We start from the raw sequence: 143,710 nt of genomic DNA on the forward strand, positions 1-143,710 counted from the left end.
TCCAAAAGGATATTTAGATATCTGAAGATCAATTGTTCGGAATATTCAATTATCCTGTCCTCCTTTGGGAAGGACTTGGGAGCCATCTGTATTCTAACCCAGGATTCCAGGATATAATGTTTCTTCTAATTATTTTTAAGTTTGAGTAGACAATCAATTCTGTACACACAACACACTAAGAAGCCTGAAATAATGGGCACAGTTTAATGTTGAAATTAATCTTAAGGCAAAGTTAATCAACACGTAATCATCTTTGTGCTACAGGGTGATTAGGTATAAATGAAAGCTATTTGTGTAAATGAAAATAATCAGTATATTTTGTGCAATCAAACTAAGCACTTGCAGAGACTTCTAGGGGAGAGAAGCAATCCTGAACGTGGGTGGATAATACAATTATAGCTACCAGTGTTTCTAAATTGCTTGCGGAAGGGATTGGCCACTGAGTGCCTTAAGATGCTCACTTACAACAATGCCTAGCAGTTGTAAGTGTTCAATAAATGCTAGCTCCTTCCTTTCCCTGACCATTTCCTCTCCATCTTCACCCTTCCTCTCCCCACTGTTATTATTATTGGTGTGATTATATCTTAACCTTAAAATGGCCACAGGACCATTCCCTCAGTTCCCAGTATTTATGGTTTGGATGTCATGTATCCCCAAAATCTCCTGTGTGAGGCAATGAAATAATAAAGTTCAGAGGTGAAATGATTGGGTTATGAGAGCCTTAACCTACTCAGGGCATTAATCCCCTGAGAGGGATTAACTAGGTGGTAACTGTGGGCAGACAGGGTGTGGCTGGAGAAGGTGGATCAATGGCCCATGCTCTTGGGGGTTCTACTTTATCCATGGTGAGGGAAGTAGTCTCTCTGCTTCATTGTTGCCATGTCCTGAGCCTCTTTCCCCTACCACCCGCCCGCTCCCTGTGATGTGCTGCCTCACCTTGGGCCCAGAGCACTGCAGGCAGCCATCTATGGACTGAGACCTCCGAAATCTTGATCCCCAAATAACATTTTCTCCTCTCATTGTTCTTGTCAGGTCTTTTGGTCATGGTAGCCAAAAAACAGTAAGTAATTAGGACTTAAGGGATTAGAGACCCCTGTTCAGGTATCCGGAAAGAAGAAAAAAAATCTATTCTGGAAAATGAATTTTAGGATTGATTTGAAAGTCCTAATAACAAATAGTACTGTTATGGTTTGGATGTGAGGTGTCCCCCAAAAGCTTATATGTGAGACAATGGCAAGAAGGTTTAGAGGAGAAATGATTGGGTTATGCCTTAACCTAATCAGCAAATTAATCCCTGGTGGGATTAACTGGGTGGTAACTGGAGGCGGGTGAGCAGGGGTTGGAGGAAGTGGTTCATTGGGGGAGTGGCTATGGGGTCTAAATTTTATGTCTGGAGAGTAGAGTCTCCCCCCCTCCCCCCTCCCTCTTCCCCTCCTCTTCCCCTCCCCCCCGCCTCCCCTCCCCCTCCCCTCCCTCTCCCCCTTTTACCCCCTCTCTCTCTGCTTCCTGATCATTATGTGAGCTGCTTCCCTCCACCATACTCTTCTACCATGATTTTCAACCTCACCTTGAGCTCTGAGGAATGAAGCCAGCTGTCTATGGATTGAGATCTATGAAACCTTGAGCCCTCAAATAAACTTTTCCTCCTGTACTACTGTTCTGGTCAGATCTTTTAGTCACAGCAGTGAAAAAGCTGATTAGAACTAGAAAAGCAACAAATAAAGGACCAGAATATGGTCCCTTTTAACAACTTTGAGGTTAACAAAGTTTAAGGGAACAGAACAACGGTAGCAGGGTAACAAGGGGCTGTATGTCCCTGCCGTGCACTGATGTGCTATAGATATTTTGGCGTATCGCTGGTGCGCCCCCAGGAACCCCTTTGCCTGAGAGTTCCCCTTGCCTTGCTCTATGTACTCAAGGGGACGTTTCCCAGTACATGTCAGTGCCTGGGCCCACGAGTGGATCAGATTGGATCAGGAATGGATACTTGACTCCAGCTGGGCCAATCACATTCCTTCTCCTGGGAACCTGGGGCTGTGATTCAGGAAGAGTGAGGTCCTGTGTGTACCTAGAACTGAGAACGTTTGGACTTGAGTGTTGAATGGTTGCTATAAGGTAGAGAGAAGAAGAAAAAGGCAGTCTGCAAAGAGAAACATGAAATAGAGGTACAAGGAGAAGCAGAGATGGACATCATTGTGATCCCAGATTGAAAGATAAGAAACGACTGATTGGGTTCCTCCTGGTTTTCTAACTCCTTGCTTAAATCTTTCCTAAGACCCATATCCTCTCCCTTATCTTGAGGTCTATGAAATACTCTTATATCCATATAATTCATTTTCCCATTTTATTTAAGCTAGCTCAAATGGATTTTTGTTATTTGCAACCAAACTACCTTAACCAAAATGCAATGATAATCCGATTGCTTTCTTAATGCCTTTTACAAAACAAAAAAGGAATTTTGATGGTTTGGTTGGGAAGTAATATTGTCCAAAAGAAATTGTTTATTCCTTCTTGGAGGCTAATGCCAGGCTAACTTAACTTTCTTTAAATCACTTTTTTCCTTCCACTTCCTGATTTGGAGTAATTAGACCAGGATGGGAATGTGTGAGTAGGGTGGGGCCAGGAGACAACCCTAGGATGGACACTGTCGTCCTGTGCAATGTTATATTGTCACAATAGCATTAACTGTGTCCAAGACTTGTCATTTAAGGCTCAGTTTCCTCTCAGCTGACTCGGCTTCCTGCAGACTTTCCAAGGGCCTCAAGGAGTCTGTTGCCACAGTTCTTACTGCTGGGCACGGACAAGCTGTCCAGTGGATTTTGAGTTGGGAACAGCTCTCGGAGGGGCTTAAGTCAGTGGGCCAGTGGAAGAAGTGAACTGAGGGGAATGGAGAAATCAACTTCCAAGAAACCCCAATTGACTTCCATTTATTACAAATAGATGCAACGCATCTGAGAATAACACCAAATAGACTTAATTAAAAAAAAAAAAATAGACCTTAGTTTTTTTCTTTCTCTCCTGTGGCAGAAAAAACTCATTTTCCTAAGCTGTTCGGAGTGGTAAGAGATGCAGAATGACTAGCAAGGGGCTCCAAATGTGTTTTCTGTGTTGGAAATAATTAAAAATCCAGGAAGCATTTACATATCTAAGCTTAGTTGGCCAGTGAGGTCCCAAGTTTGAGGCAGGTCAGCGCTTCATGCACATGGTAGATGACTATCTTGGTGAACAGAGACACACACTACAGAACAAACATGGAGGGCATGTTTGTGAGTCTCATTGGGCACACAGTCTAATGGGTTTCTGAATGTGATATTTTAGGGTCACCTAGAAAATTCTATATTCAAGAAGAATGGAGATTCTAGAAGAAAATTTTATCTGATCATCTAACCAGTAAGCACTGGGTGAACATTTGCTTGGGTCAGAGTACTGTGAACTGGGAGTGGCAAAAGATACAGACATAACAAAAACACAGACCCTGGTTTGAGAATCTTAAGGTTTCCTTCAGGCAGTCAGGCAGCCTTTATGAAGCTCCTGTTATGGGTCACATTCTATTCTGGGCATTGGAATAAGCAATATAACAAAAGTCACATGAAGCCCCTCCACTCATGGGGTTTATATTTTTATTATTTTTTTGGTACCAGGGACTGAACTCAGGGGCACTTAGCCACTGAGCCACATCCCCAGCCCATTTTATTTTTTATTTTAAGACAGGTTCTCACTAAGTTGCTGAGCCTGGTGTTGAACTTGCAATCCTTCTACCTCAGCTTTCTGAGATTACAGTCGTGTGCCACCGCGGCTGGCTCATGGAGTTTAATTTCTATTGGACAGACATCCATTAAAAATTAATATATGTTTACATTTGAATCAATAGGCCATTGTCTCCTCTTTTCTCTGAAATGAACCTGGAATAGTAGGGCCCCTAGCCTGGTATAGTGGCCCATGCATGTAATCAGGCGTCGCAAGAGGATTGCAAGTTCAAGGTTCTGGCAAAGACAGTGTTTTTGTACACAAGTCTTGAGGAATGTTTGAGGACCACAGAAAGTATTGCTAATGAGTCTATAGAGACAAAGGTCGCATCAGAGTAGCCCTGTGGATCATGGAAACAGTTGCTTTTATTTGAAGTGCAATGGAAAAGCCTTTTGGAGGGTTTCAAGCAGGATAGTAATGTGATCTTATTTGATAGAGCAGTAAACATTGGTGGCTAGGACCAGGGTAGCGACCGTGAGACCTGATTAGATTTAATATCCAGTCAGAGGACTCAGGATTTGCTGGTGGTTCCTGGGGTGGGGAGTGAGAGGTAGGTAGGTGGAGAAAGTGAGGATTGTGGCTTGAGTCAATGTACGGAGCCACTGGTTATGATTAGGGAGAACAGTGAAGGAAACATTTTATTTGGGAAATTGAGGACGAGATTTGGAAGAGAAAATGAAGACTACTATTTTGGACATGTTAAATTTGACTTAATAATTTAGAGTTTGGTTGAACAAACACATCATAAATAGGCAGAACATCACAAACAGTATAGAAAGCTTGGTACCCACAGAGGCTTCAAAGAGATTAAATCCTCATCACGCTTAAGATCCTTACAACAAAGGATCCTGCGCCTTAAAGCTCCAACTCCATCAGTTACCCGGATGATTGTGGGCAAGTGCTTAACTCCCCAAAGCTTCTATACCCTGCTTGGAAAATGTGGATAAAAATACACATCGTAAGATTGTAGGTGAAAATTAGAAGATTCCGCACAGAGTGTATTTAGCTCAGCTCCCGGTCTACAGCAAGTATTCAGTAAATATTAGCTATCAGTAGCTGTGTTCATTTCCTAGGGCTGCTATAACAAAGCACCACCAACTGGGTGGTTTAAAAAAAGAAAACAGAAGGCACTGCCTCACAGTTCTGAGGCCAGAATCCTGAAGTCTAGGTCTTGCAGGGCTTTGCTTCCCTGACACCTTCTCCATTCCTTGGGTTGGACATGCATCAACCCAGTTGTCTCTGGCTGCCTTCTCTTTGTGTGTCTCTGTGTCTTCACCTGGCATTCTTTCTCTCTTCTCATAAGGAGACCAATCATTTAAGATTAAAGGCCTTCCCTATTCCAATACAACAGTAGGACCACAACCTTAACTAGCCACACCTACAAGGACCCTTTTCCCTAGGCCACAAAGCAGCTCTTAGGTACTGGGGATTGAAAACAGAGGGGTTTTTAACCACTGAGCCTCATCCCCAGTCCATTTTTGTTATAATTTTATTTATTTATTTTTTTATGTGGCACTGAAGATCGAATGTAGTGCCTCACGTGTGCCAGGCAAGCACTCCACTGCTGAGCCACAAACCAAGCCCATTCCCATTCCATTTAAAAAAATTTTTAAATTTTGAGTCAGGGTCTCATTAAGTTGTTTATGGTCTCACTAATTTGCTGAGGCTGGCCATGAACTTGGGATCCTCCTGCCTCAGACTCTCAAGTTGCTGGGATTCCAGGACTGCATCTCTACACCTGGCTCCAAGCGACGTACCTTGAATGATGAATGGGTGATTGAAGTCAGGGGAGAAATTTAAAAATTCCTAGACTCAAATGAGAATCGTGGTACAATGTACAAGAACCTCTGGGACACCATGGAGACAATTCTAAGAGGAAAGTTTATTAGCTATGAGTGACGACATCACACAATCAGAAAGATCCCAAATAGGCAACCTAATGATGCATTTCAAGGTCCTTGAAAAAGAAAAACAAACCAATTCCAAATCCAGTAAAAAGAAGGAAATAATTAAGATCAGAGCCCAAATCAATGAAATTGAGAATTAAAAACAACAAGCACAAAAAGGAACCAAGGAACCCCTTTCCCAAATAGGTACTGGAGGTTAGGGGAGAGGGACCCAAGTCAACCTGCAATGTTAGTGTTAATAATATAGTGGGGGCTGGGATTGTGGCTTAGCGGTAGAGCGCTGGCCTAGCAGGCGCAGGGCCCTGGGTTGGATCCTCAGCACCACATAAAAATAAATGAATGGAATAAAGGTATTGTGTCCAACGACAACTAAAAATAAATAAATATTTAAAAAATAATATAATGGATAATATGCACTTCAATATCTTAGTAGAACAACCTGTTCTTTTTACAACCTGTTCTTCCCATTCACAGAACAGTCTGTGTCTCTGTTAATGAACTTGATCCTATACGGCTGACATTTTAGAACAAAGAGGGTTGAGATGATCTGTTTATATTTAGAACTGTGAAATTTTTAGTAGGGTTGAAGTGACCAGAAATAATTTAGTTCAATTCCCTCATTTGATGGTTGAGAAAACTGAAACCAGCAGTGTAATGTGATTTGGCAGAGGGCACGTTTCTGGACAGCAGTGAAGCTGAGTCTAGAAGCTTTGTCTTCTATTCTCCTATGGGTGGGAGGAGCGGGAGGAGGATTCTGGGGATTGAACCCAGGTCCTTATGCCGGCTAAGCATACGCTGTACCACTGAGCTGCACCCCAGCCATTAGAAACTTTGTCTTCTCACTTCCAAGAGAGTTTTTTCTCCATTTTAACTACTTGGTGCTATAGTCTAATAGCGACTGTACTTCATTACCTTCACCCCCTACGAATCACATCTTCCCTCCCAACCATGCCATCTACCTCAAGTCTGTGTTTTCAAGGTGAAACATCAGACACGGAGATCCAAAAGTCAGGAGCGAAAGAAGATGAGCACAGGGATACCGCCTTCCTTCCTTCCTCAGTGGTCAAGGGCACTTGACCACTGAGCCACCGCCCTAGCCCTATTTTGTACTTTATTTGGAGACAGGATCTCACTGAGTTGCTTAGTGCCTCGTTTTTGCTGAGGCTAGCTTTGAACTCATGATCCTCCTGCCTCAGCCTTCCCAGTTGCTGGGATTACAGGCGTGAGTCACTGCGCCTGGCTTGTTTTACATTTTTGTGTATCTTTCTCCTCTAACTTTATTGAGGTATAATTGATGTAAAATAAGCTACAAATATTTAAAGTATGTAGTCTGCTGAGTCTTGACAAATGTACACACCTGTGAAACTATAGCCACAGTCAAGATAATGAATGTATTACACTTCCCCCACACAACATTTCCACATGTCCATTTGTAATCTATTCTTCTCTCCTACAAATGGTATTTTTTTTTTAATTTCTTGGATGGACTTTTATTTTACTTATTTATATACAGTGCTGAGAATTGAACCCAGTGCCTCACAGACTTACCTGCTAGGCAAGTGCTCTACCACTGAGCTACAACCCCAGATCCCTCCAAGTGGTATTATTACTGACAATTATTTTAACAATGTTCCTTCATCTCAGAGAACTATGGTAGTTTGTCAAAAATGGCCCAATTGGTATATAACAGAGTTGGTGCCCAAGGTGAGGTCCTCTGGTCCTGGTATCCACGGCCTTTCCATGGCTTATCTTTCGTGGTGGGAAAGATTATTCCCTGTTTCTTCCAGTTGTGGGATTTCGAACACAACAAAACTTGTTGTACTTACCTTAGAGTAAACTGAAGGCTTAAATATGTTAGTTAACATGCTTTCATCTGCAAGTAACATAATGTAGCTCAAGTGGGAAGGGATTTGCTGTCTCGTATAATGAGAATATTAGAATCAGGTAATTCAGGGTTGTTTACCCTGATAGTTTAACAAGCAAAGGGGCCCTGGAAGGCACTTCTCAGGAATTTGGCTTTTTCCTACATCACAAGATGGCTGCAGCAGTTCCAAAGGACAGAGCATTCATCAGACCCTTCATTTTCTGTATTTCCATGCTTTGACCTCTGGTTGCCTGATGACCCTGGAGAAACTTTTTTTCTCCCAGGGCCAGTCAGTTCCTGGAGAAAGTAAATGATTTTCCCAGGAGTGCTCTGTTCCTTTACAGAGTAATCCAGAGCCAGCACCCCTAACCGCCTCTTTTATGAGGTGCTCACACTTTAGGCCACCAGCTACATGCCCTAGTTACACCAAGGTCAGGTACAAGCATAAGGGACAGTCCTTATGCTCCAGAGCCCACTGAAATTATTTAAACTAGTTAATCCTAAACCTGTTTACCTTGCCTCAAGGCTTCTGCCCCGCCCCCCTTTTCCCTTGCTCTCTCTTCTGATCTTGCAACTGCCTCCTTATTTGTTTTTGCCTCCTTCACTCTATCTGAAGGATAATAAAGCCCACATTTTAAGACAGGAACCTTCTCACATGAGGAGTCCATAAAACATAAATGGGCTGGGGGATGGGACACCTTTCCTGAGCACAGTGGGAAGTCAGGGCTAAATCTGCTTCTCATGCCACTGGACCTGAAGGGACCCTAGTGACACTGAACACAGGCACTTCTGACCAAAGCTTTAATTGGGGGATTTTACCTCAAGGAGAGGGGAGATAGTACCAAGGGAGAAAGAGATCAGGCTGCTTCTGCGATAAGGGAAGAGATGAGCCTTCTACTTGATATCTGGGGTGGGCTATGCTCCAGTTGATCACTGGTTCTGGTTTTACGAGGTGACTCTAAAGAAGCCCTTATTGCCTAAGGAGGCACTTCAATTCCCAGGAAATGGTTATCCTGTTATGGGGCAGCCTCAGTTCCTGTCATGGGGTAATTGCTTCCACTTAGTGGGTGATCTCATGGGGTGATCTGTCTTCGAGGCTCTGTTGTTCCTGAAATCCAGCAGGTTTAGGGCAATGACTGGAAACTTCTAGGTCTCACTCCAGGGGGTCTGGAATAGGACATTTTAAAAGTTGGCAGTTGAGTGTTCCTGTAAATCTTGAAAAAATAACTTGGTTACTCTTCTCTTGGTGTCCTCAGTCCTAAAGAGGGGAAGAGACAGGTTAGGTAAATTTAGGATTCATAAACCTTGTCTTACCAGTTTTTAGATTATCTTTAAGTGATTATCATGCCTAACTGCAGAGCTGAGCAGAAATCTAGTGAAAAGTTTAAGGCAAAGGTGACAGATACCAAATGAAGGCAGAGAGGCCAAGCCTTTATCCTTCTTAGCTACCCACCAGGTATGAGCAGGTCCACATGAAGTCAGTGTTTTTTAGCAAAAGTAGCTTCTCTAAGTCCTGTTATAGTTGCAGGATCAGGCTCATCCAGTTTTTGTGATACTTTTAATGGGCATGAGTTAAGGCCTCAGGAGTACGTCTCTCCTTGGTTCCTGTGATGGTCCCCATCTCACTAGAATGCTGGGAAGGCAGTCCACATTGTCATAAGTTCTAAAAGAACTCATGTAAGAGAAAAGATAAGAATTGGGTCAATCTGGGCTGGGCTTGTAGCTCAGTGGTAGAGTGCTTGCCTAGCACATGTGAGGTACTGGGTTCGATCCTCAGCACCACATAAAAATAAATAAATAAAATAAAGGTATTGTGTCCATCTACAACATATGTATATGTATATGTATATATACATATACACACACACATATAAATTGGGTCGATCTAATCAAGGAAGACTTTCTGGAATGCGTGGGCTCCCAGTTAAATCTAAGAGTCCTAGCTGTTCTTGGGGCCTGTGATATGTGAAAGCCGGAAGGCAGCAGAGGCAAAAGAGAAAAAGGAAGTGAGTGAGTTGTTACCTTGCTTAGGATGCAAACAGGTATATTTGATGAGTGGAGTGAAGCTTTAGCCAGGAAAGGTTGCTGGAAGATCCTGGTCTTTCTTGACTTTAAATCATTTGCCTTTGGAATGGAAGAAGACCGAGATCTCATCAGTTGAACCCACCCGGCTGCAAGGAGCAGTGGAATCCATCCCCAGTTGTTAGAGATTCAACAAGACGTCGGTGACAAGGAACAGTGGGTCATAAGATCTATTTCTGCCTCCTGCCTATGACTCACTGATGACTCAAGGTGAATCTCTACCCATCTCTGAGCCCGGCCCCCGTGCCTGAGAACAGGAGAGCACATCAGTACTTTCCCTGGGCAAGGTTGGCTGTCTCTGCGGGGGCTGTGCAGACCACCAGACTGCCTCCTCTGCCGCTCACTCCCTCTTCAGCCTTCCTGGATCTTTCTCCCCCTCCTACTTTCCAGCTTTATTTTCCTTTTTCTCCTTTTCTAAATAGCACTGTTCCAAAGTAACCGAGGCATGTATCCTGGGGACAGCTCTGCGGGCTACCCCTGAGCTGCAGGGAGTGGGTCAGTGATTGCTTGCTATTAGCAACTCCTCCGTTTGTAGGATAAATAATGGGAACCTGAGTGCTGGCCCCTGTGGGCTGGGGCAGATTTCCATTTTGCAGCGGTCAGCTTCCATTCCACTGGGGTTTGAATGTTAATAGGCATCTCTCTCCAGGTGCCCTTCTCAGTTCTTTACAGCACACCAGTCCTGATGGGACCTTCCATTGGAATCCTACAGAGAGACTATTACTCTTCTCATTGTTTCCCTTACAAATTAGTTTCTGGATTTAATGGCTCTGGTTACTGAGCAGATTTAGAAAATTGGGGCGGAGGGTGAGGTGGGGTGAACCAGAGAGCCCATTATGGGCGCTTGGTTATTGGATGCTTCTGGGCATATGGGGCTTGGGATTTAGGTGGAGTTAACTCTCAAGGGTTTCTTGGGGAATTGGGGAGTAGGGGTGAGCCTTCTCTTCCCTGGAAGGAATTGTATTTGTTGTTGTTGCATGTTTAAGAAATGGAGAGACATTGTAGGAGAGGAATACAATAGATAGATTACAAAGATTCTCAATGGGATGTGGGGGTGTATGGTATAGCTCAGTTGTGGAAGACTGAAGATTGAAGACTTTTTAAAAAATTAATGCCAATAAGCATAAAAGTGGAGAGAGAGAGAGAGAGAGAGAGGAGAGAGAGAGAGAGAGAGAGAGAGAGAGAGAGAGAATCCAGGGATACCCTAGTGCTAGGAGTGTGGGCTCAGGTGCACTCTGGGTGGAAGGACAGGGACGAAGGTGTGAATTGTGCCCAGTTCCAGGAGGACAGGGGTGGGATGGGGTGGACACTGGAGGGAGTCACAGGGTCTGTGAGATAACTGAGGGGAGCTGCTAACCTTAGTGATTCATCTTTGGGTTTAGGATGTGTTAGTCATCTCTGCAGTAAGCTGGGACCAAGCGGTGCCCTTCAGGCTGCAAACTGCCTCTGAGTGGGAGTTCCCATAAGGGCCTGGAGCTTCAGGCTAGGAAGATGGAAGTAGACAGGATGAGCAATAAGAAAAACAACCATTATTAAAAGAGAAACTTGGGGACCAGAGAAATTACATCAAGGAGATGGTGCCATTAGTCTCTCCATTCAGAAGGAAGCCTTTTTGGTTAACGGGGAGATGCTTTGTAATAATAAAAACAAACAAACAACCAAACAAACAAAAACAGGACAGGCAGTAAGTGGACGGGCCTTTTGGTAATAGGGCTAAGATAATTACTTCTCAAAGAGTAGGGCCAAAGCTCTGTCAACTGGAAGAATATGCACTCCTTCTAAATACTAGGCTGTGGTCTTTGGAAGAAGATTAATTGTTGCTGTAGCAAGGGGTGTTTGTTTTCAGGCCATTTAGGGAAAAGCAGACTGCAGCCTTTGCTGGGGAGAGAAACTAAAATGGAGTTCAAATACCTCTGGTCCTCATTCCCCCAACACACATGTGCAAATCTCAGCCAGCTAGCAGAGCCCCGGCAGAGGAGGACGACCCTGCCATACCTGAGAGATTAGCAGGACCAGGAAGGGGGCGGCCAAGTCTCTCTTCATCCCATGGAGGGGAAGAACAGCTCCATGGGGGAAAGGCTTCAACAGAGGACTGGGAAGTGGAAGAAGCGGGTCAAAGAGGAGAGTTACAGAATGAGGAATGTCCCACCTGGGACCTTGCTGCCCCTTAGGTACAAATAATACTAGCTATCATTTATTGGAGTTATCCTTGACTTTTCCATGACTGGTCTCATTTAACCCTCACCATAATACTGAGAATGCACTATTGCTATCCATCTCTGTCTTGCAGATGAGGAACTGAAGGACCCAAAATTTCTGGGACTTGTCCAAGGTCATGGCACTTAGTGAATGGTGACACCAGGCTCCATCTCAGGCTCTGAAACCCGGTACGTACTGCTTCAAGGAAATGGAAACTAGATAGACACAACTTTTAGTGCTCTGGCTCTTCATAGCTTTGGATGCCCCTGGTAAGAAATTGCTTCAACTGCCATCAGAGGTGTGGCCAAACAGTCTGGTGAAGACCAGCCAACCTGTGTCAACAAAGGGGAGACCACGCTCCGTGGCCATCTGACATCCTGGACCACAGTTTTGATTACCCTTGCAGAGAGGATGACCAAACAGCAGGAAATCCCCCTGCCCTTTGGAAATTTGGAGGAAGGAGGGACCTGTCACATGGATTACTGGGTTGGAGCTAACTGTGGCATTGGTCTGCCACATCACATGCCAGTTAGCAAGATGCAGCTCTGATAGTGTCTCAGGACAGCAGAAGTCACAAAAGAGCTGAAACCACCTTAGCAGCCATCTTTTGCCTAGGTCACTGCTGCTCAGCTACTGCATGTGACAGAAACACAATGGGACCAGGGCAGGCCTTCCAGAGAACAGAGCCATGGGTGCCCAGAGGAGGGTGGTGAAAGACCATCTGTTCACTCACTTGTTAATCAACAGATGTTCATTGAGCAAGAACTATGAGTCAGGTGTGGTGTCTGGGGGTAAGGACACAGGGCTGGGCATAGGCTTTCAAGGTTTTAACAGCATAAATAGACTAATAATCAAGGAACACGCAATCAAGTGTGAAAGAAGGAGCAAACCCTGTGTGCTAAGCTGGGGGGTGAAGCCTGGGAAAGCAATACCCCACCTGACACCTGAAAGCCAATAGGAACAAGGCAGGCTTTGGCATGGTTGGTGGCAGGGGAGGTGAACTTCCCTGGTGGAACAAACAGCATGGATAAAGGCCTACAGGTGAGACAACTAGGTGTACTTGGATCTTTCTGGTTGAAAGCTGTCAGGGGAGAGGAATCAAAGCAATGTCATGAATGGCCTGTGGACTTGTCTACAAGTATGGATTTTGTCCTGGGGCAATAGCAGGCATTGAAGCATCTCAAGAACTGGAGCAGTGAGCAGATATATACTTAGGGCCCTCTGGTTGAGGTTGAAGGGTAGTTTGGAGGGAGAATAATTAGGGTACTATTGAAATTCTTCAAGCAAGAAATGACAGGGCTGTGCCCCACCCTGAGCTGTGTAGGATACCCCAAAATCCAGAGGAGAAATCCGTGTGGTTTGCAGCCAGGTCTTCCTTTGCCATTGCTCAGGGATCAGGTACAATCCAGTGCCAGGGTGGGCAGCTGTAGGGTTAAAAGCAGAACAGCTCATAGCCTAAGGTGCCTATAATGAATGAGGAGAGTTGGAAGAAGGTTCTGGAAGAGCTCCCAAATTCCATCAGGTGTAGAAAGGTGTCAAATAGATATCCTTGTGCTAAAGCCTAGGAAGCTTATTGTTGCCAATCAACCAGATGGGAAGTACGCTGGGTCCCAGGATGAGAACTGATGTCCTGTGGGGCTGGCTAAAGGGGAATCTGAAAGACCCGATGGGTTCAGGGAATCCTAAGGATGGTAACCTCTTTGGTTCTTTATCAATTGTCTTATAACTTTATAATTTATGTAGATTTGTCATTTTTAAAAAAAATTTTTTTAGTTGTAGATGGACACAATACCTTTATTCTGTTTATTTCTGTTTTTTTTTTTTTTTTAAATGTGGTGCTGAGGATCGAACCCAGTGCCTCACACATGTTAGACGAGTGCTCTACCACTGAGCCACAACCACAGCTCCAAGAGTTGTCATTTTTAACCTCTCTTTTCTGTAGGGATCAGCAGTAAGATCTTTAAAATGTAAAGGGCCAAGACTTGTTCAGAGAGGGCTGATGGGGTGAAGCTGGGGAGGCTATTCTACTGGGTGGGGGGAAGTTTATGGAGGGAGGAGTCTGCCAGAAGTTGGAGAAAAAAAACCAATCCAATATATGAGCACAAAATATGTCCACAACTTCTTTGGCACTACTCTCTTCAAAAGACAAAGTCTAATTTTAATCATACAGGCCGGACGGAGTAACTCGCTTTTAATGACGAGAGTGTGGTGAAAGTGACAGGGTGTGACTTGAGGCTGGGTCGCAACCGTTACCAGTGCTGCCTCGCTCTCTCTTGGTTGGATTATTTGCTCATGTGGAAGCCATCTGTGCGTTGTGAAGAAGCCCAGGCAGCCCTGTGGAGAGACTCCATAGACAGGAACCAAACTGCCACAGCCCTGTGAGGGAGCCACCTTGGAAGCAGACACTGCCTCCTTAAACCTTCAGAGGATTTTAGGTACAGAAACAAGTCATTCCTTTTGAGTCTTAGGCACATTTAGGGCACAAAGAAATTAAGGTAATAATTGCTGTCTTAACCTGCTCAGTCATAGGGCAATTCATGACATAGTAATAGGGAGCTAATACAGGGATGGCGTTGGATCTGGGCTGGGACTAAGAGGTGACTCTAAAAGTTTAACTGAAGTGGGAGGGGGCTTCTGTTACTGCATAGTGGGGTTTCCCCCATCAAAGATTCGTTCACTTATTGACTTGCCCACTCATCCATCCACCCAACCACCCATGATCCATATTCATCTTTCTGTCCACGCAACCAACTAATCTCCATCCATCCATCCAACATGTCAAGTGTAAGCTCCATGAGAGCAAGAACTCTGTTTGCCTTATTCATTTTTATGTTCCCAATGTCTTGATGAATGACTGGCACATAGTTAGCACTCAACATGTATTTGTTAAATGAACAGGTACTTAATTGTTCCCCTCCTCAGGGAGTTCTGTGTAATGGTGCCGACAAGAATATAAATAATCAGAACTCCAAGAATGTTCTAATGGAGATGGGGAGTGGGGAGACAGAGGAAAGGCGTGTAACTCAGGTTTCCAGGGATACAGTGGAGTCAGAAAGGCCTGATGTCTGAACTGAGTTTTAAAGGGTAAACAGAGTGGCCTGGGAAGTTGAGGGAGGGTTGACATCAGAGCAGATGGCACGAATAGAGAATGACAGACTTCTGGGTGTCTGGAACCTCTGAGACACTTTATCTGAAGGGGTGTGTGATGGTCAGATGGGACAGTCATAGGGAAGCCTCTCAACTTGGCCTCAGGCACAGCAGGAACAACATCATCATGGTAGCTTTGGGTCTTCCTCTAAGGAAATTCTTTGTCTCTTTGGGAATCTCCACTCTACCTGCCACCACCTGTCTTATTTTCATCCTCACTTACCCTTCCTCATCTTGCCTTTTAATTTCTCAACATCTTAGTCTGCTCATAGTTCACCTTATTTTGTCTGTTGGCTAACACTTGGTCACCTTGGAGACAGTCCAAGATTGGCATGGTGACGCACACCTGTAATCCCAGGTACTTGGGAGGTTGAGGCAGGAGGATCCCAAGTTCAAGGCTAGCATGGGCAACTTAGTGAGACCTTGTCTTAAAAGTAAAAAGGGCTCAGGATGTAGCTCAGTGGTAGAGCACCCCAGTACTGCAAACAAAAAAACATACAAATACAGACTAAGTTAAGAATGATCTCTTTTGTGATAAATTTTCCCCTGATAAACTTGACCTATTATTATTATTTTTTTCCCCCATACTAGGGATCAAACCTGGGGGCCCTCAACCACTGAACCACATCCCCAGCCCTTTTTTTGTATTTTATTTAGAGACAGGGTCTCACTGAGTTGCTTAAGGCCTTGCTAGGTTGCTGAGGCTGGCTTTGAACTTTGGATCCTCCTTAACCATCTGAGCCACTGGGGTTACAAGTGCGTGCCACCGTGCCTGGTTCTACCTATCCTGATATATTCTTATAGTCCCATCCTAACTGTTCATCCGTCCATTTCAATATGTACTGCTGATGGACTCATTCTCTTGAATAAACCTGACTGGTTGTTCTTATCTAGTTATGAGTTACAAGTTTGGCTGTCCTTGGGATAGATACCTGTCCTTGATCCAGGCAATAGTGGCACAAGGAGGTGGGCAGGGGTATGAGGGACAAAGAGAGCCCTTGGAGCTGCCTCTTCAGCAGAGTGTGATGGCAGGGAAAACTGCCTTAGGAGGGCTTCGAGCTGGTGTGGGGGATGTCTGCTGTGCGTTGCTTTAACAGAATGCCACAGACCGGGTAGTGTATAAACAATAGAAGTTTATTTGGCTCATGATTCTGGATGCTGAAAAGTCCAAGATTAAGGGGCTGCATCTGGTGAAGGCCTCCTCTGATAATGGCATTAATCCAGAGCCTTCAGAAAAAAATCACCTCTTAAACGTCCCACTTCCTGACACTGTTGCGTAAGGGTTTAGGCTCCGGCAAAATAGACTTTGGAGAACACATTCAAACCACAGAAGAGGACACGTGTTGGGCGGAAGCAGACAGCCTTGGGTGCCCTGCATCATGTCTCTTGGCAGGGTCGCGGTGGAGGGTTCTGTGCAAGCTCAGGTTCTCGGCTCAGGACAGGTTCCGACTCAAGCACATTTTACTTTCTTCCTCTGGGCATCTCCAAGGCCACAGGAAAAACTCCACTGAGGGAGGGAAGAGTGCTTAATGTCCTCCAGGACAAGTTCACGTGTGGAGGGGCTGGGGCTGGTGGGTCAATATTCTGGCCACCTGTCAGGTAGATGGTTCTAGAAGTGACTTGTAAATGTCTCACGGAATTTATCCCCACTGCCTTTGGTAGTGGTATCCTTCTTGCTACCATGCCTGCTTTTTGGATCTCCTCGGGAACTATATGCATCTTTTTGGGTACTGGGGATTGAACCCAGGGGCGCTTAACCACTGAGCCACATCCCCAGTCCTTTTTAAATATTTTATTTAGAGACAGGTTCTCGCTGAGTGGCTTAGGGCCTCGCTAAGTTGCTGAGGCTGGCTTTGAACTCACGATCTTCCTGCCTCAGCCTCCGGAGTCACTGGGATTACAGGTGTGTGCCACTGCATCCAGTTGCATCTAAGTCTTAATCTTAGACTCTGCTGAGATTTTTTTTTTCCTGAAGCTAATAGGGAGCCCTTGAAACATTTTTTCCCCTCTCTCTGATAATAATCTTATAATGAACTCTAGGCACTTTGCAAGGCAGAGAGGACATAGTATAATGTGTTGTGGTCCCTGAACTTAAGGAGCTTGTAACCTCCTCCTCCTCCTCCTGCACACTTTTCAAAGTGTTTACTTTTCCATTATCTCACTTGGCCTTCTCGACAACCTTTCCAGGAAACCAGTGTCAACATCGTTATCCCCACCTTAGAGGAAAAAGCAGAAGGAGACATCGACAGGTCAAAATGGTTTACAAGGTCACACAGCTAGTGAGTGGCCCTTGAAGCAATTAAAATCTTCAACAGGGTATATGAATTATCTTAATTACTCTGAGAAAGTGATGTTAAAAGCAACACATTTGCAATAATTTAATTATTCGCTTGCCTTCATTATTTTTTTTCTTTGCGTTCTCTGTTTCTGCTTAACTTTCCAAATATTGTACTGGCTTTTAATCGGTGCTATATAATTTCTTCTGTGAAACTAGGTCAATGTACAACGTGTTAACACAGCTTTTCCTTTTACAGTTTAAAGAAAATTTTTAGTAACATTTAAGCTTAAAAGAAGAAGAAGAAGAAGAAAGACCCTCAAATGTCATTGTGTAATTTTAAGCAGAACGCCAGGATTGGATTTGCATCTTAAAGTGACCCGTGGAGTGGGGGGCAGTGTGGAGGTCAGGCCGGAAGGGCAGGAATCTACCTCCCCTCCTTAGGTGGCTCTATCCCTTCCCAGGGCTTTAAATAACATCTTTATCCTTGGTGACTCACGCATTTCCATCTCCAGCCCCAACTTCTCTTTGGAGCTCCAGATTGACACATTCAGCCCCTAATTGACATTCCTCCTTGCATGCCTCCCAGGCGCTCAGACTTATGTCCAGAATGAAACTCCTGATTTCCACTCTTTCCCCAGACTGTTCTTCTCTTGGTAAGTGGCATCACCCTCCCCAGCTGTTTAAGCCTGAATCCTGATAGTTGTTCTCCTTCCCTTCTCTTTAGCCCTCAATTAGCAAGTCTGGCAACTTGTACCTTTTAAATATATTTCAGACTCATGTACTTCTGGCCATCCTGGGCTACCTCCCAATTAAATCCACCATCATCTCTCATCTGGAATAGGGTTGGGTCCTGATGGATCTTTCTCTCTTTCTCTATTTCATTAGGGATTGAACCCAGGGGCACTCTGTCACTGAGTTACATCCTCAGCCCTTTATTTGGAGACAGGGTCTTGCTAAGTTGCTGAGGCTGGCCTCGAACTTATGATCCTCTTACATCAGCCTCCCAAATTGTTGTGATATAGTCATGCACCACCACTCTTGGCCCGATGGTTCTCTCTCTCTCTCTCTCTCTCTCCTCTTGCCTTCTGTTGAGGCAGAGGTAGTGGTGGAGGGGGATTTTCCTTCACTTTGTCTTCATGCTCCCACTTGGAGGCAGCGTGGTTAGGTGACCATCCCTGGTCCCTCTCAGTGATCTCATCTACTTGTCTTCTTTCATGAGGATACTGAAATGTTCTTAAAGAATAAACCACATCTTAGCAGTGTTTTAAAATCAGGAAAGTCTGTTAGCATCACCAAGGAAGAGTCCCCCCACCCCAAAATGACTGAGCTGCTCCTAGGGAAGTCCGTATTTGCAGGTTTGAATGGGGGCCTTGGAATCTATTCTTTACGAAAGCTCCTCGATTCATTTGCATTGGCGACCAATAAAAACAGTTGAACTAATAGGTTTTAGCCTTAAAGTGCTATCTGACTAGATGGATCAGATAATCAAGTAGTTAGCAGAAAGTGAGGGAGCCCACGTGGATAGTGGACAGATGACCAGGCTGAGGGCTGAGCTAGAGGCTATCCAGTTAGGTTTAAAAGTCAGAAAAAAAAAAAAAAGAATCTAGTACGAGCTTAGCAGGAGTGAGCAACCCTCTAAGAACTTAGAATTAAGGTTGCCTCAGAGAGAAACGAGATGAAGGAATAAAAACAACTTTCAATAGACGTGATTATCTCTGGGAACAAACTCAGAGACTGTCCATAATGTGAGAGTCAAGAATTTAGGAACACCCCAAACTCCACTTGAGGTTCTTAGGGAATCTCAAGAAAGTAGGACTAAAGTATGGTTATAATTTACTGATTAAGTTCTAATCATTGCATCTATTTTAGGAAAAGTCTGTGCACAATGACAAAGGTTGGTCATGCTAAACTTGAATACTGCTGGCCACTTTTGGGTGTTCTCTGCACGAAGTAGAACTTCTCAGACTTCTCTTTGTATGTTCCCACTCATTAGGGCATATGTTCCCCACCCTCTTTCCAGAGTCCCCAACCCACCTGGCTACCTTATGACTTCTTCCTGGTTCATCCCCTTTTTATTAGGTATAAAAATCACTTTCACATTTAAGGACTTGCCATTTTGAATCCACTTAAGACTCACCAATGAGTTGCTGTAGTAGGTTGGGAGTCTGGAAATATCCCATGAGCACATCTCAGAAATAACAGCTCATCTTCCTTGTATGGAAATCTCCAAATCCCAGGGCAGAGATTCCGATGGTCTCAGGCTGGGCCACGTGTCCACTCTGGACAGGTCATCCATGGGGTTGAGTGGTGGAAGGGAGAAGAGTCAGGGCTTCTTTACAGAAAGATGTTGTGTTTTGTTGGCTGGGACTGTCCTGGAAACAAAGGGACTCAATAGATGATAGTGTCCACTCAAATGACAATACATGTTATGTCAAGGTCATAACACCCACATCTTGGAAACCAGAGGGAATTGGAGTCTCTAGTTTATCTCTAGCCTTGGGAAAGCGGGGAAAAAATCTGGATTCAGTCCATTCCCAGTTAACCATGTAAGCAATACCTCCAGGAAACAGTCAGTCTTTCTGTGTCTTCCGGCTCTCCAAGCCTTCTGCCTACATTCCCCCATCCCTTCACCCCGCCTTGGAATCATGTGATGGTCTCCCAGCTTCCTGAGGTCACCAGGGCTCTATCTCCGGCCTCTAGTCCCACTCACGGCTTGCACTGCTGAAGCTGGCAGCTAGAGGGATTTGTGACCTGCTTTCTCTCAGCCCCATGGGGGCCCTGTGTTACTCCCAGGCTGACTTCAGAATTCCTGGCTGGATGGGGATCCTTCTGAGTTTCTGCTGCACCTCTGCCTGGTTCCCCTGCCCCAGGGCAGCTCCTAGGCTTCTCTTTGCTGAGACTCCAGGAAGGATCTGGAGCTGAGAGAAGCACAGGCAAGCAAATTAAACCCCCTTCTGCCCGACGGCTACTTGGCCCTCACATTTATGCTTTGCCACATGAGGTCTCTATGTCCTTGGTACTTTTCATTTTCTAGTTATTTCATAAAGACAGCGCCAATAATATGTGTGTGTTGGAGGTTTGTGGAACGTATGTGGTATGATATGTGTCATGTTTGTGGTTTATGGTGTGTATGTGTGGTATGTGTTATGTGTGACATATGGTATGTATGTATGGTGTAGCATGTACACATCTGTGGTATATAGCATAGCTGTGGTATGTGTGCTGTAGGCTCTAGGGTGCGTATGCGTGTGTGTGTGTGTGTGTGTGTGTGGTGTGGAATGTGTATGATGGGGAGAGTTTCTCTTTTCTTTCTTTTTCTCACCTCCTTTTCCCATACTCTTGGGATAGAAAGGAAAGAGTCCTCACTAGAGTCACAGCCCCCATCCACCACCAAGAAGCTTCCTGGACACCCTGGTACTCTAAAAGCTGGTTCTTGATACACTAAAGGGAAGGATCAAGGAACTTTGAAGATGACAGCTTGTACTTATTGAATATTTTGTTCTAGACACTTCCTAACTACTTCTAAGTGTTACAGCGCTTGGCGTCTAAAAAAAAAAAAACCGCAATGAACATTCCTTGAACATATGCTTTATGTGAATTAGCTTGTTAAAGTCTCATAACAATCCCCTGAGGTAGATATTCTTGTTATTCCCATTTTACAGATAAGGAGACTAAGTCATAGAGAAATTCAGTCACACTTGTCCAAGGTCATATAACTGATAAATGGCAGAACCTGGGTGAGGCCCAGATATTGTGCCTCTGAGTCTGTCCTTTCAGCCAATTGGAAATTCTATCTCTCTCAAGATAATAGCCTGGATCTAAAGATTAGTGCCTTGCTGAGAAATCTCATTTTAAATGTCAATAGCGGAATATTAACTTCTTATTTCTTTTTGTATTATTCTGTAACAATTTAATCTCTCCCCAGGCAGATGGATGCTCAGGACCAACCAAGGGAAAAGGTCGTATCCTCTGAAAGGCAAAAGAGAAAAAGCATGTTAATGGTTTCCCCAAATATTTCCCTCTTTACAATAATAACAGTAAAAACAATGATAATGACACAGAAACATAAAAATAGGAATGTGACAGGGGTGAATATGTCTGATGCCATCTATGTCCTGTTCTGGGAGAGGTGTTCTTGGTTGAGCAGACTCGCCTACCATTTCTTTGACAAGGCCATTTCTGATGCCTCCAGAGGTCCTCAAGCGACTGAGCTGAGGGGTATGTGGCAAGAAGCTGAGAATCCCCTAGAATCACTAGGGATTCTCTGCTCACTGAGGGACTTTCTGGCCAGGTGACCTCTCAAGTTTCTCACCTACAGGGAGAAGACGCCCTGGTAAGGTGTGCTCAAGGGTCTGGACTATTTGACAGTTATGTTTTCTGTGGTGACTAAACAGATGGGTGTCCTCTGGCCTGGGTAACATGAATTGCCCTTGAGAAAGTTCTGAAGGAGCTCAGTTAGTGACCCAACAAGGCCGAGAGGAACAGTGCATTAATAAACACCTTCTCAGGGGACATACCTGGGCAGCAGTCATTGCCAGGGTCAGTCTCTGTCTCCGTCTGAGCCTGGGTTCCTTGACAGAAGAGGACAAAGACTTACATGTGGAGATGATATTATTATTATTATTATTATTATTACCAGAGATTGAAGGCAGGGGTGTTTAAACACTGAGCCACATCCCCAGCCCTTTATATTTTATTTAGAGACAGGGTCTCACTGAGTTGCTTCAGGGCTCACTAGGTTGCTGAGGCTGGCCTTGAACTTGCTATTCTCCTGCCTCAGCCTCCCGGGCTGCTGGGATTACAGGTGTGTGCCACGAGGACCAGTGTGGGGATCTTACTGGAGAGTGGGAACTAGATAGGACATTTGAGAGCCAGAGGAGGGAGGCAGCATAGAGAGTGAATTTGAAGACGTGTCATCGAGTGGGCTACTTGCTGGTTGCTTGGTCATGTGTGATGGCCTGAGAAGCCATTTGACATGTGTCTCAGAACTGTACCTGGAGGAAAGAGAAAGAAAGAATTTATTTATCAGTTCCCATCCCTCTTTGTCAGAGGTTTGTCCCTCCACAAAGTAGTCAAGGCAAGCTTCCCAGAATTTCCCTGTTTCTCTGATACAGGCAGGAAGCCCTGAGTGTGAGGGAGATAGTGCTGAGGGGATGATGACCAGGTGTGCACCTGAAGGTGGCCTGGTTCAAGAAGGACCCGCTGCTGCGCAGAGGGGTAGTGTCAAGAGTGCCTGAAGGGATGGAATAGAAGGTGTGTCTTCAAACCCACTTTCTTCAAACTGCATAACAACCAGCAGTGTGAGCTGGTAACCCATTTCCACCCTCAGGACACGTTAGCACCCTCTCCCTAATGGTGAGGCCCAGGGAGTTGGGGCCCTGGCCTCTGACTTCCCTTTTGATTCTGATATTCTGTATCGAATAAAACTTCCAGGTGCTACCTGAGGAGAAAGAATGAATGAGATGCAAGACTAACAGGTGGAAGACTTGCTAGGGTAAGGTGAGACTTGGGGGTCAAGCGGAGGAGGTGAGGGGGAAGTAAAAGATGTGGGAAGGCTCTTGGGGTATGGGGACAATGACAATTCAGCTTCAGTAGAACAGGAGGTGATTTGGGTATTGAGAGGAGGTGCCAAAGAGTCAGCTGGTAGAGGTGTTTTGTTTTGTTTATATGGAACACTTCATGAATTTGCATGTCATCCTTGTGCAGGGACCATGCTAATCTTCTCCGTATTGTTCTAATTATTGCACTGCTGAAGTGAGCACTGGTGGAGGTTTTGATAATGTGTGGTGTGATGGAAACAGTGGACAAGAGAGGGGCTCTGATCCAGCTCTGCCACTGGCAAAGCTGAGTGACTTTGGACACACCAGTCAGCTCCAGGTTCCAGTTCTTCATCTGTAAAGTGAAGAATGGGTGTGCAGGGCTCTTGGAGGCTTTTGTGGGGAGTTGGACTAAATTACAGTTGGCACCAGGAAGATGCATCTGGGGTTAGCTGGGCCCAGCTATCTAGCTGGGGTCCATGGTCTGAACTGTACTCTATGGAGAGGAGGACTTATTTGCACAAGCAAGGCAGGTCTCTAGTCAGTTCTTCCAGGTGGCCATTGTGGCAGCAAAGGTAACTGACCATCAAAGATGTGCACTCTCCTTCCACAGTGAGAGGTATTGTCAGAAAGCAGTTGTTTAGTGAGACACCGAAATCCTCAAAGTTCTCTCTATCTGTGGCCAAAAGAATGGAAGTAGGAATGGTGTGTGTTGTTTCTGAGCTAACGATATTAATGATCAGTTGTTTCTTTCCTCTATAGCAATCTTATAGCAGGTTAAAGATGGTGGCATTACAAGATAGAAGAAACTTGGATCCCAGATCCACTGTTTGGAGGGGAAACAGTATTATCTTTGAACTTTTCATGAGCAAAAAATACACTTGTTCTGTGTTAACCCAGTCATTTATGGGGTTGTTGTCATGACAGTTTATCTAACAGAGCTATCCTAGAAACTTCCAATGAACTCCAAAGCAGAAGCTCAGTTATTTGAGGACCTACAACTTAGGGAGCCTAAAGATGAGCCCAAATATCTTGGATGATATTTATCTTTAAGAGTTTATGGGGTGCCTACTCCTACTACCTACCAGATCTTCTTCTTGGTTTTGGGAGTACAATGTTAGGATGACAGAGTCCAATCTTTTGAGGTTGTGGAGAGAGGCAACAGGCAGGTGTGTCAAGTACAGGCTTTGTAATGTTGCAGTGTAATTTACTTTTGGTTTTCCACTGCCCATTCCAAGTGGGGTGATCTGTTCCTGCGGTGGAAATGGGGTGGATCCCCTGGTTGCTCTGTTCACTCCCAGGCAATAGACAATCCTTTGGATCACTTTAAGTTGGAAACAGCCTCCATCTAAAATCAGGAATGTCTGGTGGAAGGTGATTAGATGTTTCAATTTCATCCCACTGTTGAATTAGCATCTTTGAGTTATAGCCTGTATTTGATGACTTTCTGACTAAGGACAGGATGTAGCCAGCTTCTGCTTTCTCTTGTTTCATCTTCTTCCCCATCTTATCTCTTTCTGGATGGTATTTTAATTTTTTGGAGGGTAGGGGTTAAATATGCATGTGTGTGGTGGTAAGGAAATGGGGCAGTTCCTATGAGACTGAGGGGTCTCTGGGCCTGAGGGTGCTTCAAACTTACTTTAACTTTGGTTCAGTTAGATGCATCTTAATGGTGAAGTTATTTGCTCTTCTTCCTTAACCTTGAGGAAGAATAGGTCTTCACTTTCAGTTTCTCATTGCTTCTTGTGTTGCATTTTTAGGTGCCCACATTGGGCAGAACCACCCAAGACCACGTTTCTCCGTTGTTTTTTTTTTTACATGGCCCAGACTATGGTTTGAATGTGTCCTCCAAAATTCTCATGTTGGAAATTTAATCTCCAGTGCAACAGTGTTGAGAAGTGGGGCCTTTGGGGGGGGTGGCTTTTAGGTCATGAGGCTCTGCCCCCACAAATAGATTAGTGCTGCCATATAAGGGTTTGTGGGCACTCTCTCTTCTATTCTTCTGCCATATGAGGAACACCGTTCTCCCCTCCAGAAGATGTAGTGTTCAAGGCGCCATCTTGGAAGCAGAGAATAGGCCTTCACCAGACACCAAAACCTGCTGGTACCTTGATTTTGGACTTCCCAGTCTCCAACAGTTTGAGAAATAAATTTCTGTTCTTAATAAAATACCTAGCCTCAGGTATTCTGACTTAACAATAAAATGGACTAAAACTGTCTACATGGGTCCACAAGAAATACTCAAACATCTTTCATTACAATATATTTTAGAGATATAGAATGAACCCCAAATGGTCTCTCTACTATTTCCCAGCCTACCTGCTTTAGTTTTCTTGGGTGAGACTTAAACACGTCTAATATCTAACACCCCTCTCCCATTGGACAGAGCACACAGTAAGGTCTCTAAGTGGTCCTCTCTTTCCAGGCTTGAAGAACTCCCCATCTTCCCACCTCTCTTCCAAGACAGCAACAACTCCCTCAAGAGAAATCCTCTATAAATCCCTTGTTCTTCATTCTCTGACCTCTTTTCTGTTTGCTTTGGGTGGTGCTGGGGATGGAACCCAGGGCCTCCCACATGCTAGGCAAGGACACTACCACCAAGGTACATCCCCAACCCTTCCTAATGTTTTTTTTTTTTTTATCTGACTGAAGAGTTCAAGAATTATAGAAAGATTCTTGACAATGTCTTTTCTAGAGTTTGCCTGTAGTTATCTATCTTTGAAATTTCACGTTTATTGTCTCTTGGCATTTAGATGGGAAACCTCTATTTTAACATCCTGGCAAACAGGTAAACAAATAAGTTAAAGAAGAGAATTTCAGATAGTAATAAACTTGATAAAGAAATGAAAACAACCATGTGTGCTGGTGTAATTCCAGCAACTCAGGAGGCTGAGGCAGGAGCGTTGCAAGTTTGAGGCCAACCTCAGTAACTTAGTGAGGCCCTAAGCAACTTAGTGAGACCCTGTCTCAAACAAAATTAAAAGGGCTGCAGATGTGGCTCCATGGTTCAGTCCCCAGTACAAAAAATTTGTGACCCTCCTGCCCTAGCCTCTCGGGTTGCTGAGATTACAGGTGGGCATCACTATGCCTGCCTGTCTTTTTCTTTTCTTTTTTCTTTCTTTTTTGCAGTGCCCATCTCCAGGAGTTAGTACATCACAGTGCTTCAATACAATTAGTACATTTAGATGGGAAACTTGTACTTGTTACTTTCTTTTTCTTTTGAAAATTAATTAATTATTAATAAACAATTTCAGTGTTTACAGAAAATATTTCAAAAAAATTTTAAAATTTTAAAATTAATTAATTTTTAATTAATTAATTAATTTTACAGTAGGATGCATTTTGACATATTGCACACAAATGGAGCACAACTTCTCATTCCTCTGGCTGTACATGGTTCAGGGTAACTCCACTAGTGTAATCATACATGTATATAGGGTAATAATATCTGTCTTTTTTTAAAAATATTTTTTAGTTGTAGTTGGACACAATACCTTTATTTATTTTTATGTGGTGCTGAGGATCAAACCCAGGGCCTCACACATGTGAGGCAAGCGCTCGACCACTGAGCCACAACCCCAGCCCTGTCTTTTTTTTTTTTTTTTTTTTTTAATTCATGTTAAGGGTTGGGGATGTAGTTCAGTGGTAGAATGCTTGCCTGTTATGTGCAAGGTCCTGGGTTAAAAAATATGTTAGAAGTTACAAAGACAAAAATGTAGCTATTGTGTGTGAAGAACAGATTGGAGGGATCTCACGTTGTAAAGAAAAAACAAACTTTAAATTCAGTTTCTCTTGCTACGTGCTCACCACACAGATCACTTCTGTGACCTCAGATGTGCAGACATTTCTCCCCATTAGCAAGTGAACAAACAACTTTACAGCAGACACTAGCTGGACCTCCTTTAATCCATTTCAATTCCAACACTCTCAACCTGGTGATAGCAGCAGATCCCGTAGCTCGAGAGTTCAGTCCCCAAGACTGTCCCCTCTTCAGTTCCAGTTGCAAGTTGAGGCCTCTGGAACCAATCAGCTCCAATTGGGTTTCCATGACCATTTCTTTGGGTTGATAAATTTGCTAGAGTGGCTTGCAGAACTCAGGGAATCAGTTACATTTAATGGTTTATTATAAAAAATTATTTTAAAAGATACAAATAAGCAGCCAGATGAAGAGATGCATGGGGGAAGGTTTGGAAGGGTCTGAGTGCCAGAGCTTAGACCCCATGGGGTGGCCACCTTCCCAGCATATGATGAGGTCTTGTTCACCTTCCTGTAACCCTTTACATGTTGAGCTGTCCAGAAGGCCTCTGAATCCTGTCCTTGGTGTTTTTATGGAGACGATGACACGGGCATGACTGACACATGAACACCCATGTAGAAAGATGATTGGATAAAAGAGTATGATCTGATGTGATAGGCTAACTGGAAACCCAGCAAGGCCTGTCTGTCAGATTCTTCTTGGCCTCTCTGTGAAGCATCCCTTCCTCTCAGGCATGGGGGCAAGACTCCTTCTGAAAGGTGGTGGTGGGGGTTATGATCTACTATTAGAGAATTTTTTTTTGGGGGGGGTAGGCAAAATTGAGACCATTGGAGCTTAACCACTCAGCTACATCCCCAGCCCTTTTTAATTTTTTTTTTTTTATTAGAGATCGGGTCTTACTAAGTTGTTTCAGGCCTCACTAAGTTGCTGAGGCTGGCTTTGAACTTGTGATCCTTCTGCCTCAGCCTCCTGAGTCACTGGAATTACAGGCATAAGCCACCGTGCCCGGCTATTAGAGAATTTCTTTATGGATAGCTCCAAGACAGAATGGCAGAGGAATATTAGAGTTCCTATAACTTACTTTAAGGAAGAGAAATTCTAGTTTTGTGGGCTGCCTTAGACCAGTAAAGAAGCCTTTGTGGTAATCCAAAGAGAGAAAAGATGCGGTGACGATTTCAAGGGGCAGGGGTGGAGTTGGAGATGGAACTCGAGCTTTTAGAGACAGAGCCATCAGTGCAGACTGGATGTGAGGGATGTGAGAGTAGCCCAGGCAAGGCTTATTATGAAAGTGACGGTGTGGGGACCATTTTTCCATACCAGTGTTTGCATTTCTCAAATTGGGGATGGAAAAGTGGGGAACTAAACTACTTCAAATTGCTTATGCCTGAGGTCAAATTTATGTCCTGGGTATTAGGGATACCCTGAGCTTCCACTAGCAGTGCAACTATGGGAATTAGTGGGCTGGCTAAGAAGTTCAGAATAAAATTCTGTACATATATATTTTATCTGTATTTGGGATTGAATCCAGGGATACTCTACTCATGAGCCACATGTCAGGCCCTTTTTAATTTTATTTTGAGACAGGGTCTCACTACGTGGCCCAAACTGGTCTTGAACTTGTTATCCTCCTGTCTTGGTCTACCCAGTTGCTGGGATTATAATTGTGTGCTGTTGTGCCTGGCAAAATTTTGCAATTTTACAAGGTAGTTATAGCTTTCCATTGCTCTAATGAAATATCTGCAACAATCAACTTAAAAAGAGGAAAGATTTATTTTGGCTCACAGTTTCAGAGGATTTTGGGTCCATGTTCACTTTGTGGGCCTGTGGTGGCATAGCCCATCATGGCAGGAGCATGTGAGGAAGGACGCCTGTTCACCTCATGGTGTCCAGAAAACAAAGAGAGACAGGAAGGGGCCAGGGCCCATATCCCCTTCAAGGGCACACCTCCAATGACCTATCTTCCTTCCATGAGGCCCCACCCACCTCCTGAAGTTTCTGCCACACCTCCCAGTAGTGCTGTGGTCTGGGGACCAAGCCTTCAATACATGGGCCTTTTGGGGACATTAAAGATTGGAACCATAGCAGTAGACAACTGGAAGAAATCACTTCCCATTAAAAATTGTTGTTTTCTATATTCAGGCAAAACCCTTGGTTTATTAGTTCCTGGAATTAATTGCTTTTTCCATACTAGGCTATACGACAATGTATTCTAGCCACAGAGCCCAGAAACACAGATCTTAAATTTCCTCTCAGTTCGATCAATTATGCAAACACATGTTCAGCTATAGAACCACCGTGTCAGCAGTCAGGGAGCTTGAATTCAGCCACAAGGACTGGACCCAACAAAGGAACTCCTGCCTGCTGAGATCTGCCCACAGGCAAAGCTGTTTGTTGGTAGCTTTCTGTTTTCATTCTTTTCCTTTCTGTACAACTGGCAATACAAATGGAGAAGTGCATCTGTCACTGCGGATCTGTCAATGACTTGTGGGTTTCCTAGATATAATCTTATTTAATGGAGTCAGGTCTTTTTCTAATTTTTCTTTTTTTTTTTTTGCTGAACTTTTCCCCCTATGTGTGAAGCAGTTTTTTTTTTTTTTTTGTTTGTTTGTTTGGTTACCATATTCTGATGTCCTGGCCCTAAAATAATAATAAAAACAACAACAGTAGCAATAATGCTCTTCTTATGGATCATCAGGACAGGAGGCTCCGTGACGGAGCTGGGGTTGTGGCTCAGTGGCAGAGCGCTTGCCTTGCACGTATGAGGCATGGGTTTGATCCTCAGCACCACATAAAAATAAATAAATAAAACAAAGGTATTGTGTCCATGTACAACTAAAAAATATTTTTAAAAAATGAAAAAGAAATACAGCTGGGACAATGTCGCCTGAGGTTGACCTCTTCTGTATTTATTCTATCATCCTTCCTGACCCTTGATTTCCTCCCTGTTTGGTCTACCTTGTCATGCTGTTCTCTAGAAAATCAGGTCACCCTGTACCTAACTTTTCCCTGGCCAGTGATTTTTAGCTGCTTACTGAGCTTGTTGTATTGTATCTAATCCTTGCTCAGTATAGCCATGTGTGCTGCCATTAGGGAGCATCATAAATCATCACTTAAGGACTGTAACATCCACTCTAATGGTTGGAACACAAAGTCACCCCTCCTCCCTGATGTTCAAATGGCAGTTACAAACTCTTGGAATAGGTCCCTCATTGTCTTCCTAACCCTATTTCATAGGGTCTCCAATCTCACTACTCATAGTACATTTTTCTTTCAAACCTGCTTATTCCTATGTTTTCTTTGCTATCAGAGATTGGCATCTGCTCTCTGGCTGTGGGATTTCTCCAACAGGAACCGGCAACTAGCCAGGCAAGTCACTTAGTTTATTTGAAGCACAATACCTTCTTAGGTAAATAAGAATAGCATCCCTCCTTTCCTTCTTTCCTGACATGGTGCCAGATCTGGGAATGTTTTGGATGAGGTTTGCTGGGATAATCCAATGAGATATGACTTGTGAATACCCTTTACAAAATAGAAGATCCTGCATAAAAGCTAGTAATCATTGTCATGACCAAGAAATGCCTACATGGGGTGGGAGATGTGTGTGTGTGTGTGTACATATATCTCAACAGGAAAATGTACCTTTTTTATTCAACAAAATGTTGAGTGTGTGTCAAGTACAATGATAAAAAAAGACACAGTCCTTGCCTTTAAAGAACTTGAAGTTTCTGTGCTATATACAGACAAGGAAATGGGCACTTTTAATCCAGAGTGATAGTAACTATGATCATGCTAGGTCCCTTATGAGAATACACAGAAAGCACACCTAATCTAGACTAGGAGAGGTCAGGGAAGGTTTCCTGAAGGGGTGTTGGGCAAAACTGAGCCCAAAGAAAAATAGGAAGATGTGGCTACTTGGAACTGTAAACTATTCAGGAAGGTTCTAGGAGTGAAGTCAAGAGGGAGGCTGGAGAGGTGGGCAGAAGCTACTCTATGAAGGCCTTCGAATGCTGGAGCACTGCTGAAAGGTTTTATGCAGAGTGACATGATCAGATTTGTCTGAATGTCATATGGGAAATGTTTAGGAAGAAAGAAAGACAGGATGAGGGATAGAAGGCAGCTGGGATAAACTCATAATGAAGTTGGAATAGCCTGATCTAGGATAATGCTGGAGAGTTGCAGAGAAGTGGATGGACTCAAGAGATATCTGGGAAATAAAGTCAATAAAGTCTGATTTTTTTTAGATCTGGGGAGTGGAGGAGAAGAAACAGTGCAGATTAACACCTCATTTCTACTTGGAGAACTATACGGATGGTGGTACCATTTACTGAGATCAGAATCATGGAAGGGGGACAGGTTGGGGTATGGAAAGATGAGAATTTCAGTTTGAGTTGTGACTCATTTTAGGGACCATGGATCCCATGTAGTAATTATATGTGTTTTATGTATATTACTTGGACATTCTGCTATTTATGTTTTATGGTGCTTGGCTGCTCATAACTCCAGGAAGGGACAAAATTACAGACTTCATGGTTCCCACATGACTACTGAAGCTCACAGGACACGGGATAGATGTCAGAAACAAGGGAAACCAATGCACTGGCTAACTAGTCATTTTTCATATGTGTTCAGGTTCATGCCAGTCAGATTCTGTCCCTGGAGAGTTTCAAATAACCAAGCCACTTGTTTCCTGGGAAGGTCTTAATAGACTTGGATTGTGGTAGCCATGGGACCCATGTGTGAATTGTTGAGAGGACAGCAAATTGGTCCCCGATGTCTTCCTAAAAGGCCTGAAAAGAAAAGAGAATGAAACAGACACAGGTTGATGAAGAATTAACCATGGTCTTGCCATCTCTGTTTCTCTAAGACAGAAAGATATTCAGAGAAAGATAAAGAGAAGGTGCCTAGTTGATGTTCCCACTTTCAGTTCTAGTTTTCTTGAACCTGGCTGTCTTTGTGAATCCTCTCTGCATCCTCTTTCCCTCTCTGCACGCACACACACACACACACACACACACACACGTTTAGATATTAAATATTTAATTTTAAAGAAACTTTAGTTTGGTACCAGGAGTGGGGTTTCAGGGGACTAGAGCTTTAAAATGTGAGACTAACTATGGTATCATTGAAACGAGATATAAAGGATAGGAAGTTTACAGTCTGTTATTTTTGGCAGAAAAAACAACTAATTTTCACTTGCAGTGCCTTGAGATCCAGACAACTAATTTTCACTTGCAGTGCCTTGAGATCCAGACCACAGGCATACCAAAAGCTTTGGGAAGCTTGATGGCTGAATGTAAGAGAATGAGGATTATTTATTGTTTATTATTTGTTTCCCTTAGATAAAACCAGCAGCAAAGAGACAGGTTTCTATCAGAATGCCTGTCTATCAGTAAATAAGAAAATCAGGATGATTATATAATTCTGGTGCAGGAAGCCCATTTTGCCTGTAGCTGGAGCTCTCTGATTACTTAGAGTCAAGTTCAGAAACTAATGGTCCTTGCCAAACTATGCTCTAGTCCTAATTTTCTGTCTCATTGAATTTCTGGTGCCAAAGCTAAAGCTCTGATTGACAAAGACAAAGATATTTAGGCCATTGGAAAAGGACTATCTGGGAGGAGCAGTTGCTGGGGAACATGACACCCCCAAAAGTTCCTCCAAAGCATTTCTTCCTTCTCCATTGAAAAAGAAAACTCCTTCCCACTGAGAGGCAAGCCTCGCTACTAGGATTGCAATATGATAAGAAGAGACAGATCAGGAATGACATACCCAGTGCTTTTTGGCTACATCCCTTTGGTTAAAATATGGTAACAACCAGTAAGAGAAGAATAGATTGAAGGTGCTAATCCTGGGTTCTAAACCACAGAAAAATCATAGGCTTTATCCTCATGGTTCATTTCAACTGAGAACAGGTAGCCTCGCAAGGACATTGGCCTTACCTTGCTATCCAGGGTCCTTTACAGCTTCAGAATTTGATGTGTACTTGGCCAAGGAAGATAGGTCATGATTTTTGTCCTAAAGATCTCTTTCTTTCCTCTATTTTTTCTAAGTAAATCATTTTTTGTCTCCCTGTTTTTGCCACGCTGTTGCATGTTGCGGGCAGGGCCATCTTACAGAACTAAAAGAGGAGTGGGCATAATTTGAAGGTCATGCATTCTGGGGCAGGCAAATAGACTTTGAGATGATCTCATGACACTTGCTACCTCTGAATGAGAAGCAGATATGACTTCATGTTATTTCTTGTGGGGAGAAGGTATATGATTTGGAGTTGTGAATGTGATCGGGTTAGATGAAAGCATTGGAAATGTCTGAGTAGGGGAACGGTTATATGTGGCAGGCAGGCAAACAGAGGAATTATGCCAATCAGATTCTGAGATTCTGTCTCTGGAGAGTTTCAACTAACCAAGCCATTTATTTGCAGTTGGTGGTAGACATTGGCCTTGGGAAGGTCTTATAGACTTGGGCTATAAGAATAAAACCAACAGGCTTCCATTATTTGTCCTCCCCAGTGATGTTGGAAGGGACAGCTGTGTATATCACGTGGTCCACTCCCTCTCTAGTGTCATAGCTATGGAATCTGGGATGGACACTTAACCCAGAGTAGCCAATCCCATGACTTCTGTTGTCTGGTTTGAATGGATGGGCTCATCTCCCAAAATTTGAACAAGAAGACATAGAGTTTATTATCATTTGGATTGGGCTCTGGAGTTGGGTCCTAAACACTGTGGGGGAGATGAGTATGAAAAGGAAAATGGTGGGGTGGGAGGAGAACAAAGCATACTCTTGGAGGCTCATGGCCCCCCAAAAGGAGAGACAGAGCTGCTGTTTCTGTTTCCTGGTTTCTAGATCTTGTGACTTTTTCTTTTTCTGTCCTTGGAGTTCATTGGGTTTCAGTTATTTTTTTCTTTTCCTTTCTTTCTTTTCTTCTCTCTCTCTTTCTCTTTTAATGAATGGGGATTAAACCTAGGGGTGCTCAATCCCTGAGCTGTATACATAGCCTCTTATTTTTTATTTTGGTACAGGGTCTCACTAAGTTTCCCAGGCTGGTCTTGAACTTACAAACCTTCTGCATCAGCCTCCCAAGTAGCTGGGATTACGGGTGTGCGCCACCATGCCCAGCTTATATTCTCATAATAAATCCTAAACTATAGCAGACTTGGAGCTCAGGAGAGAGTTCTAGATGGAGATATGTTTTCCCAATGCTTCAACAGTCCCTTGGAATTAAGAGACGGGAAGTGGATGAAATCACCAAGGAGAGTGTAGAAGGACCGAGAACATGTTCTTGAACTGATAATTATAAATACCTTGTACTACATAGTGCATCACAAAGCTAGGAGATCACAAGCTAGAGGGGCATATTATAAGAAGAATTTCCCAAGTGTACTTGACCACAGAACAACTTCCTAACATGGTAGTACTTCAAGCAGTAATGGCAAAGGGGAGAAAGATATTGTGGAGGTGGGAAGCGGGAGGCACACAAGAACATCTCAAATGCACCTCAAAGGTTAGCAACCACCTACTCACTATTCATGAGCAACTGGCCTTGGCTGGGAATCTCAACAGATAAGTGGGGGTTTGTCTGTGTGTGCTGAGCGTGTGGCGTGGGCAACTGTGTTTGTAGAGCCGTGCACCCACGCTCTTAAACACAATTCCTGGCTACCAACGCAAAGGCAGGAACTAGATTGATTTTCATCACTTAGCTCTTTAGGTTTCTCATCACCTAATATTTGCTCAAGTGTCTTTGGGGACTCTCTGTTCCATGAGGCAGAGCCTGCCTCGAAGTGCATCTAGGTGGTGGTGGTGGTGCTGGGTGTGGGCAGCTCATTATCTTATTAGAAGTTTAAGGCAAGCTAAGAAGACATGTGTGTCTTGGCTCCTTGGGGGGCTCTCTTCCACCTCCCTACCTGCTAAGGACACGTTGGAGGAGCCTTTTCGTGGAACTTCTTTCAACTTGACACCCTCTGTTTATTTTTTGCACTCCTAATTACCCTTTCAACTTGCCCTGGTTTATTTTTAGAGGTTTCCCATTCACCTCATTAACAGCCCGTAAAAGCTCCTGTCTCATATTTCTACCATTTATTCCCTTAATTAAACACAGTGGCCTTTGTTATCTCAGAACACAGGGCCTAGTTGGAATTTAAATGGGGTGACTGGAAGCTGCAGCCTAACTGATTTTTAAACATTTCTCCTCTTCCTCCAACTCTTTTTGTCTGCCCGGGATGGGTTGTCCAGGGCCCTGTCTCCTCAGGGTTCTCTGTTTCCATTTTGTTGTTCTTTCATCATCAAGGGCTGAGTGTGCAAAAGGCTTGGGCCTCTGGCTGCTTTGTTTTGTCTTGTTCTGTTGACCGTCTTGTGGGGGGTACACCCTGGGCCTCCTTCCTCTACACTCTGGCCCCAGGAATTAGGAGGAAAGAGGTTGACTGGGATTTTTCCCAAGCCTTGGCATTCAGTGTGTGAACAGAACAGCGATACTTAATTAAATGCACACCAGGACCCAGACCCCTGAGCTTACCCCTGCTGATCCTTCTACCTCATCAGGAAAACGCTACCTAATTACCCTTTCCTGCTGGCCCAGTTTTTATTCAAACCTTCTTAGTGGAACTGGCCAAAATATTGAGAGCTTCCATCATCAGAGGCACAGGACCCCAGGTACAGCCCTGAGGAGGGAGGAAGGCTGGTGTGGGGCAAAAGCAACACTTTTCAATCTGATGACACTCAGTGGCCTGGGCCCAAGTTTCTCAGGCAGAAAGGAAGACATTTCCTGGCAGGGTTTGGGAGCCCGTGGGGGAGCGGTGCTTTGGCCAGGGCAGGGCAAGCCCAGTCAGTGGTCTGTCCTTTGTGTGTGTGGGTCCAATCTGTCTTGTGGGGCTCACCGTGTTTCTGGCAAGAGATAAACCTGTCAGCTGTGCTGCTGGCCCAGCAAGAACCAATGGGGTGTAGACTAAGGAGGTGGCCTGTGCCTCCCAGGCAGGATAGAGCAGTGAGGATCAGTCCCTTCCACGTTTGAATTTTAGATTTCCCTCTGACCTTGGACAAGGTACTTATTTCCTCCCTCATACACAGAATGAGATGATACTAATAGAACCTACTTCGTGGGGTTGGTGGCAGAACTCAATCAGATAAGTACGTAAAGGACTTGACACATTAAACAATAATCACTATGATTGGCATTCATGTCTTTGGAAGATAGGGGCCATTCTGGTCCTAAGTGACCATTCCAGGCAACAGGGGCAGTGCGTGCACTTAGACAATCAGAAGTTACTCAGTGCACTGTGGTAGGAGTCAGTATAATTCTGGGCCATTATGATGATGTTGATGGTACCTGTACACGTTCATTCACATTTCCATTTACCCAACATTCATCAGGCACCTACTATGTGCTAGACATTATGCCCAGAACCATGGGGACATCAGTTCTCAAGCAGCTTTACTCTGATGGGGGAGACCCTAACTAGAACATAACATCAGAATGTGTACTAGAAAAAGATACAAGCGCTGGACTTCATGGGGTGGAGAAGGAGCTGTTAATTTAGACCTAGAAGGTGCTGAACTCAGGAAAGACAGAGGAGGGACATTTGAGTAGGAACATTTTTTACTCCATTTCCTGTTGCTTATAACAGAATATTTTGAGACTGGGTAATTTATAAAGAAACTAAGTTTATTTATATCTAGCTCATGGTTCTGAAGGCTGGAAATCCAAGACTGGGCTGCCGTATCTTATGAGGGTCTCATGCTACATCAGAACATGGTGGACAAGCAAAATGGCAAGTGGGCACTTGCAGAAGAAACAAAACACAAAGGATGACTTTGCTTTATGAAAACCGGCTCTTGCTGTAATGAACCCACTACTCTGAGGATAAACCCATTCCTGTGAGAAAGGCATTAGTCCCTTTCCATGACTTTGTCTCCTGAAATTTAATTGCCACAATGGGTTCAAATTTCAACAACGTTAGTTTCAGAGGGGACAAACCATGTTCAAACCCAGAAAACATGAAGAATAAGAAAGATTTCAAGGGACAAGGAGGGATGGAAGAACATTCTAGCATGGAGGGATGGCATTAGCAGAGTCACAGAGAAGTGGAAATGCATAGGTGTTTGGGAAACGCGTCCTGGTTGGAGACAGGAAGTATGTAGGGCCTAGTGGCACTGGACCTGAACACCGCAGGGAGGTCTCTGAAGGTAGAGGCCCTGGAGAGAAGTGACATTAGACTCCGTGAGAGATGGCCAGAGAGGACTGTGTGAATAGAGACTGGCAGTGGGTCCCAAGAAGCCTCTTCCATTAATTTACCCTGTAGATATGACAGTTTAATTTCAAATATTCAACATATCGCATTTATGACTAGTACAGCAGACTTTATTAGGGCAAACGTACAATAGTTTTTTGTTTGTTTGTTTGTTTTGTATTAAAGACCACTAGGTATCTGAGAGGGCCAGACTGGGAACCAGAGAAGTAGGGAGGCAGACCAGCAGGAATCTGAAGACCCCTTAGTACACTCTTGCATCACCTGGGGTAGATGTGATGAGGCCCTGAGCTAAGGCACATGCCATCTCCCACAGTTGAGGAGGTAGGACGCGTTCTACAGGTAGAGTGGACAGAATTTGGTGAGCAATTGGGACTGAGGAGAGGGAGGAGGAAAGAAGGTGACTGGGGGCTCTGGGCCTGGAGGTGAGAATATTAAAGGTGTCCTAAAATTAGGAGAGGGGATACAGGAGGACTGGGGCCAGGCAAGAGGAGAGTGGTCTGGGTGGATGCCCAGAGTTAGCTTCCTGTAGCTCTCCATGCGCTCTCCAGCAGGAGGGTGAGAGCCTGGAGCTTGGGAGAGAGGTCCCTGCTTTGAAGCAACTCAAAATCTTTTCTTCTGGGTAGAGAAACTGAGGCTCCATTTACCTCTCATTCTCAGACTTGGTGGCTAGGACTAGTGTCCTGCTAAGTTCTCACCTCCTTCTGTTCCCTCTGCCTCAGACAATCCCCCCATTGTCTGAGGCAGAGGGAACAGGACTCTGCCTCCTAAGATTCTTCTGTGTCTGTCACTGGGAGCCCGGGCAATGCTGGTGACTGCAGGAAGGGAAAGATTGGTTTTGGGAAGGGGGTGGGTGGAGGGCCAGGGCAGCACTGCCCCCTGCCTCCTGCCCCTGCTTATCCCCAGCCTGAGGTCAGCCTGGTTGTATTCGGTGTTCTCAGTCACGATCGACCGTCTGCCTCTGCTTTTGCTCTGGAGAGAGAAGCAGGGATGTGGTCATGAGTAGTAGATGGCTGGCCCTACTGTAATGGGGGCTGAGTTGCAGAGACATTGATGGTGGATGAACTTCAGGGCACTGGGCGGAGCTTCCAGAGTGGGTGCTTGGTCATCAAGACCGTCTCCGGTTCAGGCTGGCACCGTGCTACACAGGGGGGCTGCTGGATAGATGCTGGGTGTAGGGGTGGGGACCACACCCCCAGACTGTTTATGAACAGGCTGAGGTAGACACAAACCTCTGTGATGCCCTACTGGGTGGAATTCAGAGCAATCACCGGGGAGCTACCTCTGGGTTAGGGTCTTTTCAGGAACAACTGTCCCACTCCAAGCTCAGTCTCTAAGATCTAATGTTCCTGGATATGTGGACCTGAATGTTACCATGCATCTGAACCACTGGCCAGTTTGTGGAAATACAGATTCCTAGGCCCCAGTGTACATCAAAATCTCTGTGGGTAGGAATTTATATTTTTACCATCTTTCCAGATGGTTCCAAGGCACAGTGAAGTTTGAGAGTCGCTGAGGGAGACAGTTCTCAATTATTTAGCTTATTTTTTGTGGCACTGGGGACTGAACCTGGGGTCACTCTACCACTGAGCTACATCTCCAGCCCTTTTCAATTTTATGTTTGAGACAGGGTCTCGCTAAGTTGCCCAGGTTGGATTTGAACTTGAGAGCCTCCTGCCTCAGCCTCCAAAGTAGCTGGGATTACAGGTATGCCCCACCATGCCTGGCTCCTCAGTAACTCTGAAGCTTGATTTCTTAGAAAGTATTCTCTGAGCTCAAAGTATTGGTATTCTGGACCTGGGTACTTGATCCCAGTCTTGGCTTATACTTTCCCTTCCTGGCAGATGAAGCACCTAGGTGGGCGGAGCAGTGGGAGGGATCCAGAAGAAAAAACGAGCTCCTATTGGCCACTGGAGAACACAGGAAAAAGCCAGGAGACACCAGCATGCCCACAGGGCTCTGGGAAGGCTGGAGCCAGGCTGCAAACACAGAATGAGGTTGTTTCCAGGGCATGGGGGAGGGCATCCCGTGGGTGGATAAGCAAAGCACAGTGAGAGGAAGAGGTCGTGTTGGGTTATAGCAGTGGTTGGTCAAGGTCCCCGAGTTGCCTTGAGCGCCAGATGAATGCATTGTCAGATTCACGTAAGGCAAAGTCCTTGGTAATGTTCAATGGTTTTGGAGACTCATCATCCCTTTCCTCTCCTGTGGGCAAAAGGGGAGGTGGTAAAATCTTTGGTTAATGCTATTAGGGTGATAGAGCTACCAGCAAAGTGGAGAAGAGTTCATTAGGATGCAGAACTGGTCCTCTGAATAGGATTTGTTTGCCCAGAGGGCTTGTTTTTGTTTTTTTCCAAATTTTAATTTGGATATCTTCAGATTCTTTCACCCTCCAGTTCCCACAGCCTTTCCCTCCACCTTTCTTTATGTCCTCACACGGCTGGGCGATCTGGCCATCCCTTGAAGGTACAGGAGTGTTTAACCCCTGGATTGGCACAGAGGAGGGTGGGAAGTTGAGGTTCCAAGTCGGAGAGACCACAGCAGAATTGTAGGAGGGATGTATTGGTGGCCTACAGAGAGAGTGGGTGTCGAGATGAGGAAAAAGGAGATAACACAAAAGAATAAATAAACATGACAGTCACTGAGGGCAAGAGGGGAGTCATGGTTAAACCACCAGGACAATGCTACTGAAGTCCACAGAGAAGAGAGACTGGCTCTTAAGAGAGGTCCCCTTAGGGTATGTTGGGTTTATGTTGCAGCAGGACATCTAGAGGCCTTGTCTCAGGGCACTTGGGAGTTTGGCGCTCAGAAGGGTAATGGAGCTGGGGGTACGGATCAACCCAGTGCAGAGCGGGTGGTGATGGGAAGGGGGCAGGCGTTGGTGGGGAAGTGTCCAGGGGAAGGCAGAAGTTGGGGAGAGGCTGAGGACCGGGCTGTGGGGCTTCCTGCTTCTAGGACCGTGTGTCCAAGACTTGGCGTGACAGCAAAACTGGATCCCATGAAGGAGACCAGAGTCAGATAAGGAGAGAACCTCAAAGAAAATGGCCTGGAATGCTTCCTTTAATAAGCCATCGGCTTTATGTGTTGGTGGGAAGACAGTGGGGGTGAGTGTCCATGTGGCCTGGCTCCCATCTCTAAATGTGGGTGCACTTAGGCACTGGAGTTCCTGTGTCATTGGCTTGGCCTGAGAGGCTGGCTGTAGCTGACAGTGGGGGGGTGGCCTGTCCTCAGCATGTCACTGTGAATTCCCTGTGCTTGGCCAAGGCTGAGCTGTTAAGTGGCCTTGGAACACCATGGCCCTTCTCGGTTCCACCAGCCAGAAGCTGCACTCTGGTGAATGAGCTGGGCTGACTGGAATTTTGAAGTCCCCTGAGGTCACTTTGACTTCTACCTTGGCTGGTGTCGGGTTTTTAGCTGCTCCCCCTATTTGCACCCCAGGCTATAAGTTGGAGAGATCCGAGGCTCAGCTGTGGCTGGAAGTGGGAATCTTGCTCTAGGGGGTGGGGATTGGAGTTTGAGGTGAAAACTGTTTGGTGGTGCTGCGTGGCTTCACATTTTCCCCCAAAGTGAAAATCCAGCTGTTTTTTTTTTTTTCCCCTCCTAGTTTGTCTCTGAAGCAGTATCTGGTATTTTTAGAGGGCCAAACCAAGGGCCAATCAGCTCAGAATGGAAATTCCTGAGCCTGGAGTTCTCTGGAGCTACCATCTCCTGGCTCTCTCTCTCTCTCTCTCTCTCTCTCTGGAGTTCAGCTAAGGTTTTGTCTTAAAAACTTGCAAAGCTCTGAGAAGTTTGAAGAGGCACCATGGGGACTCAACAGGAGAACACACTGTTTTCCCCTTGGTGTTGACATCTTGTGTGTTTTTTTATAGTGGATGGCAAGAAGGTAAGTGAGGACTAGAATGAATTGGTGGGGGACCAAGGAGCAGCTGCAGGGTCCAGCTCTCTTGGGGGCACTGGTCATGGTCTCCTGTTCCTGAAGCAGGCAGAACCTCCTGTTTCTGAAGTCGTGTGCCTGTGCTAACCCACTGGGCAGAAGCCAGAACTGTTGTGGTTAGCACACACCTTCCAGCCCCAAGAAAAAGGAATTGTGAGATATTTGACATTTAAAAAGACAGCTGAAATGAGTGAGATATCGACTGACGCATCCATTAAATGTCACCACTTTTGTTTCTCTTTAATGCCGAGAGCTTAAGTTATTCTAAATGAATTACACAGCCACTTGATTTATTCTTTACGTCCCCCCTTCCTGCTCCCTCCCACCCTTTCTGTTTCAGAGCGGTGCAGTAGTTTCTTTGTTCTCAAGTTACCCAGTTGTGAGAGGTGAGCAGAGGCCTTGAGAGAACCAGGAGACTGTCCAGGCTTCTATGCTGCCATATGGCTTCAGGTTTGCAGGTCAGAAGTTGAGTCAATTATTGCTGTCACTGCTGTCAGACCCCTGTTTTACAGACGAGGGAATGCAGCTCAAAGAGATTAAGTGATCCAGGGCTAGACTGCTGTCATAGTGCATTTTCTGCCACTATCACAGACTCTCACAGACTGGGTAATTTATGAAGAAAAAAGTTTATTTGGCTCACAGTTCTGGAGGTCAGGAAGTCTGAGAATACTGTGGCAGCATCTGGCAAGTGCCTTTGTGCTGTGTCATAACATGGTGGGAAGGGCAAGTATGCAAGACAGAGAAAATCTGGCGAGCCCGGTTTTGATTTTGTTTTTTAAATCAGGAATGCACAGTTGTGATGACTGATCCGTGCCCATAAAAATGGCTCTGCCCTCATGACCTAATCACCTCTTACGGGTCCTACCTTTTAATACTATTACAATAGCAGATAAATTTCAACATGACTTTTAGAGGGGATATTTAAGCCATAGCAACTGGGGAAGCTCTAGAGGCCCGGATTTAACCCAGTATTCTGTCTCTGAGCTCCTGAGTTTACTGAAACACAGGGTCAAAGAGCCAAATCTGTCCTCACCTGGCAAATCTGTCAGGAAATATTACAGGACAAGTATCTAAGCTGGAGAATATAATTCCACCCCCAGCTACACTGTCAGGGAGAGAGTGAGCCAGAAACAGAAGGGCAGCTACAGGTCAGAGTCCAGAACGGACGTGAGGCATCTGTCTGCATAGTAAGTCAGGCATATTTCAAAGAGAAAGTTATGGGTAATTTAAAGAAGATCGTATCTGAAGCTCGCCTGGTTCTTTGATTTCACAATCTATTTTAACTGCCGTGTGTCATTGTCAGTAATTTCTCCAGGGAGTTGAAAGATAAGGGTACAATGGGCCACAGCCCTTTCAACTATGATTAGCAAGTCCTCTGTCATCTCGGGGACTCACATTTCCAAAAACTCTTAGAATTTCTAGCCAGAGGTTTTTATTCCTCATTGCTGCAGCCTGAAGGGTCCCATAAACCTGGCCCAAGCGCAGACTGCACGATGAAGCCACAGAGAGAGGAAATGTCACATGTCTTGGGAAAGCCTGAGGCTCCTGCCTATGTCGGTGCTCAGCGTCTCTCTGGATAATCCCTGATGTGTCACCAAATTTCCCCAATCTGTGCGGAAAAAGAGTCACCTCAGGGAACAGAGTCACCAGCCTCCTCCATTCCTCCCTCTAATACTAATTTACTGAGCTAGTTGTCCTCAGCTGAGATCCCTGCTGGACAGTCACAGCTCTGGTACTGTAGGGAAAGAGATGCCGGAGACAGGGAGCTGGCTAGCCTGCGGGAACGCTGAGTTTGCGGGGTTCCTCTGAACCCTTGCAATTCTGCATGCCTTCTCCATTAGCTTCCCTTTCTCTTCAAGTCTAATGGCTCAGGTTTTGTTTGGAGTTGCATGTGGTAGAGTTATGGGTCCTTCTGATTTTACTAAGCTCAACGCTGCTTCCAGAGCTTCTAGGTTGCACCAGGACTTGGCCCTTCCTTGCATTGTTCATCCTAGAAAACATGGTGTGGATTGGAATGTCCACCAAATGCTCATGTGTTCAAGGTGTGGTCACCAGATGCGGGTGCTATTGGGAGGTGGTGCAGACTTTAGGAAGTTGGGCCTAGTTGGAGGAGCTGTGTCACCAGAGGTGTGCCCTTAGGGTAGTATACTGAGACCCTGGCCCCTTCCAATCTCAGTACCACCCTCCCCTTCCTGGTTGCCATGAGATGGACTACATGATGTACTACAACAATGGAGCCAGTGACCATGGACTGAAATTGAGAGTCAAAATAAATCTTTCCTCCTCTTCGTTGATTTTATCAGGATTTTTGTCACAGCAACAAGAAGCTAACCAATATGCAACGTATTTGTGGGGTAGCTGGTTGGGATTTGGTGCAATGGGCAGTCCCACAATGCCTTAGTGGTTTGTAGAGGAGTAACTGATGTCGGAGATCCAATTAGTCTGCATGACTGATAGTTCTCAAATAGGCCTTTGCAGATCCCTGTCTGGGAAGGGATGAGACTGGAGTCTCAGAGCTACATTTGGGGGGCACTATGAAGAGTATATACACAGATGTCTGGGTCAGGTGAACCTTCTCTAGGAGGCTTTACATCCTACCCTACTGCAGAGCACTCTATTTATGTGGCTCTCTTCTACTCTGAATTGTGAGATCCTTGAAGAGCTATTTCATTAGAAGCCAGCTTAGCCTCATGGTTGAGAATGTGAGCTCTGATTCAGTTGTGTGACCATGGGCAAGTACCTTAAACTGTTAGGATTGCAGGGAGAATTAAATGAGTTTATGTCACGAGCCATCCATGGGCTGTGTATGGGCCACCGCACATCATAGCCCAGTGATAAGAACATCTGGTGTCTGGAAACTACCAGTGGACATTTCCTCTGTGTAAAATTGCCCAGAGACATTGTGAATTCCTATTCTGTTCTGTCATGTCCCACACAGCACCTGATATGGGGGCGGGGGAATCTGCCAAGATGCCAAGCAACCTGTTGACTGCAAGACTCCACCCTTGAAACCTTACCCCTGCCTTTGATGTACCCCCTGAAATAAACCACTGAAGCCATTTTGTCTTGTCTAATTCCAGCTCCCGTGTGGACTGGATTTATCAGGGGTTCCACTTTTGAAAATATATTTCTGACTCTTTATCTTTTATTTTTTACTAATTATTCTAGTATGTTCTCAAGTGTCTTACACCCTCCTCAGCAGGAAGAAGAACCCCCCAACAAGATGCTGGCCATGACCACATAAGTTTATGCATGTGAAGCACTTAGAACAGTATCTGGAATGTAGTAAATACTTAATATGTGTTAGTTGTTATTATTAATTTGCTCATCCTTAACTCTATCATGTTATCCCTGGTGTATATCAGGTGCTCAACATATTTCAATGAATAAATGAGCAAATACTTAGGTACATGCAGAAAAACTGGCCCCTTCCAATCTCAGTCCCACGCCCCGCTTCCTGGTTGCCATGAGGTGGACAGTTGTCCTCTGCCATACCCTTCTGCCATGATGAGAGTCACAGCTCTGGTACCATAGGGAAAGAGATGCCAGAAGACAGGGAGCTGGCTAGCCTGCAGGAACGCCAAGGTCTGAGGAAATTAAGTCCAGCTGCAGTTCTTGGATTCTGGGGCTGAGGTGGGGTGGGAGAGAGAAGTTGGGCTGCAGAGTTTTATTGGCAGATTGGGAACTGGGCCAGCACATTTGCAGTTGTGGGAGATGATTTCCACAGGATATTGGCAAGAGTTAAATGTTTGATGTTAAAGAAATGGTTAGTTAAGTTTGACATCCATAACCATGCTTGGTCCTACAGTAAGGATGACAACATGTGGAATCCTCACTAGGGTCAAATTTGTAGACAGAATGTAAGCCCATGATACCATGTGGGGTGATTGACAATACTACCCAAAGTGATCCAGATTCATTGCAATCTCCATTAAAAACCCAATGATGTTTTTTAAAGAAATAGAAAAATTTATCCTAAAATTCACATGTAATTCCAAGGTAACCTAAAGAGCCAAAACAACTGTTTTTTTTTTTTGGCTAATGTCGGGGATTGAACCCAGGGCCTCGTCTGTGCTATGCAAACATTGTACCATTTACCTATACCCCAGCCCTCAAAATTATTTTGGAAAAGAATAAAGATGGAGACTCACACTTCCTGATTTCAAAGCTTAATACAAAGCTTTGATAATAAAAATAGATGTTGGCTGCATAAAGACAGACATATGGACTAATGAAATAGAATTGACAGTTCTGAAATACACCATTGTATAAATAGTTAAATGATTTCCAAGAATACCAAGACCATTAAATGGGAAAAGGACAGTCTTTTCAACAAAAGATGCGGGGAAAACTGGATATTCAAATGAAGGGAATGAAGTTGAACGTTTACCTTGTAGCATATTAAAAAATAACTCAAAATGGATCAAACAGCTATCCATAAAGAACTAGAACTATAAAACTTGTTGAAGAAAACACTGGGGAAAAGCTTCATGACACTGGATTTGGCAATGATTTCTTGGATATGAAATTGAAGGCACAAGCAATAAAAGAAAAAAAAAACAGACAAACTGGATTTCATCAAAATAAAAACCTTGCCAGGTACGGTTGCACCTGCATGTAATCCCAATTATTTGAGAGGCTGAAGCAGGAGGATCACAAATTTGAGGCCAATCTCTGCAACTTCGTGAGACCCTGTCTCAAAATAAAAAATTAAAAAGGGTTGGGTATGTAGTTCAGTGGTAGATCTGGGTTCAATCCTCAATATTGCAAAATAAATAAATAGATAAATAAATGAAAGAACAGAATAAATAATAGAAAGATTTGTAATCCAAGGGGCATGACTGACAGGATTAAAAAACAACTCCAGAACAGGAAGCAATTTTGCAAATCATGTAACTGATGAGATGTTAATATCCAAATTATATAGAGAACCCCTACAACTCAACAACACAATAGATAACCCAATTCAAAATGGGCCAAGGGTTTGGACAGATATTTCTCCAAAGAAGAAGAACAAATGGCCGATTAGCACAGGAAAAGATGCTCAACATCACTAATTATTAGGAAAATGCAAACCAAACCACAATGAGACCCCACTTCATACCTATCAGGATGGCTACTATCAAAAAAACCAAATGTGGGGGAAGATGTGGAAAAATCCAAACTCTGCACTGCTGATGGGAATGTAAAATGGTGCATCTGCTATGGAAAACAGGATGGTGGTTCCTCAAAAGGGTAAGCATAGAATTTTATGACCCAGCGTTTCCACTTCTGGATTTATACCTCAAAGAATTGAAAGCAAGAACTCAAACAGATATCTGTACACTAATGTTCATAGCAGCATTATTCACAAGACCCAAATGTGGAAGTAACATGAGTGTTCACTGGCAGGCAAGTGAATAAACCAAATGTAATGTATACATACAATGAAACTTTTTGTTATTGTTGGTAGTGGTGGGGTTTTTTTTTTGTTTGTTTTTGTTTTTTGGTACTGGGGATTGAACCCAGGGGCACTTAACCACTGAGACACCTCCTCAGTCCTTTTTATTATTTTTAAAAATTGGAGGGAGAGTCTTGCTAAGTTGCTTAGGGCCTTGCTAAGTTGCTGAGGTTGGCTTTGAGCTTGCCATCCTCCTACCTCGGCCTCCTGAGTCACTGGGATCACAGGCATGCGCCACTGCACCCAGCATACAATGGAATATTACTCAGCCTTAAAAATGAGGGGAATTCTAACACATGCTACAAGATGAATACATCTTAAAGGCATTTAAAGTGAAAGAAGCCAGCTGCAAAACAATATCCAATGATTCCACTCAGTGAAGTGTAACTCATATTGTCAAATTCATAGAGACAGGGAGTAGAATGGTGGCTACCGGGGGCTGGGGAAGGGAGGAAGAGAGAGGTCTTGTTGAAGATGAAAAAAAGTTCTTTATGAATGGATGGTGACAGTCGCACAACCATGTAAATATACTGAGTGCGGCTGAACGCTATACTTAAAACTGATTAAAATGGCAAATCTTGTTATGATTATTTGAAAAGGCAAAGGCTGAGCTGAGAGGACGGGGTGGGGGAAGTGTTAATAAACGTGAGTGAAAATGGACTTTTGTGAATAGGATTATATTTAAGCCACTTGGATGAGTTTATTATGAAGAATCATTTTATAACACCCTCGATTGATCTGTTTTTGTTCATCCGAGTTTTCATTGATCAACTTGGCTTGGGTACCTCTGCATTGTTATTCACGTCACTTTCTTCTTCCTTTTTTTTTTTTTTTTTTTTTTTTTACTTTCTTCTTCCTTGACCTCTAAATGTTGATGGCTCCTGAAGAGCCTCTTTTTTGAGGCTTCCCTTGCGTGCAGGTACTCACGGAGCAGCATCCGCCTTCTGTCTTCACGTCTCATTTTGGTGTGTAAGCATTCTGCAAATTACCCTCTGACCTCTCTGCCAAGCCGCATCATGTACTGCAGCTGTCTGGCTAGACATCCCTCCAGCATCTCAAACTCAGTTTGGACCAAACTGGACTCATCGATTTTCCTTGTTCTGCTATTGCTGGTTTCTCGGGAAGACACAGCGCACTTGGCTTCCAAGTGTAAAAACAACACTTAGGAATCCTCTTTCCCTGTCTCTGTCTCCCAGCTCAGCTCAACTGTGGCCGATTGCATTTCCCCTTGGCGACCCCTACATTTTGTTACCTAGTGTAGTGCCTGCCCTGGCTCAGGCTTCCACCCCTCCTGAGTGGGCTTCTGTAGCCGCCCACTGCTCTCTGAGCCCCCTCTGCCCTTGTGGGCTTGCTGCTGTGAACTAGCCAGAGGGAAGCCAGGGAGAGGCTCATCCTTTTCCCTTGCTTGGGGACTCTGACTCTACACAGGTCTCAGCCTGGAGGGGAGAAGGGCAAAGCATAAATCAGAAGGTACTCAGTGGCTTCTGGTTGAGCAGTAGCCCAGGGAGGGGAGGGGGTTAAGCAGGAAGTGGCTTATTCTCAAGATGGGGCAAGTCTGGTGTTTCCAGGGGATGGGCCCTTTGGGGAGCAGGCACCAAGTCAGCAAAGGGAAGGGGGAAATGGGGCAAGTTCCCAGGAGAGGTGGTTAGGGTACTAGGCTGGGGCCAGGGCTAGAATGGTGGTGTGGAGCTCAGGACAGGGGACAGGAGAACCTCAGGTGCAAGTCCTGCTTTCTGCCTGGCTGGCCAGGGCAAGTAAGGTGTTACTTCAGCTGGAGAATGGGATTCACGGTCTCCCCTGGATCCAGGGTGCTTGGCAGCCCTAGGAACTCCTCTGTTCTGGGTCTTCACTTGTTTGGACCCCCAGCCTGGACTATGCCTCTCCCCTCCCCAAGTTCCATATCTCCAAATCCCACTCATTCTTTTCTTTCTCTCCTCCTCCTCCTCCTCTTCTTCTTCTTCTTCTTTTTGGTACCCAGGGGCACTTAACCACTGAGCCACATCCCCAGCCCTTTTTATATTTTGTTTAGAGACAGGGTCTTGCTAAGTTGCTTAGGCCCTCGCTAAGTTGCTGATATTGGCTTTGAACCTCTGATCCTCCTGCCTTGGCCTCCCAAGCCACTGGTATTCCAGGTGTGCACCACCATGCCTGGCCCTACTCATTCTTAGAGACTTAGATCAGATGCCACTTCTTTCTGGAAGCCTTTGCTCATTCTGCAAGCTGTGATAGGCTTTCTTGGTATCTTTAACTTTCTTTTTCCCCCCTCCCCTATTGTACTTCTACTTTCTACCTTGAACTATTGTCACTTATGGCGATTTTACTAGACTGAAAGCTTTTTGTAGGCAAGTTTCCTGCAACAATGAATAGAGTTTCCTTTTCTTGGTTTTATGGAATCAGCTGTTAGTAGCTGTCATCCTCCACAGGTCTGTTAAGTTCACTGTAGTCTTCCCGAGGGTTGCTCACTAAGTATTTCCAGTCTTCTTCCCCTGGGCACTCCAACCCCTTATGTTCTGGGAGGTCGGAGGTGAAGGGAGGTCAGTGGGTTGTGAAGAAAAGCAACACATGTTATTATTATTTTTTTTTTAACCAGAGCACTTAGGCCATATGAGATCTTTACTGTTCTTTTCCCTCCAGCATGGCAACTGAAGCATGAATGAGACCATAGCAATGTTTGAGATGTTGGCTCCTTGGTCATCCTGAGTCCCCTGAATAAATACCACAAGCAGGGTTCCCCTTACTGACCTATGGTGGGCACATAGCAAGAGAAATAAGCCTTTTTCTGTTTTCTGTCACTGAGATCTGAAGGTTGTTATTGTAGCACAACCCAGCCCATACTGACAGACACTTTTACCCTGCTGGGTATTAGCTGTAGATATGAAGAGCTCATCACTGAATCCTGCTGGCTGACCTGATGGAAGGCACTAGCATGGAGGGAGTGGCCTCCTTAGGCAGCAGAGTGCTTCTCTCAGCAGTTCAGCTCCCTGTAGAGCACCAGTAATTTAGATGCAGATGTGCAGAAATGGATGTACCTTCCACTCTCCTCTCTACAGGCCGCCTTCTAAATTAATTAAAAGCTGGGGGGTGGGGGGAGCAGAGAGGCTATTCTATTAAGTTGGGATGTTCTTTTTAAATTTTCGAGTCTGGAATAGTATTTTCCCATGGCTTTGCCAAGTTGTGTTTTACAAGAGTTAGCAGGATTCTTCTCCTGGTGGGGGAAAGCATTGTACTTTCCAGATACCAATGTGACCCACTTCCCTGGAGAGGATTCGGCATCTGGAGGGGCTGCTTGTATTGCTGAACAGCTGAAGGAACAGCAGAGCCTGTGTCCCAAATGCTCTTTGAGCCGCAAGCCTGACAAAGCACAGGTGGGTTCCAGTCTGGTGGGGTGCACAGCTACTCCTGGGGCAGAGTAAGAAACCAACAAGCCCTTCTGTGTCCCCCTAATTGAAGGGAAGTGGTTATCTATGTGAAATGAACATTAAAACTAAAAGCTTGTCAGTATCCTGTGCGTGGGCTGCCTGCCCAACCTCAGGAACACAAAATGACAAGAGAAATGGGCAAGAGACAGAGATTTAATTGAATAAAAACTCCAGGCTGTGACAGGGGTGGGAAGACACAAAGCAGTAATTAACAACATAATTTTTTAAATGATGATACAATTAATTAACATCTTGGGTTAGGGGGAGGGGACAGCCCAGAAACACTGCTAAATAAAGGAGAAGGGAACTTTGTGTTTTTTAAATCAACATCTGTGTGCAAATGGCCCTGGTTATCACAACTTCAGCAAAGCCCACAACTACCACCCAGGAGGATTCTCATGCCAGAGGAAGCAGAGGACAAATGAATCACTTTGAATTTCAGCGTATTCTGAAACTTGTATTTCAATTTACTCTCATCTGCAAGGGAAGAGATACTGGGCTAGATGATGAAGCTGGCAGCTCTTTAGGTCTCATTCATGCATCAGGTCGAGGACTGGCCTCTCCTGATGGCGCTGGGGTGTGTGTGTGTGTGTGTGTGGTGGTGGGGTCCAGGAGCCTTCCTGGGTGGGTTCCCATGCCTGTAGGAATTTACCTAGCCTGCTGGAGCCATAGTAGTAGTTGTTGGTTGGGGAGCTGTGGGATTGGCCATAATCTTTTCAGGAAATGATCTGAAACTGTTGGAATGTTTCCTTGCGGGAGAAAGCTACTTGGATATAAATCTCTCAGATGAAAAATGCAATCCCACAATTCACACTGATCACACTCCCTCCTCCAGAAGGTTAGAATGGGCCATCCTCTCCTGCCTAAGGGTTTATAGATGGCAGCTGGACATGCATTTTGAGCTCAATTCTGGGAGGAGCCTCTCACACTATTTCTGGGCTCCTTGTTAACCCAGGGAACTCAACTGTCCCCTTCATAGTTGCAAGACCTGCTGCATCTGCTCAATGATTAAGGTGGCCATCTTGATGGGGGTCAGTCTAGAGTCAAGAAACACAATGAAGTTTGTCACCTGCTAGGAGTCTGGTCATGATTTTTTTTTTTTCTCACTTCAAATGCAGGACTACCTGACTAGGAAGACCTTGCACATTAGTCCTTGGCCTAAAGCTCGACACAGAGTAGAGTTTAGATTCATCTGCATTTACTTTTCTAGGTTGGAAATTTCTTTTGCCATGATATCCTGTTAGCCCATCTGGTCACTTTTAGGGCTAGCAGACATTAGCTAAAGTTATATTGGCAGAGAAACCTGGTAACTTGGCTTAAAATGAGGGTTACTTTCTTAAGTTGCTCCTCTTGTGGCATGTGACATATATAAGAATAAGACACAAAGTGTGTGAATAGTTTTGACGTTCTTAACCTTCCATGGTTGGAAGATGGGGGTTGTTTCCTGACTTGCTTCTTGAATGTGTGGGACATTCTCGCAGCTCTGGAAGTTGGAACTGTGTAGTCACAACGTGAAGTGGAAACCCTCCTCCATGTGCTTCCCAGGATCATACAGACAGAGATTGAGCAAATCAGCCTAGTTATAGGGGTTGGTGTAAAGGCCACTACTAACATAACAGGAATGTGTTGTTACAATACAGATTAGTTCAAACATTTTTTTTTTCTCTAAACTGAATTTGGCCTAAGGTAGAGATCTAAAGGAAAAAACAAAAACAGACCCCTCACTATCACAAAAACAAACACAGAATTCTTAGTGATTTATAGAACTAAATTTAAGATGAGTACTGTCCCAGAGTCCATGGGGGTTGAAATAGGCTCAGGCTGACTGGATTTCAATCAAGAAGCTCCTCTTCCCAGAAAGAGGGACTCGAGCTGTGACTTGGACTTTGAAACTTCCCATCCAGAAAAGAATATTCTATCTAGGTTTTCTTTTGATCTCTTGAGGCATTGAAAAACAGCTGCTTGACACTTCATAAAACTACAAAGCTATGTATAATGCAGAAATCATTCTGGAACATATGCGCCTGTCTTTCTTTACAACCAAGGTTATTTTCGAGAACAAAGATCCTGTTTTCAAACAAATGTGATCATTAACTGTGATGCATCAGAAGACATATGGCATGGTTAGTTTTTAGCAGAATCATTCCTAAAGAAAGTGAGGAATCAAGATGGTTTCAGTTCAGGAGGAAAGCCAATAAGAAAGGCAAGCGAGAAGCCCCTGCACATCAGCAGAAGTTCACAAACACTGCAGAGGTCCTGTAATTTCAACATGGGATCAGGAGTCCGCAACTTGGTTTAAGTCACACCAGCGAAGAACTTCAAAGAGTAACACTTACTCTTGAATTGATTGGCACCGTCCCTGCAGGGCACTGAAAAGGTAGCCATAGCTCCACACCACTGCCTCCTTCTCCAAGGTGGCAGAGGTTGGGGGAGACACAAAAATCTTAAAAAACTCAATCTACCTCTCCTGCAAAGACCACTACTATTTTACATTTCATTTTACAGAACTAACTTCTGGGCTCTCCAACCTTTTTTTTCCCTCCCCTTATTGATTTTTGTTTTGTTTTGTTTTTTGTTTTCTTCTTTTCTTGACAGCAGACCCATACAAAGTGAAAACCACAAAAACATCACCTGGGAGACAGAAAAGACTAAGACAGATCTGACCACATGACAAGTGTCTCGGCCTTGACCTACACAGGAGCAGTTAAGACTCTGGAGCGGCAGACGGCCACTGCGCACCGCGGTTGCACAACACTGCATTTGGACGGCTGAACAAGTGCGAAAAGAACGTTGCTGAGTCCCATTGGTGTGGCTCGGCCTCGTGGCTCATGGCGTCGGAGGTGGTTTTGGAGACGGGCATGAGCTCTCGCTGTCGAAGCTGGCAGCTCTGCCCTGCCACTGTGGGGAGGAGAAAAAGCGCCAGTTACTGATCGCCAAGGGAATTAACGTTGTAACTTCCAAAACTTAACTGGCCCATGCACTGAATTCACCTTCCCCAGCTTTTCAGTAAGCTTTCTTGAATTTTGCTGTCAGCCATGCAAAAACATAAGGAAAACAGCTTACAGCTTCTAGTTTGGAATACTTGATTTTAAAAAAAAAGAAAAGAAAAGAAAAGAAAAAAAAGACTACTGCATAAGTAACTTCGGCTCTCTTCACAATGTAGAGTGTGTGTGTGTGTGTGTGTGTGTGTGTTAATAAGGTGCTACCACTGGACCATTTCTGAGTGCTTCAGTCATTTTTCACACTGAAAATCAGATTATGTTAGCAGCGAAAGAGGCAGTCTGCAGAGTGTGGCATTACTGCCAAGAACCCATGATCATGAATTATTAGCAATTTGTCTGGGAGCTGTTAGTACAGCAAAAGGAAAAAAGAAAAAAGCCTGATATTGCTTTGGTCTTGGGCTCTCTTCTTTGGCCTTCATGTATCCTACGAGCATTCATACCGGGCTTGTGAAGCGGTAGGAGGTATGAGGACAGGGGACCCTTTCCCCTTTGGGCCCCTCCAAACCCTTTCTCCTCCCCAGCTCCCTGACTCCCAGATGGCCTCCTCTCAGCCTGGCTCTACCCCTCTGTGGAAGTGGGTGATGCAATGAGGTGTAATGGAGTGAAGGAGGGCTGAGGGCTTCAGATGGAAAAGCCAGTCATAGCCGTAGCAGTGTTTCCCAGGCAAGGACCGGACCCCATGAATATTCTTGACCTGTCTGGGGGTGGCGGAACTTCAGAGTGAGTCAGTGTCCCCTGCTCACTCACCCTTTCGTGGGCTTAGGAGACGGAATACTCTCTTAATGCCTGTGAGACCCGGCTCGAGTGAGGGATTTTAGTAAGGGGTCAAGATGGTCTTCTGAACCCCAAGGGCAGCCTTGAACCTCCTTCTTCTCATGAGCTTAGGGGGTCTCCATGGTGGAGTGACAGGGCTGAGTAGAGGTTATAACCGTGCATTTGGGGACCTCTGGAGGTGACTGGAGGAGGATATAGTTCCCTACTCAACATGGCTGTTTCTAGGCAGAGCTGAGCCACGCCAGGAAGACTAAGTGGGAAAGTCACAAAGCTGAGGGGAGACCAGACCTAAGGCACTACCTCCACGACCCCAGACCTAGGGACAGTCTGCATTGTTCTTCTTTGGGCCCAATTCTGCATGGGTTCCTTAGTGCTCCCTTTATAGGCCAACCTGAAGGTCTTTACAACTAACCAAGCACTGGGCAATCAGGTATCGACGGCCACCATTATATGACCTAGACCTGAGCAATCTCAGCACGTCAGAATGGACACAGGCTTAGGATCTTCCAGTCTAACCCTTTTGTTCTTGCAAATAAGAGAACAAAGACACAGGTGGTGTCAAGAGGTAGTCAGTTAGGGCAGAGCGAGGACCTGAAACCAGGTCTCCTCACTCCCAACTGGGTGCTCTTTCCCCTTCATCCTGCCTCTGTCTTAGCACGTGGCCATACTAGGGGAAGGAGACACAAAATGTAATAAGAAACCTAACCTCCTTGGGTCCACACCAGGTACTTACTCCTAACTCCAGGTGGTAGTCTCTCTGCTTTGCAGCATCCACGTGAATGAAATCACAACCGAGGGTTTCCCTGGTGAAATATTTTAGATAAATAAATGCCTGGTTGTTGAGCCCACTGTGACTTCTGACTCAAGTGTTTCTTAACCAGAAAGTGACAGAAGACGATCACTAATGCTTTCATTTAGCAGACCTTCATTTTAGGAGCTGGATTTTTTTTTTTCTTTTTTCCTGTTCCAACCTTTAATGTCAGTGAAAGGTACATTGTAATTACTGGCTTCTCCCCTGGGTGAGCCTGCTACTTAAACAATCTGATTGATAGGCCAGGTCAGAGGAGAAAACACGAAATGGCTACACAGAATACCTTTTTACCCTTATGTAACAGCCCAAAGAATAGTCACACAGAGCATAATTGTTTATCCAGAACAAATGAAGAAGGAACACTGGCTCTCCTGCTAGTCCCTGATTTTGCCCATGAAGATAAACAAAGGGAGGAGATGAGGTTCATGGACAATGGAAAGGTGAATGATTCCCAGGCTTATGGAGATGGCTCTGAAATAGCACAGAACCTGTCCCCTCCAGGCAGGAACTTATTGTTCCAGGGGGAGGGTCTTTTGTTCTGAAAAGGATCACATTCCAGCAGAGATCTAAAATCTCTGGCAGATGATCTGAAGTTGGCCTTCCTGATAAAGCACCTTGGAGAAAGTCACTGGTCAACCAGGCCCTGTGTGTGGTGGGAGGGAAGGGGCTGGCGCTGCAGCTGGGGAAGGGCGCTCATTGTAGCTTAATGAATTTTTATTCATGAGAGATCCCAGCAGGGAAAAATACCTTTTCAGTTAATTTGTTTCCCCTCAACATTATTTTAAGCACCAAACCAGCACGTAAGTATGGTGTCCTCTGTTCTCATTAATAAAAAAAAGAAATGATCACAACACTTGAGGCTCTGCTGAGAAAGGTGCAAGATAAATATGGAGTGCTTACCGATACGATGCCATTTATCTTCCCGGGAGCTGGAGAAGATTTCTTTATGGATTATACAAATAGGAGATCTAAGTTTCAGGAACAAGGCTCTTGCTCAATGGCCAGAACAGAACCAAAAAGAAGGCAGAGTGGGAGCTCTCAAGGTGACTGAGAAGATGTGTGTTCAAGCTCAAAGCTTCACGTGAACCCCAGAGGTTCACTTAATACCAGCCTGGTGGGGTTTAGATGCATTTTTACAAAGATACTTAAAACCGTGGGTGCTAAAAGTGTCAGTGAAAATTCTATACAAATACATACTATTGCTATCCTAAGTTGCCGAGATGAATGTCATTTTTTGCTTCTTTATACAGAGAAATGATCAGCTGAGCAGAAAATGGTAGGATAGCAGGGGTGGGAGGGGCAGTCTCGGGCACACAGTGTGTGAGGTCAAGAAAAAAAAATAAACCCAAAGGATCTGAATCAATTTATTCTCTTTTCGTTTTCCATATACTGTTACTTGCCTCTTACTGTCTCATCAAATATTCATTTTCAAGGGCTTGATTCTACATTATCTTTCTTTCTTTTGTAGTCTGGACTAGTGAGTCAGAGTTCTCAAAGAAACAGAATTTGGATTCAATTATTTGATTTAATTAGGTTGTACTCATTGTCATTCGGGGGCCCAGTTCTGGCACCTTGGTGGTACCCTACACCCCTGCTCCAGCTGCTGCTCTGACCAGTTATTTCCTTTGCCAAGGGTAGACCCAGCCTGGTAAGCCTGATGGATTATGGTAAACACAGAGTGGAGGTGAGAAAGTCAGTCACAGTGCAACACGTGGGCTCCTGGGCCCAGTGGTCGCTTAGGGTCCACGTTTCCCTAAAAAGCAAAGATGGGGAAGGGGGTTAGCTGCAAGGGGTCTGCTCCAGAGGTATCTTGGCTGCATTCCATGCCCTGCCCCTAAGCCACTCTAAACAGTTTAGTACGCTTATTCTATTCCTAAATATTTCCACAAGATGTGGGGGCAGGTTATCATGGCCACTTCCTGGGTTGAATCCACACTGCCTTTAGTGAGGGCCTAGATTGTCATCAGGTTGCCTAGGGTTCTGCCCAATAGCGCCCCCTGTGGCTGGTGGTGGGTACCTTGCCCCCACTGCAGGGAGGCCCTCCTGGAAGAGAGGGGAGGGCTACCTTAGGGTAGCTGCAGACAGAGGGTCTGGCCGCATTAATGCTCCACAGCTGTGGGAAAATCAAGACAACCCTGAGACAGAAACCCAAGGCCTCAACTGACAGGAACTTGGATCTGTGCCTGAGTCCTTGATGCTGCCTTACAGGCCATAGGTCAGGAGCTTCACAAAGCACAGGCTCCCTGGAGAGGTAAGTCAATGGGCCTGGCTCCTGGGAAGCCACCATCTCCCACGAGTTTCCTTGTGCCCAGTTCCCTCAGCTCCCAGTTTCTCCTGGCATACTTCCTACTGCTGTAAAGCAGGTGGAAATGATTTGCCCACCCTGAGAAGGAAAGGAAGCTGGCAGGTCCCCCCCCCCCCCGTTTTTTTCCACGCCTACCTTTTCTATATCAGAGTAGTGGGAGGGGGTAACTGTTTTTCAGGTGAGTTTGCTTTTAAATTGAGGGATCATAGGATGGAAGGGATAAAGCTTTAAAGTTTTCCAATTTTATCCAGCTCTCTGGACTTAGTAGGGTTGAAGCCTGTTAAGATGAGAGAATAAACGCCCAGCTTTCTTGGATATACTGGAGTATACGATATTAAAAAATGAGCTTCCAGATTTGCCTGGTCACCCCCATATCCCAAGCCAATTGGGAAAAAAGCAGGTCATCAGAGTGATAGATCAAAGGATCTTAAGTTGGTGGGGTCTGGTGGATAGAGATGGGGCATTACTCAAAGGGACATTTTCTTGGTAGCTGAGACAGAGTGGCAGGCTACAGATTGTACAGCAAGTCAGGAGGGGCCAAGATGGAAGCCCAAGTCTCAGGACGCCCAGTCCACGGCTTTGATGGAACCCAGCTTCAGCCAGAAAGTGTGACACCTCGAGGCCACACTCCTGCCCCCCACAATGGTGAGAACCAACCTTCACGAGAGGAGGAATCTGCTCTATGGCCACACCTCCAGCCAGTCTGTGAAAACTGCCAAGTGACTGCTGGGCTTGAGCCCCAGGGAACTCACTGTTCCCACAGAGGTAGAACTTCTTGCCAAGTTCTGATCTCACCCCCTCGGGGCTCTCTCCTAAAGGACTCACTTGGCCCACCAGCTTGGTGAAGGCTTTTTAGGCCTGGCACAGTGGCCTGCTGGGAAGTCTTCTTCAAAGTTTTTATTTTCCATTAAGAACTCACTGTTGCTTTCAAACGGCTGACATCAGGGCTGTTTGCCAGGCAGCCTCCGCATTCTTTCCCCGTCTATGTGTTATACACTGGGTGAGAAGCATGTGGCCCCCATGCCCCCTTCCCACCGAAGGCTGAGGGAGGCGCAGCAGCCAACTGCCATTCTCCAGCCCACACTGCCATGCAACAAACATGCCAGGGACCAGGTGACCTCACCCACCTCTTTGAAGGATTTCTTTACTTCCACCAAGGAGTGCCAGTGTGCGATGGGCTTCCGTGGGTATGCCAGCATCTCGTTCCAGTGGTCCCTGCCCAGACCTTCAGCATTGATCCCCACACGACAGACTCCTATGATCTCATTGTGACCCACTCTGAGGGAGAAGCATAGGTCCCAACATTGGCTATAAGACATGCTGTCAGAAAGGAAAGTCCCTCCAGGTGCGACTCTGCCCAGTGCATCAAATTCTGAAACGGATGCCTGGGGGGGCCTCGGGATGTCAGCGTCTGGGAGACTTTGCCTGGCCTCCTCAGGTGAGGGTTGGACATGGAGAGATGAACAAAAGGTTATAAACTCGTTTGGAATCTCAGGACACAGTTGCAGGTGGCCCGACTCTGGAAACTGGGAGAGTTTGTCTCTTCCTTTATTTGACTTAACCAGCATACTACAGCCTTTCTGGAGACATCTTGGAAATAAATCAACCTGCTCTGAGCATCGTTTCTCCATGTCCCCAGGGGTGGGGTGTGATTTATTCACTCAGGAAGAACGTGAATCATCACTTAAGTCTGTTCATGAAGCACCTAGTATGCCTGAGAACTTGAGCTAAAAACCCAGGATAGAGGGTTTATTGTATGGTTTCTGCCTCCAGCTAAAGTAACATTTGGACAGAAGGGGTTATGGGGGCTGGAGTAGTTGGAAAGTGTTTTTGAGCCAGTCTTGATGGGAAAGCAGGAGAAACAGTAGAGAAGAAATAAATTCAAGGAAGGGGAGGTCAGGTGGGATGGATCTGCTGGGTCAAGATTATGGACAACAGGAGCCATTGATGGATCTTGAAAAGGGCAGGACCAGGAAGAAAGTGTCCAGGAAGGTGTGTCCTTGGTCTGTTTGCTGGATCAGGGAAGGGAGGAATGGAGGTTCAATAGCTATCCTAGAGTGAGAGTGGTTGCAGTCACAGATGTGGAGAGGACAGAAAGGTATTCTAAAGGACACATGGTAGGTAGGACTTGGTGCCAGGTGGACCAATAAGAATGGTGAATTCAGGGGACGCTGACTGGTAAAGTTGCCTCATCAATGGAAACAGAGCAGCTGGGAGAGGAGGCTGGAGACTTTTGCTAAGGGGGAGTCTGCACTCTTTCTCAAACTCCTATGCCCTTCTTAGGTGGAGCCAGAGTTGAAGCCAATGCCAATGGGCGTCTGAGATCTGAACCACAGGTCAAGGTCAAGGAGCCCTATGCTGCATTGGAGTGGGGGGGGGGAAGAGGGGCAGGGGATTGTGTCCCTCTGGGACTGGAACCTACCGATCGTAATCCATCACTGAGATGAGCAGGCTGACTTGATCCATGTTTTCTGGGGGAATGTCAAAGATGATGGCCTCATTGTAGACAGGATTGAGAGTGTTCTTCTTTATGGTTGTTTTCTTCTTCTTCAGCCTCCGCCCATCACAAAGCAGGGACACTTTGACGTAGGGATCTGTGCCAATGGGGGCAGTGCAAAGGGAAGGGAATGTGTTCAACAGATGTCCTCAAACATCATTTGCAGCAGAGGCACTGAAGCCCTAGACCTGCTGCTGCTCCTCAGATGGTATCGGTAGGTTGTTGAAATAATTAAACCACCTTGTATTTATGTAGCACACCTGTCTCCGAGGAGGCTCTGTGCTTAATAAACAGAATCTTTAGCTACCTCGGTATTCGTGGGAGACTGCCTAATGGGCTTTCACTAATAGGGAAGCCAGCCCCAATTCAGACAGGACACTTGCCCAGGGGTGTGCAGTTCCTAGCCCTAAATCTCAGTCCCACAATGGCTGGCTGGCTCAAAAGGCTGTTGAAGCTGACAAAAGCACTGTTTCTTTCACCTATATGGAGTCTATGGAGTGGTGTGTGTGTGTGTGTGTGTCTCTCTCTCTCTCTTCTCTTTGCCAACATCATTAACCAAAGGATAAAGAGGGTAAAAATAGAACTCAAAGATGGCCAAGAAAGAGCCACATGTCAGAGTGCAATGAACAGCGACAATCGCAATGCCGTTCACGTCCTCCCCACCTGACAACTTGATTTTGGGTCCCAGTGTCCCAATAATCTCATTGCCATTTGGCATCAAGAAGGAGGAAGTGGCCCTGCTTTCTGCTTCCCTGGAAGCCATTTCCTGCCAACTTCTGAACAGTGGAGGAGGAGGGAGCTTTGGCCAGGGGAGGGAGTGAGGTGGTCTCCTGAGACTCAGGGCAGCTGGTTGACATTTCATTTCTCAGTGGGATCTTGGATGCTCTCCATCCTGCAAAGAGATGTCTTTTTTATTAAACTCCATGTGCCTCCTGATCCTGTCTCTTTGTTAGTTTTCTGAATAGGTATTTCATGGTCATCACTCTACCCTGAAATTTTCTTCTCATCCAAATGAAGTGACACCTATTGTATCTCATAGCACAGGTGTCTTGGTCACCGTCATAATTAGTATTTATGTTGGACGGCTCAAGAAACAAGAGGGTGACTCACAGGTAATAATAGCTGTTGAGATGCTGATGTGCCAAGACACCTTTATGCCCAGAAGCCAGGGCTCATGTGAATCTGTCAGGAGGTGCTAGTCAAGGCAGCCGCTCCCTGGTTCTGCGATTCAGAGATGCACGGTTCTATCTCCTGGGCAGCCAAGACCCACTTGGCCCTCAGGCTCCCTGGCTTCATTCAGGAGCAGATGAGGTGCATACCCATGGTGGAAACTAGAGAAACTGCAGCACCCGACCAGAAACTCTAAGCCTTAATGTTATTCTGTAGACATGTAAGTAAGCTGCTGACTAACCAATGTGACAGTGGCAGCTGTGCCTTAACCACGGGGACACTTAAGTTTATGGAGGAACTGGGGAGACCATGAGGAATTCAATCAACCTGCTGTCTCTGATACACATTTGCAAGGGGCCCCCTCTCAGAGGGATTTTCAGTAAACAGGGAGGAGAGGAATGAACCCACAGGAGACAGCATTCTGGCTCACGGGCTTCATTCTCCATGGACATGCCCCAGGACACTGCTCAGGTCCTAGCAGACAGGTGAGAAGAGCAGGCCCCAAGACCTGTCTTTAACACTCAATGTCTTAAGGAAGCCCATAGCTTTAGAAAGTGTCTTCAGGCATGAGTTTGCCCAAGTGTTTCCCCTGTCTCTGTTGTACCTGATTTCATATACTCCCACTCAAGAGCAAATGTTCATGTCACGAGGCTTGGAAAAATATAGGCAGAGCCACTTGTCCCATAGGCTGCTGGGCCAATGCCTCAGCACCCCTCCCCAACTCTGCTCATCCCTACAAGGCATATCCAATTTATAATTCAGTGAACATATTTCCTCGCAGGAACCAACACTCTCACAAGGCTAAGCAGAGATGACTGTTCCCTAGGATTCTCCCAGACAAAAGTTTATGGTGTCTAGTGGAATGCTGGCCTCTGGTGATATGTGAGGCCTGTTCCTCTCTGCAGCGGATTGAGGGGGCTCAAAGATCAGCAGTGCATTTCAACCTCATTGTCACAGAAGCCACCAGAATCCAGCATTTGGAATGTGCTGGGCACTCTGCTAAGAGTTGTATACATATCAGGTTCCTTTAAACTTCATATCAACCCTATGAAATATTTATCATCAAATCTCCACTTCACCAATAGGAAAAGTGAGGCTTAGGGGGAGGAAGGAAATTGCTTCAGAATTGAAGCCAGGTCTGATTTCAAAGCTCTCACATTTTTGACCCCTAGATTCTAAGCAGCGCAGACCAGCTGTGGCACAGATGAGAGGGTTGACTCTCTTCCCCATCCGTTTTCAGCATGCTGGTCCTTATCATTATTTTGTACAATTTTAATTGCTATGGTTCTAACAGAAGGGTTTAGAGAATTGATTCAGGGATTTTAGATCAAGAAAAACAGATCCTTGGTTTTAGAGGTCAATGCCATGTATGTCTGGAACAGGCAATTAATAAACTCCATTCACTCCCCAGATCAGTCCAACATCAAACCAGTCTCGGCTGAAGGCAACGTCAAACTCATCCTTGAAAACAGGAAATCTAGTCTGAGAGGCCCCTGGCACCCACACATGCCCTGTGCCACCCTTGGGGCCAAGGTCCTCATAATACACACAAATACGTTCGCTCGTTCATTCACTAATCTGTATTTAATGAATGTTTCTTATGTTCCACAAACTTACTTACATTGGTGAACAAAATAGACATCTCTGATGCAAAGAGGACCCCTACCTTTTCAGAATCCATCTGAGATTTTAATACCAGATTTCAAAACCCAGTAGAGAAGAGGGATAATTGTGAGAGGGATGTTAGAACTTGGCATAAAAATACCTCTCGCCCCAAACCCTCTGATCCGGAACAGTCTTTGTGATTACCTATGGCTTTACTATGAGCCCTCCCCCCCCCCTCTCTCACATCACTTTAATTATACCAGAGAAGATAGTGTGAGGACCAGGACAGCAAAATCCTATTTCCCTCAGGAGCCCCGAGAGTCCTTAGTGAATTTCTGCCCCCAGCACACACTTATTTTGGTATTAAAATGAAATCGACATTGGCTGTATTTTGAGGGAAGCTGACTTACTGCTGCCTGAGAATTTTCCGCATGTCAGCAAAGGTTCCCTAAGCTCTTCACTGTGTCCTGATGTGTGTCAGCAGCTTCGGTAGATAGAGGAGGTTGGGGAATGGGGTCTCCTTGGGGGGCTTTTGGCCTGGTGAAGGGTACCACAGAAACAATTGGAGGCTGAAGCAGAGGCTCCCAGAGGTTCAAAGGTGCAGTAAATAAACTGGGTGCCAGTGGCACATGCCCCTAATCCCAGGTACATGGGGAGGCTGAGGCAAGAAGATCATAAATCGGAGGCCAGTCTCAGCAACTTAGAGAGATCCTGTTTCAAAATAAAAAATAAAAAGGGCTGGGGATGCAGCTCAGTGGTAGAAAGCAACTGGGCTCAATTGCCAGTATGAGAGATGGAAGAGGAAGTGCAGTAAATAAATGCAGGTTATACTGAATTAATATTTCCTGACCACTCTTTCCTAAAACCACAGTTTCCTAGGCCTGATACCTCATCATCTTCCACCTTCACCAGGTTGCTCTTTGCCCCAGGTATTTTCAGCAGGACCTTCTCCCCTGTACAGCAATTGTGGTTATACCTAGGAGTCTTCTAGAGAATAAGTAATTAACGAATACAAAGGAAAACTTTTCCATACATTCCCAGCCAAGTTCAGAGTTGTCTCCTGAGTGGTTTCACACTGGTAATTGGAATCATTACAAGGGCCTCTTGGTGAGGGTCTAGGGAAATAAATTGAGACATTCCCCCCATTTGCTGTCCTAAATGTCCAGAACATTCTACAAGCCATTGAGCTTGAGCTGTTGTTTGGGAGGCTTTATCTCGCTTACTCCTGGGGGCAATTCGAGCTGATGGAGAAGGAGGTTCCCAGGCCTCAAGCTGCTTCTTCGTTATCTCCAAGTGCAAATACCTTCGACGACCACTTGTAGAATTAATTCTACACTTGTGGAATCATGGAGGATCAAGCCATGTCCAGCCTGCAGGTCTCTGCAGTTGTTCCAAACAAGCCTCTCCTGCGTTGCTGGCATGGCACGGTATTTCTATTCTGCTGGAGCTCAGCTCCCTTGGTGTTGAGGCTCAGGCTGGGAGCCCTGCAGGAAAAGCTCAGATAAAAATGCGCTTTGCTTTTCAGTGGATTTGCTCCTTTGACTCAGTACACAGGGCTGCTGCCCTAGGCCTGTGTGGGCCTGCAAACATTTGCACAAACTTGACATAACCCTTCTTGAAGTCCTGGGGCCTCATATAAACTGTGAAGATTGTCTTTATATATTGTCTCCTATATATTTCCTTTGGATTCTCTCTCCTTCCTCTAAGAGAAAGAATGGTGGTAATAGCTTGTCTCTACTGAGTGCTCATGATGTGTCAGGCACAAGGCTAAATGTTTACGTGGATTAACTCGCTTTTCACATTAGGAAACTGCAATAATTTGGATCTTGAATGGCCCCTAAAGGACAATTTGTTCTTGGCTTGGTCCTCAGCCTATAGCACTAATAGGAGGTAGAGGAGACCTTCAGGAGGTAAGGGCTGGTGGAGGGAAGTTGGGTCATTGGGGACATGCCCTTGAAGGGATATTAAGACCCTGGCCCTCTTCTTCCTCTCTCTTTGCTTCCATGAGGTGAACAGGCCTCTGCCATGTGCTCCCACCATGAGGTCCCATGCTGCCACAGACCAAAGCAACAGGGCCCAGAGGACATGGATTGAAACCTCTGGAACTGTGAGCCCAAATAAATCTTTTATTTATGTATTAATTTTTTCAATGCTGAGGATTGAATCCAAGATCTTGCACATGTTAGGCAGACGCCCCACCATTTACCCCTAGCCCCATCTTCCCTCCTTTAAGTTGATTTTTCTCAGGTATTTTGTCACAGTGAAGGAAAACTAACACAGAAACCACAGTCTTTACACAGAAAAGAAGGGACAGAAGTGGACTTTGGATGCAGGTCTTTGCCTCCTGAGCTGGTGCTCCTTGTCTAAGAATAGCACAGGACTTGCCCTTTCTTCCTGAACACTCAACCAAATCTTAATGTCTGGATTTGGGGAGGTTGCATGGTAGGCCGCATGAGTAAGAGAGATACCTGAATAGCCTGTGATGTCCATCGCCTTGAGGTTGCGACATTTGATCACCGTGAGGGTTAGCCTGCCGGCTGTGGGCAGGTAGCAGAGGGAGAACATGATCTCTCCCAAGTCCACGCTTTCCTGCAAAGAAGCAGACAAGAAGGCAGGTGAGAGGCACACATGGGCTTTCTCCCTGTGCAGGGGCCATGGGGCACTCTGGGGCCCAGGAGAAAACTCTGGGACTCACAGGACCATGTGCTCAAGACCTAAGGGACTAGCCTCCATGCTAGGAGTAACTGGGTACAAAATAATAATATTGCTCTTTCAATAGAATTTGCCCCCTTCAATATTGTTTCTCACTTCTTTTTAAATTTTGAGGCAGGGTCTTCCTAAGTTTCTGAGGCTGGCTTCAAACTTGCTATTCTTCTGTCTCAGTCTCCTGATTAGCTGGGATGAGAGGCAGGTGCCAACATGTGCCCAGCTTCTCTCTGGCTTTTGATCAGATTCTGGTCCCAGTCCTTCCCATTCTGCTTTGGTCTGACTTGCCTTGTGGGCACCCCTTGACTGCAGCCGCCCTGGATGGTCCATTCCAGTTCTCCAGCTCACCCTGCCCCATCTCTGATCCCCTTGACTTCATGCCCATCCAGGGTCCAGGTTAGTGGTTGTGTAATATCCTGGGTGGGATCAAGCTCTAGCCATCAGGTGGCCCCTCTCCTAGCAGATCTGCAATTCTTTTCTGCCTCTGCTCCTCAGTTCGGTCATTCTTTGCCAATCCCCAACTTTCCGGAAACACACCCAGCTCTCTAACTTCAAGTCTTGGTGTGGACTTAAAAGGAACTGACACCCTGGTTGGGACATGCTGCCACCCAAGGAGATGTACCCTTGCCATCCCGGGCTTGACCCCAGGCTTTAGATCTGCTCTGACCTTTTTCCTTAAATGTGATCATCCTTCAAAAATAAACCCAGCAAGGAACACACACTCCGCTGCTTCTCCTGTCCCAAGAATCATCATGGCTGGGGATCCCTGGAAGTTTTCTGAGAAAACAGAACTTTCCTCCCTAGAAGTTTTAATATCTTCCTAGAACGATGGCAAGCACGTCCATCTGTTGTATCAGTTAGCACTCTGACAGACTGCTTCCTTTTCCTGTTCCCCATTTACTGAAATGGAGTAAAGTTGACTTGGAACTGCAAGCTACAGAGACATTTGCTCCCATAGGGCTCCCAGAGCTAGGTTTGAAGAAGTGGAGCTCAGGGTTTGGGAAGGCCCTGATGTCAGATGGGGCCCTCTGTGCTTATTCATACATTCATTCAACAATATTTATTAAGCACCTGCTATGTGTTAGGTCTTGATCTGAGTGCTGGGAATACAGGAGAGAACAAAAGAGACAAGAAAATCCCTGCCTGTGTGGAGCTTGAATTTTATTAGGGCCAAGGACAATTTTAAAAAGTAAATAAATAAGTTAGATAATCAAAAGTATCAAGGAAAAAAATGTAAGGCAGAGAAGCGGATATGAAATGACCAGGATGGGGTTACAGTTGTAATTTTAGCCGGGGAAGGCCTTCCTGAGGAGGTGACTTCTGAGCAGGAGAGCAGTTGGGTGGTTTTGTCCATTCCCCTCTCAAAGGATCACCCTCTACTGGAGACTGTTGCAGTTCCTACCAGCCTGGAGAATTAGCCAAGACTCCCCCTACCCAACCCCTTCCAGGGCCTGTGATCCCAAAGTTCCCCTCTAGGTGGCGCTGGCACCCACCCTTCCCTAACCCCACACTTGCCTTTTGTCCACCTATCCTCGCGCCCAGTCAAATTCCAGGCATAGTGACAGAAGGTGACTACCCCCAGTTCCCCAGGAGGCGGGTCAGACTGGAGCCAGAGTGGGGATACCCCGGCAGGGCCAGTCACCTGCTCCAGCACACATGCCCCTGGCCTCCACAGAGCCGGTGATCCAAGACCACCACCTATGCAGCTTGTCTGTGATGCTTTTCCACCTTTGAGGTTCACAGCAGCTCTGGGAGGCAGGGATTGTTGCCATTACATCCTGCATTTACTCAGGTTGAAAAGTCTTGCCCGGCTAGCTGAGCCCCATCTCTTGGGAGAGCGCTCCTCACACTCCACCATGAGCAGAGCCCCTGACAGCTCACTAGGGTGCATCTCAAGGTAACCTTGAGATGTCCCTTTGACCACGCAGCACTCTTTTTTGTTATTGTTGGATGATCCATTCATGTTTGCTGAATGCCAAAGGTACGGTGCTTCGTGGAGAGTATATATTCCTCCCCACTCCCCACCCCGCCCTTAACTCATGTAATTTAGGGGGGTGTAGCCAGTTCAAGGAAAGTGCTAGTACCCCCCCTATTCCTCAGGTGCATCTCCTGTCTCCCTAGTCTCTTTGTTAATGGAGGGAAACACAGAAGAATTCCCCAATGTTGTGGGAACGTGGTCAGATCTCCTGTGGCAGGGATGGTGCATCTGACTGAATGGTCCATCTCTGACAGAGAAACAAGGTACAAAGAGAAGCCCAACTCCCTTTATTTCCCTTTTAAGTTCCCCGAGGTTTGAGCCTGACCAAAGTTACATAAGCCCTTTCAGACTCGCTAAGCCAGTAATGGACTGTCCACTGAGCACATGCCAGGTACTCTACAAAGTTCTTTGCTAAATTCTTTCTGTGAGTCTTAGCATAGCCCTATGAGGCAGGTGTCTTTATTATTCCCATTGCATGAGGGAGAAAATGAATGTTTGGTGAAGTTAAGGGACTCACCCAAGGTTGCGTGGCCAGCGAGTGCTCTGGTGCCAGACTTTTTTGTGTCAATGCCACTGTTCATATGCCCTCAGTGGCTCCCCTTATTTGGCTTCTGAATCAAGGCTCATCCTCTTTGCTTGCATTTGGGGCTCTCAACAGTTGGGCTCTGTCTTACCTCCTCACCTGATTCTCTCTCCTCCCTCTCTGCCAGCTCTCTGCTCCACATGGTTGGTGTATCTTTGGTCACTTTTGCCAGAATGCCTCTCTCTCTCCTCTTCGCTTGGACAATCTATACCTGCTATGGGACCCAGGGTTGTTTACCCCCAGGGACCCTGCCTCAGGGTCCAGCTTGCATTGAGCATCTCCCCCACATCCTGCAGTGTTTTCTGCCCTAAAGAGCTCACAGGAACCACCAAGTCACCTTTGACCTGCATCTGTGCCCCCCACCCCCAGCATATAATGATGAGAGGCCCTTTTGGGACAAGATTCTTGCCTTACTCTTTTTTTTTTTAAGTATTTTTTTTTTTTAGTTGTAGATGGACACAATACCTTCATTTATTTATTTACTTGTATGTGGTGCTGAGGATCCAACCCAGTGCCTCACATGTGCTAGGCAAGCACTCCACCACTGAGCCACAGCCCCAGTCCCCTCACTCTGACTTTTGCTTCAGAGGTACCCAACGGCACACAAGAGTGGCTACATATTTGCCTGCAGGAAGGGAACGATTCCATTTTAGCTAAAAGAACCCTGGCAAGAATAGTTTTCTCTATCAGTGTTACGATCAAGTTAGGGCCCTGAGAAGAATTCTGGAAGCTGCTACAGCCCCTCCGAGAGGGAGTAAATACGCTACTGTCACCATGTCCCCACCACCGCCATCCTACAGAAGCTAAGTTGTACTTTCACAGCCTGTCTCCACTGGGGAGTTTGAGTTAGTTTGTTTGTGGACCTTCAGGGTAAATGGAACCTTCTGGGGCTCTAGGAATTGCTCTCAAGGCTGGCTCCTTCCAGGAGCTCGGGCCTACAGACACTCTTTTTAGCAGGGCTTTCCTTCCTTATAGGACCATGGCACCTGAGGGACATGTGGGTACTGAGTCTGCAGTACACTGTGGAGCCCCCACTCCAGACCCTGCATCCAACAGTGACTTCCACCTTCCATTTGTGGGCCCATACAACCTAAGGGATAGATCCAGGATCCTACTGGGACATGGAGGCAGAGAGGAAATGGGACCAGGACCCTTGAAGCCCAGTCTTGGGGCTTCTGCTTTAGATGATCTGGCCTTATCAGGCCTGAGGGCAAGTTGGCTGTTCTTGATTCAGTAGATTGAAGAGGTACTGTTCCCCTGAACAAGCAGGCAGCAGAGGACTGGGTTATTTGATAAAGGAAAATAAATAGGTTAATTTTGAGTAAATAGAGAGACGGGAGCTAAAGCAAACAGAGATAGTCAGAATCTCCTGGTGGCCACCCTCCTTCTCTGGCAAGCTGAGCCCTGCTCAACCCAAATGGCCACCCTCACCTGACCCTCTCTCTGCCCCATTCTGTCTCAGGGGGTTTCAGCCCTAGATTCCACATACCTTACCAGACTTCTAATCCACATTAGAAATGTTTGAGACTTTGGACTTTAATAAAACCAGGGGTGACCAGGGGCAGCAGAACAGCCAACACCTTATTGCTTTCATCTCTACCTGCTGTCGGAGAGGCCGCCTTAGGGCCCCTGACTGGTAATGAGCTCCCCGGTGCAGGAGAGGTCACTGTAGTCCAGAAAGCTGCAGAAACCAGCTTGGCCCTCCTAACTCCTCACCTAGGGGCTAATGAAGGGGATCTGAGCTCCATAGCCGCGGGCCTCAAGTCTTGACTAGTGCTTGGAGGGGGTGGGTCTGCTGCCAGGGGAGGGAAAACCAGGAGACATCTGTCCTCAAGGGCAGCCTGTCTGCCTGACATCCTTGCCTATAATAGTGGCATACTCCTGAGCAGTGCCCAGGGTGCCTGCGCAGAGAGATTCTGAAGGGTCCACTGACTGCAGCACTGTTCTTGATGGTACCAGAGCGGCCCACCTGCACAGCTGTTACAGATTTTTCTCCTTGATGCACTTACATAGCCCTAGGCATGAGGGGCGGGGATGCTATCTGTGGGCTGGCTGCCCAAAAGCAGTGAGCCACAAGTCAAAGAGAGCCTGACTTTTAGTCTCTCTGCTGCTAACTAGCCATGAGACCTTGACCAAGTCATTTCACATCTTTGAGCTTTAATCTATGAAACGAAGGGGTTGTACTAGATGATGTTCTGGCAATCGTGAGGACTGAGGATGCAAACTGGAAAATCCATCATTAACCACCATCAACTGAGACAGCCCAATGGTGCTTGACTGGTGTCCGTGGCCCTCCTCAAGGCATCTAGAACTTTCATTTTGAAATCCAAATGCTCTCATTCCTTCAGTCCCTGGATGCCCTACTGTTCTCCAGAGCTAGCCACGCTTCTTCCTAAAGAGGCAATGAGTGGCATCAATGCCTCCAAGTCTGCCCTGGGAATCCAGGCTGAGCAAAGCAAGAACAGTGCTTCCCCATCTCTTAGAGAACACTTCTAGTCTCTTAATCATTAAGCAACTTGTCTTGAGTCTCTCATCATCAGCAGAGGAGCATCCACTACACTTTCAGAAAAGTCACAGGAGACCTAAAAATGATCTTGGAAGCACTGGGCAGGAAGTGCTGTTAAGTTACTTTGGGGCAGGGGGGCCAGAAGAGAAATGGGTGGAAGCCAACTTGGCTCTGATGGGCACAGAAACATCCAGTATGCAACCCCTCTGTGGAGGCTCTAGTCTCGGTGCTGGGGGTACAGAGATGATTCAGCATGGAGGCCAGACACTCAGGGCCAAGGAATCAGCTCCCACAGCAACACCCCTCTCTGCATAAGATCCAGTCCTACCTTTTACATTAATTTGAGGGTTATATGATGGATGCTTGGGTTCCTAATTATTAGAGCCTTTTGAGGGTGGGGTTGGGGTCTTGTTCTAATCGTCATTTTACCTCTCATGTCTAACTCAGTGCCTGATGCGTGGGAAGCGATGGGCGAATATGGATTTGGGGTCAGGCCTAGATCCAATTTCCAGCTGTGACTCCTATGAGCAGTCATTGAACTGACTGAACCTTTCATTGCCTTGGTTTCCTAACCTGCAAAATGGGAATAATCTAGGACCTTCCTCTTAGGGCTGTTGCAAAGATTAAATGAAATAATTTGTGCAAAGTGCTTGGCATAGAGTAAGCACTGAGAATGTATCAGCTGCTGTTATGATTATTATTACTGTTATAAGGAACTTGTGGTCATGGGGTAAGGCAGGGGAGAGAAAGGCATGGAAGTAAGTATTACTGTTTGGTTTGATCAGTATAAAAATAGAGGTGTGGGCCAGATGTGGACGAGGAGAGGAACGAACAATAAACTCTGCCAGGGGAATCAGGGTAGGCTTCTTAGAGCCCTGATAGGTGACAGGATCTAGAAGGGTGAGTGAAAGGAGCTTTTTTAGCAGAGAAAACCGAGCAAGGGCATTTCTAACAGAGGGATCAGCAGTGTATAAAGACACAGAAGGGGCGTGGAGTGTTTAGGAGCGTGCCAGGCTCCATGTGGACAGAAGGCAGGGTGGGGGAGGGAATGGGGACAGATGAGGCTGGGAACAGGGGCAGGGCCCAGCCTTGCCGGCCTCGTGGCCCTTACTTAGGTGTTTTTCCTTCCTTCTGCAGGTGATGGGAGACTGTCTCCGCTCTCCATTTCCCACTCAGCCCACACTGTCACCTTCCATCCAGTCCCTGACGCCAGAGACCACGAGAGTGGGCATCACGCATTCCCTACACATCGACTGACTGTGAGTCTGGAGAGGTGGGCCTGATAAGTAGACCGAGTCCCTGCCCTCCAGGAGCTGGTATTTTGGGAAAGGGAGACAAAAATAAGGAAAGCGAGACAGTACCCAAGGGAACCAGTGAGGGTCACAAACCAGGTGAAGGGCCACTTTAGACAGAGTGGTTTCGAAGAATCAGGAGGACACAGCGGCCAAGAGTAGAAGGGACAGTGGTGGGTAGAGAGGCCAGCAAGGGGTGCCAGGGCCTGGCACCTGTGTGGAAGGGGATGTGGCTTGGTCCTGGCTACAGTGAAGAATGAGGACCAGGGAGAGATAGAAAGGGGGAGGACAAGGGAAGTCTTGAAGGCCTCTGGCTCTCATTCCCTGTGAGAAGCAGAGCCCTCTCGGGTGTAGAAGCAGTTTAGAGACTAGTAGGATTGGAAGGAGCGGATGGCAGAGGGAAGAGTGGAAGGATCCTCAAGTCCTCGCGCTCTGCAGCCCCCACATCCGGTCACCTACCGAGCTGTGCACTCTCCCTTCTAGGTGTCTCTGGGCCCTCCCTCTCCCTCCCCACTGAGCTACCTTACCTCTGACCTCTACCCTCTCTCTCCTGACCGCTGCTGTGTCTAACTCTGCCCTTCCCCTCCCATCCAGCCTCCCTGCTGGCGTCAGGAGGTTGCTCTCCTGCTCAAAATTCTTCAATGGCTCCCCATTTCACTCTTGTTTTGGAGTTGGACAACCTGGTCTTCAGATGAAGTGTCACCCCCAAAGCCCAAATGTATATAATGATGAAAAGTGGCCCCGAGAAAGGGCACCCCGAGCTCCTGAGTCAATCCCTCAGCCTACTTCCTGGGAGCTTCTAGTACTTGGCCTGAAAATCACAGACCCACCGAGTCAAAGGGCAGTCAAGCTTCTTCATGAGTCAGCCCTGGCCTTCCTCCATTCTACCCCAGGTGCCATAAAAACCATTCACATTTACTGAGTGCTTACTATGTGCCATCGGTTCTAAGTGATTTTACATGTTAAGGCATATATATATATATATATATATATATATATATATATATATATAAAATTTTTTTAGTTATAGGNTATATATATATATATATATATATATATATATATATATAATCTTCACAAAAACCTCATGAGATGGTTACTATGAGCCTCTCCACTTTTTACACAGAGACACTTTTGACACAAAGAGGTGACACAACTGGCCCCAAGATGCGCAGCTCCTGAAGGGCAGAGCTGAGCTGTGAAGCCAGGCTTGGGAGTCCCCACTTTTAGTTTGTACCCCATCCTGCCTCTGAGTCCCTCTCCCCAAACTCTGTGAGATCTCTCTCCCCTCCACGCTCCTCCCTGTTCTTCCCACTGTCTGAAATCACCTCTCCCTGCCCCGGACTATGCTGGACAATGACACTGTCCTTTCTAGGCCGCTGTCCTGTTGCCTCCTTGTAGGTCACCTCCCCTGACTCCCTGCCCTCATTTGGAGGTGTGCTCCCTTTGCCCTTGGGTTGTACAGTTCTGGGGACAAGTGTGATAACACTCAAATACAAAGGCAGGACATATTCGAGAAAATCAGCAGGATCTGGTGACCTGCTGTTGAGGGGAGCAGAGACTGACACTCAGTCCGCCCCACCGGCCCTGCACCCCCATGGCTGGCTTTGTTTTCTGCTGGGAGAGGGGAGCCTTGGAGGTGGGTGCTCCTTCCCTGCTGTGAGCACAGGGCCTGGGTGACTGTGGATTGGTTCCCTGAACCTCCTCAGGCCTGGGCTTCTAGGGATCCAGCAGAATGCTGGGGGTGGCTGGGGTGGAAGGGCGGGATGTGTCTGTTGTGACGTTCTGGCTTGGGGCTCCTGCAGGGCTGGAGCAGCCTGTGTTTCTTCTGAGTTCCACGCCTTCTTTTTCTCTCAAGTGCTTTTCTGCCCTAAAGGCCTCGGTGCATCATGAATAAATAATGAACCAGAACTGAGGTGTCTTAAACAAACTCAGTACACCCAGCTTTGGCCTGCAGTGTGGCCATTGACAGTTCAGGACCTTCCCTGGAGGAGAAGGGCCCTCCAGTCCATGGGGAGCAGAGGAGTGGGGGAGAAGGGTGAGATCCTCCAGGCTGTGCTGGATCCTGGGGGACCCGTAGAGAGACTAAAGCACATCAGCAGGAGGCACATTTTTCTGTATCTGAGCATCTTCGGGGACACAGATGGTTTTATTTGGGAGACTTTCTCAGCCCCTCCTCTGTGAACCCGCCCTTGAAAAGAGGTTTAGTCTTTCACATGCACCATTTCTTTTGGGCAAATATCTATGAGTCAGAACCACACTGGGGGGTTGGCTAATGACTTCTAAGAAAGTGGGTGGAGAGGGAGAGGGGACACCAGGGTGCGGAAGGGAGCCTGAGGAGAGCAGAGTTTGGAGAAGTTCTAGAAGAGAGGGGGGCAACCACTGGTCAAGCCAGAGAGTCTGCACCCTGAAGCATTCTTCCATGAGAGGCCAGTGCCTGGGACCTCACCTCAAATCTGCTCTGCCACGGGTTCTTCATTATGACGGATGGTTGTCAGGGCTGGAGGAAATGGCACAGTAATGGCCTTAATGATAGGAACCTTCATTTCTTGTTTCAAGTTGTTCTGGGGGATGTCAGTTCCCCCAGGGAGGGGTGTGGGCATCTCAGCAGGAAGCCATCTGCTCTTTGTCCCTCTCTGGTCTTAGTGAGGTGGTCCCCTGGGGCAGCTGGTTCTGTAAACAGGTATGGGCTGGAGGAGGGATGCCACGCAGGCAGGGTTCCCCTCTCCACCAGAGGCACAGGCTGGTCAGTGACTCTGGCTTCTTTGTCTCCTTGGAGGTGGATACCCTGAAGATTTAGCTCCTTACCCAACTCCTATTCCCCACACACCAGAACCTCTTGGTCCTGCTGAACTTCCGTTGGGCCTTCTTCCCACCTCTCTAGCCTCCTCTATGGGCCTCCGTGCAGTGGAGGAGCTCATCAGGACTCAGGCCTGGGCCCTCTTCTCTCCTGGCTCGTCCACAATGTTGATGCCCGTCCCCACGCTCATGACTCCCAATTTATGGCCCCTTTACAGACCTCTCTTCTAGGCTCCAGACTCACATATCCAGCATGACATAGCCACGCAGTTGGTCTCCCAGAGCCAAAAAACGCCTCAGAGGCTCAAGGTGACCTTTTCCTCTTGCATTTACATTCACCTTTCATTTTCCCCAAGTCAGGAAACAGCCCTTCCATCTGCCCCTCTGCTCAACCAGAAATGAGGCAGCACGTGGACCCCGCCTTCCTCTCTCCTTTGCAACGAGTTCCAACATCACCAAGCTCTGCCAATTCTATCTCCAAATTCTGTCTCCAGTGCCCCACCTATTTCCATCTCCCTTGTCCCAAGGAGCCGAAGTGGTATCTACCTGCCCGCAGGCACTGCATCCTAACCCATCTCCCTGCTTCTCTTCCTTCACCTGCCCCATTCGCCACACAGTGGCCAAGGTGATGTCCCCAAAATGTCAGAAGGAGGGCATTACACTTCCCTTTAAAACCCTCCAAAGGCCAGGCACTGTGGCACCAGCCTGGAAACCCAGCTATTCAGGAGGCTGAGGCAGGAGGATCACAAGTTTGGGACCAACCTAGACAACTTAATGAGACCCTGTCTCAAAATTTAAAAAATGAAAAAAGGCTGGGGAGTGGCTCAGTGGCAAAGTGCCCCTGGGTCCAATCCCCATTCCAAAGAAACCCCTCCAATGGCTTCCCCTTGTATGAGGAATAAAACCCCAGACCCCCAAGGCCCTCCCCACTGGGCTGACTGTTTAGCCTCACCCCGGCAATGGCTCTCCTTACGGTGCTCAGCCTCACTGACTTTCAGATCCTCACGGGGACCTGGGTTTTTCCTGCCCCCAGAACATTTCTGTTCCCTCTGTTGATCATTCTGTTCCATCTTTTCACATGGCAGATGCCCACTTGTCCTCAGGCTGCCCCCCTCCCCAGGCCCACTCCAGATGATGTGGGGCCTGGGTCTGTTTCACCAGGATGAGGGTGGGGCAAACAAGGTACCAGGTACAAAAGTGAACGAGGTGCTCACTCTTGGGTTTGTGCACGCCTCAAGAGGCAATGCCCCTTTGGGGCTGGGGCTGTGGCTCAGAGGCAGCGTGCTTGCCTAGCATGCGTGAGGCACTGGGTTCGATCCTCAGCACCACATAAAAATAAGCAAATAAAATTTGAAAAACTTCTGTTGGCTTATTGTTAAAAAAAAAAAAAAAAAGAGGGAATGCCCCTTAAATGTTGCCCCTGGGTGCCTTGCTGGCCTTGGCCTGGTCTGCATTTTATGTTTTACTCTCCACTGTATTTCCAGTCCTGAGCACAGGGGCTGGTGTATACTACATGCTGGCAATTGTTGAATTATAAGCAACTCAATCTTGTGGGGCTTGCCTGGTTAAGAAGGTGCTGAAAAGAACTGGTGACAGGAGTAGGCACATGCTCAGGCTCAGCCTCTGCTCTCCCCAGGAGGGTCACAATGTGGGGCCTGGATATTTGAATTATTGACAAGCTCCTCAGGTGAGTCTTAAGTATCCTAGGTTTGTAATAAAAGGGAAAAGAGAAGGATTTTTTTTTTTTGGAAAGAGGAGATTCTGAGACTGCCCTGGGTCAGACCCTACTAGGACAGCCATTGCAACAACGAATATGTCCTAAAGCAACCAATGTCATTTGGTACCAGGGCTGCTGGGCTAGTTACAACTATAAAAGGGCCTCTTCTGCTCTCAGGAGGCTGAGGCAGGAGGATCACAAGTTCAAAGTCGGCCTTAGCAATTTAGCAAGGCCCTAAGCAACTTAGCCAGACCCTGTTTCAAAAATTAAAAAATAATAAAAAGGACTGGGGATGTGGCTGAGTGGTTAGGTGCCCCTGGGTTCAATCCCTGGTACCAAAAAAAAAAAAAAGTAGGGAGGAGTCTTCTTTGTTAGGTGCAAATGAGGGTTCTGATGGATGGACGCCTGGGCTGGTCCTGGTCCAAGAGGAGTGTTTGCTGTCAATCATCCTTGGCCTTTTTCCTGTGCATCATAAGACGTGATGTGGACAGTTCAATCCACCCATATACACTTCCCTCCACCCCACCTTCTGCCTTTGGTTATTGAGGTGGAGGGGTGCTGAGGACCTGTGTTGGTACTCTGGAAGGGAGAAGCACTGGTGAGGAACCTCCAAGACTTAGAGTATAAAGCCCCCTTCTACCAGCCTCCACCTGAGAGGAGACAAATGCATGTTGTCCCCCTGCATTACAGATTGTGAAAGAATCAATTTCCTGCTCACTTGAACCATCTAGTGAGGCACCTTGGCCTCAGTCTGTCATTTATCATCAGAAGCACCTGGTATGTCATCATCTCACTAAGAGCTACATTGCTCCAGTGGTCACTGCCTCATAGGAGATGAGGAAAGAGCAGGAAGCTGGGCCAGCAGTGGAGAGAACCCCTGGGCCCTGCTCTTGTCCCCATGCATAGATGTTTCCATCTAAGCTGACTGGGGCACAGTCCCCAGCACTATGTACATAAAGAAGTTATGAGCAAGTGAAATGTTCCCCCATCTCCTGCAGAGTTGGACTTCTGTTTTCTTGCTTCCTGGGGTTCTGGGGAGAGAGTGAGGCGGGTATGCATCCTTATAGGCTTCTTGGGAAAGTCAAAGGTATCAATCATCCCCAGCCCTGTTTTGTATTTATTTAGAGACAGGTTCTCACTTAGTGCCTCACCCTTGCTGAGGCTGGCTTTGAACTCATGATCCTCCTGCCTCAGCCTCCTGAGCCACTGGGATTACAGGCAAGCAGCACTGTGCCCAGCCAAGGGTGTCAATCTTGAGATTCCTTCCCTCGGTTGGGGATCTTTAAGGACCATAGCAAGGCAATTCCAATCACATATCACTAGGACGCAAGAGGCCACAGTGATGGGTCAATTTGTCCAGTCCCGGATCCCATGCAGGACCACACTAAACAATCAACACCTCTGAAAAAACTCACTCCTATTTTTTCTCATGTTCTTTTACCCTGGAACTCAGACATTGCCACCTTGATGTCCAAGCCTATGGGGAGCCGCTCTGAATGACCACGCCTTCCAGTCCTGAAGCAGGGGGCTCTGACCAATTACTAGTTTCATAGTGACTCGGGCATTGTACCAGCCTGGATAGCAAGGCGTGTCTTCAGGTGTAGGCGTACACACTGGGGTTGAGTTACACTCTCCTGCTCCCTGGTAATCCTACCCCTTCTGCCCTTTTATGGACAGAACTTTCTAAGGACAGTGTCTCCCCAAATAAAAGCTCACTTCTGAATGTGCCTCCCTTTCTCTCGTCAGCCTCTTGTGACTTTCTCTTGCTCTCCCTTTTGGGGAGCTTGAGGCCAAGAGCCGGGGAAAGCCGTCCTGAAGCTTTTATCAAGGTAATTTGTGTCTGTGTTTTATTTTGCATCACCCCAAATTCACACAAGTGACCTTAGTTCAGCCGCCAGTGCTGGATGGGGGTGGCACAAGCCAATGACTGCTGGGGCACCTAGTCCCTTCCCTCCTAGCTAGCTTAGGCATTATGCCTTGAAATCCAGGGTTGTTTGTTTGTTTGTTTTGTTTTTCAGCAATGGGAACTGAACCTGGAACGCTCTACCACTGAGCTACGTCCTCCGTGCTTTTTTTAATCTTTATTTTGAGACACGGTCTCACTAACCTGCCAAGTCTGGCCTCGAACTTACAATCCTCTTGCTTCAGCCTTCCAAGCAGCTGGGAATACAGGCGTGCACCACCATAGTCATCAAAGCCTGTATCAGTTTTGACTCAATTTTTCTCTTCTCCAAAAGAAACTCAGAGCCCTTGGCCTTCTAAAATTTTTAGACATTTTGGTGTCCTTCATCTAGATCCATGATAAGCCGTCAACAACCAACTCTTGACTTGGGGCTCTAGTGAGAAGCTGGGGTATTGATCCTTTATACAACTAGAGGGGAGAGATCAGGCGTTAGTACAAACAGTCCCAGTGGGGCATGCACGGGGTTTGGGGTTCAAATCCCTGCCCTACTGATTTCCAGCTGTTTGACTATGAAGGTCACTGAACTTCTCTGACTCTGACCATTGGCAGTATTGTCATGCTTGAGGTGGCTCCCTATTGGGCAGGTCCTCTAAGCCCCTGATTTGGAAGCAACCACAAGGAGGGCATGGCCAGTTGCTAGTAGACAAACCAAAATTCACATGCAGCAAGCATACAATCTGGAAACCTCTCGTTCTCCTGCCATATGGATGTGGGCAGTGGCCCTGCATGTGCTGAGCATGCTGTCCCATCTGCCTGCCAGATGGGCTGAGGGACCAGGTATACCCTGTGGATATCTGAGAGGAGGAAGGGGCAGCTGCCTTGGGGGTGTCCCTGGGTGGAGTGTGGGAATGAGGAATTCTCTGGGCTGGTTTCAGAGGCCAGAGCAGGCTTAGGGACCCCAGGGAAGCTATGCTGATTTGCAGGCTGCCTCTTCCTTCCCTCCCAACCCTGGGCTTCCCTCCCTATCAGACTTTCATCAGGTGGGATTGGGGAGGGGTTCTTCAAGGCCCTCTCAGTATTGAGGTTCTAGCTCAGGTGCCCAGCAACAGATGAACTTAGGGAAATGTTAAGCTGAGAGCCAAGAGAACTAGGTTAGAATGGCCGTTGTGCTGCTGACCAGCTGGATGAGGTAGGCAAGTCACTGTGCCTCCCTGAGCTGTGGTGCCCCTTCCTGCTACATCCCGCTGACTGTGTCTGGTGGCAACCTGGGGCTGGCTTTAGCCATCTCTGAGATGCATTTGGACCACGCCTCACTGCGTCACCGAAGGAGAAGTAAGTCGTGTGGGAGAAGAGGAAGAAGGAGGAGGGAACGGGGCTCCATGATCCCAAAGATGCTCAAGGAAGACTGGAGCTCTTTGCTGGGAGGTTGTTCTGCAGCAGGCCCCAGGCCTCCCTCCTCCCTCTGCTCGCTGGGGAGGAAGATGATGAAATGCCAAATTAGCTCCATTATTGTAACTCCTCCAAAAATTATAGACCGCATGTTCTGCCAGAGTTGGCTAATGTCTCCCACTGGTGAGCAGGTGACACTAATGGTTATTTCCTCCCTCCCCGGCAGTGAGTGAGGCTCAGGCTGGGAGTGGGAGGAAGGGATCCATGCAGAATTTTGAGGCTCCTCCTGCCCTGGTACCAGGACCACACAGCCCGGGGGCTGCCTGAGCTCCACAGCAGTTTCCAGATCCTTCTTTCTTTCCCTGTCTAACAGGAACTGCCTCTTTGCACTACAGGATCCAAGAAAAGCAGCTGGCCCAGGAAGCGCCGCCTGGCCTGGAGGTGGGTCTTACTGCAGGCCACACCCCTGGCCCTCAGGCCCACTGGCCCAGGTCCTGCGGTGGCTGCTGACAGCGGCCTGCTGCTCCCTGGCTCTCCCCATGGCTCAGGCTTCTTCTCCAAGTCGTGCCCAGCTCTTCTTGCCTCCCACACAGCGCTAGCATTTCCTCTCTCACCTCTTCTTGCCTCCCCCACCCCCATCTGCCTCTCCTCTCACACCAGACACAGCCATCTCCTGTCTGTGGCAGCTGAGGCGACTCCTTCTCAAGGAGGCAGAGTGGAAGTTAGCCCCTTCCCAGCGGGTCCTGCAGTGGGAAATCAGATTCCTCCACCAGGCGCGGCTCCTGGAAACCTTGACCACTGCCATCCACGTGCTATGGTCCTGCTAGGTTGCCCAATGGCTCTGCTTCAGCCCATTTCCTTCCTGGAAGAAATGGTGGGAACTGGACCTGCCTGACTAATGCCTCCAAGGAATTCCCCGAGGAGCCTCTGCTGCAGTTAGTAGTTTCAGAGTGAAGACTTCACTGTGGTAGGCAGAGAGAGCTCAGAAATGCTCTGAGATTACAAAGGTCCCTTCTCGGCTTACAGATCAGAAAACTGAGGTTTTAAAAGGTTGTGTGGTCTTGCGAAGCCAAATGGAATTTTCTGGCTCCTGCTTTACGGTGGAATCCCTTTCTCTTCCTTTACAATTCCATCTCACTTGTATACAATTGAGCATTTACTAAATACAGGGCCAGGGTTCAGTGCTATAGGGGGCCTCCACAGAAACAAGCCTGGTGGGTGGCAGTGGAGAGCCGAGGGGCCTGGGCTCCTGTGGAACCCAGGAACACAGTGAGGATGAGGTTAGGGAGGACCCTGTTCTGCTGAAGATATGAGGTGACCCCCAAAAGCTCATGTGTGAGACAATGCAAGAAGGTTTCGAGGAGAAACGGTTATGAGACTCTTAACCCAATCAGTGAACTAATCTCCTGAGAGGGATCAACTGAGTGGTGAGTGGGTATGGCTGGACGAGGTGGGCATTAGGGGCATGCTGTGGGAGGCTAAGCATCCTCTCTCAGCCTTGAGTCCGGGGGTGCTGGTTTGGCATTGCACGCTGTAGGCTGCATGATGCAGGTGACCTCCACCTTCGCTCGGCAAAGAAGTTTGTTCTAGCTCTGGACTTGGGTTCGACCCAGTGGAATCCATGATGCCCCTTGAAACCTTATCCCCTGTCTTATTTGGTGAAGAATATTCTGTCGAAAATCCTTTGTCTCCTTTTTCCTATAAATAAAGGGCACTTGCTCTCTTCCCTTCCAGCGTGGAAGAGGACCCTTGAGGTCGCAGAGCAGTCCCACCCTCGATATGAAAATGACTTCTGTGTCCTGGGCAGCCAGCTCTTTTGAACCCAGTTTATCTCGTCAGCGCGGGTCGCTGGCGAGAGTGTGCCTTTGGTAGATATTTTGTGTCTGGTGAGTGGAATGGACTCTCTCTGCTGCCTGATCATCATGTGAGCTGCTTCCCTCCACCACACTCTTCCACCACGATGTTCTGCCTCCCCTCCAGCCCTGAGGAATGGAGCTGGCTGACTACGGACTGAGACCTCTGAAACTGTGGGCCCCCCAATAAAGCTTTCTCCTCTACTATTGTTCTGGTCAGTGAAAAGCTGACTCAAACAGATCCTGAAAATGTTATTCAAAAGCAGGATGAGGTGGCACAAACCTGTAATCCCAGCCACTAAGGAGGCTGAGGTAGGAGGACCACAAGGCCAGCCTCAGGAACTTAGTGAGACCCTGTCTCAAAATAAAAAATCAAAAAAGGGCTGGGAATGTAGTAACGTGTCCCTGGTTTAATCTCCAGTATCAGAAGAAAAAAAAAATAATGGTGTCTCTCTCCCTGGGGCCATGAATGGTCTGGACCCGGGGCTTGGTGAGGAGAACCTGGCTAGCTGAGATCTAGTCCTATGTCACAGAAAAGACACTCAGTTGCATGGTGCAAAGGAGCTACTGATGCTGCACTGAAGGGGAGGGGGGGCGATGGAGCTCTGCCAAACCTTGCACTTCTCATGCTGGAGGCAGGGTTTAGTTGAACCTGTCCCCGCTACTATGGTCACTAGGGAGCCCACCTGCAGAAGAGGGATAGGTGATGACTCTAGGGCTCACCCAGTTAGGTTGTTAGTCCTCTGTGAGACGACAGGGCTCTGCAGAATTTTGTTTTGTTTTTTGGTACTAGGGATTGAACTCAGGGGCACTTGACCACTGAGCCACATCCCTAGCCCTATTTTGTATTTTATTTAGAGACAGGGTCTCACTGAATTGCTTAGTGCCTTGCTTTTGCTGAGGCTGGCTTTGAGCTCACATCCTCGTGCCTCAGCCTCCCGAGCCACTGGGATTACAGGTGTGCTCCAGAGAGTCTTCAGGATGTCTCAATCACATCATCTGAGAGGAGACCAATGGCCCTTCCCACTCCTAACATCTCAGGGAACCCAAAGCTTCACTGAGGGTAAATGGGCAGTGGCCATGTCTTCTGTGAGAGTCTGACCTGGGGCCCATCAGACCTCTGAACCTCACTGCCTGCCCCCAGCAGCACACCTCCCGATCTTCTTCCCTCTATTCTCCACACCACATCCTTCCCTTCTTTCCAGGATTCTTCCAGAACCACTTAATCCTGGAAAATTCCAGGCCTAACCTAGCCAATGCACCAACCCCCTCTTGCAGTCCAGAGTAGATTCCTGTCCCCGTGGCATTCATATGACTTTCTAAGCAACAGACATTCTCTGGGTATTATCAAAATGTTAATCATGGTGTCCTTGGGAGAGTGGGCATTTCTTTTTCTTTTCTTTCTTTTTTTTTTTATATCTGTATTTTCTAAAATATCTAAAACAAAAGTGTAATAGTTTGCCTTGAGGCAAAGCAGGGTAAAATATGTATTAGAGTGATACAGCATTTTGAAAAACTGCTCTGTTTGGGTTCTCTGCTCTATTACTTTAAAACCATGTGACTCCAGGGAATTTCCCTAGCTTTCCTCATCTATAAAATGGAAATACTGACTTCTTACTGTATTGATAAGGTTAAATGAGATAATATACTTGGAAAATTATCTATAAACACATTAGGTATTGGAGCAATAGACTGTGGCAAGAACCCAGGTAGTTCCTTGGTCTTGTTGAGATTTTATTGTGTCCTAATCACAACCCTGCAATGGAGGTTATTTTTCATATGTGACTACTGAGGAAACAGAGAGGTGATGTGATTTTTCTGGGGTCACACAACAGGGGCAGGCTTCAAGCCCTGGTCTCCTGTCTCCAAGCCCTGCCTCCCTACAGGTTTCTAGAGGGCTGGCCCTGAGTCTGTCCCAAATCCAAATGCTTTGCTGGCCTCCTGGATACTGACCCATAGCCTGGCTGAATGTGTGACCCTGAACAGTTCTATCCCTTATCAGTGTCTCAGCTTCCCCATGAGTGAGACAGAGATCACTGTCATCCTTCTTTTTCAAACACAATCCAAGGTGACACAGTTTCAAACTTATAACCATCCTTCTAGGTATTAATAAGCTGCATAGTCTTTAGAGTGCAAGATCTTCTCTTCCAAATGCAGTTTCTTATGAGAACCAAAAAGTGTCCCTCTCAGGGGGGTAGCTGGAGTCCTCTGGTGGGGGAGGAAGGAATGACGGAAAGACAGTCAAACAGAATTGGAGCAAGGTCCTCCCAGCTCCCCCGGGGTGTGCCGGATCTGGCGTGTGTGCTGTGTGCGTGAGTGCACTCATGTACCCACACGCCTGGGACTGCCAGGGGTCTGACTCCAACTGGCTGGACTCCAGGTGGGCAGCAGGGGACGGTGCTGAGATTCTCCTTTCCTATCTCATGCAAGAGGAGAGAGTTGAGCCAGAGTGTCTCTGGTAAAGATTTCCCAAATAGGGTCGGGGGGTGGGGGGATATTTTTCCTTAGGGAACACTCACTCTCTAAAGAGAGCTGGGTATCTGCCCAGGCTTGGATGGGATTTATTTAAAAAAAAAAAAAAAAAAAGCCCTGTCAGCAGGACTTGGAATTATGAAGGCATTCTCTCCTCCTTTTCCCCTGGCCTCTTTTTCTCCTCCAACCTATCAAAAAAGTCCAGAAACAGAAACAAGAACGTTAAGTCCTGGTGATTTCCTATTAAAGCCTCTGCAGAGCCCTGACCCTTCAGAATGGCCTGCCCTCCCAGGAGGCTAGGGCTCTGCACGCTCCTCACCTGAGTTTGCCTTTCTCCAGGGGCCTCTGCGTGCTCAGCCCTCGGTCATTGTGGGACCCTTGGTTCCTGCTCTGGTGTTAGTCTGACATGTTGATGCTGGTGAGGGGCCGGGCGGGGCTCCTTACAGGATCTCTCTGAGAGGACTTTCAGGAGTGACTCAGCCGGGAGACACTTTGTGACAACGTGGAGGAGGCATTTTCAAGCGAGTGCCTCAAGTCACAAAGCCAGCTCTGTCCCCAGCTCCTCCAGGGAAAAGCATCTCACAGCTTTGTCAGGACACGTCACAGAGCTGCCTTCCTCTCTGGAAGTTGGACCACTCCTAGCACGGGGCCCAGTGTGTCACCTGGATGAGTCCATCGAAGGCCCTGAGGGAGTGGGCTCTGTCCGCCCCACAGGGAAGGAGCCCCAAGCCAGTGCTCCGGCAGGCCTTCCTGGGGGCAGCAAAAGGTTCCAGAGAAGGCTGACCTGGTGGGGAGCCCGTCTCTCCCCACGGGTTTCCCCCCGTAGGGTTTCCTCCTTGGTTTTGGCTTCCCCTTCCATCCTGCCCTGCACCCTTATTCAAACATCAATGCTAGGGTGGATCCAACTCTTCCTCTAGGTTCCCCTCGCACCCCTGGACCAGCCTGGCAATGTAAATACCTCCTCTAAATACTACTGGTGACCAGGGGAATTGTACCGGGTGCCAGTCATATAGCGGGGACACCTTCACCGGCCCCTCCCTGGTTCTTCCGGGGGAGACTCTCTGCCCATTTACGGGGAAGGGCACCCTTTCTTTCCCCACATTGGAAAGCCTGTCTCCTTCCTGACAGAGACCCCATCCAGTCCTCCCACCTGGCTGGGGTCCCCTTGGCCTTATACTGGTAGAAAGGACGGGTTCATTCCCAGCCGGCTGGAAGAACAGGGAGGGCACGGTGGAAAGCAGCTTCCTCCTTTTCCTCTGGGGGGCAGCCCCCCCAACATTTCCCTTGAAGAGAGGCCCTCCCTCCATGTGCAGGGAAATGGCACTTTATAGCATCACAGAATGACAATGGCCCTAGCAAATTTTAGATAAGACAAGTGTCATTAAACACCACGATTGCCTTCTACTGAGGGCAGAGGATGGACAGACAAGACAGTCCCCACTCCACTGCCCCTGAGGAAGATGGCCAGTTATTCACCGAACACCTGGTGGCATTTGAATATGGAGGATGGGGCTAGAACTAAACCTGGGCTGGGGCCAGAGAGAACTAAATGACCCTGAGCAATTTAAAGAGTGGCCTTGTATGTTTATTTGTTTGGTCTTGAGGTCTGGGCCTTGGGAAGGTGGAGAAGAGCCAACAGGGTAATGGAGGGGGCACTCTCTGGGGCCAGAGCCAGGGCGGTCCACTGTGCCACCAGGCAGTGGGTGCTGGTCCTAGCACATGGCCCAATGTGTCACTTAGATGAGATAAACCCCCATCTCCCATCACAACAGACCTTCGGATAGGTGCTGGGACTCACTTTGCGTGGCTTGGGGTGTGTGGCGCTGGGCTTATATCCCCTGACTGGGTCAGTGAAGGAAGAGCCTTCAGAGGCCAAGAAAATGATGACGTTTTGCAAAAAGCAGAAAATGGGAGCCAGAAAGGACTGGGAACATATGAGAACACCAGGCAGGGGCAGGAATCTTGGGAGAGTCCCTCTTAGCCAGCTCTCAAGAGGTGGAACAGAGAAGGGTTTCAGAGCCCACCTCACAGAGCCAACTCACCCCCCTTTGACTCATGCCACCCTCATGCAAGGGTGGCCTGAATTGCCTCATCTGGAAACTGGAGACCTTACCAAAACCTACCCTGCGGGGCGATGGCGAGGATTACACATAAATAATGGCAAGTGCAGCCTGGCACAGGCAGCCAAGCAGCCCCTGCTGACATCTTGCTCAACCAGCAATTGTCATTCTGCACACAAACTGTCATCTATGTTTGTTCTCTCACCCCCTCCTGGTCTCACCTCCACTCCAACCACCCCAGATGCACTCAGGTGACGGTTCTGTGTTGACAACATGGAACAGCTCCTGCAGAAACCAGTCCCCAAGTCCAGGATGTTGGTGAACTCCAAGCTGTGTCAAGTACAGACCGTCAGCAGGGAGGAACGCTAAGGTGACAGGCATGGAAGTCTTCTGAGGTGACCATTGCTATTTCTCAGTCCTGCAAGACTAAGAGCAATACCAGTCTGGGCTGGCTAGAGAGGGGCAGAGGCTTGAACATCCTGCCTGGCCCACTGTCCCATGGGCTGCCACCTATTCCAATTCCCTCGTCCCAAGGCCACGTGGACTCCATGGATATCTCTCTATTCCCAGATTCTGATGCAGCCCTGGAGGGACCCTCAAGGTCTTGGGACTTTGTCCAGAAAGAAAGACATTAAATATTCATGGAGAATGAGTAGGTGTCAATTCAGACAGGAGAGGAAAATATGTCTAGAGGGGATGTCTGATGAGGATGAATGAGGGCCAGATGGGCCTGGGGTTGGCCGAGGAACTGGTGGAGAGGGGGGCTGGCTGTCACACAAAACACATTTTTCTACATTGTTGCTGACACTAAAAACCACAGAAATATGCTACTAAGTGGACAAGGTTGACCTAGAGTCTACAGCTCGCTTTGTCTCCTTCCTCCACCAAGGTATAAATATTTATGTACAATGGGGAGGTTTTGAGTGGGGGGTTGGCTGGCTCGGTGTCGAGGCCCGTGATGAATGGCCTCTCTTTCCATCTTGCTTATCCTGCTGACGTGGCTTGTTCTTTGCCTATTTCCTGTTCTAGCAGACCTCACTTATGTGGAGCAGAGGGATGTAGAGTTGGCTCTGTAAAGGTTCTTTGGCACGTCAGCCCAGGGGCTCCGTTGGCCTCTCCTAAATAAGACGGAGGGGTAGATGTGCGCCACCCAAAATGAAAGCAGTGGCAGTGAATGTCGGGGTCCCTGGGAGGACACGGGGAGGAATAAGGGAGTAAGTAAAAACAAAGCAGGACAGAAGAACACCCTCTAAAAGCCTAGAGCCAAAGCAGGCAGTACAAAGGGCACTGATTGGGACTCATGGGACCCAGGTCCAAGGTCCAAGTTTGCATCAAATCACCGAGCCACCTGGGCAAGCTGTGTGACTTCTCTGCTCTTAACTCACTCATTTGTGGCAGGTAAAAATGTTGGACCTGATCATCTTTGAGGCCTGTTCTACCTCTGACCTTCTTCAGGTCCATGAAAACATGGATTCATAGCATTTGAGTCCAAGAACAATAGAAGCTCCTCAGGAAGGACCCAAATGCTCCCAAGTCAGTTACTATTCTGGTCACAGTTACCCCCCATGACCCTAGTCTCTCTGAATTGCTGCTGATCTAGGGAATTCAGGGCATTCCCTCCCCCACCCCCCCTAATGAATCCTGGAGTTGAAATGTCCGTGACAGTGTCCAGAGGGGATATTGGGCTATTGCATCCCTTGGGTCCAAATAATTTCTCTCCAGGAGAAAATGTCACTGCGAGTTATCAGGTGATGGAAGCCACAGACAGGTGCATGTGCTCTTGGCAGCGAGACGGGGGAAACACAGAAAGCGCACCCAGGCTGGAGCATAGATTCTCGTTGATGCATGAGCTTGTTGCCTAATGATTTCATTCATTCTCTTGTAAGGGAAAGATTAGATATTTACGCCATAGAGAGGCACCGCAGGAGAAAGAAAGAGGGCACACTGGGCTGGGGGCAGGGCAGAGTGCACTTGCCCTGCCCGCTCCACCATGGCCAGCTGTGAGGGGAGGGGGAGGGGAGCCAGTGCTGGGGTCCAGTTGTCAGTGGGAGCCACGTTCAGCAACGAGCAGCTCCCGCAGGCAGTGGAGCTGTCTGAATGCTAAGGGACTCATCAAGGCAGAGTGGAGCTGTCTCCACTGTTCTGAGCCTCTGGCTGTTGTGCAGCCACTTCCTCTGAAGCTGAAGGGAAGGACCTATTGAGAAAGGCCAAGTTTAGAAACGACTTAAATAAGAACACCTACGGCCAGTGGAGTGGTTATCGAGCAACTCTGCTTCAGGCCAGGTCAGAGCCCTGTCTGGACCAATTAGCCTTGTTTTCCAACCCCACATGGGAAACATTTAACCCTATGTGCCCAAGGATAGTTACTGTCCCAAATGGCCCAAGTGAGGAGGTGTGGGTGCGTGGGTGCACATCCATGGCTCGGCAGGAGGAAGAGCTCAGGAACGTGGAAACCCTTGCCTGTGGTGGGCACTCTGCTCTGGGAGTTGTGGCCCATCTTCTGAACCCACCCACCATGGCAGGGGGACCCTGGTGAAGGCTGCACATATGATGGAGCTTGGCTCCCACATCTCATCTCTTTCTCTTTCTGGATTTTCAGAAACCCTTTTCTAGAAAAGGATTTCTTGGTCCCTTGGGCAGTCCCAGAAAAGTCAAGGTCCAGTTGGCTTTAGGAACTGGGGCTGGATGCAATGAGCCACTTTTCCAGGACCTGAGCTCTGAGTTGCCAGGGGTGGAAGGAATACATGGTGGGGAGAGAGAGGGGTGCTGGAGGAAAGAAAAGCAATTCAGAGAATAATGAGGATAATGAGGCCAGGCCCGAGGGAGTAGGGGGGGTAAATGAGCATCCAGCTAAGGCAATCGGCAGCCATCAGCTCCCGCTGAGCAGCAAGTAAACAAGGGGGAGTTGGAGTCCCATCCGTGACAGGGAGGCTTCTTCTGATTTTGATGGTGGTGGGGAGCTAGGGGCTGGGTCTAGAGGGCCTCCGCCAGGCCTTGCTGGGTTGCTCAAAGAGCAGAGCTGGGCAGAGCTGGCCATCTGCATGCATTATTCAGTATGCTCTGGGTACAGGGCTGGGCCCTGGAGAGCAGTCTCCACAGCTCAGGGTTGGCCGCCCAGCCAGCTTTGCTCACTGGGCACCTCCTGGGGCTTCCATTGACCCTGATTTCTCCTGCAGGCCTCTTTTGGAAAACTCTCTCTTTGCTTCAATTCTGGTATGGTCCTTCATGGGAGTCCAGGCACTTGGGAATTTATAGAATTCTAGGGATACTGAGGTCTTGCTGCAAAATCCACATGGAATGGGATATCTTGGCCTGAGTGGCTGTGACTGTGCTGGGGGTGCCCACTGTCCCTGTCCCAACCTTCTCCCCGTGGAATAGCCCATTCTTAGAAATGCCCTGTTGGGCATTTCTGCGAAGTCAACCTTCCTAGACCTTTCTGTCTTGACTCAAAAGGCTGCCCCCTCCAGACTCTAGACTCTACATCCAGCTTTCTGCTTAACATCTCCACCTGGATGTCCAAAAGGTAGCTGAAATATAGCATGTCCAAATCTGAGCTCCTGATCTTCCTCCCCAAATGGGTTCTCTAGGTTTTTCTTTTCTTTTCTTTTGGTATGAAGGATCGTACTCAGGGGCTCTTAACCACTGAGGTACATCCCCAGCCCTTTTTTGTATTTTATTTAGAGACAGGGTCTCACAGAGTTCCTTAGGGCCTCACAAAGTTGCCGAGGCTGACTTTGAACTTGCAATCCTCCTTCCTCAGCCTACCAAGCTGCAGGGATGACAGGCGTGCACCACTGCACCCGGTTCAATTTTCTAACCCAATGAACACCCATTCCATCTTGAGCTGCTCAGGCTAAAAATCTTGATGCTTTTTCTCTTTCCCTGTACCTTAGGCCCTATCTTCAATCTGTCAGCAAATCCTCCTGATTCTACTTTCAAAATATATTCCAGAAATCCGCCGCATCTCATACCTCTACCAGCATCTCTATTCCAGTCGCTCCCAGCTGAGTTCCTGCCTGTGAGTTCATTCCTCACTTGTCAGCTTCAGAGAGCTTTTTAAAGTTTTGGCTCTTCAGAGCCTTACAAACTCTCCTGCTCCCTTTCCCTTCTCACTTCATCTGTTACTCTCTCTCTCCTCCTCCACCCTTTTTGGCTTCAGCCATGCAGGCCCCCTGACTGGTCTTTGAACATCCAAGTGTCCTCCCACCTCCGGGTCTTTGCCTTTGTCTTTCTCTCTGCCTGGACCTCTGATGGCTCTCTACTCCCCGTCTTTCAGGTCTGCTCAAATGGCTTCCTCTCAGGATGTCTTTTTGATTTCCCTGTTTTACCTGCCATCCTCCTTTCAACCCACTTTCTCTGACCCCAACACTCCCCATCACACTTTCCTGCTTTCTTTTCTCCACGTCATCCATCTCTCTAGATGCCCTGCTGATGATCTGACTTACTTACTCGCCTCCCCCCATGAGAGCAGAAGTTCCATTTGAGCAAGGGCCCTGCTTCCTGCCTCGTCCCCAGCGCCTGGGCTGTGCTCGGTACCTAGAAGATGCTCAGAGAGCTCATTGTCAAATGAGTAGTTCTGGATTGTCACTTCCTTAACTCTCTCAGTTCCCTTTCCTCTTGGACTTCCTTCTGCTTGGTACTCTATGCTGGCCACCCCTCTTCCTCCCTCTTCCTGACCGTGGGTGTTCCTCCGAGCTCAGCTCTTGTTCCTGAATTCTCCTCCTGCCATCTGTATGCCCCAACCCACTCACTCCCTCTCCCAGCTTTAGTAGTCACCTCTATCTCCCCTTATTCCTTCTAATGTGATTTAAATGATTGTGTTCCTTTGATGATATTTTTGCTTGCTCTGAAAATTCTGTTCAAGCGGAAGCTTCTTGAGAGCAAGGACTACGTATTGTGTCCCTTCGAAACCCAATTGCTCTAGGACCTGAGGGTATTCTTTGAGGGTGCATGGAAGACATCATGCTTCCCTCTTGCTTCCCCCCTGGTCAGGAAAGACCTGGGAGCCTGAGGTCTGAACTGGGCTCTTTAAAGGCACAGCACCAGCTGCTGGTCATTGACAGCATCTGGGAGGCCTCATCCCAGGGTGATTCAGTGAGTCACAGTGCATCAATTAGCCGGTTCTTCGTCTCCACTTGAAAACTCTTTCATGGCCACTCCTGGATCTCACTTGACTTATGTGGGTGTGAAAAGAGGAATAAGGTGAAAGGGCAATTTCTTTCCAGGAGGTCTCCCTCCCTTTAGCATGATGGGGCAGTGAGGACCTGACTGTCCCCTGGACAACAGAGCCACTTTCCCACCTTGCCCATCAGACTGTGAGGCTGTGAAGACAGGACTGAAGTTGAAGACACTCTGTTCCCAGCCTGGTGCCTGGTACACAGTGATTACCTGGCAAGCAGTTTCTACACAATGAAAAGAAATCCAATGTTATTTGATAGAGGTGCTCTCTAGATCCTTCTCCTAAACCAAAGAAAATAGAGAAACATATTTCCCTATCTCTGTTCCCCATGTTTCTTTCTCTCTCTCTCTCTCTCTCTCTCTCTCTCTCTCTCTCTCTCTCTCTCTCTCTCCTTCACTGCCATTAAATCCTGCCCAAACACTTTCCTTCTCTAGAAACTTCTCCAGACCAATCTCATCTGACTGTTTCTTTTCTCCATTTCTTCTAAACACTCTGCACAGGGTATGGAGTACAGTCACTCGCGTAACTGTGTTATAAGCACTTTGAATCCGTCTGCCTGAAAGCGTGTACTCCATGTCTGAGGGGCCCAGAGGTCACTGAGCGTATTATACAGTTCCTATTAGCCTGGGCCCTCCGCGATGGGGCTCTTTCTTTTCTGCTCTTTTCATAGCTTGGCCCACCGTTCTGTATCCAACAAGTGTTCAGTGATGCAACTGACCAGTACATAGTTGGCATTCAATAAATGTTTGTTAAGAGAGAGGATTGAATGTTAAATCCAAGATGCACACGGGAGGAATGCTGGGAAAAAGGTAAAGGAATACCAGTGTCAGCAGAAATGCAGGTTCCTAAAATGACCCGATTTTGAGACAGATGAGGGAAGTTAACCAGCCACAAGGAAAACCCAAACGTTCTTCTGAACCCCTTGATGAACTGCACAATTTCAGTATCTATTTTCTGTCCCAAGAGCAAAGTAACCATGCTGCCCTCTGGCCATGCAAGGGTCTGTTGAAGACCTGGGTTCAAATTTTGTCTCTATAGCTCTCTGATGATGCTGGCTATGTCATTTAACCTTGAACCTTCATTTCCGTATTTACATATAAGGGACAATTGTAAGGGTTTGGTGAGGATGAAACCTGATAAAGAGCATGCCCTTGGCACCTAGTAGGAGCTTAGTAAGTAATGACCCACATATTCCTGGCACATGGGGGATCTGAAAGGAGGCAGGTGGGAGGGAACTGAGCTCCAGTGTAGGACTGCCTCAGGGGGAAAGAAAGCAAGTTTGTCGGTGGGGACTCCCTTATGGGCAGAAACTTCTGGAGGACACTCCCCAAGGGCTTCAGGAGAGGACTGATTCACCAACACTGAAGGGGGGAGAGGGTATGGCTAGAAATTCTGCCCACTGACCTATCAAGAACTTTTCAGTGGGACAAGCTGAGGGAAGGTAAGAATCTCAGAACTTGGGAGATAGTTTAATAGGGAGGGAACTGCAGCCCCGAGAGGGGAAATCACTTTTCTAAGGTCACATAGAGAATGCAGGTCCTAAGCTAAGCTAAGAAATAAAACAAGAACACAGTAGTCCTCCTTTATCTGTGGTTTCCCTTTCTGTGGTTTCAGCTACTCACAGTCAACCACAGTCTGAAAATATTAAATGGAAAATTCCAGAAATGAACAATTCATAAGTTTCAAGTTGCATGCCAGTTAGAGTAGCCTGGTGATATCTTGCTGTCCAACTCCAGCGTATCCACACTTTATACACTATCCACCTGTTAGTGACTTAGTAGCTATCTTGGTTATCAGATAGACTGGTGTGGAACTGCAGTGCTTGTGTCTAAGTAAACCCTATTTTACTTAATAATGGCCACAAGCCCAAGAGTTCTGATGCTGTTGATTTTATCACAGTATATTGTTATTGTTCTATTTTACCATTGTTGTTAAGAGTCCTGTGCCTAATTTGTAAATTTAACTTTCTCATAGGTATATATATATTTACAGGGGGGGAAAAACATAGTATATATAGTGTTGCGTACTCTCCAAGGTTTCAGGCATCCATTGGAGATCTCCAAATGTACCCCTTTGCATAAGGGGTGACTACTGAGATACTATCTAACAACCAGGTAGTCTGAACTGACAAGGAAAGTCAGGCCTGAGAGTGGTAGAGAAGGGACCCATAGGCTGAGCCAGCAGGAAAGCACTGGGAGAACAGGGCTCAGCAGGCCCCCTGGTCACCCCAGGTGGATTGTATATTACATTTTATGTACCCCATATAATCCACTGGTCTAGATACCATTATCATCTCCATTTCATTGATGCTGAAACTAAGGCATAGTTCAGATAATATCCTGGGGTCTCAAACATAGACAACGTAAAAGCTAGAATGCAGGGCAGGTGTGTCTTGCACCAAAGACTGGGCTCTTTCTGCACTGTTCTGCTCATTCCCAGACCAGAAGCTATTTCACCACCCAGGGCTTCTCATCCTCCCTGCAGACCCTGAGTCTAGACTCTCAGGAAGTATACAGAGCGCTTTGCCACGCCCACCAACCCCTACCCTACACACACACACACACACACACACACACATACATGTGCACGCACTCATGCACCTTCTAACCTGGGGTGGGGGGCATGGCAAGGCAGGAAGCTGGCCGAGTCCATTAGCACCACCAAGCACAACACATATTTATGGCACCAATTACAGCCTTCACCTCCCGCCGCAGTGAAGGCACAGGAACGGCGACAGGAATAGTTGTGTGCACTGGGGTCTGAGGCCTCTGTAGCAATAACTACAAGATTACAGAGAGGTTAGCAAATCCCAGTGATGGCAGCTCTATTATAATGATAAATCTGCAGCTTTATATAGAAATAATGAGATGGGGGCAGAAGTGGTGGGGGAGGGGAAGAGCAGGGTGATGTTAGCCAGTCAAGGCTCTGGTTGAAGAGACAGTGGCACCTTTCTGGAAACGTCCAGGTCACACCACCAGGCAGGAGAGAGTGCGGCAGCTTCAGGGCAACCCTGCGCAGGGCTGGAACGAGCACCATGGATTCACTTATTTCCTTCCTAAGATGAGTGTCTTGATTCAGTGGAAGACCACAGGCCTCCAATCTGATCGCACCAGCAGACCCTGCTTGCCTGCTTTTCACCCGCTGTCGGGTTTTGTATATTAATTAAGTGCTAGGCTGCCTGGGCTTCCCTCCAGAACAGCCTGAAGGTGGGGAGGCCAGGGTTCCTCCCTTGTGGCTTCAGATCTGCAATTAACAAAGAGCTAGACAACTCCTCACATGGTTACTTCCCAGATCCCAGCCTTGACGCTCAAAAATGTTCAGTGGCTGACAGAAACAAGACCAATGCAACTTCATACCAACGCCAGTACCAGGGCAGCGACCTGCCTGGATCCACATGCCGGGCTGAAGCTGGCTCTTGTGGCACTCATGAACCACAGAGCAGCCTCCTGAGGCCCGATTCTCACAGTGCCTCTCCTGGTTAGCTTGTGGGTCCTCTGTGTTGGTCCAGATTACCTGATCTTTGGCTAATATCTACCTAGCTAGTCTCTTTGCCACCCCGGGCCATCCCGTGCCTCTGAAGAGATGCACAGGCAGGTTCCCTCCCCGCCAAGCCTTGCTCTACCCATTTGCAAAATACTACTGAGCCGCTCCTCCAGGAAGCTTCCCCAGGGTGACTCCACCCGAGTCCAGCTGCTTCTTCCTGATCCTCTTCTTGGACAGCATTTTAACTGAACTAAGTGAGTCAGCAGTCATTCAACAAGAGTGTGCTGAGTTCTTAGGCTCAGAGGACATACAAGAGAGAGCCAGAGCCATGCCTGAATCCTCCACGGGGACTCAGGTCTCCAAGACAGAGTATGATGGGGGTATATCCTTGGGACACAGAGGATACATAAGAGAGGTGGTGAGTGCAGGAGGCTACAGAGAGACTTTAAAAGGTGGAATGGTGTGGGCTGGTCAGAGGTGGGGGATAGGTTGGCCTAACAGCGCCCTTGTGAGAAGAGGCAAGAGGCAGGAATGATGGGCATGTTGAGGACCAGGCTGACTGAGGTAGAGAGCTGCCATTCAGAGCTCAGGTCCAAAGTATAGCTCCAGGGACACAACCAGGTCCACAGGAGATATAGGAGCCCACTTTCTGTTGCATCCATCTGCCCCCACAGCACTGGCTACAGGATTTCATACATACTTAGCGCTCACATCATTCCTAGTGACTGTGACTTGGGTCTCCCTGGTTCCAAAATAATTAAATTTTCACACTCTGCACTACAAAGCAGGTAAAAGTACCAGTGTATTAGTATCCTTTTCCCCAACTCTGCTGGAGTCCTCGCCTGCCAGAGTTTGAGCCTATTCCTAAGGACAATGCTGATGGGGCTGCAGGCAGGAGGGCCCAGGGGACTCACCTCAGGAGGAATCTCCAGCTCAGACAGACTGCAAGCAAGTGTGAGCCTGGTCCCCAGCTCTGCAGCTCTGCAAATGGCTTGGCCTGGACTCAGCTCCTGACTGGAATACATCCCTTTCTTCTTGGCCTATGGGGTTATTTATACTCATCTTTCTCTACCCATTATAATCCCCTCACCTGGGAGAACTCCCCAGGCTGTCATTACTCCCGGGGCTCTTGGAACCCCACATAATACACACACAGTATCTGCTGGTTTGCTCTGCCAGCTACCCAACGCACGTTACCTGTCTATAATTAAATTCCCGCGGGTCAAAGAGGCTGTCTTCTATCACAGCCCCTCCTTCACCTCCTCAGGACCTCAAATGGTCTCAGGACAAGGTCTCTAATGACACTGGCTGGGGAGGATGAGGTGGTGAAGATATGTCCAGTGCCCTTTAGGTGATCTGTCTTTTTCTGAAGCTGGGCTGGGGAAGTGGGTTTGGGACAGTGACAAGGTTCCAGAATGCAGAAAGTTAGGTCCGTGCTTGCGCATGGACTGCCTACTCCAGGACAAAGTTGGTACTCCTGTCTGGAGCAGGGAATAAGAAGGTGGGGACTCTGGCCGGGGTCAGAGGAGGCTCCTTGGAGGGTTGAGCAGAGACAGCTCCGCAGCCTCTGGACCTCACAGCCCTGGACATGGCCTCAGTGTGGGAAAATCGAGTTACTCTTCACCTGTCCAGTCACCATAATGAAGCTGCCACCTTAGGAGACATGAGGGAGGAGCGGCACCAGATGTAGACTTCAAAGTGATTTATGTTGCTCCTGGGCCTGGGCAGGCACACAGCCGCTGTTCAGCCAGCCCCATCTTCCGACCCGTCTGTCTGGCTCCTTGTGTGGGATATCATTTCAGTAAAGCTTACGTGGGGGATGCACAGGGACATTCGGTTGGACTGGTCAAAGTCAGCCCTGACTATGAGAATGGAGTGTCCCCAGAGATCCTTCCTGGGGCGGAAGTGGAGTCCGCCACCCTATCTCTCAGAACCAATCAAGATTTGTGCCCTTGATCAATGACAGCAGGAACTGATTTTTCCAGCCTTCCTCCTTACAAATTCAACAAAGATATCGAGTAAGGACTGTCCAAAGGCAGGGTCTGCAGACAGAGTACAGTCAGCCCTCTAACTCAGATATGGCTCACCCAGGGAGACCCTCAACCAGGCAGAACTCAAGACATTACATATGAAGCCATGGGAGCTTGGCAAACATGCGCCTGCTCTCAGCCACCCAGGTGGGCTCTGGGGGGCATGTATTAGCTACACCCTCAGGACGTGGTACACAGCCTTATCAGTTCAGGGGACTGGAACATGCCAGCTACACCAACTAGGGGCTCTGGGTATGCCCTCTCTAGTTCTCTGTGCAAAGTTTGTCCTCTGTGCTTTTAAAAACCAACTTGAACCTCAACTTTTTGAGACCTTCCCTGGTCAGTTCCAGTTGATTGTGAACAGCCCAGTGTCCACTCTAACACGTGGATTAGCCAACTGCCCCATCTCCCAGACCACACTGAGAGGATAATGCCGAAGACAAGGGACTGCTGTGTGTAGTCATTAGTGTTGTTCGTTAGAGAGATGGTACGATTGCTTTGCTCCTACCATTTTTATAGTAAGAGTTGCCATATGAGGTTGGTACTGTGGCACATGCCTGTAATCCCAGTGACTCAGGAAATTGAGGCAGGAGGATTGCAAGTTCAGGGCCAGCCCAGGCAATTTATAGAGACCCTGAGCAACTTAGTGAGATCAGGTGTCAAATTTAAAAAAAAAAGAAAGATAAGAAAAGGACTAGAGATGTAGCTCAGAGGTACAGCACCCCTGGGTTCAATCCCCAATACAATTTAAAGTGAAAAAAAAAAGGGAGGGGGTTCTAAGTCTTGCTTTGGCTAATGACATATGCCACAGCTAATGACATTTGCCATATCCTCTTCCTCCTGATGTTTAACTGTGGAAACACACATTGAGATGGAGCCTGGGTTGGCTTGGGTTCCTGAGTAAACTGGGTAGGGCCCTCAGCCAAACTGCAGAGTATATGTAATATGAATGAGAAATAAAAGCCGGTTGTCTTAAATCACAAAATCCTGTGATTGTTTGTTGCCACTGTATAACCTGGCTCCTCCTGACTGATAACAACTTGTTCTTGATTGCCTGTTCCCAGTTTCTAATATACATCAGTAGCCTCAGTAGATGTTGCTGGGTGATTCAGTCCACAGGACTAGCCCAATTCTTACCTTTGATCAAGGAGACATGTACAGTTTTATAGATGGAAAACCTGAGGCTTAGCAAGTAGACAGAACCATCTCAGAACACACAATCGGAATCAAAAGATAAAAACTCCCTTCCCTTCCCACCTCATGGTAGCTCTTCTATCCCCCACCCCACCCAACCCAGAACTGTGAATCCACAATAGCCAAGGAACAGTGCTCTACTCACACTGGTGGCATACTGGATGTCCTTCCAGATGGAGGTTTCCCGGGACAGGTCGGAGGCCTCAAAGAGGTTGTCCAGGATGACCTCCCCAATCATGTCATGGCGGGAAAAGCGGTCGAAGTCAAAGACACTGAGATGCAGCTTACGGTCAGCCAGCTCCTCGTAGGGGACAGGGAAGTGGAAGTTCTCATCAAAGGTGGGGTTCAGGGTCTTGCGGTGCACCCGGGTCTGCAGCTTGCATTTACGGTCAGGCAGGAGGTAGATCTTGACATAAGGGTCAGAGCTTCCACAAAAGTCCTTGGCAGGGAGGTCAAAGGCCTTCAGGATGCGCACGATCAGGGTCTCACTCTCGTAGTCGTAGCGTAGGCTAAAGTTGATCTTCCCACAGCTCTTTGCGGCCTCGGACTTGGCTTCTTCGCCGTCCACTGACTTCTGCTTGTAGAGCTCAGGCTTGATGCGGCCGATGCTGGTGGGCTGTTCCGCCGCGGGTGGCAGCTCATTGCCATAGTCTACGCTGGAGACGTGCATCTGCCGTGGCAGGTGGCGCTTGAAGGACGTGTGCCTGGCGGAGGGGGCAGAAGAGTGTGTCAGGGCTCAGGAGGAGGGGATTCTGACAGACCCAACTGTGTTGGCCCTGGCCCATCCTACCCCTGTGGCTCACCTTTCCTCCCTCTTGCCAATCCCACTTCCCCCTGCACACACTCTGTGCACAAGGTTGGCTGCGAGCATTTCGTGTCCTAATGTATGTAAAGCAGTTGGAATGGAGCCTGGTGTACAGCAAGCTCAATGAACGTTAGTTATTGTTATCGTAATCATTTTCCCTGCTTTTCTGTCATCCGCTTTCTAAGTTTCTCTCCTAACTAGGCATAACTCTGGTTCCTCCATGAAGCCATGACCCCACCTTAGGACCTCTCCTCCTCCTCCTCCTCATGATCCTCATCACCAGCAACACCACTTATGATTTACCATAGAGCAGGCAGTGGAGGAGTTAAAAGTATAGGCAGATTGCATGGGTTAATTTTGGCTCTGCTGCTTTTCTAGCTATGTGACTTTGGGCAAGTTATTTAACCTCTCTGTGCTATAAAAATAAGGATAATAAAAGTAGCAATCATTTAGGATTGCTGTAAGGGTGAAATAGATTAACATATAAAATGCTTAGGACAGGACCAGGTGTAATAATCAATATATATATATTAGCTCTCATTAATATCACATGGATTCTTTAATGGACATCTCACAACAAACTTGGAAGAGTCCTTAGCCCTATTTTACAATTGGGGAAAGTGAGGTTTAGGGAAGGCGGCCAACTTGCCCATATGACAAACTCTGTCCCTGTGATTGCTAGCGCTGTCATTCCTGCCCTTCCAGTCTGAAGACCAGACTCCCTTTTCTTTTGGTTGGTCCCTGGGAGCCTGGAGAGACATTACAGGGGCTCAGGAATCCACCAGAGCACTAAATTTGTGTAAATACAATTTCTTGTACATGTATGCACCACATCTTTTAAAAGTGTTTTCTGAATTTAGAGTAGATTTTTAATCACTGTCTGTTGTCGGTATTGTTTTGAATTAAAGGATGTCTTGTGTACAATTGCTGTCATGCAAGGAGCTCTGGAGGGTTTTAAAAGAATCTTCATTCTCAAAATGTTGGCTTTTGCTTTTACTCCCATGCACTGTGGATGTAGCTATGGGGCTTCATTGACATGTCTTCACACACCATGAATGTTTATGCCTCTGGACCTTTGTATATTCTCTTCCCCTCTGCCTAAAGTTTTTCCTTCTCTTCAAACTCCCAACACCCCGCTACTCCACTCTTATTCTCCCCACATCCACAACCATCCCAAGTGTGCACCCCACCCACAGCACTCCACCTTAACGTTTCCCTTTAGTGACACCTTTCCTGCCGTCCACATCTTCCTTGCATGGACCACGCCCTTTGATTTATTCTTTAGTCAAAGGACACTTGCTGTTATTCCTGGTCTCTGATCTTCACAGGCTGGAATCTCATTAATGCATCAAAAAAAGGAAGTTGGCCATGTGAGGGTTAGAAAAGGAGGGGTGGCCCCTTCACCTGGTGGATGATGCTGGCTCTGTGGTCTGTCGCTGCAGCCGGGTGTGACGCATGATGTGCTCCTTAACTGACATTTGCACCTCCGCCGGGATATCTGGAGACGTGTGGCTGATCTTCACGGCCGCCTCCAGGAAGCCCAGGGTGCTGGGGTCCTTCAGCTTGTCCGCCATGTTGCCTCTGGAGCTGGGACTCTGGAGGGCCTCCAAAGGAGGGTTAGCAGCAGAGGGACTGGAGGCCTCCTTGTTCCTCCAGGGCATCCAGCACAGCTTCCAAAAGAGAAAGAGAAAAACTGCCACCAGGGCCACGCCACACACAATAACTACCAAGGCGAGGAGGCTGACAGAGGTGCCTGCCCTCGGCACGAGCCGGGCAGGGAGGGACAGAGACAGACAGGAGAGCAGGTGACAGTGTTGGAGGGGGGGGGGCAGCACACAGAAGGGACAAAGACGGAAGAAGAGAAAAGAATGGTCATGAGAAAAGCTGCCAAGTCTGAGGGAGAGACGGTCTTAGGGTTGACTCCCGATGGTCCATTTTGTGAAATATCTGCAGCCTTATGTTCACCTCCGTCTGGTTTCTACAGGGTTATCCCCACCCCCCACCCTCCACCAGCTTGGGAGCACCTGGCTGCCTCCTCTACTGCCTACTGACATGTGCACCGGGAAGGCAAAGTGATTTAAATGGCAGTCTAAGCAAATGTGCAAATTCGTGAAGCGTGCATGTTTAGATGCTGTTGGAATTTCTATTAGAGATGTTACTATGGGCAGACTTTTTTAACTGTGATTTTTTGTATACAGATCTCTTCCCCAGCTGGCTGTGAAGCCCTGTGGGGTAGGGGTGGAGGCTAGCTAACTCACCCTCCCCTCTTCTTTGTCCCACCCCCATTAGGCCCAAGGCTGGAGCTCATTGTGTTGACTTCAGGGAAATGGGGTCGAGCCTCATCTCCTTGAAGGCAGAGATTGGCTTCTTCTTCCTGCAGCCCTGCATGCAGGAGGCCCCCATGAATACTCGTGTTGACTTAGAATCTGATCTATACAGTATGTCAAAGCTAACCTCAAAATACAAATGATTCTGATAGCCCTCCTTCTCCATTTCTATGGCTCTTTGAGAGCTTTGCTGTAAAGCTGGTATTTTTAGGCACGGTGGTTGATTTGGAGGTGGACACCCACTGCCCCATGCCCAGCCCACTCCTGAACCAAGAGATGTCCATTATCTCAGGAGAGCTGTAGCGGGGTGCCTGCCTTTGTGAGAAATCACTCAGCAGACCTCTCATCCACTTCCCTCCCCAAACCTGGGAATGAAGCTCTGAACCTCAGGCCTCTTCTTGCTCTGAGTAAAGTCAGAAGGCTTTGAACCAATGGCTTGCTTGTGGGCCAAATGGTCAGCGAGTAAAAACGGTCACTGTGGACAAGTCAGCAGAAGAGTTTTGTTTGGCTTGCATTATGACTGAAAAGTCACCAAATTACATACATCATCGCCCCAGATTTCTGGCTTTTCTGGAAGAAGCTGATGACTTGGTAGCTGGACTTAGGTTCCGCAAAGTGGGAACTGGCGACTCCTTTGAGCTCCCTGCCAGCTCACCCTGGCACTCCCTGTTCCCCGCGGCAGGCTGGTGGGTTGCAATCACTGGATTAGTCTGCTTCAGTGCCTTAATAATCTTAGGACTGATGGTGAAGAATGACTCCACAGGTACTGAGGCCAGGCTGTACCTTTACAGATGGGAGCAGTGTCCCTGAGCAGAGATTTGCCTGCAGTTACAGGTTGGTCAGATGCAGAACTCAGACCAGGGTCCAGATGCCCACTGCCCGGCCTGGCACTCTCTGTACTGTCCTGGTCTGTTTGTCCCTGGTGAAACCACAGGCTCCTGGAGGCTATTGTGATCTTGTTCTTTTCACATTGACTTGACTCATGAACTAGCATAGGAACTGGCTCATGAGAGTGAGCGAGTGAATGAATGGCATATAAAAGGGTGTAATTATCTCTCTCTCTCTTTTTAAAGCGTGTGATTATTTCTCATTTAAATTAAGTTTAACCAACATTTACGGAGCATTTGGCATGTGCCAGGTTCTGAGCTAGGCTTGGGGTACAAAGATGCCCAGTCCTTCCTGGAGGGAGGCTGGGTACTTTCCCTGAATACAGGTTCAAGGAAAGCTGTCTCACATCCAAAGGGATCTGAGAAGGAGGTGAGAACTTCAGCCACACTCTCTGGGGAGCCAGCACTGCCTTTCAACTCCCTGTTGCAGGTAACTTTCCTAGATCCTCTACCAGGTACCTCCATGAAGAGGGAATAATAGCAGAGAATCTTCAAGTTCCTAGCCACATACCACTACCTCTGTCTCCTGCCAAGACCCTGCACAGAGACATCAGGACCTTCCCCTGGCCAAGAGATGGGGCTCATCCTTCCTCTGGAGACTGCCAGGGACCAGAAAAATTGATTGATTCTAAGTTAACGACTAGGTTAAAGGTCTCTAGTGTGGTGAGCACATGCCTTGGGGCCACAGGAAAAGAGATCATTTTAATGTATATTTATTATCTCATATAAGAAATCAAAAATTTATATGCAGATTGATAGTAATAACAGCATTTTATTATTGGGTTTAGTCAATTTATTCAACATGACTATGTCCAAGATTCAAAATGCTTTTGATATTCTTGTTCACTCAATCCTTTCCAATGAAATAGGTACAATATGATCCTGATTTTGTAGACATAGAAACAGACACAGAGAGTTATATAGATTGCTCAGGTCATGCAGCCCGTAAGGGGTAGAACTGGGCCATAACCCAGCCAGTTTGGCTCTTCAATTTCACTGCTATAGAACACGTATATAACCTGGGGACAAGTAAGCATATATTGGAGGTACTAACTCAATATTTTTTTGTTATGCATTCATGATCTAAATGGCTTGGGGACTATTTTTCTAAGCCTTTATCCTCCCGGGATCATCAGGAAAACGACTACAGATATATGTGTCCTTATTCTATGTGTCGGGCCATCTCCAGACCCTTCAAATCCATTCTGTTAACAGCTGTTCTGATGCATCCTCTGCAATATGAGTCACCTTAAAACAAAAGGTATTTCTAGGGCCTTGCTTTCCTTTGATCATACATTTTGCTTGCTCTGGTAATAATTAGAATTTTAATGAGAAGGGGGGAATGAGGGGGAATCCAGAGAGCATAGAGTGCATTTAAATGTTCAGGCTGACAAAAAAAAACAAAACTGAATTCATAAATGAAAAGAGAGGTGGGGGGAGGGGAGGGGCCAGGGGAATCAGTTTTTCCTCAGTGTGGTTGCTATTTTGATTGCTTCGCCACGTGACCCCCAGCTGTTGTTCCCTTGGAGCCGTGATTCCCTTAATCACAGAGGCAGAGGATATGGATTATTGGGAATCAGCACCCAGCACTCAATACTGGTTCTATAAGGCCAGGAGGCCCATCCTATGCCTGGAGGATCTTCTTCCAGGAGAGCCTGGGCTTTTGACATCTCACAGGCAGGCAAGGCAAGGAAAATTGGCTTCCAAACAGAGAGGATTCATCCATACAGGGTATGCAAGGTGGTGAACACGACAAAAAGAGCGGAATCAGGCCAGGGGGAGGAGATGATTATAGAGGATTTAACCCCTTTAAAAAATTACCACATGTGGCCTTGAACTCAACCAGCCTTCATCCCCTGGTGTGTTAGTCATCTTTGCGTCACTATAACACACACCTGAGATAATCAACTTATAAAGAGAAAAGGTTTATTTTAGCTCACAGTTTTAGAGGTTTTAATCTGTGTCAGTTGATCCTATTGTGACACATCATGGTGGGAACATGTGGCAGAACAAAACTGCTTTCCTCATGGCCAGGAAGTGAAACAGAGAAATGGAGAGGGAGGTGCTGGGGTCTTGCTTTCTTCTTCAAGGGCACACACACACAATAATCTGAAGACCTCCACCTTTTCATGCTTCTTCCACCTCCCAATAGTGCCACTCTGGGAAACAACCTTCCAACAAATGCCTTTGGGGGACATCCCAGATACAAACCATAGCATCTGGGGAAAGGTACACTGAGGTTGGGAAGGGATGCAAGCTCCTTCGGTGGCCTAAGGACTATGCTTAGGCCCAGATGACCTAAGTTGAGTACCTTCCTACCTTGGACTTTTGGGGCCAACACATCAGTACGTGTCGCCTCTCTAGGAAATTACAGGTGACAAATAGCTTTCAAAACCCCTTTCCCACTAACAGCTTGTTTGAACATCAGCCCTGGGAGGCAGATGGAATTCTGAGGGCACCTCTGGCCCCTCTCCATGATCTTCCTGTGTATACCTGGAGTAGCTCCTGGCCAAGAGGTAAGTCTCCAATGACAGAGAAAGTGCTCAACACAGAACAGCAAAAAAGAAAGTACTTCCTAAGTGTCTGTTTTCTTCCTCTGACTCTTCTTCTTACTCTCTCCTTCTGCTTAAAGAGAAAGAAGCCTTGCTCATGAAGCTCGGAAGACAGGGCTCATTGAAAGTCCATCTCCATTTTAAACTGTTTGACAAACTGTGTAACCTTTCTCAGCCTCAGTTTTCTCATCCATTAAATGGAACTACTATATCGTTTACCTCATAGGGTCCTTGTGAAATTTAAATGGGGTCAAAAGTGTATCAAAAGTGCTGAGGTCAGCGCTTAAGAAGGTAGCAAGTAGTGGAATAAACGTTAGGCTACTTTTATTAGAATTGCCTAGTTTTGAACATCCCTTAGTTTTGAGATTTGTTTAGTGGGCAGAACACCTGCAAACCATGAACACTGATATAGATAGCTTTAACCTTATCATTACAAACCAAGAATAATCTTGCCAGCAGAAACAATATAACTATTTCCTACATTTCCAGGACCCTCTGTGCTTTGAGACATAGCACAGACCATGTCAAAGATCACACATTTCCAAGTTTCTGTTAATATCTGTTTGCTTGTTACTTTCCCCCTTGTTTTATTGTTACCATTACCACCCAGCTGGTGAACAGGAGTTCCAAAGAGTTCCAAAGAATAAAATTGTGAAAGAAAAATGTACAATCAAGAACATCCTATGTTCTTGCCAAGTTTTCCTGGAAAAAAATTATACCAGGAATTGAACCCAGGGGCACTTAACCACTGAGCCACATCCCTAGTTCCTTTTATGCTTTATTTAGAGACAGGGTCTCACTGAGTTGCCTGGGGCCTCAATAAGTTGTTATGATTGGCTTTGAACTCACGATCCTCCTGCCTCAGCCTCCTGAGCTGCTGGGATTATAGGCATGCACCACCACACCTGGCAGTTTTTCTGGAAATTAAGGAAAAGAAGTCCATTTCTGTTCCAGTAGCCCTTGGGCTCCTGGTTTGGGGAAACAGAGTTGCCTACGGAAGAGAAAAAAGCTATGGGATCAGGCTTTGGAGACACACCCCAATGACATGGCATTGTACAGGAGCACGTGGCTTTGAACGCTGGCTGGGGGACTGGACTTCACAGGTGCTCGGAAGCAGGGTAGACATCTCAGATGGGCACTCGTGCCAGAAAGACCACAGAGCACACTTTATTCACATTGCTTTCTAATTGTGTGACCCTGAACTAATCCTTTAACCTCTCTAAACTTTGTTTTCCTATTTTACTGAGTGAGGAATCTAATGACTCCTATCTCACAGGATCACTGTGAGTATCACATAAGCTAAGACTTTGAGCACAGATGCTGGTATATGGTGAATACCCCCCAAAATGCAAGTTGCTGTTATTCTTTGTGATTTGTGGTTTTTTTTTTTTTGTGTGTGTGTGTGTAGGACAATAGTTTACTGTGTACAGAACAGACCCAAAGGGAGGCCTTTGAGGAACAGAAAGGAGATCTCAGATGAGATGGCAAAGCATCCGAGGGACCCCAGGACCCTCTTCTTTCCTGACGTCAAGATCCCCCTGAAGGCCATCATGTTAAGACCTGCCTATCACCATCAGTGAGACTGGGTGTCAGGGTGATGGCCCATGGCCTCCCTCCTCTTCCAGAAAATGCTATGCTATTAATTAGCAGCCCAGATCTTGCTTCTCACCCCTCTGACAATCCTTTCTCCAGAGACAGAGCCCTAGGCCCCCTCCCCGCCTCTCCCACCATCGTTTTCAGATTCCTCAGCCAGTTCTTATCGCTTGCTATTGTTCCAATTTTTCTAATGGGCTCCCATGTCAGGAAAATCCTTTTTGTAACAGTAACAGGCATTCTTGGTAACAGATCATAATTGAAAAGATAAACTGGGGGGAGGAATCGAGAAGAAAGGACCATTTTCCTGCTTTCCCCAGTGCCTGGAGCTGCTGGTGGACCCTCAGGAATGTAAGTGCTCAGACCCTGCAGAGCAGAAGCTGCCTTAGCCTAGCTGTCCTTCAGACACAGATGGAGCCATGGGCAAAGCACAGCCCAGGGACCAGAAAGCAAGTAAGACAGAGGCCCAAGAGTCTAAAGGAACAGTTTAGGCTGGGAAGTGAAGAGACTCTGGATAGATCCATTAATATTAATGATTTTATAGGCTATTTATGTCTACACAGTAAACACTGTGCCCTTTACATTATCTCATTTAATCTTTACAGCTTCCCAGAGAAACTGGTGTTCACCTTTTAAAGATAAATAAACTAAGGATAGAGATGTTAGCTAAGTAACTTGTTCAGGGTACACTGCATTAAGAAGGAGAGGTGGGATTTGAATCTAGGATTTTCTGATGCCAAGATCCAGGCTCTTGAATCAGGCATCTCAGGGCACTGGAGGTGCAACTGAAGAACTATAGGATCAAAGTTTGGACAGAGAAACTAAAAGGAGAAGCATTTCTAAGTTGTGATCAATAGAAGATGGTAAGGGGGCGGGCAGCATCCTCTAGTCTTAGGCCTGAACCTTGAACTTGGGCAGACCCCTGCAGACTTGGATTATGACTGCCCCCCAACCGCACCTCCAGCTTTCTTCTTCCCTGGAAAGTAAATATCCTGCAGTAAATATCCAGCCACCAGACAACTAACCAGTGGCCCCTGAAAAGTACCATACAGACATATGCCTGAGAGTGAGTGTGTGTGTGTGTATGTGTGTGTCTGTTGGGAGAACAGAGGCTATTCTGTGCTGAGACTCAGACATGGTACATTAATGATAAGCTCTGTTGTGGCTTGTAAATTCATTAGGAGAACTGGATTTAATTAAAATGCAGGGTTAGGGGAATGGGGAGTAGAGGGCCACTGTGTCCTTCCCTTCTTTAGAGATCCAAGACCGACTACCTATGGGGATAATTAGCAGAGTCCAAACAGAGAAGGAATTAATAATGTTCCTGGTAAACCTGTGAAGAGGGAAGACAATGCCAAGCTAATTACAGCCACACCAAGCTTTATGACCAGGTGCCCACTTCCACCATCATTAAGGAACTCAGAAATATATTGGAGACTAATGTGTCATAGCTAACGGAGCATTGACATTGACTTAGCAATTATTAGTATTAGTATTTTGGCAGATGGTAACTGTACCTTTCTGCCTGACCCATCAGGACATGTAGCCTCTCTGAATCCAAGATCTAGGCTGGAGCAATGGAGGGGAGGGGCAGAGAGATTCTTTTCTGTCTGTCCTCTTCTCTGTTTGTATCTGCAACTAGTGAAAGGAAAGCTCTGTGTGGGTCCTTGGGGATCAGGAAAAAGAGTTTAGCACCCCAAAAGAAAAGGGAGAGATAAAGTGTCATTCTATCTAGAGTACCCAGATCAGGATGCCCTGCTCACTTGTGTTGTCACAGGTTCCTCTGACTGCAGATCCTGGTGGCTCAGTCCTTACAGGACCTTCTCCTCAGCAGGACTGGCAGAGATGCTACCTAGCTCAATCCAGACTTTCTCTTACCATGCTCTCCCCAACTTCAGACAACTCTACACAGGCCCTAAAGAAAGCTGGCCTGATCCTAATGCCTCAATGCCAGTCCTAATTATTTGCAGCTGTATGTTTTACCCCTGACTGTGGATGGTAAAAGACAGAGTAAAGTTGGAACAATTAGAAAAACATGCAGCTTTTGTACAGAGCTTGAAGGGATGATGCACACTGAAACTATCTTCCCCACTTGTAGTTGCCACGTTCAGAGGGAGAAGAGAACCATCTAGGACTATAAGTGCTAGATACTAGACCTCACTTGAAGAAAACTAAAGCTTAAAAATACATGAGTTAGAACATCATCCCATGGGTGCTTCAGGAATGGGCATTGTTCCCTTCTTCAAAAATGGCAAAATTTGCAGGATTCTTTCCTTTCAGCAAGAAGAGTGAAGGAGTAGCTGATTATTCAATTGTAGAAACAGGACTCTGTTTTAATGAAATGTTGTACACTTAATTTGCCATCACACACAGGGAAAACATTCTCTGTGTTGCAAAAAACCAACTTCAAAGCCAGGTGGCTAAATCACAGACCATCTCCAGAGTCATTAGCAAAGTGAATAAACATCACATGCAGCTCAAGGCCAAGGGTAAGCTGGCTGTCAGCCTGGGATAGGAGAGGCAGCTTGGGTCTCCCATTGAGTCCCTGCATTTTCTAGAACATCTCTGCTTACTACCTTGAGCTCAGAACTCACACTCCCCACACCTAACCCTCTGCAACTTGGCCTAAGGGAAGAGATCATTCATTTCTGCAAGGCACATGATACAGGAAAGGTGAAGAACTGCTTGTCACCCTAACCCTAACCCTAACTTGGGTGGGTGTATTAAGGAGGAAAGCAGGCCCTTTGCCTTGATAGTTTTAAAAAAGAAGGGTATTTGCTTTTAGCTCAAACAGTTGGGGCATGGGTGTTTCCAAGTCAGTGTCTAATTAACTGAGATTTTCCATGCAATTCCTAGCATTGATTCTGGCACATTGGGAGGGTCTCAGTAAATGATAGTGGAGTCTGTATCTCAGAGTGTTACTAGAAATCCAATGAGTTAGAGACTCAGAACAGGAGGAAGGCAGGGGAAAGCGTTAAATGATAAAAGGAGCTGGGCATGCTCTACCCGCTTGCATTTTTCATAAAACTGCAAATGACAAGATCCATCACTTCTCTGACTGGAGATTCTGGATTCAGGCAGTGGCAGTGAGATGTAGGGAGTAGGCTGGGAGGTGAGACACCTGGGGCTCTGGTCCTGAACTCTACACCATCTCCCCAGACACTGTGCTCACCTAAATTCTTAAGGTCCCAAAGCTACTCTCAACCACTTTCTTTCTTGTGCTATGACCCAGGGTCTCCTCTCTACTTCTCCTATCCCTTTCAGTCACCAAGCTTGGCTCTTGGGCTTCCTGGGGCTTGTGACTCAGCAACCAAAGTTCAAGTTCCCCAGGGCTGACAACTCAAACTTGCCTTTTGAATCAGCCTGCAGGGAAGGCATACTGATTCATCCGGACTGACTGACTCTTACCCCTCAGGCTTCTCTCACCCTCAACCTGGCTGTCCAGGCACCTATCATTCCAGACTAAAGGGCATTTCTCTGGACAGAACACCAATGCCTCCCTACTGCCTGGATGTGCTACACACAAACACCCCAACAACCCCCATCCCCACCACCAGGATTTCTGCCCTGAACAGACAGGGGGAATCCCAGGTAGAATTCGACAGGTGTGTTCTCACCCTCTAGGCTATGAGGGGTCAGAACCAGCAGTAATGCCCCACTGGAGATGGGTCATTGGAGGAAAAGACAGAAGAGAGCTAGGTAATAAGGGGAGACAGGAAGTGACTCTGGCTTGAGGAAAATTCTCTGTCTGGTGGGTATGGGGACTTGGGTGGTGTAGAAGCAGATGACACCAGAGAACCAGATTCTAATAATATTTGGGGAGCCTGATCTGTTCTGAGAATTTCCAAGGAGAACCAACTGCCCAGCCTTAATCATAGTACCATCCTCTAGAAGTTCTTCATGTCTAATCTCCATCCCTTCTGCTGCAGTAATCAACCCATTGATTAACTATCGAGAGAGAGAGAGAGAGAGAGAGAGAGAGAGAGAGAGAGAGAGAGAGAACATGCTAGATCAGGGACCCCTACAACTCATACAGGTCAGAGGTGAGCTCCAAATCACCAAAAGGCTGGATATAGACCAGTCACACACACACACACACAAGCCTCCCCTTGGCTCTATTTCTAACCTGGAATACACCTCTATTTCCCACCCTTAACCTCAAATCAAACCAGAGCTCTGGAGTCTGCACCCCTGGGGAGCTTACCCCACCTGTACATGATCATGGAACCTCCACTTCCGACCCTGGTCTCTTGTCCCTGGAGAAGAGGGTGGGAGACTAAATTCCCACTTCTAGCGACCCCCTAAACCTCCTCTCCATGCCAGCGGTGTGGAGCCACCGGGAGACTCCCGCATATCCCTTGGCCCAGTGCCACTGGGGTGGGGGTCGAGGGACAAGGAGAGGTGGAGTCTGCGGAGTCCCAAGGAACCCCAGCGCCTTGGTCCCTGCAGGATCTCCCCACCCCCACTCCGCATTCTTCCCAGCCGGTCCTNGCAGGCGCCCTCTTGGCAAAGTCGGCGAGAGGCACCGGCTCAGTCGCGCACCCGCCGGGAGTCCGAGTGAGTCAGAGGGAGACCGAGGGAGCGAGTTATAGGGGCGAGGGGGGTGTGGGGGGAGGACGCCGCGACAGCCTCCCCCACTCCGCCTCCCCGACCCCCGCCCCCCATCGGAGACGCAGAAAGCCACTAGCAGCGGGAGAGACACCCGGACACAAAGACCTCGTGCCAGCCGCAGACCCAAGTTTCTCTCTCCCTAACCCAGGGGGCTCGGCGTTTACTGAGAGAACAACGGACGGTCAGATCAACTGATGAACTCTAGCACCTGGACACTTCCAAAGGGGACAAGCTTTTGCTGTAGCCAGTACGTCCCTCGGCTCCTGTTGGATCCACTAACCCCTCCCCTGGCAGAAGCCTGTAGGGCGAGCCCAGAAACGCGAGGGAAACTGAGGCCCCGAGTCGTCTCCCGGGAGCTTTCCGCCGGGTTCCCACAATAGTCACTCGAGAGGGCCAGGGGGTTCTGTCTCTCCCGATTCCCTTCAGATCTCTCCTTGCCCCGCAGGAGATGGGCCAGGGGACGGTGTGAGGCTGGTTGCGAATCCACAAGCCCAGGCTGGAGTTCTCGCTCTATCTTCCCGGCTATTGGGGCGAGTGTTTGGGGCATGGGGACGGCCAAGATGAGAATCCAAGAAGGCAGGGGGTCCTGGGTCTCCCGTTACCTGCGTCGGCAGCGCTCGGACTCCTCTCTGGGGGCTGCAGTTCGAAGCTCCGACAAGTCTCCACGTCCAGCCCAAGAGGAGGCGGCCGGGCCCGGCACAGTGAGGCCAGGACCGCGAGCGCCGCCTGGCACCGAGGCCCTCCGGCCCCCCACACCCCGCTCATGCCCTGGACACCCAGGCCTGCAGAGCAGCCTCTCGAACCCTCACAGCTGCGGGACTGGGGCGGGGCAAGGCGGCCCCAAGAAGACCCTCCCCGCAGCGGCCCCCTGCGGCTCCGTTCTGCTTTTAATCAGTTCCCCGCAGGGTCCCCGCCCCTCACGTGGCATCCCGCGGCAGCTGGCAAGTCTGGCGCCTCCTGGCCGCCCCCTCGACACTCAGGGACTGGCCTGAGTCCGGGCTGGTTCCAGCCCCGTTATCCCGCACCTTGAGGGGGTTGGTGGCAAGACCAGGAAAAGAGCCCGAATCCCTCTCCGCATTCAGTATCGGTTGTGACCTTGGTCCTCCCTGAGCCTCAATTTTTTTCTCCCGTAAAAGAGGTATAATGATTATGAGTGTTTCATGGGCCCCATGGGATATAAAGATAGTGCTTGTGGAAACGCTGGGTAAATAGCCACATGCCACACAAGTGGCAGCTAATAGATAACCCCATAATAGATGACCTGACTGTGAGTGGGAGGACCTTGACCAGGAGAAGTTAGTCAGACTTGCCTCAGGTCCCATCTTCGGAGATAGAAGACCCCAAGATTGCGGAGCGATGCAAACTGCAAGAAGACTTTCTGAGCCCCGCAATCCTGCGGTCCACAGTACCCGCACGTTGCTATGGCGACGGGAGACAGCGGCCGTCTCTCTCCATGGCAACGGGAGGGGAAAGTTTCTGGCGAATAGGAATGGGGGGCATTTCAAGAGGGTGCCCTATTCCCGCCAGACTCACCTCCCTGATCAGGTGCAACCCCCACCAGAAACAATGTATCTTTTTCAATTAAGTATAACAAGGACCTGAAGGACTGAAAATTAAACCGTAGGGTTGAGGCTAGACTTAAAAAGCAGAACTCTCAGGAACTGTGGAGTGAGGCCCAGGAACAGGTTGTCTGGGGGGCTTTGAGATGCCTCACTCAGCGCTAGAAATGTGTGGACCGTGGCGGTCAGCGGATTGGGGCCCTGCAGAGCCCAGTCACTGGAGTCTCTGTCCTCTACCTGTCCGCGGTGCAGCCCCTCTCTACGTAGGACTCACCCGAAGCTCCTTCCCCGAGCTGGGATGGAAACTTTAGCTGGAGCCTCCGGAAGCCGCGGGGCTGGTGTGTGCTCGGGTGGGCGGTGGTGGAGGAGGGTCTTTCCTCCTAATTAACACTCTAATTGGAAGTGGCTCGGGCAGTGACTCACGTTCTGGAGGGAGGAGATTCCGAGCCCCAGCTCCTGGCGGTCTCTACCGTGCACCATCTGCGCTAGAAGAGCCACCCGGTCCTTGTACTTGCGAGCCCGGGGCAGCTAGTGCCCCGGGTACCGAGGACCAGGCGGCAGCCTGAGAGGACCCTGGCCTAGTTCTGCGGTCTTTTGGCCCGGGACGTTCCTGGCTCTGTCCACGGTGCTGAAGAAACATTACGTGGGCACGGGCTAGGGGAGGGGGAAGGGCGCTTGGCGGGGGTGGGGGTGGGGAGACTGTCGTAGCTTCCACCCTGACCCCTGGCGTTTGTGATTTGAAAGATTAGGAACTGAGGCAGGAGGTACTGAGCAAACACGATCCAGGCGATACTATGCAGTCCAGGCCACCTTCCTGCGGGTGGTGCTGGGTTGCTGTTCCAAGAACAGGTAAGGTTCTAGCGTCTCCATTCACCTTCCGGTGCTTCTGAAATCCCACCTGAGGAGCCCGGAGGCCCCATAACCTTCTCCTCCACCCAATGAAGACCTCAGCACCAGGAAGAGACAGGAGCTCGCAGGTCCCTGGCTACACGCTCATTAGCAGTTTCCAAAGCGGCGGGTTTGTGTTTATGTAAAACACAAATGGAGATAAACTGCTCTCTGCCCGTGTTTATGGCAACTCTGTCACTCCGCGGCGATATCTCCCTCCCGCTCTCGAGTTCCTGGGGAAATTCGCAGAACAAAGCGCCTTGTTTTGCCTTTGCAGAGAATGAAAAAAACACAGGACCGGTCCAAGGGCCCAGGCCTGTGATGCAGGGAAATCAATATTTTGCTTACATCCGAGTAGGGGAATGTGCATCTAAACTGAAGGCAAAGGAGCCTGTATGGAGCAGAGCAGGTGGCAGGAGCTGAGAATTAACAGATAATTTCTCATTGTTCCCGGATTCAGCCTCCACACTCGGCAGGCGGTTCTGCAGCCTCTCTGGTGCTCTCCGCAGCAGCTCCGGACCTGGCATTTCTCAACCTAACAAAGAGAAGGAGATTCTGACCTGACAGGGATACAGCAAGAGGCTGGAGCTCCCTGGCTCCTATTGAATTTGGAGTGCAGAAGTGAGAGTATTTGAGAGCTGCAGAGAGAATAAAACAGAGGCAGAAACCAGAGAAAGACAGAGACAGAGGGGCAGAGAATGAGAGAGATACATAGAGAGATAGCAGAAGACAGAGAGAACAGAAACAGAGACCATTGCACTTATAAAGGGACATATATTCAGAAAGTGATATTAAAAACATTTTTCTTACATTATAAAGCCTCACCCTAGTTGTCTTCTTCAACCTGCCCCTCCACAGCAGTTGCTGATACGGTGATGGTCACATAACCAGACACAAAGCAGAAAAAATCCTTATGTAAAGATGGGAACTTTTTCTCTGCAGAACCCTTTTCCCCACAAGCCCAAACCCAAAACACATCTATGCTTCTTCCCAGTGAAGTCAAAATTCAGACTCCCCACATCTCACCCAAATACAGAAAGGGAAGAAAAGTAGGAATCAGTGGAGTTGTCCCTTTAACCTTATCTCTAGAGAAAGACCATTCTGTGTTTGGATTTGGAGTAAGGGGCAGGAGAGAAGGCAATATGGGATAGGGCCAAAAAAGGGTATTAGATAGCCAATGTCCAGGGATGTAGGACCCATGCACCAAACCAGCCATGGGGACTTTGCATGTTCTGTAAGATAAGGTCAGTGTCCTTATCTGAAGTTGAATTAGGACCTCTTTGAAGCTGCTTCCAGCAATAACACTCTAGAAGGGATGGTTTTACCCATGTCCAAATCACTTTTGTCTTCCCCTCCCCCACTGCTCATACAGCTCTGGCTGGAACATCCTGAGTCTGGGGCCTTCAGGCCAGATTGCTCAGAAAAAGATAAGGGGACTGAAGTGGTGTGGGATAAGAAGGTTGAAGGCAGAAATCAGGGGGCTCCCACCCCTATGCCCTCCTCTCCTCAGCAAAAGTTCATATTTCTGCCCACCCACCCCTAAGTCTCTGCCCTTGGGCAGGCACCCACCCTGTTCTGACTAGCACTGTCTTGTTGAGTTATGCTGCAACTAAAATAAATTAAAACCAAATAATAATTTTTTTAAAAAATTGAAACTTGGTAGGAAATTGCTAATGTTGTAGGCGTGAAGAGTGAGCTCCTTTGACATGAGCCGATGTGTCATATTGTCTTTCCATCTCAATGCAATTTCTAAATAGGGAGCCCTCTTCCTATTCCCTCCTCCCTGTCAAGTCCCCAGCAGAGATGTAAAGGGAGCAGTCTGACGCTCTTAGTTGAATTGTCTGACGTACAGGGAGAGAAACAGGGAATCGACACAAGTGACACAGCTTTACCAAATGAGTGGGAGCCAACAGGGACACTAACCCAACCTTGAAAACCCCCTGATCTCCTCTCTCTACCTCCCTCATCCCCTGCTTACTGAGACATGTTTTTTTCTCAGCTATAGAGGGACATCCAGCAGATATACAGAGGCAACCTGTACTCTTCCAGGCAAGTAAGTCTGAAAATTGCCAAGAAGGATTTTATCTCATTTGAACCCTGAGAAGTAGAATCAGTGGATGCTAATAATCCATTTGGTAGATGAGAAAATTAATTGACTAGTTCCAGCCATACAAACTAGGAGATAGCAGAGAACTGGAACCCAGGCCTTCTGATCCCAGATCAGTTCCCCTTCCTTCTTCTCCTCTGCCTGGGAGGATGGTAGGTATGTGGAAAAAAAAATCATCTTTTCTTTAAAAAGTTTATGATATTTAAAAATTGACTTTGTAAGAAATAAAATATTTGGAAATAAACTATACAACAGTGAAAGAAAGATTTATTCCTATGCCTCTTTGCATTTAGCCATTCCAATTGCCTCTTGGACTCAATTGCTAGTCCAGAGAGAAGTTGGTGTCATTGATAAAATCCAGGGTGGGGGCCAGACAGCTTCACAGGTCAGGACTGGTTTGGCTGCTTTGCTTTTGGATGGGTGTCTGCTACAAGGGAGTCGCTGTTACACCTGAGTTGTGTCCTGTGGTCAGAGACCAGCTTCCAGGAAAGAGCCAAGCTGTAGTTCTTAGACAACCAAGACCTTAGTGACTATAATTCTCCCCAAGGAGCCTGGAGAGAGCGTGCAACCTCAGGACTCTGGCTGTTCCACTAATGAAAGGGAACCAGATAAAATGCCAAAACGAATTAAAGTGACAACTCCAAAAAGGCTCTGCCCAAATCAGGAGGTCTTAATCCTGGATTAAGAGAAGTCAGGTGGGAAGAGTCCACTGAGCATGCTTTGGGTCAAGGGCTTGAAGCCCCTGTGTGGAATCAAGGTGGCTGGAGCACCTGGAGAGAACAAATCTGCTCACCATATTCTAGCTTTCATGTATTTGGTAAAACAAAAATCCTTTTCTTCCCTAGCCCCCAAGCCCTATCTGTATTTCTGCTGTTTGCTAACGGCACAGGAACTGGTTTGAGTGAGTCAGCCCCCCGAACCATTTGTAAAGTATTACACAGTTTATATAACACTCTCATGTATGTTATCTCATTTCATACAACAGCCCTGAGAGGTGGATATTATTACTCTCACCTCCCTGGTGAGGCCCTAGACAGGCTGAAAATAACTGGTTTGGGATTCTTTGCTGGAAAGTGGCAGAACTAGAACTCCAGCCTCTCTTTTCACATCATTCATTTACTTGTTTATTCATTTAGCATTTATTGAGGTCCTATTAAGAGCCAGTTCATGCCAGGAACATGGGACATGGTTGCTGTACTGTGTCCTGTACCCAGTGGCCTTCAGCCACACAGCATGCAGAGCCCTGAGCATGGGGGCTCTGTCCTGAGGGAGTGCACTTAATCATGGAGAGAGGCCACGTGTGAAATTGATTTAAAATGAGTTCTTTCACTTCTTTGCTGCATAGTTGCCCATGCCCACATCAGCTGTGAAACTCTTCTGTGACACACTTCTCTCTGGATTTTCCTTATTCTGAGTTCTCTACTCTCCTCTAACTCTGTCCTTCCAGGGTTCAGTTCTTATCCCTGAGATGAGGCGCTGAGTAGTCTCACCTACACCTGAGGGGCTTCAAATTTTAAATAATATTAAAATTAATAGTAGTAGTACTAAACACATACTGAGCTTTTTTTTACCCTGATCCAGGCTCTATGCTGCTTGGTTAATATGCATTCTATCATTTAATCCCCACAATGACCCTGAATTATCCTAAGTATACCAAGTGACAGCCAGAACTGGAAACCAGACCGTCTCACCCCAGGGCCCACACCTAAGGATCTCCCATTCTCTGTCCCGTCCCTTTCTCCTTGATCCTACATGTGCGGTTCAGAAACTTCTGACCTCATAAATTCATCATGTCAAAGGTAGAGATTTCTACATTTGCAAACCCACTCTTCCTCCTTAAATTAGGACATAACCAAACTAGTTTCTTAAAGTAAAAACCTCAGAGGCCTCCTTGACGCTTCTTTCTCCATCGTCTACCTGCATTCAATCTCCAAATTTGTTATTTTTTTTTTTGACTCCATATAGTGGTTTGAACCCCTCCCCCACCCCATTCCCATTCTTGCATCCACTGTCACTGCTCTAACCCAGGTGCTCAATATTCTTCTTCAGGATCACGACGGTGACTTATAGAATAATATAATTATGCCACCCTCGCTCTCACAAACCTTCAGAGACTGCTCCTGGGTCCTTTGGGATAAAGTTGACACTCTCCAGACCCGGCCTCCATCCACCTATGCAGACTCCTCCCCAGACGCTCTACAGTGGTGTCCCCTGTAAGCAGTCAGTGCTGTGGTCACAGAGCAATGATGCCTGTCTCTCATCCTCACTGCCCACCCACCTTCCCTGCTTCTGCTCAGTTTGTTGTCTTCCATCTCTGCCCTCTCCAGGTCCTGGAACTTTGCAACGACTTGTCTCTCTGTCCTGTGCATCTGTCTTCTTCCTCATTACCCGGCTGGCTCCTGGAGGGTGTGGTGGGGGTGTGGAGGTGAAGAGGGTAGGCTTTGGAGCCAGAGTGCCTGCTTTCAAATTTATACCCACAATCCAAATGAATGAATGACACAGCAGCTGCGCAACCTCGGGTGAGTTACTAAACCTCTATGGATCTTCATTTTCTTGTTTATAAAATGGAGATGATAGCAGTTGCCACTCTCTTATCAGTTTACTGAGACGCTTCAATGAGTTGATGTACATGAAGCACTAAGAACAGCCTGACTTCCAGAGTTGACTGGGATGTCCCCTTCCTTGTCAGCCCACTGCACTCAAAGCTTTCTTTTGTCATGGAATTTAAGCGAGGCAAACCATTGATTGCCACCTGTGAGCTCCTTGAGCTGGGGTCTTTCTCATATTCTTAAGCTCAGTGTCTCACCAATGGATCCAGGTTTAGCAAATGTCTATTGGTTTTGGGAGAAGGGAATGGGTGGAGGTAACACCATGCAGAGGGAGGAGTGAGAGCGGGAGGAATCCCGGAGTAGAAACATGGGCCCAATCAGGGGAGGCTTCCAGAAAGAGGAGAGTTTTGAGCATTGGGAGTTTGTCTTGTTTTGTCAGGCAGGGTTTAAACTGGAAGGAGTCAGGGGAACATATTCATTCTAGACTGCAGGAACAACCTGAGACATCAGTTTTGAGCAAAAAAAATAAGCACTTTATGTGAAGGAGAAAGATAGACTTTTATGGCCTGGGGCAACGAGCTGAGAGAGGACCTTGGTGCTAAGTATTCCCACATCCACCACTCGGAGGTTCAATCTCTCAGCTGGGTTTTTATCTAGAGCCCAGACCCTGCAGTCAGTCCAAAGGCTGGGCAAAGGGACACCGGACCCCAGCCCTCCAGGAGATGTCCTTGAACCTACAGGAAGCTGGGAGGCACCAGCTCAAAACTCTTCTGCAGCCAGGCATGGTAATCCCAGCTGCTCAGGAGGCTGAGGGAGGAGGACTGCAAGTTCAAAGCCAGCCTCAGCAATTTAGTGAGGACCTGTCTCTTAATTAAAAATAAAAAGGGCTGGGGACATAGCTCAGTGGTAAAACACTCCTGGGTTCAATCCCCAGGGCCAAAAACCAACCAAACTACAACAACAAAAACTCCTCTGCAAACTCACGAGAGTTTGGGGCCTGAAAAGTTTCTTTCTGAGAAGAAACTCCTCATTTTTTTTCTCAAGTGTCAAGCCATCGCTGTGAAGCAAGCGTGTGTGTGTGTGTGTGTGTGTGTGTGTGTGTGTGTGTGTCTGCTGGGACAGCTGACTGTTTGCCAGGATAAATTTCTGATAATAACACACAGTCATTACTGCGCAATTAGCACTGCTAATGAGGAATGCAAAGTTCCCTTCCCACTCCTTCCCTCCCTCTCTTTTTACCTCTTTCTGTCCTCTTCTCTCCCTTCACACACATTCTCCTCCATCCCCTCCATCCCAGAGCTGGCAGTAGGGGAAGGAGGGGGTTCAGGGTGGGGCTGTCAGAAACCGGATTCTGACTCTCAATTCTCCTAAATTAACAAAGTGTGTGTAAAGCTGGGAGAGTGACAGAGAACAAAGGGATGTGGAGGAAGGAGAAGAAGAGTTTAGCCTTGGACATGAACATCAGTGACGTTTCAAAGGGAGGAAGCCAGGAGCCTATGGAGGCGGCCTACCCTTCAAGTAATGTGGCAGTGACCTGCCATCCTAGAGACCCTGGCTATTGTCCTGGTAATAGGGGGATTGAAGAGCTAGCCCGTGCTGAGGCCAGGTACCAGGGCTGTGGGCGGGTGATGCTGTTTGTTTAGGCTGCTGGTAGGAAAAGCAGCAAACTCAATGGTAACATATTTTGTTTCATTCTGAGTAATTATTCCCCCTACACATGCTCTCTCTCTCACACACACACAGAGGCATTAGCACATTCAGACACATGCCACCAGAGGGGTTCTCAGCCATGCTCCTGAAAGCACATGATAATTTCCTTGTTACCTCTCCCCTCCGGTGACTATTGAGCTGTCAGGGAACCTCAGCAGCCTCTGTAGGATGGAGAGGGTCACATTTAAAATCTGCTCAGAAAATCATGGAGGGGGCCCAGGGCCCAAGGAGGCTTCTGCTCCCAAGTGGGCTTCTTCACACCGGGTCGTGGAGTAGCCCCCTGACTGATGAGCAGAATCCATGGTGGCTGATGGGGTCCCACCCAGGAATGGAAGAGGAGAAGGAAGAGAGGAGAACAAGGAAGGAAGAGGAAAAATGGTTAAGCTTCCAGCTCCAGCAGGTGGCCTCAGGGACAGGAGTTACCCAGGTGGGGCCTGGAAGTCCAAGACACTTTGGGAATAGCAGCAGGCCTGGGGGTGGCCCCAGGCCACAGCTCCAGTGATGGGGTAGCTCCAGCCCCAGCAGGAGGCTGATTGGCCGGCCTGGCTTCTCTCCTGTCCAATTCTTTATGATTCTGTGCTGTGAAAATTGCCAAAAACCAATTGTTTTCCTCACAGCCGTGCTTACCTGGGGGCGGGGCGGGGATGGCAGGAGACTTTCATTATTCATTGGACTAAACTGTTAGAGCCAAACAGCACAACAAAGGATAGCAGCCTGCTTTCTCTGGAAGTCCGTCTAATTGTCATCGAGTTGGTGAGTGAGATGCTGAGTCCTGGGAGGCTCACGGTGGCTTCATGTGGCTTCATTCAGCCTGGGAGGTGCCGGGGTGGGAGAGGCAGAGAGATGATGAGCAGAACTTGGGCAGTGCTTTCCTGGGAGTTCCTGGGCCATGAAAGTCCCTCCCGTGAGCCCCCCCTCAATTCTGATGCCCTTTTGCTCCCCCACAGGCCAGGCCAGAGCCACAAACACTGAGCCTTTTCTGTTTTGATATCTTTATTGGGAGGAGGGCTTCAGCTTCCTTATCTGGGTTGGATCCCCTAGAGCCCTTTATTTCTGCAGTTTTAAATGTCCTGAGGTTTTAGGTAATTGCTAATTTAACTATCTCCAGGATCAGACAGGGACAAGACCCTAGGCAAGGGGAGGGCAAAATTGTGTCTGTTCCCCCCACCCCTTTGGCATTTCCAGCCTTTGCTATATAGTGTCTGTTACCTAGTACGTGCTCAATAAAATTTAATTAGGTAGAATAACTGGGATGAGTGTTTCGAAGTTTGTGGGGAGGGGAGTGGAGTTATTTTTAGTTTAATCAATTCCTCCCTGCCAGGGAGAGAAGGGAAAACCACCAAGTGTCTAAAAGCAAAGGGAAGTTATGCTGAGCACAGAGTGGGAAAGGAACGTGTCCTCCTCTACCTGGGATTCCTCAAATCTGGCCACATGGTGAGAACTCCTGCCTTGAAGATCCCCCAGGTAGATGTTCATGTCCTTCCTGTAGATGGCAACCACCAGGACTGGGAGACACTGCCCCATCACGTCCCTCTGACTTCTGCAGACTGGCACTAGGGTCCTCCAGAGCACCGCGGGGCAGCTCCTGACAGATCCTCTCCAGGCCCTGGAACCTTCTTCCTTGAAGCAGTGGTGCAGTTTTCTTTCCCTCCCTTCCTCTAGGGTCTGCTGTTGGTTCTGCGGCCATCTCCACATTCTGCTCCTGGGGTGCTCAGCCACCACCTGTGCTCTCACCTAAGTGAAGACAAACTCCTCTTCCTGGCTTTTCCTCGACATGCCACAGTAGGGCCAGCAATGAAAAGAACCTCAGAGCTACGGAGGAAGAAGGAGTTACAGATCCCATCAATAAGTTCAGGGTATCTGAGACTTATCACACTTCCACCAGAAAGAGCAAGTGCCAGGCCACGGGTACCTTGCCTGGGTCCAACCCAGTAAGGTGGAGCCTGTAGGGGTGGGGACTCTCAGTGGTCACCAAAGGAGCAGTGGAAATGAGGGTTCTGACATTTATCCCAAGCTCTGTAGCAGCAGCCAAGTGGTCACTGTGCTGTACAAGAGAGAAGAAAGCTAACAGTCACCCAAAGTGCTCTGTGTATGTGTGTGTGTATGTGTGTGTGTGTGTGTGTGTGTGTGTGTGTGTGTGTAGGTATTGAGCCCAGGGCCCCACACATGGCAAGCTCTTTACCATTGAGCTACATTTCCAGCCCTTTTTATTTTTACTTTGAGATAGCACCTCACTAAGTCGCCCAGGCTGGCCTTGATCTTGTGATCTTCCTGCCTCCGTCTCCCAAGTCACTGGGATTACAGGCATACACCACTGATCCCAGCTCTCGTAAAATCTTACAAAAAGACCACAGTGAACTGTCACCCAGAGAGTTAGACGACCCTGTGTTCAGTGCAAGACAATTCCAGGTGACAAGACACAGATTGTTTAAGAGGATGGGCCTTGGAGTTGGTCAGGGATAGAGAATTTATTTAATACGCATAACCTTCCCAAACATCTGTTTCCTCATCTATAAAATGGGGGACAGTGTGACCGCCTTTTGGAATTATCAAGAGAATTAAATATGATCATTTCTGGAAAAATTAAATTCAATTGTTTCTAGAAAAAGAGTAAGTGGCCAATGAATTGTAGCTATGTGATTATTATTTGGATTTGATGACGGCTTTAATGACTCATGTGAAAATCAGGACTGTGACTTTGATGATAGGTCACGGGTTGAGCACCTTAACTCAGGCAAGCAGTAATGCCCACCTAGCAGAAACTGCCCTCAGCTCCACAGAGTGATCTGCCCCAAAGCGGGAAACAGGTGTCTGCTAGACTGAAAGCCTTCAGGTGGCCCCTTTCCTTCCACTGAGGTGGACACTAATGGGGGAAGTGGTGAATGATGATTAAATTGAGCCCTTTAGACATAAATTATGAATCAGTGACCTTTCCTAGCTTAATTACTCCCACGGCTGGTCTGGGCTCTGGTGCTAGGCCCTGGGAGGCAAATTCTGCTCACAGTCAGCAGAGCCCAGGGCCTGGAGCTTCTGCTTTCATCAACCTCAGTTCATGTGGCTGTTTCTGCAGCAGGAAGATTCTCTCACTGTGATGAAGGTCATGGCCTCGTCTGGCGCAGGCCCCCTTTGGGCGCTCCTAATCCCTTGACCTTTGCAGAATTACCTTGTCCTCATTTAAAGCTTACTGACATTCTTGCTGGCTTGTTTTTTTAAAAAGCTCAATCTGAGAGTTATTAATAAAACTGTCATTCTAATAGATCTGTGGGTCCTTATTGATCTGACACATAGAAAGAGCGCAGGACACCTGCTGAAGGGGTGACTCTCTGGGGCCTGAAGGGGTACTGTCAATTTATAGCCCAAAGAGGGTAGAGACCAAGAGGTTGACTTTTGTTTGGTAAAAAATTTTCAAACATATATAAAATAGAATAATAAAATTCTACATATCTATCACCTAACTTCAAAAATTATCAACATATCCCCCGATATTGTTTTATCTCTTGCCCCCAATCCTTTATTTTCCTAAAGTGTTTTAAGGCAAATTCCAGATATATTATTTCATCTGTCAATTCTTTTGCATGTACTTCTGACAAATACATATGACTTTGCCTATATTATCCCTAGCAAAACTAACAAAATAATAATTCTCTACATACTCAAATTATCCACTTGTCTAATACGTCTTTTTGTAGTTGGTGTATTTTGATCCATCATGGTTGGGTGTTAGTAGTAGCTTCTAATTTCCTACATCCAAAGTTGGTGACCTAATGGAATGACCTAGTCAGCAGCTGAGCCGGGTCAGTCATTAGTGGAGATGTTGGGGTAGGGACAGGAGGAAAACCCCAGTTTCCCAAGATAGGACTAGGGCAAAAGAAAACTCTGTTTTAAGCTTGGCCTTCTTGGGGATGTATGTTGGAGTCTGGGGTGCAGAGGTTTCTCTTTGTTTTATTATAATTGCCCTCCTCTGGGAAAGGCCTCTCATGGTCACTATAAAACCAGGCAGGAGTCTTTACGTTGCCCTGTCTCAGAAGTTGTGGCTTTCTGTTTCTTCCTGGATTTTCTAGACACTTATGTTTAGGTGCCTGTCCTGAGCTGAAATTTGGGGAAGACAGATAAGGAACAGGCTGGACACAACAGAAACTTGCTGTCTGGTGCCATGATAACTCAGACAATCTCTTAAGCCCTTTGTTAAATGTGAGCAAAATCATGCAGCCAGCGGAGGGAGCCACTGAGTCTGCAGGAGTCAGGGAGGGCTTCCGAAAAGGTGACATTTTGAATCAGTTCTGGAGGTGTGGAGGTCTCTGAGGCGCCAATGAGTCACGGCTCCAGATTCCAGAGCAGAAATAGACAGAAATCAGAGATCAAATATATGTTTTATTGCAGGTGAAACTGAAAAGGAGAAAACAGCTTTGATGATTCAAGGCCCAAAGGATTCCCTGCTCTTCATCATGAGAAATTTTAAATGAAATGTGATGGGGTGCACAGAGAATGTGGACAAGAGCGAGAAACATTAAACAAACGCTGCACAAGTTGTCAAATGGTATTGTTAATGGATTAGAGCTTCATTCGTGTGGACTCTGGTGATAGTGAGGAGTTTATCTTATAGAGTTTGGGCCAGTTGTGAGCAGCTGTAGTTCAGTTCACTTCTGGATGGCTGTCTGTCTTGGGTTTCTATTGTATGCCCACAGTTTTTTCACACAGGTGCTCACTTGTGGCAAAAGCCTCTTTCATTAACGAATGGATTTAACTAAGGACGAAATCACCAACTAAGCTTAGGAGATACAGTACTGAGAAAAATCAGACTCCCAGCCTTCCCGAAACTTATCAGCTCATGGTGGAGGTGGGTGATGAGCAAGTGTCAGGTAGTAATAAACGCCAAGATGAAAATTTAAGCAAGAGAAAGAAGATGGAGAGCAAGAGATGATGTCTCAGTGGGTAGAGTGTTCAGAAATTATTTTTATGAAAGAGATGACATGTGACCAAAGTGAAGTGAGGAAAATATTTGATGTTAAGGTCTGTAAACAAGTCAGGATGGCACCTGGCATTTTGCCAGAGGGAGTGGTTTGTGAAGTAACACCAGCGAGGCATTAAGTGTGGAGATTCCTGATTGGTTGACTGATGTATCTAGTTTATGCTAATTAGATAAGCTGTGTGGAATGTATAAATAATGCTCCTGTCCTGCAATAAACGGCTCCTACTCCTGCTGTATCAACGTACACAAGTTATTCGTCACCCCCCCCCACCCAGGTTATTTTGCTGCAGCCGGACTGCGGCAATTTGAGTATCTGGAAGTAAATTCTAGATAAAGAGAAGTGCAGTGGCCATGAGGTGAGAATGTGCCGGAAATGTTTGAGGAGCTTTGGGCAGGACAATGTGGCTTGAGTCGAGGGAGAGAAGGGGAAGGGTTAGGAGGCAAAGTCATGGAGATTGTGTAGGTTGTGCTGTCAAATGTAAATAACCATGTGTGGCTATTTAAATTTAAATCAGAGTGGAATAAAATTTCAAGTTCAGATTCTCAGTTGTTGTAGCCACGTTTCAAGTGTTCAATAGCCATGTGTGGCTACCATTTTGGATAGCACCAGAAACAGGACATTGCCATCATTGCAGGAAGCTATTAGATGGAGCTGATATAGAGCTTTGTAGACTCCAGTAAGGGCCAAGGATTTTATTCCAAGAATGATGGGGAGTTCTGGAAGGGTTTTGGAAATAAGCGTTTTGACCTGATTTGCATCTTTAAGAGCTCATTCTGGCTCTGTGGAGAATGTGGTGCAGGGAAACAAGTATGGAATTAGTGATGTTGGTTAGGGGAATGATACAATAATCCCTGAGAAAGATAGATGGCAGCTTGAACCTGGATGGAAGCAGTGGAGGTGGTAGGGATTTTGGATATGCAGAGGTTCCTTTACTTACAATGGGCTTTTATTCCAATAGGGTTTCATAAATTGAAAATATTGCAAGTCAGTGATACATTTGATACACTTAACTTACTAAACCTCAGAGCTCACCAATACAGGAAAAGTTTATTTGGGGTTCATGGTTTCAGAGGTCTCAGTCTGTAGACAGCCGATTCCATTGCTTGGGGCCTGAGGTGAGGCAGAACAGCCTCGTGCAAGTTCATGGCAGAGGAAAGCAGCTAATGACATGGGAATCAGGGAGCAGAGAAAGAGCTCCACTCACTAAAATATTAACCCCAAAGGCACACCCCCAGGGACCGATTTCCCCCAGCCCCACCTGACCTGCCTATAGTTACCACCCAATTAATCCATATCAGTGGATTAATGCACTCATTAGGTCATACCTCTCATAATCTAATCATTTTACCTCTTATTTTATTGTTTCGCTTGTAAGCTTTTGAAGAACACCTCATATCTCAACCATAAGAGAGACTATCTGCATTTTAAAGGTAGAACTAAAAGACTGCCAATGGATTAGAGATGTGGGATGTGTGTGTGAGAGAAAAGTCATCAATTACCCACAGATTTTGATCTGAGAAACTGCTTGAACTGTGGTACCATTTACTGGGCCAGAGATTCCTGGGGAAGAGAAGTTTTGGTGGTGGTGAGGCCGATATGGAAATCAGGCATCCAGCTTGCAGGTTAAGTTTGAGGTGTCTATTAGCCGTTTAGAGATAGAAGGAAGCAGTTGACTATTCAAGATTGGAATACAGGAGAGAGGTCAGCGTTGGAGATAAATATCTGGGTGATGCTTTTTAAAGCTATGAGAATGAGTGAACTCATCCAAGTTATCATGGCCTGAATTTGTGTTCCCCCCAAATTCATATGTTGAAATCCTAACCCCCAAGGTGATGATCTAAGAAGAGGACCTTTGAGAGTGATTTAATTATGAGGAATCTACTCTCATAAATGGAATTAGAGTCCTTATAGAAGAGACCCCAGAGAACTAGCCAGCCCCTTTCACCATGTGAAAACATAGCTAGAACGCATTATCTATGAGGAACAGTTGGTTCTCACCACATACCAAACCTGTTGGCCCCATAATCATGGACTTCACAGCCTCTAGGACTTTGGGAAACAAATATTTGTTGTTTATAAGCCACCAGTTAATAGTGTTTCCTTTCAGCTGCCTGAAAAGGCTGACATGAGAGAATGAGAGAGAGAGGAGATAAGGTCCAAATGCTGAGCCCTGAAACCTGCACTGTTTAGATGCTAGAAAGAAGAAGAGAACCCAGAAGTGATTGGGAAGGCACAGCCAGGGAGGTGGGAGATCAGGAGAGCGGGGTACCTTGGAAGCCAAGTGAAATCATTGTTTTAAAAGGATAAATTATACCCAAAGCAGCTCAGGCATCCAATAACAGGAGAACTGAGAGCTACACGCTGGATTTGACAGCTGGGGGACCTTGAAAGTAGCTCTACCTTGGGTTAGGAGGAAAACATGATTGGAGAGCAAGAGAGAGAGAATAGTAGGTGAGATGGTGCAGATATGCTTTAAAAGAGGCACAGAGAAATGAGGAGAGGATTGTGGGGTCAAGGGATGACTTTATTTTTAAGATGAGAGAGATTACAGTGCGTTTGTCTGCTGATAAGGAAGGTGAAAGTGATGATGCAGAAGAAAGAGAAGTTAGTTCGGGAGCCATGGCCTTGAGGAAGGAAGGGAAGGAATTGGGAGGAGGTGGAGGATTTGGCCTTTGATGGAGGCACTGGGCACTGCCTTCCTTGTGATAGGAGGGAGATGCCCTGTGCGGATCCAGGGAGCAAGCGGGTTGAAGGACATAGTGGTCATTTCTATATTCTCAGTGAAAAGGCCTGTAAGGTCATCAGCTGAGAGTGAGAAGGGGATCACAGGTAGGGGCGGGAGTGGTTGAGGAGGAAGTATGTGGTAGTCCTCCTGGAGAGTTAGAGAGTGAATTAACTAGGTGTGTGTGGGAACACTGCCCGGCAGCATTGAGGGCTCACTTGAGGTTTGTGGTCATGAATTTAAAATGAGACAAATCAATATGGGTGTGTGTTTTTCCCAGCCATGATTGCAGGTGAGGAATAGGCAGAGCGTTGGATTTAATCAGGGTTGGAATTTTGCCAGGCAAATACCAAGCATGAGAAGGGGCAAGATAGTTGATTATAATGAGGCAAAGCAGTGATTATATCAACGGCTGTGGGAGTCTAAACTGGGTAAGGAGGGAGGGAAGACATGTATAGGAGAAGGGGGTGAGTAATAATGTGATGGTTTGGAGGTCCTTCATATGTACGTAATGACATCACAGGCAAAGAAATGGGAGCCAGAGGGACAGAGGCTAAGAGGAGGAGGAGGAGCGTAGGATTAGGGCAGGGAGCAGGCCAAGGAATGGAAAGGCCAGCGGTGTTTACTTACATGGCTACAGAGTGACAAGTGTCGTGACAAATAGAAACAGTGTCTCAGGTGATGAAGCAATCATGAGTGGGGTGTTCTGGAGGACAGTAGATGATTGCAAAAAGAGAGGAAACTAGATGGTATAATCTGATTGCCTGTTCTTCAAAGCACTGAAGAATTCAAAGAGGGGAAAAATAGGGTAAGCGGCAAAGAGGAGTGAGGGTGCTGACCCCTAGGCCCAGGTCCAGCGGCAGATATTGATTCCTGATGCTGAGAATGAGCTACAAACCAGACAGACAAGGACCGTGATTTTATGGAGACTATACTTCATTCAAGAAAGTAAATAAATAAATAAACAAGGTACTATCCGATAATGAGAAATGTTAGGAGGAAAATGGAAAGCGATGTTATTGATGGTGTCCAGCCCTGGGAGTGGGGGTTGGGCTGTTTTAGTTCAGTTGGTCCAGAGAGATGGTTTTCAGGGTGGGATGTTGCAGGGGGAGAAAAAAATAAAGTGCAATGGCAAGTCCCAAAGCATAGTCTGCTTAAAGAAACAACCAGAAAGATCGGGATTTATCTAGATTTAGGGGCCTGTTCTGAAAGATTAGGACTCCAAGTCTGAAAAAGGAACAGTGCTGAGCAAAGCCTTCAAGAAACAAAGATCCGAACCTTAATTGTTTATTTGACAGCGCCTAAGGATGGATTAGCACAGAAAACAACATTCTAGATGAATCCCTCTTTGCAGCTCAGAAAAGTTACAGTATTCCCAATACCTGCTTTTCATTAAGTGCTAAATTTTTTTTTCTATTGCCCTTAACTAAATCCCTTTTCCTTTGTCTAAAATCGAAGAACATTTTAATTCTGTTTGCATTGTTGGCTGAACATTAAAATTGCTTCGTTGGATTTCTCTCTCACTTGTTCTCATTTTTTATTTTATTGTTATTCAGTGCAAAACAAAAAGCTGTGATCAGGAAAAGACAATAGAGGGATGGCTGGAGGAAGCTTGTCAAAATAACCTCCTGCTTTGTGGTTTTGCTTTTGCACTTGCCCAAGATTCTCATATGCATAAAAAGGCCAGGAATTTATCATAAATGGCAGAAAATTGCATTCCATTAATTTCAGAGCCTTTGACTCTGACAGCTCAATCTTCAAGAGCAAGTAACTGCTCTTGAACATCAAGAATATTCAAAAAAGAGAATAAAAGGTATTTTGCTGATCTGTTTCATATTTTAGGAGAATATATTTCACTGCATTATCCAAAGAGATTTTGCTCAAAATCTCATCAGTTTGTTTAGAGTCAGCTTGTCTGCCCAAGCCCTCCACTTCAACGTGGAGATAAAAGCTTAGAAACTAGGAGTGAGGTTGGTGACAGGGGATCTCTTACAGGAATCAAATTAAGAAAAGTGAGATGATTTTTGAAATGAACTGGATTATTTGAGAAGCAGAGACTGAAAAGAAAACTCAGAACCTGGAATCATTCTTACCTCTCTATCTCTGATATTTGTTCATTCAGTCTTGGCTTGAATTCCTCTAGTAGCAAGGAACTCACTATCCTCTAAGACAGTTCATTCCATTTTTAAGCAGCTTAACTGAAGAAAAAAAAAAAGTACTTCCCCTATAAGAGCAGAAACTAATTCCCTGTAACATTCACCTATTGATACCAGTTCCACCTTTCAAAGGCTCTAGCACACACAATTCTTCCTGTATCACAAAGCCTCTTTCCTGCCTGCCTTGGGTTCAACATGCCTGATTGCATTACCTTGAGATTGCTGTTTCAGGTATTTTTAAAATCAAAACAGGAGGATTCCAATGTTGCCACTCAATTTCAGACATACTTTTGACCTCGTTGTATTTAAGAAACGTTGAGCAGAGAGGTACATAATCAGCTGAGGCTGAGGGACTGGAAGCAACTGTCTTCCACTCAGTATTTCCAGCAGACAGCTGGTGCCACCGTGCAAGACCAGAGCTTACACCCATTCCTCCTCCATAAGGGCCAAGGCCAAACATTATACAAGCACATGAATTTTTAATGCTTTTCTGGGTCATGAATCATTTTTTAAAAACCGATAAAATCTAGGGGTGTCCTCTCCAGAAAAAATGATCATCACATAAAATATGTGTTCAGTTTCATCAAATTTATGTGTTCTTCTCTGCATTCCTTGTGTGGACTGCACCCCACTCCCACAAGGTCCAGAGGCTCCGTTAAGAATCTCTGCTATAAACAAAACCACACACCTATGCACCAAATCCTCCAACAGCATTTCAAAGGGTTTTCACTTGAGGGCTTGGAACAAGTCAATCCATCCGCCCATCTTTTCAAATAAACCCAGTGTGCATTATGTGTCTCACACACCAGGACTATGGCTCTGAGCAAGACACTGTCTCATTCTCTGGGAGCCCATGGTCTAGTGGGCAGAGAGCAGGTAAGCAATTACCATCACATAATTATACTATTATAATGACAGCATTATAACAGGTATAAAGACATGCACGGAGGTGAGGCATCTCACCCAGCCTTGAGGGTTTCCAGGAGGTCATTACAGAAAAAGCTTGCTGAGTCCTGAAAAGGTTTCGTAGTAGATTAAAAAAGAAGAAGAAGAAGAAGAAGAAGAAGAAGAGGAATTAATTTTTCTAAATCCCAACTTTAATACTAATTTAATAGGCCCAACTGGCTCCATTCTCAGAGCAACACAATGCCTCATGTCAAAGACTCCCTTGTTCCTTTGCTGTCCCCCGCCCCCAGCCTCACAGTAGATGCTCCGAGAAGCCATTCTCCTTGCCCCACGGCCACCTCCTCCCTGGGCACATGGCACTGATTTCCCACAGCTGCTGCTTCTTCCAAACATCTCCGGCCCCCAGGCGGGCAAAATTGGGACACAGCTCCGGTCGCTAATGAGGAGATGATGTTCCTCTAATGAAAACAGGACATGGTGCTGGGAGCCCACCACGGATGAATAATTACAGCCTAATTAAACACTGCCTTTTGTTTCCCACTCATTTATTTAGTAGTAAATGTGAATGAAGTTTGCTTCATGCAAAACTCAGCTCTGACACATTCCCATGGGGTCCCCAAGAAGGTATGTCTCCCATGGTACTTAGGATCTATCACATGGTGCTCTTTTTTAAAAATCAGGATGTATATGTGCCTTTGAAGGTGAAAAATGTCTGAATTCTCTTCAGACAGATGATCTGCTCTGATTTTTTTTTTTCTAAATGAGCTTTGCTTTTCAAATCTCTTTGGCATAGTCCTCCCCATGGTTAAATTCATTCTTCAATGGGGTGATCACCAACCCTGTTTACTCTTGATGCCCACTGCAGCCAGGAAGGGAGAGTGAGAAAAGATCTCAGCCCAGGTCTTAGCCTTAGACTAAGAGGGGAATATTATCATTTCCTGGCACAAAACAGGGTTGATTTGGGAGAGAAGGTAATTCCTCAAGGGCTTGTTGATGACTTCTTCATAGTTTGGCTTTCTTATCTGTTCAGAAGCTTTGCCATTTCTCTAAATGTTAGATACGTTCGTATTCATATGCATGTCCAAGCCCAGGCAGGTTTTTTCTGCACGGAAGAGGCTAATCTAGGGTAGCTTCCTCTGGCATGAAGCATCCAGGGCCATCTGTATTTTGTAATGATCATGACCCCAGTTGGACAGGAGACAGGCCAACTGGTTAAGAAAGAGAACCAGGTGGGAATCAGGAGACATGGTAGCGATTAGTCCTGTGTGCCAAAAAGGCACTTTCTGGTCTCTGACACTTGGGCCCATTGGCTAGTTTGGGTCAATGAATGGTAAACAAACAAAAGTGACATTTTCAAACCAGGGCATTTAATTGCTAATGTGAGGGCCTCCGCAATATTCAAGCTGGTGACACTCCATCAGCATGGACCCTTGAGTGATTATGATGAGCAGACCTGCTCCCTCTAAGCATGGTTGTATGAATACAGGGGTACTTAAACACTGAGCCACATCTCCAGCCCTTTTTATATAAAATAAATGTGCATACATGTATTACCATAATTTACCATACCTCATGCTCTTTAGGGTGACATTCATCCCCAATAAAAATAAATATAACTCATGTCAAAAGAGTTTCTCATAATTTCTTTCTTTCTTTCTTTTTTTTGTGGGGGGCGGGGGCAATGTCTTGTCAGAACAGACTAGATCCTTATAGTTTTAGTACCTAATGTGTCAGAGGCAGAACTCATACCAGGAGGAGACACATCATTTCTACCTCTTTCTGACTGCTCACTCAGCGTATTACTAGTGTTAACTCCAAACCACAGGGATCCTTGCAACCCATTTGTCTATTTTATGAGAACTATTTGTTTAAGCTAGGTTATATAATCTCTAACTCAGTAAAAACTAAAAATTCTAGAAATAAAAAAAAAAGTGTGCTAACAAGTGAGGATTCCACTTTAATCCTTCCTGGTGTGGGACCCCTACTTGGGCCTCTGCATCTCTCTGGATCATACGTGGTTCAGAACCATCCAACACGTGGCCAAGCAGGGTCTCCTGTATCAGTTCTTAGAATAAACAGTGATAAGTATCAATTTTTTTAGTCTTTTTTTTTTAAGTACTGGGGATTGAATCCAGGGGTAGTTAACCACTAAACCACATCTTCAGCCCTTTTTATATTTTATTTTGAGACAAGGTCTTGCTGTGTTGCCCAGGGCCTTCACCAAGTTGCTGAGGCTGGCTTTGAACTTATGATCCTCCTACCTTAGCCTTCTGAGCCACTGGGATTACAGATGTGTGCCACCACACCCAGCTTTTCTTATTTTTTGAAAACAAAATTCAGATACTACATTTTACTGATTGAAAAAAGTACATTTTTTACATTTTAAGTTTTCAGAAATTAGGATGTGTCTTACCTCAATAGCATGCCATTATTTAATTTTTTTAAGTAGAACATTCTTCCTAATGTACAAAAAATAATGTTAATTGGTGGTGTCTTTGATAAATAAAACGTAGTAGATACAAATTTGGGGACCTTCTCTTTTTTGACCCAAATGTATTGTTTGGTGACTGCTTGTTGAGATAGGGGCTCTAGTCTTACTACTTAAAATGTGGTTTTTGGAGCCATATCATGGGTGTCACTGGAGATTTGTAGAAGTCCAGACTCTTAGGTCCTGCCCCCCCTCCCCCAATCAGCTGTACATTTTAAGGAGCTCCCCAGGTGATTTATGTGCCCAGATAAGCTTGAGAAGCCCTGCTCTGAAGGCATTGAAATTTGGGACTTGTCCAGTGGGAGCGTACCTGTGTTTGGTGAGAACAGACAGACTTCAAAGGCAATTGCCTAGCCACCTAGCTAATGTCTATTCTTTCAATACTTAGCTCTGCGGGTACCTTGTCAGTGGTGGGCTGGTTCAAGTTTAATAACTGGCTTTCTGGGAAAGAAACACACACACTCACACACACACACACACACACACTCACATTTTCCAATTTCTTTTTTTTTAATATTTATTTTTTAGTTTTCGGCGGACACAACATCTTTGTTTGTATATGGTGCTGAGGATCGTACCCGGGCTGCATGCATGCCAGGTGAGTGCACTACCGATTGAGCCACATCCCCAGCCCCACATTTTCCAATTTCTGTGGCATACATATACCTCCCATGCCACCAGCAGATGTTAGGAGTGGCATTTCTGGATACTTGGTCATGGGATCTGTACAACAGGTGAGAGCCACCTCCAGCATACCTCCACACACACACACCCATAGTCTGTGGGAAGTTCTTCCTGACGCTTGCCCTCTCTCTTTCCAAGATTGAGTCATAACCACCTTACCTATGTGTACGTCCTTCTAGGTAGAGCCACCTGTGCAACTTAATGACAGTCTTTAAAGTAGCAACTTAGTCACAGTCTTTAAAGTAGCCAGAATTGTGTCCACCCCCCTCCTCCCACCCAAAGATGTCCTTGACCTAATCCCCAGACTGTCTAAATATGTTATGTTGCATTACTAATCAGCTGATCTTCTGAAGAGAAGATTATCCTTGATTGTCTGGGTTGGCTGATTGTGATCTCTAGGGTCCTGACAAATCAAAAAGGAAGGCAAGAGAGCTGCTCCATTGATGCCGTGTGACAAAGACTCCATCAGAGTGATGGAGAGGCCAGAGGCCAAGAGCACAGCACCGTCTAACACAGGAAGAGGCCAGAAAATTGATTCTCCCTTGGATCCCCTAGAGGGAACACAGCCCTGCCTACACCTTTATTTTAGTGATATTGAATTAGCAGGACCTGTTTCAAACTTTGTATCTCCAGAACTGTAATATAACAAATTTGTGGTGGTTTTTTTTTTGTAACTAAGTAGCAGTTTGTTATGAATACAGTTTGTCTCTGTAGATTGGTGGTTTTAAATCTTACTGCACATTAGCATCATTAAGAATATATAAAAATGACAGATGCTTCGGTACCTGCAGGAGAGATTCTGATTTCATCATAGTCGGGACACTGGGATTTTTTTAAAGCACAGAGAAAGGGAGCCCGGCGCTCTTAATTCCACTTGATAACTCACACTGTAAAGCTTTGCAATATCTTGTTAGGAACCTAGAATGTGGGTCCTAACTTGATCTGAAGAATCAAAGTCTGCCTTTAACCAAAATCCCCAGGTCATTTGGAATTGCATGGAATCTGAGGAGTGCCACACTAGCTCCTGGGCATTTGGAGGACAGAGGCTGGTTCCTCATCTCATATCTCCAGCACCAGTAGTGCCTGGCACAGAACGGGCACTCAGGGACTATTAAGTAAATGGATAACTGACTTTTGGAACACCTGGAAAGCTCAGATGCTACAGGGATAGAGAAGGAAACTTATGGTTTCACAAAGTTCCAAGACGGTGATAGTTTCTAAACTCCTTTTTCTTCTTTAAATATTTTATTTGAATACCAAAGACATAAAAGTGGCATCAGCAGTTCCCCCCTGCTCAGCCTGTCCCCTGCATGTGTGATAGCTTCAAATCCAAAGAACATGCAGAAAACTCTCGCTGGAGGAGAGAACAGGGAGGGCCTAGGACACAAGATGCTGAGCACAGGAGGTCCACAGCAAGAGTAGGCAATTGGGTGGGGTCACTGCCAGGGTCACAGCAAAGGTCACTCCCCGTGGTGCAAGTGTACTGGAGTTCAAGGGTGGGGCCTAATCACACCACACAAGCCCAGTGCCAAGTAAGCCAGGGTCAAGATCCAAAGGTGAGTACTGGGCAGGGGGAGGAAGGAAGACCCAGAGTCCTAACATCCAGGCTAGGTTCAGACAAGGCAAAAGGGAGCAGGCAGGCCTGCGTGCCTTCTGTCACCTGGTCATTTCCATCTATGTGTCACTGTATTCCAGATTCCAAACCAGAAAAAGAGAGTCCAAGTGGCCTAACTTGGGGTCCATGCCTCACCACCTCAGGGAGGACAGTTTACCTCCATTTACAATCCTGCCAAAATTGTGCTCAGCAAAAATGCAGTGATTCCCTCAGAGAAAACCAAAGTGCTGGTAGGAAAGGGTAGTAGTAATGCTCATTTTTTTTAGACAAGAAGTTGAGGTTTAGACTAATTAGAGACGTTGCTCTGTGTTTGCATAGATAGAAAGCAATACCCCTGGGGTTTGAACCCAGGGTGGTCTGATGCAGAAGCTGGCACTTTCAGGACTGGACTGAGACATCTGGACAGGCAAGACCAGCAGCAGCACCATTGATGGGCCAGCTCAGGGGTTCCTTCTTCCTAGGAAAGAATCAGGGCTAAGCCCACAGACGGAGGCTGAGAGGGGCAGCAGGGAGGAACCAGACAAGTCAACACAAGACATGGAGGACCGTCCTCATCAGCAGGTACCCCGACTGATCCTAACCAGGGCTGCTGCCTCCTTCCTGTGTTAAACCTCTATATTAGTTTGCAGTAACAAAATACCATCAAATTCGTGGCTTATAAATGGAGACTTACTGTCTTATAGCTCTTGAGGTTGGGTGTCCAAAATCAAGGTGTTGGGAGTATTGGTTCCTTCTGGAAGCAGTGGAGAAAGGATCTCTTGTCCCAGGCCTCTCTTCCCAGATTATAGATGGCCACCTTCTCCTGATCTCTTCACAACATCTCCCCCTATGCATGTTCATCTCTGAGTGCAAAGTTTCCCTATTGTTTTAGGACCCATACTAATGTCCTTATTTTAACCTCTGTCTAAAAAAACAACAACTTATTTTCAAATAAGTTCACATTTTAAGATACCAGGCATTAGGAAGTCAACATATGACTTTTAGAGGGATACAATTCAACCTGTAACAGCTCCTTTCCAGTGCCAAGAGAAAATTACTGGCTACCATGTGCTCATCCCTGACCCAAGGCAGGACTATACATGGTGTGTGTTATTTCCAGAAGCTTTGGAGTATCCACTGTGTGCTTGGCATTGAATCTCAGCCCTCACAGGGCCTGCAGGCTGGTGAGGGAGAAAGACTTGTGAATGGATGAGTCTACAAAGCATTTGATGCCATGGTAGATGCAATTTGCATAGTGGTGAAGAACTCAGAATCTGTGACCAGTTTGCTGGGTTTGAATTCTGACCCAGCTACTTACAAGCTGTGTGACCTTGAATAGGTGACCCATCCTTTCTCTGTCTTTGTTTTCACATCTATAAAATAGACATGAGAACGGTAACTGCCTCGTTGGTTGTTAGGAGGATTCAATGAATAAAGATATCTAAAAGTGCTTAGCCAATACTATGTAAGTGTTTGTTAAATATAATCATTAAAAGTGAACCAAGGATGCTAAGGAAACAGGAGATACCTAACTTAGATTTAGAAGGCTTAGGGGATCATTAGGGAAGCTTCCTGGAGCCAGTGTAGTTTTAACCCCTTGGGTTCCCCAGGGGGCATGTAGGATGGGCTTCTCTCCCATGAAACCTACAAGTCAGTCAGTTACAAGGTCTGAATCCAAGTCCAGCTCCCTGCCATTACCAAATGCATGTCTGAGTTGCCCCTACATATGAGTCTATGTACATCCAAGAGCTTAAACAAAAAGGAGAAACTAATAGGCTAAGATGGAGTCAAAACCCAGTGTTTAACTCTATTCCACTGCTACTCCCACCACCCAAACTGCTTTTAATCATCTCAGAGGTTTCTACAGTCACCAGTCATTTCTAGAGAAATTGTAGTTTTAAAAATCTCCCATGTCCCAAGGGCTCCACCCCCAAGAGCATGGATCATTAAAGACAATCCGATTCCTACAAATGGCAACTAGAGCCACCTTTGATGTGAGCCTCAAAAGCGCTAATGAGCTCCTTTGCTGACAGGTGGAGACAGGACCATAGTGACACAGGTCCACTTTCTGCCAAATGAGGGGATCAGAAGGGGCAAATGTTTAAAGGTTTCTCTCTGGGGTCTGCAATCAGAAACCAAAGCTGGAGAAACACCTAGAGCCAAGGCACCTCTCAACCTCTTAGTCCAATCCCAGGACCATGGTGGCCTCTCTCTCTCTCTCTCTCTCTCTCTCTCTCTCAGGAGTATAGATTCCATATTGAGATCACTCCTTATTTCCATTTCTTGTTTGGAATTTGTTGCTTTATTGTGAGAGTGATATGGAGGAACAGATTAACAAGAACAGTGGTCCCCACTGGGCCTCCACCCATTATTTATGGGGAGTTGAACATGGAGAAAGGCCCCCAGCCTGGGGGTGGTTTCCTCTTGAAATGCCACATATACTACGGGCCTTAATGAGGTCAATGTGTGTGCAGTGAATAAGAAAATTAGTTTCATGCCGCGTGTGAACACTTGCCTATCCATACACTGAAACTGCAGAGGAGCAGCCTATTAAGTGCTTTAGACAGGGAGGTAGGCTTCTAGAGGAAGCCAGGGGTGGGGGGAAGGAGAGGAGTTTGTGTGGGATCAAATTTGCCACCTGAAATCCCCCAGGAAGGCGCTGGAGTTGCTGTCTCCTCTCCTTGTGGTCCATGCCAGAGACAGCGCACCAGCCAAGGAAGAGCAATCGCACTGAAGGAGTGATGCAGAAATGGTTGGGGTTAGCCTTCCTCCTCTCCTTTGCCTGAAGCCTTGCAAGGGCCAGGGTGTGGCTTCTTTGTTTGAGCACCTCTGGTACTCCAGGCCCTGCCCCGCTAGGGTTCTAGCTGTAGATTCAGGGCAGGGATCAACATTTCTGCTCTGGAAGCGGGTCGGGGAGGGAGGACCCCGGCTTCAGCCAGTCACCCCTGGTGCAGAAGGAAGGCAATAGTTGGTAAAGGATCTGAAGACTCGCTGGGAATGATGCCGCTCTTCCGTTTATGAGCCCTGACTGGGTGGACGAATGCCTGTGTTGAGCACAGACATCCCCCTCCAACACACACACACACACACACACAGCAGGATGCACACCTTCCTTTCAAGCCACCAGCCACGTGGGCCCTTTAGCCTCAGAAGCAGGGAATCCAGGCAGCAAGGCTCAGATGCCCCGTCACAGGCTGCAGGGAGCTAATGGAACCCCACACATCAATACTGTTCCAAAATGCACGCATCAGGATTTAAATTGTTTAAATTTAATCTCCACAGCAACCCTAAGGGGTAGAGTCTAGTATTCCAATTTACACATGAGGAAATTGGAACTGAGAGAAGTTGAGGACTCCAAGTAACCTCTCATGGATGGTAGAGTGTGGATCCAAACCCAGATTCGCCTGTCTTCCAAGTGTCCCACCCCCCTCCCAAATACCCATCCAGGGAACCAGTTATGGTGCCGTGCAGGCCTGTGATCCCAGCAACTCAGGAGGCTGAGGATCACAAGTTCAAGGCCAGCCTCAGCAATTTAGCAAGATCTTGTCTCAAAATAGAAAATTAAAAGAGCTGGGGATGTAAAGTGGTAAAGCAACTGGAGGTTCAAACCCCCATTCCAGGAAAAAGGATATGTAACACTGAGAGAAGGCCTAACATAAATAAAGGGTCAGATCACTGAGACGACACAGTTGTAGGTACATTAAAAACTCTGGCTTGGGCTGGGGATGTGGCTCAAGCGGTAACGCGCTCACCTGGCATGCGCTGGGTTCGATCCTCAGCACCACATAAAATAAAATAAAGATGTTGTGTCCACCGAAAACTGAAAAATAAATATTAAAAAATTCTCTCTCTCTCTCTCTCTCTCTCTCTCTGCCCCCCCCCTTTAAAAAAAAAAAAAAAAAAAAAAAACCCTCCAGCTCTAGGGCAAAGCCTCTTCCTCTTGGTTATCAGTAGCTCCCTTTTCTCCAGGATCAAACTATGGAAATGTGGAACATTGTGTAAATGTGGAACAGCCACTCTATTGTATCTGCTCTATTCAGAAATAAACAATTCTCAGAATTGGGTGCTCTAAGAATTATTAATAACATTATATTGGCCACACCCACGCACAGAGGTTACCAAAGGTATGGTCAGAAGCAGTTTCCCACCCACTGTGATCCACCCAGTCTGGGCCTGAGAAATCTGAATTCTCAGCAGTTTCCCAGGGGACCCTGAAGCCTGTGGCACATCTCCCCTTTCCTGCCCCTTGGAGGAGCTCTGCCTAGAGTCTTCTGTGCCTTCATCCAGTCCTGGGGTAGGGAGGGAAGAACACGGAAATGGTATCAAGCTAGGTTTTAATCTCACAGCTGCTTCCTGGTTGTGTGGCCTTAAACTAGTCCCTCTGGGCCTTAGTTTTCCCACAGGCAACTGGACTGTTTAATCTCTGGGGTCCCCTCTAGCTCTAAGAGTGGATGCAAACCCAGGCCTGGCCATGGGGAGTAGCCTTCAGGTTTTCTTAAAGACAGAGAGGAGGGGAGGGAGCTGGAGGAGCAGGTGACGGGGAGGAAGGCTTAATGGACACCTGTGGATCTACTGTCCAGTAAACAAGGCCTTGTGAACAAGGATGCCTCCAGGATCTTCAGAGCAGGCAAGCCCCCAGACCTGGATTCCTGGAGATTTGTTGCAGCCCAACCCCAGGAAGAGCTGGCACTATCCCTTCTGTAGAGAGATTTCAGAGAAAAAGGTTTGACCAAAACAAATGCTGGGAAGGGATTATAGTGCAGAGAAAAGCACTTAGGTGGGAGTCAGACGTCCTGCATTCTCCTTGCTCTGTTTTCCTAGCTCTGGGAGTCCTGTCCTGAATTCTTCTTCCCCCTCTGGGCTTCAGGGCCATGCCATAAACAAGGCTCTGAGATTAGATCCATAGCCAAGGCTCTTCTAGGCCTATGATTTGATGATTCTAAGACATCATTCCCACCCTGCAATGCCTCATGTTTTATAGAGCCTGTCACCGTCACCAAGCTGTGGAAGAAAGCCCCACATGGCTGCACGCATCAAAGGTGAATGAAGACGGATGGAGGGAGGAAGCTGTCACAAGCCTCAATTCTATACAAACAAAATGTCTCTGCTCCGAATTGCCACTCGTACCTCTGCACATGCTCCAAATTAATGTGCCGTTACTACTTGACAGCCTGTTTCTAATATCGCAGCCGAAATCACTTTGCTCCTGAAGCAACATCAGGAGGGGGCGAGCACAGCACCAGCTGCGTCTGTGAAATGGCTTTGTGTTCGAAGTGGATCCTCTTCACACTGCCCTGAATCCGAGCTGCAAAGAAACCAAGGGCATGAAGCCGTTCGGGGAGAGAGAAGGTGCCCTGTCACTTTGCTTTGCAATGCTCTGGCCCCTCTCAGGGTCCTTAGCCAACCGTGGAGGGGTTGGTGGGGACAGCAGCAGCTGTATTGCATTAGTGTCCACATCTTGTGTGATCCCTGTCTGTCTGTCAGCCCCAGCAGCCCTGGGAGCAAGATTGGCAATGAAGCAGGTCCGTTTAGACAAAGTCCTTGGAGGGAGGGAAAAGACCAGTGCTAAGTGTAAGTGGCCCAGAAAGAAATAAAATCTCATCTCTAACTACCACCAGCCTTGACTCATGTCTTAGTCCAATTTCTGCCACCAAAAACTACCCGCAAGGCCAGCTGGAGGAGGTCAAGGCCAAGAGAATTCCCACAGGCCGGAGAGGAGCAGTGTGGGTTGGTGGGCAGCTCAGTGGCCTGGAGCTGTCATTCCACCTACCACCTTGGGGCTCGCTCTCTCTCTGCTCTACCATTTTTGCCTACAATGCTCTAATTCAGAGCCTTATAAACCCTCATCCATGTGGCAACAGCCTCCTCACAGCTGTGAGACTGTGCAGGGTGAAGAAGACGGGCTTGTGCCTGGGCTGTTCAGTTGGTGGTTCAGTGTCTCTGCATCTTGCTTTCACTCCAAGGCCTCTTTTTTTAAAAAAAAAAAAAAAAAAATCATAGTCTTAAGATTAGATTAGGTAAAATGCTACTTTTAATTGTAGAAAATACTCCACATTGAGGAGCTGTGACCAAAAAGGACTTTGCTCCTGCTCCCTCATTCTTCCTTGGGCCTTCCAAGCTCTGCACCCCATTTGGATTCAGCCTGTTAGGTGAGCATCTTGGAAGCCCACTTTGATGGGTCCTGCTACTGTCTGCAGACACTCAGATTCAGGCTGACAGATAATGCTTACAAGAACAACTGTTACTACGACTACTGACTTTTCTACATTTCGGAAGCTGCACGGATGCATCTGCAATCCTCACCCATTTCTACTGGGTACTCATGCCATTCTACAGACCTGAAAACTGGGTTTCAAAGAAGCTGAATTGCCTGAAGTCATAGTGTAAAAGTGACAGAGCCAGGATTTGAACCCTCAGCCCATGCCCTTGCCACTATATTCCAGTGTCTCTCTGTCCTTTCATGCATCTACTAGATAACGTCATAAATTGGTCCCTACCAAGAGGCAAAAGCAAGAGTTGGGAACAGTTAACAGCCATCTTCTAATGCAGAAGTTCGCAGGGTGGGTTTCGCAGGATGAATCTTGAGATGCTGAGCAGAGAAGAGTTACTATCAAATATATACAAAGGAGGCTTTATTTTCTATCTGCCTCATGAAGGTTCACAGTGCACAGCAGTTCCAAGAAGCTCTCTGGGGAGTGCAAGTCTCTCCTTGACTGACAGGGCAATTTATTGAGGTAATATTTTGCATTTTGGTCTCACTGTAGTCTTGCTTCCCCAATTTATCTCTCTAAAAAAAGCCCCCAGATTTTTATGACTTCTTGACTGAGGGGAGACTTATATTGTAGGATCCCAGTACCATTTCTTGTCCACCCTTTGCCTTTGCTTGGGGAGAATTCTAGATCCTTCCCAAGGGAAAGAAAAAAAGACAAATTTTATTTTTTTCCTAGTAGAGTGAGATAGGGCGGCAGAAGCAGAGAGAGGAACTCCAAATTCTCCAGGATGAGAAAGGCACAGAGGTTGGGAGTTTCTGGGAGAAACTAGCTTCAGGCAGGACGCTTTGGGAGCTGCCAGGACCTGACAGGGTGTGTGAGGAAGCAGGGCCTGTGGTACTGAGGCTCTGACCCTAGCCAAACTCTCCAAGCCAGAACCTGACAAGGTCAGAAGAACATTTGCCTTCATACAGCCACGCAGGTCTGGGATGAGAGCCCATTGCCAATGCCACTCCAACCTGAGCCCTGAGGGTCCTTATCTCCGTCTTACCTCAGAACTTTTTCACATCCCTGGAATGGTGCAGGCAGGGTCAGGAGGGCCTGCCAGTGAAGATGGAGGATGAATCTTCTGTTAGCCCAGTGGGTTGGAGGCTCAGGTTCAGAGTCAATGGAACTTTAACCAAATAAGACAAAAATGACAGTTTAGCGCATCCAAGTTTGATAACTCGTATTTGTCCACAGAAATATTTCGAAACACCACAAAACTGAAATTAGCTACTGTTGGAATTGTTAGTCTTAGATAGTGTTTTGGGAAATTCTGACTTTTAAAGCCTTGGCTTCCATGTCTGACTTCACCTCCCAGGAATAGTGGGGATATTCAGACCTGGGAGGAAGGACAAGAGGGTAGCAAGCAGGACAGGAAGTGGGAGAGGGAGGAGGAAAGGTGAAGAGAGCCAGCAAGGGGAGTACAGAAGGATAGAAGGGAATAAGCTAAGTCAGGAAAGAGGACAGAGAAGAACCCACTGTGGGAGCAGGTGGGGACTTGGTCATGCTGCTCAGAATCCCTGGGACAGGGCAGTGTCCACCGTCTCCTGAGTGAAGCAGACCCTAGAGGGTTACAACAGTGAGTGAGTGTCCAGGAGAGCGAGGAAAGAGCTGGACATGGGGCAAAGAAAAGGCCCAGCTCAACTGAGAGGGCAGACTCCTTTCAGGGTGCCCTGGGGCCAATGCGAGTGCACTGCAGAATGGGAAATTCCTCCAGTTGTTGTGGCTGGAGCCGGAAGTTCAGCTGGGCTGGAGCTGGAGACAGGCAGGGCCTGCATTCTCCTGCTGCAGTCCGGCTGCAGCAAAACAACCGGGGGGGTGACGAACAACTTGTGTACATTGATACAGCAGGAGTGGGAGCCATTTATTGTAGGACAGGAGGGGTATATATACATTCCACACAGCTTATCTTAATTAACATAAACTAGATACAGCAGTCAACCAATAAGGAATCTCCACACTTAATGGCTCGCTGGCGTTACTTCACAAACCACTCCCTCTGCAAAATGCCAGGCGCCATCCTGACTTGTTTACAGACCCTAACATTTCCCCCTTTTGTTTAATTTAAATAACAACCATAGTGGTTTTTACACAAACACCATAAATAATCTGCTACAAGCAGAAGGGGAGGATACAAAATGCCACAATACCAAGCCAATTGATGGCTCCATGCAAGAAGCCCTTGGAAAAATTATACCAGCAATGACACCGTTAGCAAAGATACCGAGTTACAATTTGTTGTAGATTACAGTTTGTTGTCTCAGTCCAGGTAAAGCAGTGTCTCAATAGATTAACTCACAGTCCAGGTAAATTCTGCAGGCAGCTAGCTTAAATCACAGTCCAGGTAAGTTCTGCAGGCAGCTAGCTTGATCTGAAGTCTCGTCCGGTTCTCAGCAACACTGGAAATTCTTCCACCCTCGTCCTCACCGGCACTGGGATGAAGGCAGGAACTCCAGCAATGATGCTAAAGAAAATCCTGTAGTATTCCACTAAGAAAACAACCTTCTGAACAATTTAGTACATTATCTCAAGGTTTTTTACATTTGAAATAAGCCTTAATAGTGCTCATTACTCATTAGCTTCCAGGTGTGGGAGAACCATTGTAGTTACTGGCCTTGGAAATGATCAAACTTCAGGGCCGCTGGCCGTCTTCCGCCTGCAGCGTCCCGGGCAGCCCCAGATGGCCCTGGGGAGAGTCCTGGACTCAAACTGCTTCCGGGCACAGGGAGCAAGAGCCCGCGAGACTGTGCCGAGACTGTGCCTCCAGGTCAGGTCTAGATTTGGGTTCCTGGCAGTGGAAGAGCCAGCTGCCGCCGCTTGGAAAGTCCTTGCTGTGCCATGACCGGCTCGCGCACTTGGCAGCCGCCGAGCTGACTCACGAACCCTCCAGTAACAAAAACTATTTAGTAATAGCCCTTTGCTGAACTTTTTTCCTGATAATCCTTCTTTTTCTGAACTTTCTTTTTTCTGACTAGAGTTCCTGGGCTTCCATCAACACATGCCCTAACTATTCTTGGTTCCACTGGGATGCCTCCTTCCTTAGTAATTTACTTAACACCCCTTCCATATTTTTGTCACAAAGACAATACAACATTTCAAGACAAAACAAGACACAAACATACTGTATCAATCTTCTCCATTTTCTCAAAATGGCCATTTTTCCTCTCGCCCTATCTGCCTAGGGACAAGCAGATTTGCTCCCGTCCTATCTAGGGACGGGCAGCTTTTTTTTTCGTCACTTACCCCGGAGTGTCCCGGGGCTCCCGGTACGGGCCACCATCTGCCGCAGTCCGGCTGCAGCAAAGTAACCGGGAGGTGACGAACAACTTGTGTACATTGATACAGCAGGAGTGGGAGCCGTTTATTGTAGGACAGGAGGGGTATATATACATTCCATACAGCTTATTTTAATTAACATAAACTAGATACAGCAGTCAACCAATAAGGAATCACCACACTTAATGGCTCACTGGCGTTACTTCACAAACCACTCC

General features: G+C 47.0%; 1 protein-coding gene and 1 non-coding gene across 5 annotated transcripts; both read right to left on the reverse strand.

The window, feature by feature from the left end:
• Window positions 1-22,885: 22,885 nt before the first annotated feature.
• LOC125620203 lies at window positions 22,886-22,988 on the reverse strand. The gene has a single exon (XR_007351800.1). It is a non-coding gene; the product is annotated as a U6 spliceosomal RNA (small nuclear RNA).
• Window positions 22,989-49,685: 26,697 nt separating this feature from the next.
• Window positions 49,686-110,662, reverse strand: Syt6 (synaptotagmin 6). Of its 4 annotated transcripts, none has more exons than XR_007351768.1 (8): window positions 110,232-110,662; window positions 99,064-99,412; window positions 97,000-97,558; window positions 64,179-64,299; window positions 58,861-59,032; window positions 57,566-57,716; window positions 54,056-54,125; window positions 49,686-52,444 (listed from the first exon to the last, which is right to left on the reverse strand). XR_007351768.1 is itself a non-coding variant. In XM_015502159.2 (7 exons), the coding sequence occupies exons 1-7, from the start codon at window positions 110,392-110,394 to the stop codon at window positions 52,373-52,375; spliced, it is 1,587 nt and encodes a 528-aa protein (XP_015357645.1). In that variant the 5' UTR covers window positions 110,395-110,662; the 3' UTR covers window positions 49,686-52,372. The 4 variants fall into 4 exon arrangements, 2 of the variants coding, with proteins under 2 accessions (XP_015357645.1, XP_048670500.1); XR_007351769.1 differs by having other exon boundaries at window positions 99,064-99,329; window positions 110,232-110,388; XM_015502159.2 differs by lacking the exon at window positions 54,056-54,125.
• Window positions 110,663-143,710: the final 33,048 nt, after the last annotated feature.

Source organism: Marmota marmota, unplaced genomic scaffold (assembly GCF_001458135.2).
Source record: "Marmota marmota marmota unplaced genomic scaffold, marMar, whole genome shotgun sequence".
In the NCBI taxonomy this organism is placed as follows: domain Eukaryota; kingdom Metazoa; phylum Chordata; class Mammalia; order Rodentia; family Sciuridae; genus Marmota; species Marmota marmota.

Coding starts and splice junctions, on each gene's coding strand:
- Syt6 (XM_015502159.2), bottom strand. CDS start 110,394: ATGAGCGGGGTGTGGGGGGCCGGAGGGCCTCGGTGCCAGGCGGCGCTC. Junction 97,559..99,063: donor GAGCCAGCATCATCCACCAG/GTGAAGGGGCCA, acceptor CCCCTCCGCCAG/GCACACGTCCTTCAAGCGCC. Junction 59,033..64,178: donor GGACATCACAGGCTATTCAG/GTATCTCTCTTA, acceptor CCATTGGCACAG/ATCCCTACGTCAAAGTGTCC.